Source organism: Lepidochelys kempii, chromosome 25 (assembly GCF_965140285.1).
Source record: "Lepidochelys kempii isolate rLepKem1 chromosome 25, rLepKem1.hap1, whole genome shotgun sequence".
NCBI lineage: Eukaryota > Metazoa > Chordata > Testudines > Cheloniidae > Lepidochelys > Lepidochelys kempii.
In genome coordinates, this window is record NC_136404.1 from 18,319,673 (window position 1) to 18,441,976 (window position 122,304).

The 122,304-nt window shown below is 59.8% G+C and overlaps 1 protein-coding gene across 6 annotated transcripts; it reads left to right on the forward strand.

Moving 5' to 3' along the window:
* Positions 1–4,231: 4,231 nt before the first annotated feature.
* On the forward strand, positions 4,232–117,733 carry PDE4C (phosphodiesterase 4C). 6 transcript variants are annotated; one of them, XM_073323654.2, is made up of 17 exons: positions 4,559–4,632; positions 9,207–9,282; positions 32,122–32,339; positions 89,080–89,271; positions 89,897–89,933; positions 90,747–90,820; positions 91,116–91,165; positions 94,386–94,498; positions 104,580–104,673; positions 107,797–107,975; positions 108,496–108,594; positions 110,198–110,362; positions 111,434–111,533; positions 112,090–112,244; positions 112,972–113,094; positions 113,624–113,806; positions 115,129–117,733. In XM_073323654.2, the coding sequence occupies exons 2-17, from the start codon at positions 9,241–9,243 to the stop codon at positions 115,702–115,704; spliced, it is 2,400 nt and encodes a 799-aa protein (XP_073179755.1). In that variant the 5' UTR covers positions 4,559–4,632; positions 9,207–9,240; the 3' UTR covers positions 115,705–117,733. The 6 variants fall into 6 exon arrangements, with proteins under 6 accessions (XP_073179753.1, XP_073179755.1, XP_073179756.1 ...); XM_073323652.2 differs by lacking the exon at positions 9,207–9,282 and having other exon boundaries at positions 4,232–4,632; XM_073323655.2 differs by lacking the exons at positions 4,559–4,632; positions 9,207–9,282; positions 32,122–32,339 and adding an exon at positions 36,764–37,139.
* The last annotated feature ends 4,571 nt before the right edge of the window (positions 117,734–122,304 follow it).

A 122,304-nucleotide genomic window follows, 5' to 3' on the forward strand; every position in this document is an offset into this window, starting at 1 on the left:
GAGGTCACCGGATTCCTTTGTTCTCCAACCCTTTAGCTCTCACCTTGCAGGGGGGAAGGGCCCAGGCCATCAGTTGCCAGGAAACAGGGTGTCAGCCATTCTCTGTGTCCAGACGCCTGCACACACCTGCCCTCTAGGGCTCTGCAATGATCATACACCCTTACCCCACCACCTAGATACTTAAGAACTGCATAGGGGAAACTGAGGCACCCCCACACTATTCAGAGGAAACATTAAGAACAGTCCCACTTCGTCACACTGGGGTTCCTAGGAGCCGCCTCACACTGTTCTCATGGTCCAGAATAATTGCAAATCTACTGCAGATGCCTCAGGCGGGGGAGCCCTGGGAACTGCCCCTCCCCAGATCCAGCGGTGGGGCAAGGGGGGGTTCCCTGACACGGGCTGAGGGTCACTTTCCAAGCCCAGTTCCTGGGCGTAGTGCTGGTCTCTGGCCCCTGATCTGAGCCCCTGGCCCAGGGCAAAGCGGGCACCTGGTGGCATCTATCCAGGCAGGGTTCCACTGGGGTTGGACAGGACACACAGGCTGAGTGACAGCCCCAGGGCTGCGGGTCCCAGCAAGTTCATAGCTGGGATTGACGACAGCTTCAGGGGGCAGAAAGGAGGGGCAGCTGCCCCCTTTGTGCAGGCCATGCTGGCCAGAGAGCGCCGAGGCCTTCGGGTCTGGGTCGAGCCCAGCGTGTTGTGCTGGGAGTGCAGCTGGGCAGGAGACTTTTGCACCAGGCTCCCTCCCAGAGACTCCCGGCTCGGCGTTTCCCTCCAGCTGGGCCCCAGGCTCTGCCCCTTGTTTCTGGACTAGTGTCCCAGGGCGGCTGGCCAGGCAGCCATGGGCCTCCTGAATAGCAGAGGGTGAGAACTAGGAATTAGTGCTGAGAACGAAGCCTCTGGCTCTCCCAGACCTGTTTTCTTGTCTAATGCGTCAGCTGGCTGGGGCTCCATCTTCGTCCCAGCCGCCAGGACCCCGAGCCCCCATCGGTGGGTACAGGAGGCTCGGGGGGCCTCACAAGGCCCAGCAGTGGTGCACTGCAGCTGTGGCCATGTCCTCAGGCATGTGACCCCCCCACGGCAGCATGGCTGTTCCCAGCCCTCGGCACCGAGGCTGGGAACTGCAGGGGAGGAGGGGGGCTGGAGCCGCAGCCCAGCCTGGGGGCAGTGGGCTGTTTTAATGAAGTGCAGTGACCAGGGCAGGAACATGCCTGGCTGCTCACAGCTGAATTTGGGCAGTAAATCAAACCAGGAGAAAATTAAATTTCCCCCAAGAAAATAGTTTGTGCTGGAACTTGGCTTTCATCTAGCCACGCACGTGGGGGAGCCCGGAGCAGAGACAGCTAGGAGGACAGGCAATTTCCTGGATCAGGGTCAGGCAGGGCTCTGCGGCCTTATCTCTGGTTGACATCGAGCTGGGAATAGTGTGGCAGGAGCCCAGCTGCCCCCACGCCCACCCCTCACCCTGGCATGGGCAGGGTGCTGCACAGAGGGGCACAGGGACCTTCCTGAGGATGGTCACAATCCCGCTGCTCACTGCTGGTTAACAACTGCGTAACCCTCTCCTGTTCCCGGTGCCTCGGCTTTACTGCCCCGGTCCTTACTGCTGCTGGGCTGGGCACAGTGCCATGTTACTGCCGGGCTGCCACAGTGGCCTGGTCCTACAGGAATCTCTCCGCCAGGGATTTTCGTTCCTCTGGCTCGTGGGGCAGTGCTGGCTCCCGGCATTTCACTGTGGCGCTGAACGCCACGTCTCTGTGAACAATGGCTCCAGGGAGCAGTGCTGGGGCCCAGTAGGGGGCGCTCTCCCTGCTCAGCTGTTACAAGTCCACACCCCAGCTCTGGGGGGCTCTGGGGTTTTGCACAGCTCGAGGCGCCAGTTCCCAGCCCGTAATGCAGGTGTGTCATGCTGCAGGGCACCTAAAAGGCTGCCCTTTGTTTCTGGCTACTCCAAAGCAGCCGTCAGCCCCTGCTGGGGCCTGGGATGGGTCAGCCCCTCTGACCAACAGGAGCAAGACTGGGTGAGCACTTTATGCTTGGGCATTGCTGGGAGGGGGCTGTCACCCAGGGCAGTTTCTGCCCCATGCCCAGATGCACTTCCTGCCCTGGGCGATGTTGTTGGGTGCTGTTAAACAGCTGCCAAATCCCAGCCCAGAGGGGGCTGCATGTCACTACTGGGGGAGGTGGGCCCTGGCTGTAGGAAAGCCCTTCAGGGATTTAAAGGTGCTATGGAAAGGGAGGGAGCGAATGTCCCAGTGCTGTGACAGGGACTTCTGAGCTGGGTGCTCCCATCCCCCTTGTGGGGTTAAAACCCTTGGGCCTGGTACCCTGCAGCCCTGGCCCCAGCTGCACTGCTGTATTCCCGAGTGACACAAAGCAGCCGGGGCAGCAGAGCTGTGCTTCTCCTCACATGCCCTGAGAAAGCATCGCTGGTGGTCAGCTTCAGCCAGCCCCATGGGATGTTCCAGCTGCTGAGCAGGGTCCTGGCTGTGTCCCACCAGCAGGGAGCGCTTGGGAGCGGAGAGACGCTCACGCAGAGCACCCAGGTGTCTCCAGCACCGTGTCATGCTGCAGTTGCAAAGTGCTCCTGGCCAGGTGCCTGCTGGTTATTTATCTCAAACGAGCCACTCTGGGGAAGGTGACACAGAGTCACGTTGCACTGAGCTGGGCGACTCTGCTCACTTGTGTGTGATACCGGTGCGAATCCCACGCTCACTGGTGTAATGAGTCTTCAGGGCGACATTTCCTCCCGTGCAGACGCTCCCTTCCCTGGGCGAGGCCTCTGCCAGAACCAGCAGTTCCCTCCTCCTGCAGGGACACCGCCTCGTTCTGCTCCAGCCCCTGGGCCCGCGGGATGTTAGCGCCAGGTGAGAGCGAATGCCGCAGCTCTCCAGCCAGCTGGCATGGCTGCCTTGGTGCCAGGCCTGGGAGGAGTGGCTCTGGGAACGTACCAAACTGCATATGGATTGTGCTTTGGCCTGGTTCCCACCAAGTATTTATTTCCCCATTTGCAAGTTAACTGCCCTGGAGGGCCGAAGGTCCTCAGTCTGGTGACTCTCGTTTCAGGCTGCAGACTCCCAGCCAATAGGGAGCCAGCCCCTCCCAAGGGGCCAGGTAGCTTCCCCCCCACTGGAAAATCCCCAAGGAAACCATGTTGAGGTTGAGCTGCTTGGAGTCAATGGGCTTTGCTAGTTCCAGCCAGCCGTGGTAAAGTAAACCCCAAGAGCTAAGGCCCCTGCGGGACCACAGCGGCCTGGGCATGACACCGGCTGCACGGAGCCTGGTGGCTTGCCCGGGACAGGGGCTGTTGTGCAGCGTGTGGTCACAAGCAGGCCCTTGCTCCAGTCTCGCTGGATGGCAGCGCCCACTCCTAGTGAACTCGAGGGGTAAGGCCACGTGTAAACTGGTTTCAGTCCAGCCCAAGGTGCAGCGTGATGGGGTGTGTAAAGACGTGTGTGAGGATCCCTAGACACTAGCCTTGTCCACACACACCCTGCACTGCATGATCCGAACATGGTTTCGAACCAGTTTAGTCAAAGCAGCCATGTGGACGCCCTTGCTGGCCTGAGCTATTCCGTTTAAGTCCAGTGGGAGGTGGCTGCACACAAGCTGCACCGGTTTAACTGAGCTAGGCTCAAACCCACCGTTAGTGGATGCAGGTCAGGCCTGGGTGCAACACCCCTGATGTGATGCCAGCTCATCCCTGGAGTGGAGTCTGCCCCCGTGCCCTCCCCCTCGTGTCTCTGCTGAGCTCGGCACATGGCCGTGCAGGCGACCCCTCTCGCCAGGTCAGTGCTGCGGGCGGGAGAGCTCCGACCACGCTCTGGGGGAGCCGGCAGAGCTCGGTTCTCTGGCCAGTGAGGCTCCAGAGGAGACCCCGGGGGCAGCGGGAGGGGAAGCTGCCGGGCGCCTGCTCCATGGGGGTGAGACGCCCCAATCCAGGGACAGCTTAAAGGCAAAGGACGTGTTGCTGGGGCTGCTCTGTGCTGGCCCTGGGTGAGGGGCCATGGAGGCTCCGGCAGCTGGGCTTTCGCAGAGACGGTGGCTGCAGGGAACCGCTCTCTGCACAAGGGGCAGCTGGCCTGGCAAGTCTCGGTGTAAAAAGCGACTCCAGGGGCCAAAGGCTGAGCAGGGGCGTTGGGTTTCACTTGCTCAGCCCCCTGCAGTCACTCCTCCCCGAACGTGTGCCCCTGGGCGACGTGCACTCATCCCTTGGCTTTGCAGTATAACCAGTAGAGCGCCCAGCCGCTCCCTGTGCAGAGGAAACTTTGCCAGGTCTCTCGGGACACACGTAAATCAAAGGGGGTAGCAAACATGCAAACGCACAGAAAGCAAACGCCTTCCTCCGGCTGCTGGAGGGCAGACTGGCGCATGTGAGGGTCTGTGTTACCGCAGCTCTGGGCCATCTGCAGGGTCTCTGCTCTGAGTGGGAAGCATTGTCATCCAGGCAGCGAAGAGTTAAGGACCGCAGAAAAGTGCAGAGAAAGCTGCATGTTAATATTGCTTGCTCCAGACCGTGCTATTGCCCGCTGGATCACATGCAGACGGTTTGCTAAATACTTCCCCTCTGCTTGCTCCGGCGGCCCACGGACAGACTCGGCGTCCCTGCCCCGCTGGCAGCCACTCAGTGTAAGTCTCTGCGGACGTGGGGCTAGCACAGGCAGGTGGGAACGTGGCTGTTGTTCAAAACTCAAATAACAGCAGGCAAAGCGTGTGCGTCGTAGAGTCTTGGGGGCAGGGATCCCTGAGATTCTGCTAGCAGCGAGTGGCGGGGCACTCAGCCAGGCCTTGTGCGAGGGGCCCTGGCTGGTTCGAGGTGTACTTGGTGGCAGTGGGTTTGCGTGTTAAGGGCCCGGCATGTGGAGTAGTGCCCGGGGCAGTCGTTTGCAGCTCTGACTTGCCTGGAATTTCTGGGCTCCCTCGTGCCTCTGCAACCTTGGCTGGCAGCGTTGCCAGCATGTGCCATGCAGCTGGGCTGCAGCGCATGGGGTGTGTGGACAGGAGGGCGGCTGCCCCTCTGGTGGGTGTTCCGGATTAGCGCCAGGCTCTCAGGTCGTGCTACCAGCCAGGGCAGGGGCCCGTCAGGACACTGCGGGTCAAACCTTCTCGCCCCTGCCAAGGCCAGAAGGTCCCACTGTGATCACCCAGGCTGATGTCCAGAGAACTACCCCCTGGTGATTCCCAGAGCCCAGCCCTCCGGTGGGATCGAACGTCCCCAGAGAGCTGGGCAGAGACGGGTCTGTGCTCTGAGGCAGAGCAGCTGGAGCTCCCAGGCCACAAGCAGAGATCCCTCCATCACCTTCTATCACGGAGTCCCCGGGCGATGCTCTGGAGCTGCTCCCTACAAAGCCAAGCAGGACTCTGGGGGAGTCTCCTCTCTGGGAGCAGCCTGTCTGCAGGACACACAGCTCACCCGGCTTCCACCTTCCTGGGTCTGACCTCGGAGCATTCAGCATCCTCTGCCCCTCCGTGTGCTTCCCACAGCGAGTCCACCCAGGCGGGGTCCTGGGGAAGCCAGAGGGTCCTGCCCCCCAACTCCGCACTCAGACGTGACTCTCAGCCAGCCAGTAACACAAGAAGGTTTATTAGACGACAGGAACATGGTCTAAACCAGAGTGTGTAGGTGCAGAGAACAGGACACCTCAGACGGGTCCATTTTGGGGGGCAGTGAGCCAGACAACCACGTCTGCACTTCACTCCATTTCCCCAACCAGACCCAAACTGCAACTCCCTCCAGCCCCTCCTCCTCTGGCCTTTGTCCCTTTCCGGGCCAGGAGGTCACCGGATTCCTTTGTTCTCCAACCTTTCAGCTCTCACCTTGCAGGGGGGAAGGGCCCAGGCCATCAGTTGCCAGGAAACAGGGTGTCAGCCATTCTCTGTGTCCAGACCCCTGCACACACCTGCCCTCTAGGGCTCTGCAATGATCATACACCCTTATCCCACCCCCTAGATACTTAAGAACTGCATAGGGGAAACTAAGGCACCCCCACACTATTCAGAGGAAACATTAAGAACAGTCCCACTTTGTCACACCTTCCCGTCTAGCTGGCTTCTTCGCTCTGGGGGCTGTAGGGCCAGGTGGGCGTCTGCCACTCCTGACCTATGGGCTCGGGATGGAGGGGCTGCAGGCAGGAAGTCTGGCGGAGCTTTCCCTGCCCACCCTATTGGGACGGGGTCCCACAGCGCAGAGGGTGCCTCTGTCACCCCCATAGGGGAGGCAGGACTGGAATAATGGGGGGCTGCTATTGGAGTTGAGGGGCATCAGCAGATCTGTGAGGTGGGCAGTCTGCACCATTCCTGGCTCCAGACCCCACTGGTTTAGACCGGAGAGAACAAGCTCTTCCCCTAAGGCACCCCGCTGCAGGCCAGCTCCCCCACCCAGCCCCGGCTAAAGGCCTGTCAGGCTGCTACAGCCTGAAGCTGCACCTCAAAGACAGCCCGATGCCTGGACGAGCAGCCGCAGATGTGCCCCAGTCTGACAGCAGCTCCTGTAGGGACTTGCAGGGCCAGCCCCTGGGAGCTGGTTCTCAGCAGCCATAGAGGTGGCAGCCCATGGCCTGCTGCCTTGCGCTGAGCCTGGGGGTTCCCTGGGATCCCCCCTAGCCCCTGCTAGCAGCAGCAGTTGGGAGTCACATGCGGCTCCCAGCCTGTCAGGCCCCTCCCAGCCCTGGGTGTTCCCGACATTCTCAGGGTTCAATCGTCTGAAGTCGTCGGGGCGTTCACAGCAAGGGTCCTCCTGGGGGGCTGGGCTGAGCTGTGAACACCTGCAGGGCACAGGGACCTGGCCCTCCGTACCCCTCCGGTGCCGTCCCGCCTGCCTGACTCTGCTGCAGGGAAGCTCTGGGATCTCTCCCCGGAGAGCCCGATGCACCCCCCCCTCCCCGTTTGGCACCTCGCAGTCTGCTTCTGGGCTGGGCAGGACTGGCCTTCACCCCTGGCAAGGCCAGGGACGCCCTGGAGCCCAGAGCTCGTGGGCCATGTGCTCCTGGGGCCGGTTGTTCCTGCTTCTCTAGACCAGCTGGCCGGTGTGGGCTGCGCCCTGGACTGGGTTGTGTGCTGCAGCACAGGCCCGGGGAGCAGGTCGCCTTGAGTGGCTGCCTCTCAGATGCCGCAGGAAGCTGGACTCACTCTCCCCTCTCCCCTGGCCAGTGGGGCTGTGCTGGGGGAGGGGGACCCAGCGCTGCCTGGTAGAGTTCCCACCTGAGCACCTCCTCCAGTGGGGCACTACTGGCCCCAGCCTGGCTGGACGCCTCTAGGCTCCGTGGCCGACCTACAGGGAGCTGGCCCTGAGATGCACAGAGCTGGGCGTGGGGAAGGGGCTTCCACTGCTTTGCAAATGCTTAAGTGGGGTTAGCCAGGTGCACATTCCTGGGGGAGGAACACTGCCTCCTTCCACCGCTGGAGCCCCAAGGAGCTGGAACAACCTCCCCCCCGCCAGGGCCCCGTAGGAGGAGGGCGCAGTAGAAGGAAGCTGGTGCCATTCCCTCTCCCGCCTGCTCAAGGTTGGTTATCAATGCCCCAGAGAGGGAATGAAATAGCAGCCAAGTTCTGGGCCGGATGGCTTGGCCTGCTGCCAAGTGCGGCCCATTCCCGGGGCAGGCTGGGGCCCAGAGCTGGCTGAGGATTGCTCGGCATCGCGGCCCTTTGCCCTCATTCTCCCAGGCCTGGAATTTAATCATTCCCTGGTGTGGAGGGGAGATTTATACAGCCCTGGGGCCGTGAGAGAGACTCCTGCTCAGCCTTCGCTGTGCTGCAGGGGAGCGTTTGACTGGTGAAGGACAGATGCCCCCTCCACGCTGCTGGGGGCCGGGGCTGACCAGGCTGGGGGATGATGCCAGCTGCCACAGGGCCCTCAGCTGCAATCGACACTCTCACAGGAGCGAGTCTTTATCGCCTTGTTCAGGGGTGGGCAAACTGTTTGGCCTGAGGGCCACATCGGGGTGCGAAACTGTACGAAGGGCCGGGTAGGGAAGGCTGTGCCCCCACAAACAGCCTGGCCTCTGCCCCCATCCGCCCCCTCCCACTTCCCACCCCCTGACTGCCCCCCTCAGAATGCCCCACCCATCCAACCCCCCTGCTCCTTGTCCCCTGACCACCCCCTCCCCAGACCCCCTGCCCTAACTGCACCCCCAAGGACCCCACCCCCGATCTAATCCCCCCTGCTCCCTGTCCCCTCCCTTCCAGGACCCCCTGACTCCCGGGACCCCACCCCCATCCAACCCCCCCGCTCCCTGTCTCCTGACAACCTCTACCCCATCGCCCCCTGTCTCCTTACTGCCCCCTGGGAGCTCCTGCCCCTTATCCAATCCCCCACCCCACCCCCACCCCTCTGCCCTGTCCACTCTGCTGTGCCAGGCGTCCAGACCCTGCGGTGCTGGGGACAAGGCCCCAGCCTCCAATGGGGCAAGGATCAGCTGGCGCCATCCCGCCAGACGCAGCCTCCACCCGCTCACTCTGTTTGATCCCCCACAAATGAACATACAAGAAATGTCTCCAAAAGAGCAGGAGGTGACACCTCCCCCCTTGGCACTGCCTGACCCCGGGCATGTGGGGCTCACCGGGGCTCCATCCCCTCCTGCTCCATGTCTCTGAGGATCAGAGTTTTGCAGGTGGACGTGAGCAAAACCTTCCCCTCCGCCCCGGACACAGGCTGAAGCCAAAGGCCCAGGGTTGGTGTAGCTGGGGCAGCCGTGATTCTGGCCGCGTTGGGAGGTCTCCTTTCAGCAGCTCCCAGGTCCCAGAGAGGCCCACCGAGCCCTGGGTGATGGTTTGCCACCTGGGTAGCGCTGGCCCTGAGTGGGGCCGTCACCTGGTTTCGCTGTGCTGGGAGGCCGGAAACTGCCCTGACTGGAGGCGCTTTGCCCCCACCCCGGGGTGCTGGCTGGGAGGGATCTATCGATGAGGGGGGTTCAAATTAGGGGGCCAGTGGCTGGAGTCTTGCTTTCAGCTCAGCTGGGGCCTGACAGGGCAGGTATCCTGCAGCGGGGGGTGATCTACCCCCTCCCCCTCAGCACCCTTCAGAGCCACCCCATCGCTCCGGGCTCGAGCGCCTGCAGGTCTGGCTTCCACTTCCCAGCCGTCCCCTGCCAGCCTCCCCAGATCCAGTGCAGGGCGGGCGAGACCCTGCCCTAGAGCTGAGGGCAAGACCCGCCGAAGGCAAAAGCCATGAGAAGCCTGACCCTCTCCTCCTCCTTTGGTTGCAGGGAAGGACCGGGGCCAGCTGGAGCAGGGGCCAGGATGAGGCGGAGTCGGACAGCCCTGTCCTTCCTGAGCATGGAGGTGAGCGCGGCTGGAGGCCGGCGGGGGTAGGGCACCCCACTGGGAACCCAGCTGGCCAGGCGGAGTGGATCCCGGTCACGCTGTGCAGCCCAGACGGCATCTGGGGCTGGGGCCGGCAGTGCTGCTCAGGACTATAGCCCGGATGCTGCAGGAACCGGCCAGGCTGGGCCCCAGCGCGGGGAGGGGAAAAGGGTCAATGCTGCTAACAAAAGGGGGTGGGGGGCTGATGTTGGGGAGGGGACAAGCAGCACAGACCCCGGGTGGGGGACGGTTGTGGGGCCTGTAATCCCTAACCAGGGGGCGAGGCGGGGCAGCTGCTGCAAGTGTCAGCGTCATACCCACCCCAGGCTGGGGGGAAGTGGCCTCTGGTTCATTTGGCTGCTGTGTCCCTGTGGTGCACCTCGCATGTTCTGGCCCAGCTGAGACTGGGGCTGGTCCCCCTCCCCAGCCCAGCTCCCCGGGTCTGGATGAGCTTTTCTGCGTGTGCCGGGGCGGAGAGCGAGGCTGAGAGCCTCCTCGGAGCAGCGCTGCCCCCAGCCGTGCCTAGTCTCTGCCTCAGGAAGGAAGGAAGGAAACTTTCCCCATCTCACGGCCTTTGCTAGCGAGCCACCAAGCGAGCGTTCGTCCCCAGCCCTGAGCGCCCGCCCCAGCTGCTCAGGGGGCCTCACAGAGCCCTCGGCGCTGGGACGGACAGTGGCAGCCGCATCCTCCCTTCACGTCTGACCCAGTCTCATAAGCAAACTGTGGCATGTGGGTCCAGATAAAGTGACTGAGGTGTGTGCGTGACTGGCCCAAAGACAGAACTTCGGGGGTTACCAGTGGTTCGCTTTCTAGCTGGGAGGTGCATCGAGTGGGTCCCACAGAAACCAGGCCTGGCTGTGTTCATTAGTGACATGGCTAATGGAGTGGAGAGTTTGCTGATAAGAGCTGCAGATAACATAAAGCAGAAAGAAAAGGAGTACTTGTGGCACCTTAGAGACTAACCAATTTATTTGAGCATGAGCTTTCGTGAGCTACATCCGATGAAGTGAGCTGTAGCTCACGAAAGCTCATGTTCAAATAAATTTGTTAGTCTCTAAGGTGCCACAAGTCCTCCTTTTCTTTTTGCGAATACAGACTAACACGGCTGTTACTCTAAAACCTGTCATAAAGCAGAGAGGGGTTGCAAGCATTTGGGAGGACAGGAGAATTGGAGACTTGGACGAATTGGTCTGAATCCAACAAGATGGAACTCCATGAGGACAAGGGCAAAGTGTGTCACTTAGGAAGGACAAATTAGCTAATTAATGTGGAGATATACCTATCTCTTAGAGCTGGAAGGGACCTTGAAAGGTCATCAAGTCCAGTCCCCTGCCTTCACAGTAGGACCAAGAACCATCCCTTATTTTTGTCCCAGATCCCTAAATGGCCCCCTCAAGGATTGAACTCAACTCTGGGTTTAGCAGGCCAATGCTCAAACCACTGAGCTGTCCCTCCCCCCAAACAATCACATGCATAGCTACAAACCGGGGACTAACTGGCGAGGTGGGAGAGCTGCGGAGCAGGATCACAAAGGGAACGAGTCAGCGATGTGGTGCAGTTGTGACAAAGGCTAAGCTCGTTCTGGGGTGTATTGGCAGCAGTGTGGTATTAAGACACGGGAGGCCATTGGCCTGGTTTACTCAGCACTGGCGAGGCCTCAGCTGAGTCCTGTGTCCAGTTCTCGGTGCTGCACGTTAGGAAAGATGGGGACAAACGGGAGAGTCTGGAGGAGAGCGACAGAGCTCATCACAGCGTTAGAAATCCTGAGGTTAAAAAGGTTAAACACCCTGGGTATGTCCAGTCTGGAGAAAAGCAGTCCGAGGCAGGACCTGGTACCCATCTGCAAATCCGTGAAGGGCTGATTGTGGTTGATTGTTCTGTGAGGCAGCCGAAGGTAGGATGTGGAGTAACAGGCTCAGTCTGCAGCCCTGGAGCTGTAGCTTAGAAATGAGGAAACACTTTCTAACGGAGGGAGATGAGCCCTGAAACAGGCTCCCCAGAGAGGTGGTGGAATCCCCGTCTTCGGAGGGGTTTAAGACCAGGCTGGACAAGCCCCTGTCAGGGCTGGTCTGGGTTTACTTGGTCTCAGCTCAGCAACCTCTCGAGTCCCTCCCAGCCCGACACTTCTGTGATTCTATGTGATGAGCAAATCCTGGGGCCCAGGAACTGGGGTGTGGAGAGTGCCACGGTGGTGGCTGTGGCTTGGGGTAACAGCTTCCTCCCCTCCCTGCTAATGGGCCTCTGCCCTCACGCCCCAGGCACTAGTGACTTATGGGCGTCTGAGCATGTCCCGGGGGCTGGCTCTGGCCGGCGTGTGGCGTGTGGCTTGCTCTGCGGTCCCGTGCGGCTAGCTAGGGGTTAAGGTTCCTGTGCTAGGCAGAGCCTGGCAGGGGCCAGCCCAGCGCTGTGGTTGGGTTTGGCCAGGGTGGGGTGATGTTCCCGAGTGCCCGCTCTCACACTGCTGCACTCAGCTCGGCCTAGCATCTGCTGGGGGCTCCGCCAGGTGCAACTGGCCACAGGTGCCCGCCTCGTTAGCGATTTAGCACCAGCTCCTGCTGCTTCATTAACCTGAGAGGCCTCCTAATGTCAGAGCTGCCGACCCCAGCCCCGTGCTGCAGCAAACACGCCCCAGCACGCTCCGGCTGCGCCTCTGTCTCCGCTCCAGCGGCTTGCGGCTGGGGGCATTAGAGCACCTGGACTAAAAGCCACTTTGCTTGTTTGGATCCTGCGGTTCCCTGGTTACGGCTCAAGGAGCCAACACACAGCAGGTGGGCGCTGCTAGCCAGCTCCCTGCCCACTTGCAGTCTGTCAAGTGGCAGGGTAGGGCCCCGCCAGGGGCGGGAAATTCCCCCTGCCTTGGTGTGAGCCCAGCCCTGCAGCACCCCCGGGCCCCACGCACACCACTCCCTGCTGGGACCTGGGTTCTCCCCTCTCCCTTGCCAGGCGTGCGAGGGGGTGCTGGAGGAAAGGCAGCAGCATCCCCGGCACTGGGAGTCGGCTATCAAGCTCCCTTGAAATGAACATGACCGTGAGCATGAGAGGCACATTCTCCCCACCTTCCCAAGCCGGCCCACCTGCTGCCGCTCCAGGGCACTAATAACGGAGATTAGAGCACTTAGCGGGAGTTAATTATGTCCCTAATGGGCAGTTAATTATTATTATTCCTGGGATAATTGTACATTCGGCCCCTAGAGGATTTTCCACTGCGCTGGCCACCTCCGAGGCTGGTGCCTTGTGACCCCTGACCCAGCTCTCACCAAACGGCCACTGCTTTGCACCTGGCATGGGGGGCAGGCTGGGGGGTGAGGAGAGGCTCTCTGAGGCCTGCCAGTGGATCAGCCCTGGTAGTGTGTGGGATGCACCATGCTGGCCCCAAAACATTCAATTTAAAATCTTAAAAAACTTCAACCCCTCCCCCTCCCCCCAGCCGAGATTTTACCCTAAAAAGGGAGATGTGCCAGGGCCTCCCTAGAGTCCACAGACTGCGCTATTCCCATTGATTTTCTATGGGAAGGTGCCCAGATACCCTGGTGATGGGTGACGGGATAAACCTCTTAGCTGGAGTGAGAGAGCCCAACCCACTTGCTTTGGGAACGAGACACCCTCCCACTGCAAATGCAGCTTCACCATGGGGGGCACCCCTCCCAACCCGCACAGCAGCTGTGTGCCCCACTGCACCCAGGGCCTGCGCGCGCCAATCTGCTCCCCAGCTCCCCCTGCTCCAGCCCTGCCTGACTCCAGGAAGCTCTTTCCTTAGGTGCCAGGGCGCTGCCCCCCTTTATTCCTCCCTATGCCCAGACCAGGCTCCTTACTTACCATAGCTCAGCGCGGCTCTGCTGGGAGCCAGCCGCACCCTGCCCTAACCCTAACCCAAGCCCCCTCTGGCCATTAACCTCCTTGGTGCAGCGGCTCCTGGCCGGCCACTGCCAGCGGCAGAGCTCGTGGCACAGGGAAAGGACCACTCCTGCCACAGCCCGTCTCCTCGGAGCTAAAGGGAGGGGCATGATCCAGTGAGCTGTTGCTGAGTGAGACCTCCCTGGGCCCAGGAAAGCAGCCTCTGCACACAGGCTGCGGCCCCAGGATGGGGGCGGGCAGGGGACGCGTTGCTACCCACCCCGGTGAGAAGCCGGCCGTGGCCATGCTGTAGCATGTAGCTACAGGGCTCAGTGGAAGGCGGCAGTGAAAGGCGGGGAGGCCATGGGGCGAGTGGGCGAGCCGGGGGTACAGCTTGGCCGAGCGGAGAGCCCGGTAGGGTCAGTACTCGGGTATGTGTCTTTACTCCCCGTCACCACTGCTATTTCTAGCTTGCTGGGGGGGTTGCAGGTTTGGACCCTGCCCGCCTTAAACAGCGTGCAGACATAGCTTAGAGGTGCACGCTTAGAGCGACAGGTGTACGCTCACCATTGCCCTCTGCTGCCTGGTCTCAATCCTCCCTCTTCATGGCTCAGACACTCCCCTGCGCTGAGGAGCTGCTCCTAGAGCCCCGAGCGGAGGGCCTGGGCTTTGGGCCAAAGCCGGCTTGTTCTGTAGCCCCATCTATGCACAGCAGGCTGCGGGGGCTCTGCCCCCAGCTGACCTCTCTCTCTCTCTCTGGAGCTGCCCCTCCCTTTGCTAGCGGGGCCTTCGCTTGCTCCCTGGTTATGTCGCTGGTTCCCATTACACTGACCCCTGCCTTGTTCCCTGGGTGCCCCCCAGTGTGGGGAGGTGGGAGGCTGCAGGCTGGTTCGGCCCTTTACACACGCAGCACCCTCAGGAAATGAGTCTTTCCTTATCGTTCACATTCTTCAGCCAAAAAAGGGAAGAGGCTGAAATGTCCTGTCTGCTGGCGTTTCACAGTGGGGTTAACAGCAGGGCCCTTCTCCAGGGCCAGAACAGAGCATCTCACCCGGCAGCAATGAGTCGCTAACGGGGCAAACCCAGCAGCACTAGGCCCCACTGGCCCAGCCCCTGCCTCTCTCATGAATTATGGCCTTCCATTGTCACTGGAACAATGGAGCAGATGTGACCTGTGTCTGCTGGCACCTCCCTGCAGCCCCCAGCTCTCTGCTGTCTGACAGGGACTCGTACCCCCAAAGCTCCTACGAATTCCTATCTCAGGGGCAATGACAGGCCCCAGCCCAGACAGGGGCCCCACTGTGCTCAGCACTGCACCATCTTTGCTGGAAGGGCTGCTAACCAGCCAGGGGAACAGCACGGAGAAGGGACCCGCAAGGTTACTGAGAGAACTAGGAACCGAACCCAGGTCTCCTGGCTCCCCACCAGCCCCTAGACCAGGCCCTGGGCTCTTGGGGCAGCCCTGGAGTACCGTATCAGGTACCCAGCGCTCCAGACTGAGCCCCTGGATTAGCCCCGGCACAGGAGGATGAAAGCTTTGACCCTCTGAGTGCTGGAGGGATTTCCTGGCTGGGGAAGGACAGTCTGAGGTGACAGAGTAACAGCCGTGTTAGTCTGCATTCGCAAAAAGAGCAGGAGGACTTGTGGCACCTTAGAGACTAACCAATTTATTTGAGCATAAGCTTTTGTGAGCTACAGCTCACTTCATCGGATGCATACTGTGGAAACTGCAGCAGACATTATACACACAGAGACCATGAAACAATACCTCCTCCCACCCCACTCTCCTGCTGGTAATAGCTTATCTAAAGTGATCACTCTCCTTACAATGACAGGTTTCAGAGTAACAGCCGTGTTAGTCTGTATTCGCAAAAAGAAAAGGAGGACTTGTGGCACCTTAGAGACTAACCAATTTATTAGAGCATAAGCTTTCGTGAGCTACAGCTCACTTCTTCAGATGCATATCGTGGAAACTGCAGCAGGCTTTATGATAATCAAGTTGAGCCATTTCCAGCACAAATCCAGGTTTTCTCACCCTCCGCCCCCCCCCCCAACTCACTCTCCTGCTGGTAATAGCCCATCCAAAGTGACCACTCTCTTTACAATGACAGGTTTCAGAGTAACAGCCGTGTTAGTCTGTATTCGCAAAAAGAAAAGGAGTACTTGTGGCACCTTAGAGACTAACCAATTTATTTGAGCATAAGCTTTCGTGAGCTACAGCTCACTTCTTCGGATGCATATCGTGGAAACTGCAGCAGGCTTTATATATACACAGAAAATATGAAACAATACCTCCTCCCACCCCACTCTCCTGCTGGTAATAGCTTATCTAAAGTGATCATCAGGTGGGCCATTTCCAGCACAAATCCAGGTTTTCTCACCCTCCACCCCCCCACACAAATTCACTCTCCTGCTGGTGATAGCCCATCCAAAGTGACAACTCTTTACACAATGTGCATGATAATCAAGTTGGGCTATTTCCTGCACAAATCCAGGTTTTCTCACATCCCCCCCACCCCCATACACACACAAACTCACTCTCCTGCTGGTAATAGCTCATCCAAACTGACCACTCTTCAAGTTTAAATCCAAGTTAAACCAGAACATCTGGGGGGGGGGGGGGTAGGAAAAAACAAGAGGAAACAGGCTACCTTGCATAATGACTTAGCCACTCCCAGTCTCTATTTAAGCCTAAATTAATAGTATCCAATTTGCAATCCAAAGTGGCCACTCTCCGTACAATGAAAAGGAGTACTTGTGGCACCTTAGAGACTAACCAATTTATTTGAGCATGAGCTTTCGTGAGCTACAGCTCACTTCATCAGATGTTTACCGTGGAAACTGCAGCAGACTTTATATACACACAGAAATCATGAAACAATACCTCCTCCCACCCCACTGTCCTGCTGGTAATAGCTTATCTAAAGTGATCAACAGGTGGGCCATTTCCAGCACAAATCCAGGTTTTCTCACACCCCCCCCCCACCCACACACAAACTCACTCTCCTGCTGGTAATAGCTCATCCAAACTGACCACTCTCCTTACAATGTGTATGATAATCAAGGTGGGCCATTTCCAGCATAAATCCAAGTTTAACCAGAATGTCTGGGGGGGGGGTAGGAAAATACAAGGGGAAATAGGCTACCTTGCATAATGACTTAGCCACTCCCAGTCTCTATTTAAGCCTAAATTAATAGTATCCAATTTGCAAATGAATTCCAATTCAGCAGTTTCTCGCTGGAGTCTGGATTTGAAGTTTTTTTGTTTTAAGATAGTGACCTTCATGTCTGTAATTGCGTGACCAGAGAGATTGAAGTGTTCTCTGACTGGTTTATGAATGTTATAATTCTTGACCTCTGATTTGTGTCCATTTATTCTTTTACGTAGAGACTGTCCAGTTTGACCAATGTACATGGCAGAGGGGCATTGCTGGCACATGATGGCATATATCACATTTGTGGATGTGCAGATGAACGAGCCTCTGATAGTGTGGCTGATGTGATTAGGCCCTGTGATGGTGTCCCCTGAATAGATATGTGGGCACAGTTGGCAACGGGCTTTGTTGCAAGGATAGGTTCCTGGGTTAGCAGTTCTGTTGTGTGGTATGTGGTTGCTGGTGAGTATTTGCTTCAGGTTGGGGGGCTATCTGTAGGCAAGGACTGGCCTGTCTCCCAGGATTTGTGAGAGTGTTGGATCATCCTTCAGGATAGGTTGTAGATCCTTGATGATGCGTTGGAGGGGTTTTAGTTGGGGGCTGAAGGTGACGGCTAGTGGCGTTCTGTTATTTTCTTTGTTAGGCCTGTCCTGGAGTAGGTGACTTCTGGGTACTCTTCTGGCTCTATCAATCTGTTTCTTCACTTCCGCAGGTGGGTACTGTAGTTGTAAGAATGCTTGATAGAGATCTTGTAGGTGTTTGTCTCTGTCTGAGGGGTTGGAGCAAATGCTGTTGTATTGCAGAGCTTGGCTGTAGGCAATGGATCGTGTGGTGTGGTCAGGGTGAAAGCTGGAGGCATGTAGGTAGGAATAGCGGTCAGTAGGTTTCTGGTATAGGGTGGTGTTTATGTGACCATTGTTTATTAGCACTGTAGTGTCCAGGAAGTGGATCTCTTGGTGGACTGGACCAGGCTGAGGTTGATGGTGGGATGGAAATTGTTGAAATCATGGTGGAATTCCTCAAGGGCTTCTTTTCCATGGGTCCAGATGATGAAGATGTCATCAATATAGCGCAAGTAGAGTAGGGGCGTTAGGGGACGAGAGCTGAGGAAGCGTTGTTCTAAATCAGCCATAAAAATGTTGGCATACTGTGGGGCCATGCGGGTACCCATAGCAGTGCCGCTGATCTGAAGGTATACATTGTCCCCAAATGTACAATAGTTATGGGTAAGGACAAAGTCACAAAGTTCAGCTACCAGGTTAGCCGTGACATTATCGGGGATAGTGTTCTTGACGGCTTGTAGTCCATCTTTGTGTGGAATGTTGGTGTCGAGGGCTTCTACATCCATAGTGGCCAGGATGGTGTTTTCAGGAAGATCACCGATGGATTGAAGTTTCCTCAGGAAGTCAGTGGTGTCTCGAAGGTAGCTGGGAGTGCTGGTAGCGTAGGGCCTGAGGAGGGAGTCTAGATAGCCAGACAATCCTGCTGTCAGGGTGCCAATGCCTGAGATGATGGGGCGCCCAGGATTTCCAGGTTTATGGATCTTGGGTAGCAGATAGAATACCCCAGGTCGGGGTTCCAGGGGTGTGTCTGTGCGGATTTGATCTTGTGCTTTTTCAGGAAGTTTCTTAAGCAAATGCTATAGTTGCTTTTGGTAACTCTCAGTGGGATCATAGGGTAATGGCTTGTAGAAAGTGGTGTTGGAGAGCTGCCGAGCAGCCTCTTGTTCATATTCTGACCTATTCATGATGACGACACCACCTCCTTTGTCAGCCTTTTTTATTATGATGTCAGAGTTGTTTCTGAGGCTGTGGATGGCATTGTGTTCTGCATGGCTGAGGTTATGGGGCAAGTGATGCTGCTTTTCCACAATTTCAGCCCGTGCACGTCGGCAGAAGCATTCTATGTAGAAGTCCAGTCTGCTGTTTCGAGAAAACCTGGATTTGTGCTGGAAATGGCCCACCTTGATTTTCATACACATTGTAAGGAGAGTGGTCACTTTGAATAAGCTATTACCAGCAGGAGAGTGAGTTTGTGTGTGTGGTTTTTGGAAAAAGGGGGGGGGTGTGAGAAAACCTGGATTTGTGCTGGAAATGGCCCAACTTGATTATCATACACATTGTAAGGAGAGTGGTCACTTTAGATAAGCTATTACCAGCAGGAGAGTGGGGTGGGAGGAGGTATTGTTTCATGGTCTCTGTGTATATAATGTCTTCTGCAGTTTCCACAGTATGCATCCGATGAAGCGAGCTGTAGCTCACGAAAGCTCATGCTCTAATAAATTGGTTAGTCTCTAAGGTGCCACTCGTCCTCCTTTTCTTTTAGTCTGAGGTGAGACAGTCACTGGAGCTCCTAGGCCTGCCCCCCCGCTGGGGAGACGCAGCCTGGCCTCAGCTGCCTGCACTGAGCTCTGTGTCAGGCCGCCAGCTGCCGTGCCTGTCTCCAGCCCTGCTCCTGCAGCGAGGAAGGAGCCTGAGCGCCGGCCCAGGAGAGTCCTAGGAGCTGGCTGGCCGCGGCTGAGGAGAGCCCTGCCGAGCGGCGAAGTAACGGGCTAAGTGTTCTGAGGCCCCCCGACAGTGCAGCGCCGAGGCCCTCGATTAGCAGCGGGTGCTGGGCAGCCCCTCGGCTCTGACGGGCCCTGGCATATCAGGTAATTCAGATCTTCAGCACCAGGCCATGAATGCAGCGGAGGGCGTCATTAGTGCCGAGTGGCTGCAGCTGGTCCCAGGGGGCCAGGAGCTGTGACTTCTGAGCCGGGGGCCTCATCAGGACAGCTTGCGCTTGCCAGATCCTGCAGTCCACGTGGGCCCCCCTCCCTCTGCAGTGCAGGGCAAGGGGGTTGGGCTGCTCTCTGCACCGAGCCCCTGCCTGCAGACACCTCCTCCTGCGATCTGTGGGCCCGGCTGCTTGTTTCAGGCACTGGGCACTGGCACAATAGACTGCAGTGCCTGGCACTCTTGGAATTTCTGAGCTGCTTGGGTGTGGGGCATGCACAGGCCAGTCTCCCTGGAGAGCCTCCAGCTCACCAGCCCCCTAGGTCCCTGGCCAAGCCACGGGTGAGCTCCCCGCAGCCCCTGGCAGACAGAGTTTTGTGTGGACTCTTCAGTCCATTTGCTGCCGAGGACTGAACAGGCTGGGGCTGCTCTGAAAGAGACAGTGCTTATGACCCTTCCCCAGCCCCCCCCCCCCCCCCCGCTGTGTGTGCGCACGGCAACCACGGAGGGAGATCTGTGCACTGGTCCCGGCCCTGAGCACAAGCAGGGCATGTGGTGTGACGAAGCGGGACTGTTCTTAATGTTTCCTCTGAATAGTGTGGGGGTGCCTCAGTTTCCCCTATGCAGTTCTTAAGTATCTAGGTGGTGGGGTAAGGGTGTATGATCATTGCAGAGCCCTAGAGGGCAGGTGTGTGCAGGGGTCTGGACACAGACAATGGCCGACACCCTGTTTCCTGGCAACTGATGGCTTGGCCCTTCCCCCCTGCAAGGTGAGAGCTAAAGGGTTGGAGAACAAAGGAATCAGGTGACCTCCTGCCCCCCCCCCCCCAAAGGAACAAAGCCCAGGGGAGGAGGGGCTGGAGGGAGTTTCAGTTTGGGGCTGGCTGGGACATGGAGTGAAGTGCAGACGTGGTTGTCTGGCTCACTGCCCGCCAAAATGGACTCAGCTGAGTGGTCCTGTTCTCTGCACCTACAAGCTCTGGTTTAGACCATGTTCCTGTCGTCTAATAAACCTTCTGTGTTACTTGCTGGCTGAGAGTCACGTCTGACTGCGAAGTTGGGGGGCAGGACCCTCTGGCTTCCCCAACACCCCGCCTGAGTGGACTCGCTGTGGGAAGCACACAGAGGGGCAGAGGATGCTGAATGCTCCGAGGTCAGACCCAGGAAGGTGGAAGCTGGGTGAGCTGTGTGTCCTGCAGACAGGCTGCTCCCAGAGAGGAGACTACCCCAGAGACCTGCCTGGCTTCATGGGGAGCAGTTCCAGAGCATCGCCCGGGGACTCCGTGACATGTGGCTACTAGGCGGGGGGATGAGGGAGCAGCCTGACTCCTTGCCCCTCTGCTAGTGTGTGAGGGGGCTCCATTCTGGGCCCAGCGAAACAGTCAGTCCTGCCCTTCCCTTTGTGGGATCCCTGCTCTGCACAGGGGCTAGGATCTGGGAAGCGGGACCCTGGCAGCAGTGGCCAGTCAGGCTGGGTGTTCATGCCATGGTGGGAGAAGAACAGTGGTTTGGAGCCCAAGTTTCCTCTGGCCTGGATGTAAATGAAACCAGCTCTGGGGTGAGTTAACCCAACCCCAGGTGGACCACCAGGGCGAATGGCTGGTGTCTGTTTGGAGCCTGGGCGTGTTTGACGGAAAGGAAATGCAGGAATATTTTAAAAACTTGCTTTTAATCAAGAGAGAAACAGGGAAGTTTTACACTAAGGCACAGAATTGCTCTAAAGCTGCTGCATGAAACGCCTGCCTGATCGTTTGCAAACGATATCGTTGTTGCTGCTTTCATGACACCTGACAGACAGCTGGAGAAATAGCAGGAATTGCACCCGGGCTCTGGGCTCCAGCTCCACGCTCCAGCTGCTGGAGGGGAGACAAAGCAGCCGCGAAGGCAGCATCTCCGTCACCCAGGAGCGCACACCCTGTCACTCATCTGCTTCTCTGTCCCTGCCTGTCAGGCTGGGTTAGGGAGCCCGGGGGGTGCTGATGGGACAGGCGAGGCAGGGACGCTGGCTCGGCACCCTGGGCACTGCAGAGTTGGGGGTAGCGGTGCCCCGGGCGGCCGTGGCTAGCCCTGGGGTTCCACACCCCGGTGCTGCAGGCCTCGGCCGCGCGTGGAGCTGTTTGCCCCGCACTGACTCCGCAGATCCTGGAAGCCTGCGACAGGTTCCAGGAGTGTGAGCCGCTGGGGGCCAAGCTGGTGTGGGGGCTGGGAGCAGGGCTGATGGCGGGGGGTTGCTGTGGGGAATTCGGGGGCAGAGCTGATGTGGGGCTGGGGGGGGGTGACAATGAATCGCTGAGGTGGGGGATGAGCAGAGTGGGGTTCCTGTGACCCTTTCCGGCTCCGTCTTGTGGCGGGTGCGAGGCCCTGCCCCGGGGCTGTTTTTCTTGCAGGCAGGCTGGGATCATGGACTAGATGTGAGCACCGTTGTCTCTCTACCCCGGCCCCCCCATACCCCCCCGCTCTGGTTTTCCGTGCCTGCTTCGCTTTTCGTGCTCCGGTGGCGGCCTGGGGCATGCCAGGGCAGGTGCCGCGAGCTCTAGCAGGAGGCCGGGACCTGGGGAAAGGGCCACGGTGCTGCTCCGGTCCCGCAGCGGGGCAGTGGAGCTGGGCGCTGCAGTGGCGAACTTGTCCCTTGGGAAGTGGCTGGCACCGGCTCTGCCCAGTGCAGCCCCCGTCACGGCGGCTGGGACCCGCTGCGCCCCCCCCACTTGTCTGTCGCTCGCCGGAGCGCAGGGAAGGGCAGGGAAGGAGCCGGCTGGCCGCCATCGCACCTCAGGGCTCCTGCTGGCAGTGGCAGCTTCTCAGGCCTGCAGGATAAAAACCATCTGCTCAGGGCTGGGGCCGAGCAGGGAGCGGGAGGGGGGCTGTTCGCCTTTTTAGCCAGCACACAACATAAACAAACCATCGGCCTCCTCGCACACTCACCCCCAACCCCTTCCCTCCCACACACTCCTCACAGTCACACCCCCTCCCACCCCCAACCCTTCCCTCGCACCCCTCTCCCTGCACCCCACTCACCTGCACCCCTCGCACCCCCACCCCTCCCTCACACACACCCCACCCTTGCCTCGCACACACCCCTCACAACCACATCCCCTCACCCCTCCCTCACACCCCCCCCACAACAACATCCCTTCACCCCTCCCTCACACACACCCCACCCTTGCCTCGCGCACACCCCTCACAACCACATCCCCTCACCCTTCCCTCACACACACCCCTCACACACACCCCACCCTTGCCTTGCACACACCCCTCACAACAACATCCCTTCACCCCTCCCTCACACACACTCCTCATAGTCACACCCCCTTCCACCCCCAACCCTTCCCTCGCACCCCTCTCCCTGCACCCCACTCACCTGCACCCCTTGCACCCCCACCCCTCCCTCACACACACCCCACCCTTGCCTCGCACACACCCCTCACAACCACATCCCCTCACCCTTCCCTCACACACACCCCACCCTTGCCTCGCACACACCCCTCACAACCACATCCCCTCACCCTTCCCTCACACACACCCCTCACACACACCCCTCTCAACAACATCCCTTCACCCCTCCTCACACACACCCCTCACAGTCACCCACACACACACCTCCCCCCTTCCCTCGCACCCCTCTCCCTGCACCCCGCTCACCTTCATCCCTCACACACACACCCTCACATCTCACCCCCCCACACACGCACCCCTACCCTTCCCTCGCACCTCACACAAGCTGTGGGGGGTGGCTGCTGCCCACCCCTCCTCCTCCTGCCATTGCCTTCCTCTCTCAGTGGGGCTGTTCAGACCAGCGCTAGGTCTGTTCCTCTGCTAGGGCTGGAACGAGCCTTTCTGGGCAATCGACCAGAGACCGAGCTGCTCACCCAGCTTTTGCAAAGGGCCTTTTCCCTCCAGCAGCTGCTGCTCTGGCTGGGTCTGGGAAGCGTCATTTTCCTGGGGCTCTGCTGAATCGAAACACCTCCATTTTTGCTGCCTGGTTGGGTGCTGGGGGGCTGGTTACTCAGTGGCAGTGCTGGTGGGTTGGACGGCCGCCTGGCTGAGCAGGGCCGCGGGGCAGGTGACAGCCCTGGGTGGGCTGGGAGCGAAGGGTTTCCCTCAGCAGCTGGTCCTGGGCCATCCGTCCTCCATCAGGGCGGGTGCTCTCCGGCCAGAGGGCCTTGCTGCGTCAGTTGGGGATTGCAAATTAATGGCTTTATTTCTCCTAATTATGTTTAAAGGCTTCCCAAGCCCACTAACCATGGTAGGGCAGGGTGAGGCCTGCAGCTGGGAACCCTGTCTCTGCTTTTCAGGCTGTCACTCTAATTGCAGCTGTCCAGAACGAACGCTTCCAGGATTTGCCCAGTCCTGTGAATGTGAGGGCGAGGGCAGGTCGTGTTCCTGGCTCCCCAGCCAGCCCGTTATTTATAGCTAGGGCCGGGCCGGGCTGTGGGGTAGCACAGTGGGAGCAGGAGCGGGGGCAGTCCTGATGCTGGTGTGCAGCACAGAAAGGGGAATGATACAGAATGGCCAGTCTGAGCCAGCCCTTGCCCCAGCGCAGGGCTGGGCACCCTCCTCTTCTGCCAGCTTCTTTGACTGCGCAGGACAGTCTGCACCCTGCAGGATTAGGCCCGAGATCGGTACCAGAATCGCAGGCACCTCTGGGTTGTGGTGCGGGGAGGACACGGGCACAGCCCCTGTGCATGTGACAAAGGCATTGCAGGCCTTAACACCGCCCTGCCAGGCATCTGACCAAGGGTCGGCCTGGGCGTGAGTGGGCATGACTCCCCTACGCACTGGGGGCCGCAGCGGGAAGGGAATTTGGACCCTGGCTTTTCATGGCCTTGCCTTAACGACTCACCCACGGTCACCGGACGTAGCCAGGGCTGGGCTGCCCCTGCTGGGGTGGCAGTGGGTGGCTCAAGCCTGCTGCTTGGCCTCCGCATGCAGATTAGCATGCGCTGCCCTTGCTGCCAGGTGCTGACTGGGGTCAGGGCTGGAAAGACCGTGTGGCACATGCCCAGACGTTGGTGATGGGATTGCTGGAACCATCGGCCTGAGGGTCGAAGTGGGCTAGTGAGCCTGGAAGCGGCACGTGGCCCAGGGAGGGGAGGTGCTGCTGCGCCTTGCTCCAGCGGCCCGTGGCATTTCCAGCAGAGTCAAGGTCTGAGCAGAGCCGCAACTACGCAGCCAGCCGCACCCGCTCCACTGGCACGGCAATTGCAAATTAAATGTGAAACTGGCTCTCCCCGTGGAGCAGCGCCCCGTGCAGTGTCTGCTCGGTGCGGAACAGCCCCAAGAACAACTCGGTGCCCAGGCCCTGAGCCCGCGATGGGAGAGCCGCAGGCGGGGCTGTCCTCCGGGGCACAGGGCAGGGCCACGTTGCGGCTTTGTCTGGGTATTCCCCATGCGCGGGAGGGGGCTGACCTGTCTTTGCCCAGCTCCTCCTCTGTCCATTTGGCCCAGGGCAAAGTGACTGTCAAACGCCTCCTGAGCAAAGTGCCACCCCAGACCCACCCGTCAAGCAGGGACCGTATCGCTGTGCTCTCCCTGGGGCAAGGGTCCATGCAGGCAGAGTTAAGGGTGTGCAGCTGTGCCGCATGGGAAGTGTCCCCAGAACTCCCATGGGGGAGGGAAGGCCCCATGGCTCTAAAACCCAGGCCTGCAGAGCCACCCAGCAGCAGCTGTAACCACCTGGCATGCCACTTCCCAGGATCTGCTGTGGATGCAGACAGGGAAGTTCCACCTCCAGGGTTTGACAGGCAGCAGCCCCAGGGGCTGATTGGCTCCCTGCCCTATATAAGCCCAAGGTGCCTTCTAGGAAGCATCTAGGTAATAGTGTGGATCTTCTGCAGCTGCCATGACTGTGCCAGCCCCTTGAATTCCTGGCTTGATTTGAACTCACTCTCCAATTCCCACCCTTGGCATTGCCCCTGGCCAGGACCTGACTATGAACTCCTCAGCTTCAGCCAGCCTCAGGTTTGCCCCTGCTCTGACCCGTGACCCTGACGGTCTTGGGTGGGATCCTGGCAGTGGAAGGGCAGGAGGAGCCCAGGGCAGCACTAAAAGCCTGCAGCGTGAACACCACACGAAGGCAGGTTTGTGTGCGGTTTGCCCCTGGTGTCGGCGAAGGGCTGTGGAAGGGGCTCCCTCTGTTCTCTGCTCAGGGCTGGCTGCCCCGCTTGGCTGGCAGCTGCTCAAGGCCTGAGTGGCCTTGGTTTCCTGGCTCAAGAGCAGAGAAGCAGCCTCTGAACTTCATGCTCTAGAAACTGCTCCCTTCCAGCCATCAGCCTGTCTGTGCCCCACACCTGCTCGCGGCCCTGCGGGAAGCTGTCTCCTGCCGTGGTGCGTGCTTTCTGCCTTGCTGCATCTATCAGTGCCAGGCTGCCTGCAGCTTAATTAGCCACTGAGTTTGTTCTTATACTTCTTTTTGTAGTTAAAGGAATAGTCCCCCAGACATCCATCAATGTGGCAGCAGATGCAGCTTGCTGCAGGTTTGTTAAACAGAGTGATTTATTGGCACCAGCACAGTGTCATTGCAATTAGCATTGTAAATAAGAGCTAATTAATGTCAACCTCTTACAAGCGTCCTTTGCAACCTGCAATGTGTGCAAGGCTAGTCCTCCCTCCCAGTGACCATCCATCGCAGCTGGGACCCATGCACAAGATGAGATATTCCTCCCTCCCTCCTCCTCAGCCCTGTGCCCAGCAGGACAGAAGGACTTTGCTCTAGCCTTTCTCCCAAGTATTGGCGAGCTCCCAGCAGTCCTCACTACTGCCAGCGTGGGGACTCTTCACCCACCGGGGACTGCACTCGAAGGAGCATTCTGTGTTCAGCCTCATTGGGACAAACAAATTGGAACTGATCACAGAACTCGGCATTAATAGCAACTTAGGACAAGTGATCATGGCTGGATCACATCTATGATACGCAAACACAGTAAAGCCCAGACCAGTGATACTCAGACTTGGTGATTTAAAAAGGCCAATTTCACAAAGCTGAAAGCAATTATGAGCCAGGTCAGCTGGGAGGAAGGATTTAATCAGAAGAATGTGAATGATAATTGGGACTTGTTAAAGCCACAATACTACAATTTGAAATAAGATATACTGGTTAAAAAAACAACCTGGTTTAGAGGGGAAACAAAGTCAGTTAAGGGGAAATTGATAGTAATGAATATAAATCAAAAGCTAGGAAGTGAAGAAAATTGATAAGGGAAGCAAAGGGACATAAGGAGATAATTCTGCTGGCCATAGACAAGGACAATAAGGAGTTTAAGTTTATTAGGAAAAAAAATCTTGATGATGGTACTGGTCCATTACTAAGTGGAAATGGTAGAATTACCAATAATAATGCACAAAAGGCAAAAGTGTTTGTCACGGCGTCCCCGGGTGATGCTCTGGAATTGCTCCCTACAAAGCTAGTCAGGACTCGGGTGAAGTCTCTCTGGAGCAGCCTGTCTGCAGGGCAAACAGCTCACATGGCTTCCACCTTCCTGGGTCTGAGCTCAGAGCTTTCAGCATCCTCTGCCCCTCCATGTGCTTCCCACAGCGAGCCCACCCAGGCGGGGTCCTGGGGAAGCCAGAGGGTCCTGCCCACCAACTCCGCAGTCAGACATGACTCTCAGCCAGCCAGTAACAGAAGGTTTATTAGATGACAGGAACATGGTCTAAAACAGAGCTTGTAGGTACAGAGAACAGGACCCATGAGCCGGGTTCATTTTGGGGGGCAGTGAGCTAGACAACCCCGTTTGCACTCACTCCTCATCCCCGGCCAGCCCCAAACTGAAACTCTCTCCTGCCCCTCCTCCTCTGGGCTTTGTCCCTTTCCAGGCCAGGAGGTTACCTGATTCCTTTATCTTCAACCCTTTAGCTCTCACCTTGCAGGGGGGAAGAGCCAGGCCATCAATTGCCAGGAAACAGGGTGTTGGCCATTCTCTGTGTCCAGACCCCTGCACACACCTGCCCTCTAGGGCTCTGCAACAATTATACACCCTTACCCCACCACCTAGATACTTAAGAACTGCATAGGGGAAACTGAGGCACCCCCACACTATTCAGAGGAAACATTAAGAACAGTCCCACTTTGTCACAGTGTTCAATAAATATTTCTGTATTTGGAAGAAAAACCAGCTGATGTAGTAATATCCTGTGATAACACACTTTCCATTCCACTAGCATTTCAGGAGGATGTTAAACAGCAGCTACCAGACTTTTTAAAACCAGCAGGTCCAGGTGACTTCCATTCATGAGTTTTAAAAGAGCTGGCTGAGGAGTTCTCTGGACCGTTAATAGTGATTTTCAGTCAGTCTTGGTACACTGGGGACGTTCCAGAAGACTGAAAGAAAGCTAATGTTGTGCCAATATTTTAAAAGTGTGACCAGGATGACCCAGGTAATTATAGGCCTGTCAGTCTGACATCGATCCTGGGCAAGATAATGGAGCAGCTGATATGGGACTCAGTAAAGAATTAGAGAAGAAGTAATCTAATTAATGCAAATCCACATGGGTATATGTCAAATGGGTCTGCCACGGAGTGTGGGGTAGTCTGGGCCCTGCACCCCTCTTCCTGGGAATCACTGTGACTCTCAGCCAGCCAGTAAAATGGAAGGTTTATTGGACAATAGGAACACAGTCTAAAACAGAGCTTGTGGGTACAACCAGGACCCCTCAGTCGAGTCCTTTTGGGGGGCAGGGAGCTTAGACCCCAGCCCTGGGATTCCCTGTGTTCCACCACCCAGCCCAAAACTGAAACCAAACCCCCCCACAGCAGGCTCCCTCCTGCAGCCTTTGTCCAGTTTCCCGGGCAGAGGTGTTACCTCCCTCCCTCCCCCCCCCCCAGCTCAGGGTACAGGCTCTCAGGTCTCCCATCCCCAATGAAACTCCCCTGCCACATCCCTAGGTCAACCCTCCCCCACCCCCCCTACTGTGTCACAGGGTCCTGTCAAACTAACTTGCTATCCTTTTGTTTTTTTATGCGATTACAAGTTTGGTTGATAAAGGTAAGAGTGTTGTGATAGACTTCTGGAAGGTGTTTGACTTGGTATCACAGGACATTTTGATTTAAAAAACTGGAATGATATAAAATTACCATGGCACATGTTAAATGGATTTAAAACTGGCAAACTGCTAGGTCTCAAAAAGAACAGGAGGACTTGTGGCACCTTAGAGACTAACAAATTTATTTGAGCATAAGCTTTTGTGAGTTATGGCTTATGCTCAAATAAATTGGTTAGTCTCTAAAGTGCCATAAGTCCTCCTGTTCTTTTGCGAATACAGACTAACACGGCTGCTACTCTGGTACTAGGTCTCAAAATGTAATTGTGAATAAGCAATCATTGTCCATCAGGTGTGAGGTCCCATGGGAATTGGTTCTTGGCCCTGTGCTGTTTGACACTTTTATTAATGACCTGGAAGAAAACATAAAATAATCACTGATAAGTTTAGCAGATGGCCCAAAAATTGGAGACGCGGGTGACTGATTCAGAGTGATCTGGATCACTTGGTAAAGTGGATGCAAACAAACAATGTGCATTTTAATATGGCTAAATGGAAATGTGTACATCTAGGAACAACGAGTGTCAGCCATACCTACAGGACAGGAGCCTCTATCCTGGGAAGCAGTGAGCGGGGTGACAGATTTGGGGGCTGTTGTAGAAAGACCTCTGACTATGAGCTCCCCATGTGACACTTTGGCCTGAAGGGTTAATGCGACCCTGGGAGGCACAAACAGACTCTCGAGTAGGAGCAGAGAGTCTGTACTTGGCACTGCTGTGACTGCTGCTGGAATCCTGAGTCCAGTTCCGGTGCCCACAGTTCACAACGGATGCTGGTACATTGGAGAGGCTCAGAGAAGAGCCACGAGAAGGATTAAAGGGTTAGAAAACCTGCCTTAGAGTGATGGACTCAGAGAGCTCAAGCTACTTAGCTTAACAGAGAGAAGGTTATGGGGCAACTGGATCCGAATCTATCAGTCTCACCCAGGGAATGACTGTTTAGTGCTGGGCTCTCCACACTAGCGGAGCCAGGCCTAACACGAACCACTGGCTGCAAGTGGAAGCGAGAGCAGTTCAGTGTGGAAATAAGGGGTGAATTGTTACCAGTGCAGTAATTAAGCACCGGAACAATGTACCGCGCCAGACAGCGGATACTCACTCCAGCACTGACAGTCACGCTGGGCTGTTTCTCCCAGACCTGCCCTAGGAATCGCTGGGGGCCCGTCTCTGGCCTGGGAATCTGAACCTGCATCAGGAACCCAGGGCACCCTGCAGAGGTGGAGGCCCAGGGGACCCGCAAGCTGGCAGAGAACCACTGTGGCCAGCAGGTGTCACCAGTGCCCTGCACTGCCTGCACCCAGGGGCTCAGTCGGGCACTAGGGTGTGGGTGTGATTCCCAGTCTGGCTGAGTCGAAGCTGGCGTGGGGGGAGGTTAAACTCCACCCCATACCCAGGAGAGGGCTCCCCCTGCTGCTGCTCCCTCAGGCTGGGGGGGTTAAGCCAGCAGACCCCCCCCCCATGGCCCTTTCCTGCTCCCTGGGGCCCGCTCTCCAGCTCCAAAGGCAGCACTGAGTATACCCCCACCCCGAGAGCTCCACGTGGGGCCGTGTGTCGCTTTCCCCAGCACCTGCTGCTCAGGGAGAGCAATGCCACGCCCGGGGCAAGCAGCTCTGCTGCCAGGCTGGAAAACACTGCTTGCCCCCTCCCCAGCATGCCCTCCCTGCGTATGGCTGAGCCCTGGCTGCCAGGCCAGCTGTGCCCCCTTCTCCTGAAATGCCCTCACTGCCCCTTGGTTTGATCTGGGGCCATGTGCGTCGGCCCAGGAGTGAGAACAGGCTCTGGTGAGAGCCACCCCCGCTTTCCCCGCCCCCATCTCTGCCCCACTCCCCTCCATGGGCTAACCCATGCACCCTAGATCCAGTCGCTGGGCCCTGCTGGTGCGGGCTGACAGCCTGCGATCAATCCACGGAGCCTTGTCTGCATTCATTGGAAATGCAATTTATTCTGAGAGGGCTTTTTAATTAGTCGAAGTGATGGGAGAATCTCAAAGAAAGATAATTAATTATCAGCTGTCCAGACCAATCAGCTGGCATCAATTCGCCTGCAGAGAAGCTGCATCAAGTGCATCTGAGCAGCTGCTTCTCCCCTGCAAGCCAGTGAGCCCCCCTCTCGTGGGGCTGGAAGCAGGCCAGCTCCAGCACCGCATCGGCCCATGGAGCCAAAGGTGCTGCTCTGAGCTGCATGGCTGAGCTTTGCTGGGGCACGTCCCCTGCTGCCCCCAGAGACCGCGCAGCCAGGCCACGGGGGGACCCCCGGTGAGCACCTGCCCAGCGCTGGGTCTGTCTTGCACCCGCTCGTGTGCAAAGGGCCAGTTGCCTGCCAGGGCCAGTGCTGTTGTGGCACCATGGAGAGCTCCCAGCTGCCAATGCCCTGCCCACGGGCATGAGACTGGTGGCACTAGCCTGAGGCCACTGGGCTCCCTGGCAGCAGTAGCAGCCTGCCCTTGAAGCCAAGGTCTTGTGGCTGAGACCCTCCTCCCGGGCCCAAGGGGACACCCCATCGCAGCTCGCCCCTGTGCTGGGGCACGTCAGAGGTGGGGACCCGGGGGGAGAACATTTCCAGAACTGAATCCCAGCCAGGCTCCTGCTGCTGCTGCTGCTGCCCCCCGGCGTGTGCCGTGCTGTGGAGGATCCTCAGACAAGAGCCAGGCTGTGGTCGCCCTGCCGGGGAAGGGGTTAGGGACAGGAAGACACAGTCTCTGCTTCCCAGCTCCAGCAGGCTGGGCTCAGGCTACGTGCGACGTTCCTCCCGCAGGCTCTCCCCAGTCTGCCGCTCCAGCCCTGCCCCCTGCAGCGAAGCCCCAGGCTGAATGTTGTCGACCCCCACCCCCCCCGGCCCTGTCTGTCTGTAGGGCTGGACTGCACAGACCCATCTCAGTTCAGTCTAGGCCTGGCCTGTCCCCAGCACGCAGCTCTCCGGGTCTGGGCAGCTGGCCAAGCAAGCCCCCTGGGTGGGCCCGTTAGCCCTGGGCAGGAAGGCTGGGGGGTGGCACACCGCACTTCTTAGCTGTCTGGGGGGGCCTGGATTTCACTCCTGCGCTTGCCCCCTTTCCTTCCAGGGCTCGTGGGGTGTCAGCTGTGGGGTGGGTTGGCGGGGGGCGGGGGAAGAGCCTCTTGGGCTGTCCCAGGGCTCCGGAGTTTCTCGTCCCGCACCCGAAGCGGTGACATGCAGAATGCTGCTGGCTGTGGGTGTCACTTGTGCTCGTCTGACTCCAGCAAAGTGGCTGTCATGGGGGGGGCATTATCCTGCCCCGCTGAGGTGTGTGTTTGCGGCTCTTCTTTGGGCTGAGCTGCTCCATGCTGGAACGCAGGAATAACCCTCAGCCTGGGGCTCTGGCCAGGCAAAGGGGCCCTAGTGCAAAGAGGAGCCGGGAGCCCTTTCCGGAGTTATTCCAGGGAGCGGTGGGCCTGGAGGGAGGGGCTTGCTGGGTTGCCTGGAATCCACCCGCTCCAGGGCATTGCAGGGGTGGGGGAGGGGAAGCACAGAAGTACAAAGGGGGGGCCACGCAGGGAACTCCCCAGGCCCCCAGCACCGCAGTCCAGCTTTGGGTGCCCCCAGCAGGCTGCACAGCCCGTAGTGTCGGTCACTCCAGTCCTTGGAGAGACCAGCCAGAGCCGGGGTGAATTCCCCAAGCTTGGCAGCCAGCTGAGGGACGGAGGGGGCCTCAGGCAGGGGCAGGGACTGCGCTGAGTTGCCCTGGGGCTCTGGCAAAGGCGATGCTGGGTTATTCCTTATATTGCTCCTCTGTGCAGGTGCTGCAGCCTGGGCTTCAGGCCTGTGGCTGTCTGGCTCCGAGCCCGCTGTCAGCAGGGTGCTGGGGCCTCATTGTCAAGAGTGACCAAGTCTGGGTGCCCAGCATGGCCCTTGAGGGGCTCCTCAGCACTTGCTGAAAATCCAGCCCCTTCGAAGTCCTGTGCAGGGCTTGGGGCAAGCATGGGAATCCAGCCCAGCAGCGGGTTGGGGAATCCAGCCTGGAAGCCGAGGTGCCTTGTGCCATCGGGGCTTGGTCCTGAGGCCGGGGCGCAGCCCAGGAGCTCCCGTCACTCCCTGCAAAGCTGATGAGTCTCATTCTCCCCACAGCAATCCAGAGACTGCCCGGACCTCGGCAACTGCAGCACAGCGCCCCATGTGAATGCCATCAAGCGGCGTTTCTCGGGGACCCCACTGCTGCCACCGCTGGCTTGTCGCCATGTGGTGCTCAGCGAGGCCAGCAGGCCCCCAGAGCCAGAGGGCCCCAGGGTCGTGTTCACCATTGAGGAGAGCAGGCCGAGCAGCGGCCAGGAGCCTGGCTTCCTACGGTAAGGCGAGCGGTTGGTGGGCCCCGTGCTCCCCGAGGTCTCCCGGCCGGGCTGAGGAGAGCCTGGCCTCCCCTCCTGATGGGAGGAGCTGGGGAGCTCTCTGCACTGACTGGGGAGGCTCCCATGCTGCCGGCCCTACCTGCTGAAAGGCCCAGAGAGGTGGAGAGAGGCCCATCAGGGCTCCAGCTCCCCCATTGCCATCTGCTTCATGGGGGGCTTGGGGAGCCTTATGCGGGGGCCATAGAGCCAGCAGGATTTAGGCCTGGACCCCCCAGTTCCCAGCACGGTTAGTGACGCTGCTTCAGGGAACAGGTGAATGTACCTGGAGCTCTGCAGACCTGCGAGATGGAACGTGCCGGGAGGAGTGGTGGTGGAGCAGGGGGGGTGTCAGCTTATGGGGAGGCCGGGGGTGTGCAGTGCGGGGCGGGTGTGTGTGCGGCAGGGACCATTATTAATGGGTTTCTGTCAGAGAGAGGCACAGGGAGGGGAAATGGCTGCAAAGCGGAGGGACCTCGATGCCTCCTGCAGTTTGTGTGGGCATCTCCGGTGGGCTGGGCTGGTTCCCATGGCTCGCGTTCAGTCCCATTGCTCAGGAAACAGCGTTCTGGTGGCCCAGCAGCTTCACTCTGTCTCGGGAACGCAGAGCTCCTGACAGCACCTGAAGTGAACCCAGAGCCGCTGTGTGGATTTTACAGCACGTTAAACCAGAAATCTTGGTCTTGCGGCAAAACTTCCCCAAGGAGCCCCTGCAGGACGCTAGGAACTCACCCGCTGGACGCACTCTGCAAACTGCCAGGCCACAGCTGCCACTCCCAGAGCAGCTCAGGGTGATGCTTGCAGCCTGCCCCCTGGCCGCCCACTTACGGTGACACCACCAAGCCTGGGGGCCCTTTTGCTTCAACAGAGGCCTGCTCCTTCCCTCGGGCCAGCGGCACCTCCATCTTCTGCTGCTCATTAGCAGCCTGGCACCCATCCCAGGCACTGCTCCCGGCTCCAGTGACTGGCTAACCTACTTGATATTCATTCCCCACAGATGTGTTCCCGAACATCTATTGCCTTGCTTTGAGTCCGCTCTCGCAGAGAGCCCGGCAGATATTTCATGCTCAGTTTTCAAACTTGGCCGGGAGAGGGAGCAGATGCCCCGGAGGGGGGGCGGGGAAGGGGTACTGCTTTTGGAGCACTCTTCCCCTCCTGCCTGTGGTCCCACTGGCCCAGCCCCACGCCGCCTTCCCCCAGCTCCACATTCTTAACTTCCTCGCCGGCAACATTGATGGTGACGGTTCCGTCGTAGCAGATTGTCTCTGGCTGCTTCTCTGTGCTGGAGCCCGGCACCTCCCTGCCTCACGCACGTTTCGGGGGGGGGGGGGGTTAATTTCTTCTTGTGGCAAGAAAAACAAGCGGCAGCAGCCCTGCATCGCCTCCCTGCCCCGCAGCGCGGCCTTGATGCCGAGATTGGATCCGTGCTGCTTTTCACTGGGCTGATGGGGAATGACCAGCCCCCCAGGGATGCTTTTCACAGAGCCAAGCTGGGGGTACATTATGCTACTGGTGACCTGCTCTCCCCAGACGGGGACCCGGCTAGAAAAAAGGGTGTTTGGGGTGGTTCTGCCCTCTCGGTCAAGGCTGCTTTGTTTGTGGTTTTTGGCTTCACTTCCCCATTTTGCACCAAGGTGTGATGGCACCATCCCCTGCCCCTCCACTGGCAAGCCGCAAGTCCCACTTGGCAGGGCCAGAGAGACCAGTGTGGGGTGAAATCCTGGCTCCACTGAAGTTGGTGACAAACCCCCCATCAACTTGAGGGAGGCCGGGCTCCCACCCCGGCAGTGGGAGTGAGGTTTCAGTTCCCACCCTCGCTGCATAAAGCAAATGCTCTCAATGCCCATGCGGCCGCTGCCGGAGGACCAGGCGTCTGCTTTGTTTCAGACAGAGCAGGTGCCTGTCCTGGCCCCGTAGGCCTTCCCCACGCGTGATCTAGTCCCTCTTGGCAGGGGGCTTCACCTCCTGGTCCAGACAGCAGTTGCTGTCATATGAAAGTCCAATGTGAGGGGAGGTGGATTCTTGGCAGTGCGCGTTCCTCCCTCTGTTCTCTGCATGGCCCCGCTGTGCTATGCCCCTCTGCCAGGCCTGCTCGGGGGCATAGGACAGACAATGAGCTATAACCACAGCCTCTGCACATTTGTCTCGGAGAGCCTGGTGCTGACTGTAGGACCAGACGCCTCTGCCTTTGCTGGCTGGCAGTGAACTGGGTCTGGCCATGTTGCTTGTGTTTTAATCAGAGCCCAGAGCTCTAGGCTGTGTCCAGCGTCTCTGCGTTTGGCCTTGCAGCAGCCCATGCATGGCTCCCAACAGGGCCAGTGGCAAGCTGCTTTGGGGGAACATGCAAGAATCTGGTGCTGGTCCGTCAGGGGCATGTGGCTCTTCAGGTGCAGAGTGGGAATTCCTGTAGGGCCCAGTCCCAAAGTCTGCCCATTGGCCACACTGGGCTTTGGCTCGGGGTCCTGCCCTTGTTCCACACACTCCTCCGGTAGAGAGGAGCAGAGAAATCCTGGAGCCCAGCATGGGCCCAGCCTGCTTCTCGGGGCAGCACAGCACCGCACCTTGGTCGGGGCGGAACAATGCTCAAGACACAGTGTGACGAAGCGGGACTGTTCTTAATGTTTCCTCTGAATAGTGTGGAGGTGCCTCAGTTTCCCCTATGCAGTTCTTAAGTATCTAGGTGGTGGGGTAAGGGTGTATGATCATTGCAGAGCCTTAGAGGGCAGGTGTGTGCAGGGGTCTGGACACAGAGAATGGCCGACACCCTGTTTCCTGGCCACTGATGGCCTGGGCCCTTCTCCCACAAGGTGCGAGCTAAAGGGTTGGAGAACAAAGGAATCAGGTGGCCTCCTGGCCTAGGAAAGGGACAAAGAAAGCCCAGAGGAGGAGGGGCTGGAGGGAGTTTCAGTTTGGGGCTGGCTGGGACATGGAGTGAAGGGCAGATGTGGTTGTCTGGCTCACTGCCCCACAACATGGACCCGGCTGAGGGGTCCTGTTCTCTGCACCTACAAGCTCTGTGTTAGACCATGTTGCTGTCGTCTAATAAACCTTCTGTTTTCCTGGCTGGCTGAGAGTCACGTCTGACTGCGGAGTTGCGGGGCAGGACCCTCTGGCTTCCCCAGGAGCCCTGCCTGGGCGGACAGGCTGTGGGAAGCGCACGGAGGGGCAGAGGATGCTGAATGCTCCGAGGTCAGACCCAGGAAGGTGGAAGCCGGGTGAGCTGTGTGTCCTGCAGACAGGCTGCTCCCAGAGAGGAGACTTCCCCAGAGTCCTGCCTGGCTTCGCAGGGAGCAGTTCCAGAGCATTGCCTGGGGATGCTGTGACATGGGCCCCGATGGGGAAAGGTTTGCACCTGCTCGTCTTCAGACCCAGACTTCACAGAAGTTTCACATTACCGGACCTGGCATCTGCCAGTCTGCGGGACACTTGCAGGGTTGGTGGGTGTTGTGGAGGCCGGGGCGGCAGGGCCCGGGCGCTGGCCGAGGGACAGCTAAGGGCTGGCGTTGCCTGAGCCTCGCTCTCCAGGGCATGTCCCAACCTTTCGCAGGGGCCGAGGGTCTCCTGAATTGAGGCCAGGCCCAGCATGGCTGATGGAGCAGGAGCAGGGCAGCCTGGCCCTGCCCAGGGGGCCCAACGGGGCAGGGGGTACAGCAGCATGATCTACTCCCGAGGCCCCTCTGCCCTGCCCTGACCTCTCGCCATGGAAGTTACAGACCCCAGTGCACTCTGACCCGCCAGCCCCCCAATGCAGTGGGTGTGAGAGCAACTGGGCTGCTGCCCGGATCCCAGCCCTCTGGGCCCTGCATCTCCCCTCCCCCATACCAGCCAGAGGGCCCCACATCTCTCCTTCCCCCCATCCCTGCTGGCCCCGCATCTCCCCCATCCCTGCTAGAGCACCGACCAGCAGTGTCTGTCCAGCTCCTGGCAGTGCCCCGGCTACCAGGCCCGGTGCGGGGGTCTCTGGCAGAGGGGTCCTGGTTGGGGGGGGAGGGGGTTTGGCCCACTGAAAAGTGTCACTGTCCCTTGATGGCGGGCGGTGCCTGGCAGCGATGGTGGGGGCCCAGCCTGACCCGGGAGCAGCCCCCGCCCCTTCCCCACAGGCCCCTCCAGGGTGGCCAGAGGGCCCCCCGGGCCATGGCCCATGGGAAAGCAGCAGCCCGTGACCCGGCGGCCCGGCGCTGGTGGGTGGAGGCAGGACCAGCGGCTCCTGCCCCACGGAGCTTCCAGTCCGGCCCGCCAAGGCGCTGCCGGCCCGAGGCCCCGGGGATGGCCGCGCCCGGCTGTGGACGGGGCGGGGTTAGCGCTTCCCCCCAGCGCACCTGCGCCGAGCTCCGCTATATAACCGGCCTCTCGGAGCGCGCTGCAGCCGCTGCGGAGCCCGGCGGCGGGGAGCCAGGCGAAGGGGCCGGGGCCGGGGCGGCCGGCGGGGCGCAGCCGGGAAAGTTTCCGGCCGGGGCCGCGCGTCCTCCCGCAGCCGCCAGGAACTTGCCGGTTCCGTGGGCGGCTCCCGGCGCGCTCGGAGCCGCTTCAGCACCCGAGGGGCGAACAGCGCCCCGGGCCCGCAGCCATGGAGCTGAGCCGGGAGGGGGCCGGCACCGCCAAGCCCCCCAAGCACCTTTGGCGCCAGCCCCGCACCCACATCCGCGTCCAGCGGCGCTTCCACTCCGACACCGAGCGGTACCTGCAGCGCCGCGCCCCGGACGGCGCGCCCCGGCCCGGCCTCCGGCAGCCCAGGATGTCCTGGCCCTGCTCCCTGCAGCGCCGGTAAGAGCCGCGCCCCGGGCTGGGGGGTCAGGAGCCCCGGTTACCGAGGGGTTAAGCGTCTCTGTGTCCCGGAGTCCGCCTCGCCGGGTTCGGCCGCCTTCCCTCTCCCTTCCCAGCGCTGGTACCGAGCCCAAGGGCTGAGGGGCAGGGCGCAGCCGGCCCGGTCTGAGGCGCGCGTAATGCCCGAGCCGGGCTGGGGTCTCGGCTCTCGCTGGCTGCTGGGCGTTACGGGGCAGCTGGGGGTGAGCCAAGCCCCATCTAGCCCGCGCGAGGGGCTCTGAGCGGGGCTACACCCGGACAAAGATCTGAATAAGTGGGGGTGGAAGGAATGGTACCCGGGGCCTGGGAGGGCCAGCCCCGGAGAGCCCCTGCCCAGATCAGAGACCCAAAGCCCTGGGAGGAAATCAAGCCCCAAGAAAAACCAGAGCCAGCCGCTCTTTTCTTTCCCCCGCTGCGGGCGGCCCCGGGACAATGTGTCACCCCGCAGCCGGGAACTGCCCGTGAAAGTCCAGAGCCAGCTGCGAGGTCCGGGTCTGCGGCTGGTCATTAGGAATTGTCTCCCCGTTCCCACTGGGGTGAGTAAGGACGGAGCGAGCTCGGAGGGAACCTGTGTCAGACTGAACAAACGAGGGCCCCTGTAGAAATTAATTCCTCGGCGGCCGCGTTAGAATATTTCGTTTGTTTCTGCTGCGTGAGGAAGATTGATGGTGGCTCAGCTGGGCTGGAATCAAACCCTTCAACTCTGGGGCTGCAAGGCTGGTAAAATCCAAATTGCCCCCAAGTTCCTGCTTGGAAAGCTGGCGCTGGAGCCGGCCCTGTAAACAGCAGCCGCTGGTTTGGGTTTGTTTGTTCTGTTTTACAATCTGTGTATCCAGCAACACAAACACGGAGTCTTGTGGTAAATCAGCTAATCAGGCTGATCAGTCTCCTAGGAAGGAGCAAAGGGTGTCATTATTTTTGTCTGTTAGCAACCTTCCCCCCCCACGCCCTCCATCTGCACATTGCACGGGCATCTGCCAGGAAATCCTCTTCCAGAGAGGCTGGTTTCAGGCTGCTGGAGGCTTGGCTAAAGTTGTCTCTTCCTTAGCTGCCATGCTGGTCCTGGGCCGAGTCTGTGTCTGTTCGGCAGGTCGGTGGGCTGCGTGGGTGAGGTCCTGGCCACACTGCGGTCAATGAGAGTTTTGCTGTGTTGGCCGCGAAGCCAGGCATCACCCAGCATGCATACGCTTGGCATTGCTAGCTAGGCACTTGCCGTATTTATACCCTCTTTTCTGAGAAGCAGCTTCAGGGGGCTGGATTTCACCCACACATCGCTCCAGAAAAGTGGCAGGGCTTCAGCGTGGGGATTAAATTGGCCGCAGACATGCAGACTGGAAGCTGGGGCATTTCCTGGTCTGAGAGCTGAGCCTGACACCTCGGTGCACAGGAACCTTTCTCCCTCAGGCCAGGGGTGTGATGGCCTTGCCCCTGCTCTGCAGGGGGGCTCCGTGTTTACAAAGGAGCGACAGTCCTAGAGGAAGCAGCCCAGGGTGAGCAGAGGTCCTTGTCCTGTGCTCCACTGGGTGCCGAGCCCAGCAGATGGCTGGAGAAGCACAGCCCTGCTCGGCAGAGCTGGAAGGACAAGCAGCGCCAGGATAGAGCTGACTGAGCAGGGCTTTTTCTGGAACAGCCACAGTCCTGCCGTCTGACCCAGCCATCCTGGGCAATCCCTGCTTGGTTCTGGCCAGCGCAGAGGGGGGTGGTTCTCCACGGACGGTGGGGGGGAGGGGGGCGGAAAGCAGTGGCCACGGTGAAGCATGAGCTGGGATTTAGCACAGGCCTGGCCTGGTGCTGGGAGTTTTGTTTTCCAACTGCACTCGAACCAGAGGTTGGCTTCCATTTCCTGGGAATGATTGGCCAGTCTTGGGATAGACAGGCCAAGGAACATTGGCCCAGGGGATTGTGAGATAGTGTTGGTGGACTCAGGGCACGAGTCTGGGGACCTGGCCTGAGCTGCATCCACCCTGCAAAATGATGAAGTTTGGACCCAAGTCCCCATGGGACTCTGGCTTGGACCCACCCCCTCTGCCAGGTCCTGAGGGCTTCCTAGCCCACATCAGACAGCCTGGTGTGTGGATGGAAGAGAGGCTGGGGCTCAAGCCGGAGTCTGAGCATGGGCTCACATTGCAGTGTAGATGCACAGGCCGTGAGGTGAAATGGGGTGGAAGTGACTAGCCCGAAAGGGCTCCAGGCTGTGGGATGGTTTCCAAAGCCAGGGCAGCTCTGTCACTTGGGACTTTACAATGTAACTGGATCAAGCAGGATCTAGCCTGAGCTGGCTGTGTGTTGGCAGGGTGGGAGTGAGGCGCATGATCCTCTCACTTTCCTTTCTGGGCCAGGGGTTTCTGGTTTTATTGATCTCTGCAAGCCCAGCTGATCTTTCCTGGCCTGCTGGCAACCTCTGCGCACTATCTGCCACCAACGTTCCTTTGCCTTTTGACAGGGATTCACTTGGCCTGCACTTCTGGCCAGTCGCACGCACATGGGAGTGGAGCAGGTGTCATGGCAGGAATGGTGACTCTAAAGTGGCCACTGAAAAATAAGTGGGATTTGTGTTTGCCCTCTTGACAGTTGCCCTGGAGGTTAGATTCTCCAAGTGCTGCTTGGACAGTCAGGAAGGAGCGGGATGAAGACACTGCGGGTCCAATCGCACCTGGTCCCAGCTCAGACCCCAGACACACAGTAACTGCACCCAGCTGCTCAGATTGTTCTCCGCTGAATTTCAAATAACAAGTCTGTGAAAAATGTCACCTGTCAGCCTTTGATCGTTCGCTGCGGCTGCTCAGCATGTGCTGCCTTGAGATCACAGCGGGTTCCCTATTCTGACGAACGGCCTTGGTTCCCAGAGGCCTGCTGGTGCTCTGGGGGTTCATGTTCAAACTTGGATTCAGCCTCAATTTTTTTAAACTGAAATGTCATTTCCCATGTGGGGTGATGGCGACCAGTGCTCCTCTGTCTCCCTGGGCTCTGCTAGTGGCATGGGGAGGCCACGCTGGGTCAGAGCAAAGGTCGATTTAGCCCAGTGTCCTGTCTGCCGACAGTGGCCTGTGCCAGGTGCCCCTGAGGGAATGAACAGAACAGGGAATCATCCAGTGATCCATCCCCAGCTTCTGTCAAACAGAGGCTAGGGACACCATCCCTGCACATCCTGGCTAATAGCCATTGACGGACCTAGCCTCCATGAACTTATCTAGTTCTTTTTTGAACCCTGGTATAGTCTTGGCCTTCACACCGTCCTCTGGCAAAGAGTTCCACAGGGTGACTGCACGTTGTGTGAAGACATACTTCCCTGTGTTTGTTTTAAACCTGCTGCCTAGTCATTTCATTGGGTGACCCCTGGTTCTTGTGCTACGAGGAGTAAATAGCTCTTCCTTACATAGGCACCGAGTTTCTAATCTGCCAGGGGTGCTCCCCCCTGCTCCGCCCAGGCCCCACCCCCACTCCACCTCTTCCCCCAAGGCCCCACTCCTGCCCTGCTGCTTCCTGCCCTGCCTTTTCCCCCCCAGATCCGCCCCTCCCCCAAGCAGGGTGAGCCCTCGCTCCTTCCCCACCCAGCACCTCCTGACGATGGGAAACAGCTGATTGGTGGGGGCAGTAGGCGCTGGGAGGGGGGAGGGAGGAGGGAGGCGATGATCTGTGGGGTCCCGTGGCAGGCAGGAGGCACTGGGGGGAGGTTCTGCCAGGGGGCTGCTGGTGGATGCTGAGCAGCCACCATTTTTCCCCCATGGGTGCTCCAGCCCCGTAGCACCCATGGAGTTGGTGCCTATGCATCCTTATTTACTTCCTCCTCACCAGTCATCATTTTATAGACCCTTAGCACATCCCCCATTTGTCGCCTCTTCCAAGCTGAAGAGTTCTTCTCTTATTAATCTCTCCTTCTATGGAACCTGATCCATCCCCTCGTCATTTTTGTTGTCCTTTTCTGGACCTTTTCCAATTCCAGTATAGATTTGCAACAGCTAAACTTCCTGTCTGGGGCTATTCCAGAGGGATTCTTCCTTCCAGAGCAAAACCTGCTAAATCGCCAGGGGCTGGTGACAGGGGGAGAGTCCTTTGGGGACCCTGTTTGAGAGCGTGGCATCTTTTTAGTCATTACAAGAATATGGGTTTTCCTCGGAGCTAATTTCCCATATTTGGCTGGCTATGACTCAGACACAGGTAACTCCTCTGACAGACACAGCTCAGTGACTCAGCTGCGAGGGGAAGAGGTTTGGCTCATGTAGAAACGGCCTTGAGTTAAAATTGCTCAGAAGTTAACGGGGCCGCGTTTCTTTTCCAGCTCCCTGACTCACTGGTGTGTAAACGCAAAGTTCGCTGTATTTAAATAGCTTCTGTGTGTTGCATGGAAAGGGGGAGGGGAGAGTTCTTCTTTCGTGTTCTCTTCTGTTCCATAAACAAGGGAAGTGAAGAGCCTTGAGGTGGTCTGGGCAGGTGCTCAGACTGCACCTGCAACCTTAGCTCTGCCCCATGTGTCTCCGCAGCATCCCCGCCCAGTCCAGCTCCATGTGCCCGGGAATATAGGGAGCCTACGGGGTAGCAGCAATCTCCCATGGCTTTGGGGGCTGAGTGGTGAGTGCCTGACAGAACCTAAGAAGGGGACCCTGGATCCCACAGCTCCGCTTTGCACTGACTGAGCCAGGGCTCCCACCCCCTCGCACCTTGTCCAAAGGGCAGGCTGGCGCCGCAGTAGGGCTCCCATACGGGTGGGCACAGTGCAGCCTCCTCCCCAAAGGTCCTGCACAGCCCCAGGCTCAGCTACGTGGGGAGGGACCTGCCCAGTCTCCCGGTGCAGCCCCGGTTAGCACTGGGGCTCTCAGTGAGGGCTGCCCTCCTGCTAATGTGCCCCCAGCCCAGGAGCTGCACTATCGGGGCACCCCCAGCAATGTATTATCATCTCCAGGGGTTCGCTGAAGGGCTGGATGGGGGCTTCTCCTCCCCCAGACGTGCAAAGCACAGTCCAAGGGCTTAGGGGTGCCATGTAGATGGCTGGGGGCTCTGGCATGCGCCAGTGTGGGGGTCTGCTGGCAGAGAGTCCCCTGCCCTGCATAGATATGGGTGGATGCAGGCCAGGGAGAGGGACTTCCAAACTGGGCCGTGAATCGGGGAGTTCCATTCCCCCAGCCCCTGGTGCACCAGGCAGTGTTTTGCAGCTGTTCATAGCCTGGGCATATTGGCGTGCGCAGATGGTGGGTGTGAATCACAGCCCGAGACCTGCCAGCGCGGGGGCAGACTGTAGAGTGGACAGGACCCAGTAGTCCGTGCACGAGCGATACCGACAGCCGGTGATTGCAGGCACTGAGTAGGACACTGGACCGGCTGCAGGGAGGTGGTTTGCTATAAATATGACTGTGATCCCCCACCACACACACACACACACAGACTGTGACCCCCTCCCTCCCCTTCCCCCCAGCCTCCACTTCCCTCAGCGGGGGGGAATGTGTTCCAGTATCCCAGGATGACGAACCTTCCTTCCCATGGGATGCCCCCCAAGGGCAATTTCCCTTCCACACCAGGTTACTGGATACAGGTTTCCTTTCCATGCTGCTCAATGAGCAACAAGCCAGAGTCTCTGGTGCAGAGAGCAGGTGCGAGCGCCTCTTTCCTGGACACGGCAGCAAGACCAAAGCCTGTGGCTCTGTGCCAGGTGGAGCTTCCAAGTTCCTGCCGTGGTGGGCGGTTAATGCAGTGCCGCTGGCTCAAACAGCTCCCCTCCCACTGGCCGAGGCCTCCGCTGGCCGGCCGTGAAATCATGGACACTAGAGGCGGGCAAAGCCGCTTAGACCACTCCGTCTGTTTCCTGGCGGTGCCAACCACCCACCGCGTGTGTGTTCGCGGGAGCGCTCAGCGTCCCAAGCCCCGGGGCTCCCACCCCTTCCTGGGGCGAGGGATCATTCCCAGCGCCCTGCGTCTCTTGGGAGGCTTTCCTCATGTTCTGCTTGATTCTTCCCTTCTCAATCTGATCCCGTTACCCAACTGCCCCCTCAGTCCTTCCTGGCAGTTCAGGCCCTTCCCCTATTTCTAAACTGTCCGGGTCGCCCTTCCTTCGCCTTGGCGTAGCCCCTTCTAACTATCCCTGTCTGCCCCAGCCCTGAGAGCCCTCGGTCAGGCTGGTCGCTCTTCTTGTATCAGCCTCCAATTCCTCCGCTGTGGCACTGAGGTGCTGGGGGGGGGGGCGTACTGGGGGGCTGGCCGCTCCCTGCGCCGTGGCCTGGTGCCGTGCGTGCTGCTCCTGCAGGGGCATTGCAGAAGCTAAAGGGAGCGTCCCTGCCCCAGAGAACTACCCGGGATGGGGTGTCTCTTCCCGAAAGCCGCACGCTTGCTTAGACAGAAGTTCGGGCTGGCGACAGATCGTTGGGGGATTCTCTGGCCTGTGTGGTAGAGGGGTGCAGCCTGGAGGCCCATTCTGTGGAGCCATTATTCTAACTGAGGAGTGGGGTGGGGGAGCCGGGGTGTGGACAGGCATCCCATGGGAGGGAGTGAGCACACCAGTGGTTCCAAGGCTCTCACTTGTTTAATGCCATTGGTTTATTTACTCATTAAGTTGATTAAAACAAGGGCAGGCACTGATTTCACAGCTCCCAGGAGCTATTCCGACACTCTCTTCTGCGCGCTGTTTAATCAGCATCCCATTTCCTTGTGAAAACGCACAGACCCAAACCGAGGGGAACCTGCACGAGCAGCGTCTGTTCCCAGGCCTTCGCCCTCAGCCAGCCAGGCTCTGCGGCGCCAGCCAGGCTCTGCGGCACCAGCCCCTGCTTTCCTGTCTCTGCCGTAGAGAAGGCGGACAGAAGTCCAGGGCGTGCGTGCGTGCGTGCGTGTGTGCAGGGCAGGGAGCTCTGTGCAATGGATGTGGCTCCGGTAGATCCGTTTAGATGGGTGAAGTTTGCACTAATCCCCTGCTCCATGATGGGTAATCAAAGACTTTATAGAAACGCCCACGGAATCCCCTGCTGGAGTGGGACGCTGCCTGGCTTCACAGTCTCTCAACCGGTCTCTGCACCATCTGATGCAAATGCCGCCGGTGCTCGGCATTGTCAGCACGTTCCAGTTGAAAGCCGGGAATCTGGGCTCAGCCGTGGCCCAGGGCAGGTACAATCTAGCACCCATCCATGCGGCGGCCAGGGAGCGATGCGCTCTGGGCATCCTAGGAAGCACTGGGGTGAACGTCCCTGAGCCAGTCGCTGGGACAGCCAAGTTGTTTATCAACAGAAAATGAATTTTGTGCAGTAAGAGTTTCTCTGCCTGAGTCTGGAAGAAAATGATCCTTAAGCACCTGTCTTAGGAGGGGATAAATTATGGTGAAATTAGAGACACTTCCTGGGAAGGGCTGTTGTTCAATAGCAGGGGACGCAGAGAACCTAGGAAGGCTGTCATCCCCCCACCCCCCCATGTTTTGTTTAAATCAAGGGAGTGTCTGGTGCAGATGCAGCTGCATGGAAATTGCTCCTTAAATGAAAAGACACAATCCCAGCCCCTTTCCCCTGCCAAGTCCTCTTAATTCCCACTTGTGAGGCTCTGACGTGGGCTCGCTGGGCGTTGGTGATTACAGCCCCATGAGGAGGATGCAGAACGAGACCTTTGCCCCCAGCTCTGCGTAGGAGCCACTTGTGGAAAAAGCCATAATGGTGCCTCCCGCAGGGCCCTGGGGAAATGGCCGGCAGGGCACCGTGCTGAGTGCTGGCTCCCGGATGGTCTGCCAAGAATGATCTATGCTGCCCCCCCAGCACAACAGAGCTGACGCCTGGAAGGGATCTTGTGTCACCTGTGGGTTAGAAAATAAAAGGGTTGCTAACTGCAGCTCCTGGTGCAGGCCCGGAGAGCCACGGGGGAATGGGTCTTGAGCCTGATCTCTGCAAGGCGTCTGCTCCCATTCCCAGCACTGCCAGCCGCACCCTTGGTACCAGCCGGCTTTCAAGCACTGCAGCAGCGGTTTTGTCTGTCTGCAGGAGGGGCAAAGCTCTGCCTTGGGATTCAGGGGCTGACCAGCAGCCTCCTGCCGGTGCCTGAGCAGGGGGACAGACGGCCGAGCCTGGCTTCCAAGGGGGGCCTCGGGGGAGCCCAAGTCTTCAGCTGCCCCTGCTTCCACAGCTGTCCCCAGCCCTGCAGCAGTGACCCAGCCAGGAGGTAACCGCGGTTGCCCTTTGGACTGTGACGGCTCTGGCCTGAATCCTCTCCCAGCACTGTTCCTCTAGGGATCGTGGAGGGCCCGCAGCCCTCCCGTCGGCAGGATTAACCCCACAAAAGGACATGGGTGGCTGAGCAGTGATAGAACCCAGGAGTCCTGAACTGCAGCCCCTCCCCCAACTGCTGGGTGAGACCATTGCCCTGCGAGTTGGAGGCCTGAAAGAAGACTAACCCAGAGCGACTCCATGTTCCGGCTGGGGCACCGAGAGCACAGGGGCCTCTGTGGAATGGGAACCAGCCTCTGGCCCACAAGGCGATGGACCCCTCTCCCTCCCAGGGCCGGGGGAGGGCTTCTCGGGGCCCTGCAGCCAGTGCAGCTCCTCAGACCTCAGCCCGCCAGAGCATCCCTACCCCATGGCTGGGGAGCTGTAGTCTGAGGCCTGGCTGCGCCCCACCACTCTGCTCTCGCCAGCAGAGCCCGTGTGTCACGGAGTCCCTGGGCGATGCTCTGGAACTGCTCCCCATGAAGCCAGTCAGGACTCTGGGGTAGTCGCCTTTCTGTGAGCAGCCTGTCTTCAGGACACACAGCTCACACAGCTTCCACCTTCCTGGGTCTGACCTCGGAGCATTCAGCATCCTCTGCCCCTCCGTGCGCTTCCCCCCAGCGAGTCCACTCAGGTGGGGCTCCTGGGGAAGCCAGAGGGTCCTGCACCCCAACTCCGCAGTCAGACGTGACTCTCAGCCAGCCAGTAAAACAGAAGGTTTATTAGACGACAGGAACATGGTCTAAAACAGAGCTTGCAGGTGCAGAGAACGGGACCCCTCAGCTGGGTCCATTTTGGGGGGCAGTGAGCCAGACAACCACGTCTGCACTTCACTCCATGTCCCAGCCAGCCCCAAACTGAAACTCCCTCCAGCCCCTCCTCCTCTGGGCTTTGTTCCTTTCCCGGGCCAGGTGGTCACCTGATTCCTTTGTTCTCTAACCCTTTAGCTCTCACCTCCCAGGGGGGAAGGGCCCAGGCCACCAGTTGCCAGGAAACAGGGTGTCGGCCATTCTCTGTGTCCAGACTCCTGCACACACATGCCCTCTAGGGCTCTGCAATGATCATACACCCTTACCCCACCACCTAGATACTTAAGAACTGCCTAGGGGAAACTGAGGCACCCCCATACTATTCAGAGGAAACATTAAGAAGAGTCCCACTTCGTCACACCGTGCCCTGTGTAACTGAATGATTGATGGGGGCTGGTCCCACGCCATGCTGGAGGGGCACAGAAGGAGACGCTGCCCTGGCCCAGGAGCCTCTGCGTGTCGGGCAGGGTGAGCAGCATGAGAAGCCCAGGGATGGACGAGCCATTTCCTGGTGAAATGGACACAGAGGGGTCGGTCTGGTCCACAGTCCAGTGCCTTGGCTTTGGTGTCCATCTCTGGGGCTGCAGGGCGCCCTGAAAAGGCTTCTCGCCAGGAGGTCTGCGTGGAGCAGGCTGGCTTGCCCTGCTCCCAGCCGTCACAGATACTCACGGGCCACACGCAGAGCTGCTGCTTCCGTTCGGTTCCCCACAATCCAGTGGGCGAGGGAGACACCCCAGTGTGACTGCAGGCCACCTGATGCCGGTCGGAACCTGCCTGGCCAGAGGGTGCTCTGGGGGGGAAGAGCTGTCAGGCTTGGGGAAGCCCCCGGGGCTGGTGTGTTCAGTAATTAGGAGGAAGCAGGACATGGGTGGGAGCCTTGACAGGGTGTTAATGCTGGGGGCCGAGCTGGCCGGAGGGGGGCGCGGAGCCAGGCCACAGAGCTGTAGCCATTTTTTAAAAAAGGTTGGAAAACGAAATGTGGCCCAAACCGCAGAGAGGCCTGGAAGGTGACCTGGAGCTCTCGCACGAAGACCCTGCTCCATCTGGGCAACCAGACTTGCTGGACCTCCTCCACCCCGCTCTGCTGGGGCCCCCAGGCTGTGGAGAAAGGGGGAAGAGGCCAGGAGGCCTCTGTGTCAAAGGGGACTCACCCCCATGCTGCCCAGCCCCACTCTGTAAGTGCATGCTGCTGCCGGGGGGAAGGGAGGGGGCACGTGTCTGGCCGTGGCTCCATGGCTGGGGTTCAGCGGTTTGGGATCTGACCCAGGGTCTCCGAGGCTCCTATCCTAAGGGAGGGAAATGATAGGGGACGACACAGCAGATAAACAGTTTCTGCCTCTGTGTCCTGGCATCCCTGCGCCATGTTCTGGAGCTGCTCCCTACAAAGCCAGGCAGGACTCTGGGGAAGTCTCCTCTCTGGGAGCAGCCTGTCTGCAGGACACACAGCTCACCTGGCTCCACCTTCCTGGGTCTGACCTCGGAGCATTCAGCATCCTCTGCCCCTCCGTGCGCTTCCCCCCAGCGAGTCCGCTCAGGCGGGGTCCTGGGGAAGCCAGAGGGTCCTGCCCCCCAACTTCGCAGTCAGACGTGACTCTCAGCCAGCCAGTAAAACAGAAGGTTTATTAGACGACAGGAACATGGTCTAAAACAGAGCTTGCAGGTGCAGAGAACGGGACCCCTCAGCTGGGTCCATTTTGGGGGGCAGTGAGCCAGACAACCACGTCTGCACTTCACTCCATGTCCCAGCCAGCCCCAAACTGAAAACCCCCTCCTCCTCTGGGCTTTGTTCCTTTCCCGGGCCAGGTGGTCACCTGATTCCTTTGTTCTCCAACCCTTCAGCTCTCACCTTGCAGGGGAGAAGGGCCCAGGCCATCAGTTGCCAGGAAACAGGGTGTCAGCCATTCTCTGTGTCCAGACTCCTGCACACACATGCCCGCTAGGGCTCTGCAATGATCATACACCCTTACTCCACCCCCTAGATACTTAAGAACTGCCTAGGGGAAACTGAGGCACCCCCACACTATTCAGAGGAAACATTAAGAACAGTCCCACTTCGTCACATCTCTCCCCCCTTTGAGATCGAACTGAGCGGGGTCACTTTAGCCGGTGACCTGGGGAAGTTCGAAGCCACCAACGTTCCCATGGATGCCCCAGCCTCTCTCCCATTCCTTGGTAGGAGTTACACCAGGCCCTTCCAGTTTCACGCCCTCCCTTAGGTCAGGGGTGGTTGATAGCACTCACAGGCCGCATGTGGGAAGGTTTATGCAGCCCATGCCCTTTGGCCACCCCAAGAATGTCTCCCCATTGACCATCACCTTCTGCTCCCACTGGAGGTCTGAGGGGCCTGGCCCCAGGAAACTCCACACAGACATATAGGTTGGGGTCAGGAGTGGGAGCCTGTCCACATTCCCAACCATCTGGCTGATGGAGTCTACGGCCTTGGGACCCAGCAAGGGAGCTAGACACCCTTTTCCGCAGGGTCCCCTTGGTTCAAATCGCCAGCCTGCTCAAAGGCAGTGAGGTGGCATCCACACACCCCCCCTCCTTAACCAGGGGCAGCAATTTAGTCTCGAGGTTCCCTGCGGAACTGGCCCCCCAGGGTCTATCCCCACTCACCCCGGGGAGGTCCCCTAGGCCTCTCCGCTCCCCCACCGCCAGTTCATGCTGCTGCTGCTTCTGCAGCTCTTTCTCGGGCTCTCGCTGTCTCCCACGGTCCTCTTGCTCTCTCAGACTCAGCTCCAATCCCGTCCGTCTCCGATCCCCCGATGGGGAACCCGATCGTGAAGACCCCCGTCTGGTCGGGGACAGGAGTCTTGGTGATGCCTGGCTCCCGCTCCAGCTGCTCCCAGATCCTGCTATAGCCCCATTTGGGGTCAGGAATCTGTTCCTTAGAGCGGTCATCCTCCTCCAGCTGCACGATTAACTCTGCTTTGGTGAACTTTCCAACGCTCAACCCTCTCTGTTTGCACAGGGTTACAATGTCCTTCTTAAGGAGATGGTGACAGGCCATCTCCTTAAGAAGTTGTTGTGGACGCACAGGCCCGTGTGTTCTCAGCTCCCCACGGTTTCCAGGGAGAACCCCTAGTGTGCCAGCCCTTCTCGAGGTCACCACCTCTTTGCCAGGGTTGAGCTGCAGACTCCTCCGCCCCTGAGACTGCTCACTGCAGTCCCCAGGGGGACCCCATTACTGCACAGTCCTTCTCGCTGGTCACACACTCCCAGGGGTTAACCGCCCCCCGAAACCGCTCCTCTCTGAGCCTTCAGCAGGCCTGGTCCTCGACAATCCCCCTTCGTGTTACTGCTCCCCAGTCACTTACTGTAGGAAGCGCCATCCATGGGGTGCAGTACATCCCACCGCTGCCACCAGTTGTCTCGGAGTCCCTGGGTGATGCTCTGGAACTGCTCCCCATGAAGCCTGTCAGGACTCTGGGGCAGTCGCCTTTCTGTGAGCAGCCTGTCTTCAGGACACACAGCTCACACAGCTTCCACCTTCCTGGGTCTGACCTCGGAGCATTCAGCATCCTCTGCCCCTCCGTGCACTTCCCCCAGCGAGTCCGCTCAGGCGGGGCTCCTGGGGAAGCCAGAGGGTCCTGCACCCCAACTTCGCAGTCAGACGTGACTCTCAGCCAGCCAGTAAAACAGAAGGTTTATTAGACGACAGGAACATGGTCTAAAACAGAGCTTGCAGGTGCAGAGAACGGGACCCCTCAGCTGGGTCCATTTTGGGGGGCAGTGAGCCAGACAACCACGTCTGCCCTTCACTCCATGTCCCAGCCAGCCCCAAACTGAAAACCCCCTCCAGCCCCTCCTCCTCTGGGCTTTGTTCCTTTCCCAGGCCAGGTGGTCACCTGATTCCTTTGTTCTCCAACCCTTCAGCTCTCACCTTGCAGGGGGGAAGGGCCCAGGCCATCAGTTGCCAGGAAACAGGGTGTCGGCCATTGTCTGTGTCCAGACCCCTGCACACACCTGCCCTCTAGGGCTCTGCAGTGATCATACACCCTTACCCCACCACCTAGATACTTAAGAACTGCCTAGGGGAAACTGAGGCACCCCCACACTATTCAGAGAAAACGTTAAGAACAGTCCCGCTTGGTCACACTCCAGTCACTGGAGGAAGCTAGGCCTTTCTCAGAATGGCCAGCAGCCAAAGAAGGGCCCCACAAAGCAGCCAGCAATCGTCTCCATTAGCCTGGTGGGTGCTCACGAGCGGCACTAGAAGAGCTGGCAGCTAACTGCTGCACCTGGCATAGTGACTTGGCTCTGCTCTGCCAGTCCTGGCCCCGCCATTCCCCAGAGACCAGGCCGGCAGCCACCTCCTGGGAACGAGCCGAGGGCATTCAGTGCTCGTGGAACATGCCTGACGCAAAGCCCAGGGCTCAGGGGATGCTCAGAGCAGGTGCAGAGCGTCCCCTGCACTCACCTCTGCTCTGCATGACTCCAGGACAAGAGAGCTCAGTCCCTGGTGTGTCCCGGCCCGCTGCTTGTTCTGAACAGACTGTCCATTCCTCTGCCAGTGCCAGCCCCATGAAATAGCTCTGAGTCCTGGCCCGCTGCCCTGGGCTGCTGCACCAAGCCCCTGACAGCAGCTAGCCCTGAGGGGTGGGGCGGGGCAGCCGGGTGATTTCCCCCTCCCCGCCCACTAGCTTTGCCCCCACCCCTGCAGGCCAGGCATTTAGTCACAATGTCACTGCCCACGAGTGCCCCATGAGATGACAGGTGCCATTCAGTGGGCCCCTTTCCAGCTGCCCTGCCCTCTCAGGCGTGTGGCACAGGGCCCTGACCCCCCAGGCCATGCCAGAGGCACTGGTGGCTCTGCACCCCAGCACAGGCCTAGGGGCCTGAGTCCCCCGACTCTGCTCAGCACCCCGGCATGGTGGATCCTGGGAGCCCATCACTCCACGGTGCCAAATACAGACCCCTCCCCCACAAACACAGGTCCTTCTTTTGGTGCCCACCCCATTGGGACCCTCTGACACCCATGGCTGTGACTTGTCCGGGATTGCAAGCCTTGGGCAGGGACCTTCTTGTAGCTGGCAGCAAAGCGCCAAGTGCCCTGGAGGCCCCTTCCAGGCAAAAATCCTGAGCCAGACCCAGCCTCTCTGGGAGCAGGGCCCAGTGTCCAGGCATGGAGTGGGGGGCTGGGGAGGCTGGATGGGGGAGGCCTCTCCTTGTGTGTTGTGATTTGCTGCAGTTGGACCCAGCCGGGTCTGGCCCCGCAGGCAGGGCTGGACCCAGCTCCCCTCTCCCAGGAAGGGAGCCATTCCTTGGCCTTAGGGAAAGTCATAAATCGCTGGGCTCACTGGGCAGAGCTCACACTGTGACCCAGGAGACCTCCAATCCAGAGGCTTGAGTCTAGGCTGTGGTCGGGCTGTGGGGCCTACCCTGAAGGAAAAGTGGGACCCCCCTTGGGGGTCTGGCACACCGAAGGGATTCCTCCAAGAGACTGCTCCAGAGCTGGCTGCAGCTCAGATCCTACGGGGCCGTGACAGAGTCCGTGTGGAGTAGCATGGCCGGGGTGTGCAGTTGATGGGTCTGGACTCCTGGCGTTCTCCCTGCCCATATCGCTTGCCTTCAAGGGTGACTCCCTGGAGCAGCCTGGGGCAGGGACCTTCCTCCAGAAATCCACGTCCTTTTCTGCTCTTTCCCACTGATCCTGCAGCAGTTTCAGGGCGGGAGATGCACAGACTTAGCTTGACTCTGGCCCGGCGGCTGTGATCCGCATGTGTTCTGGGGAGATATACCTGAGCTCAGGCCCTGGGGCTTCTGCCTCAGACAGAAGAGGACACTGTGCCCTCTAGCACCAGGCTGGGAATCCCTGCTGAGCCTTTGGCTGGCTCACGCAGCCGAGGCTCAATTGCCCTGCTCTTGCGCCCAAGCTGGGCCATGGCAGCTGGCTCTCTGGCGGCTCTCCCAAGGCTCCATGTGCTCTTAGCCTCCTGATCTTGTTTTTGTGCTTTCCCAGCCAGGCTGAGCAGCCAGAAATAACTCAGTGACTCAGGCCAAGTAAACACAGTCTCCGAGCAGGTGTTTTCCCAAGGGGCTGCTCTCTCCGTGCGGGAAAGTGACCTGCCCTGTCCGCTGGGCCAGGCTCTCGGCCTCGCTCCCTCCAGGCACCCTTCTGGGGAGAGAACCCAGCACAGAACCATCCATTCAAGGGGAATGGGAAGCCCCTTTCTCACAGCAGAACTCAAGGCCCTTCTGAAAGTCTTGCAGAAAGCGGTGTGATCCCATCCGCTGGCTGGCAGGGGTTACCGGCCCAAACCTCCCACAGCAAGGGGGCGAGGCCTGGCAGTCCCACAAACATCCTCGCTGTGCTGCAGGGTGACTGCGACCCTGTGCCAGGCCCTGCTCCCCACACACACCCACCCACAGCTGCTTATGGGCTCTCTGGGGCAGGAGCTGGCTCTCGCTGGGTCTGGGCCGGGCCTGGCACCATCATGTCCCAAGCTGGGTGGGTGCTGCTTAGGGAGGTTCTGCTCCCCATGGCCCTGTGCAGGAGGGAGGTGATGACCCCCCTCCAGGCAGGGACAGGGGCCCGGAGAGGAGAGGGCGCTTGCCCAGGCTCAGAGAGCAGATCCCCTGAGCTGTGGAGAACGGGCTCCCCTCGCCCCAGGAATGGGGGTGAATCCTGCGCTGTCACTGCTGTTGTGTTCTGGGGTTCGGGCTCCGGGCAGCACCTCACCGGAGCTCCAGGTCGCTGCGTCCGGCTGCTGTGACAATGGGACAGTGAGAACAGCTCTGCTGTGCTCGGGCCATTGGGACCCCCATTGCACTGGGGCCGTGCCCAGCAGTTCAGACCCCAGCGCTCTGCTGGGTAGGGCCCCCGGGTGCCAGGCGTGGCAGAGTGAGGGTCTCAGAGCCCCTGCCCAAGGGGAGTGTAACGGGCAGAAAGGGGGATGGGCAACACCGTGCTCAGCTGGTGCTGCAGACTGTGTTTGGGGAGGGGACCGTGCTCTCTGCTCTGAGTTAATCCCAGGGGGATGGCGCCTGCCCCCTGCCCACCCCTTCTCGCTGCCTTCTCACGCTGTGGCTGTTGGGATTCTTTGTGGTCCCTGGCTCCAGCCCACCCCGTGCCCTGCCCTGCCCCAAACTCTCCTGGCTGCCGCATCGTCCAAGGCTCGGCTGATCGGGGAGAGTTTCGATGCCAGGGCTGCAGGAAATGAGCTGAACTGAGCCCAGGACCCCGGGCCGTGCTCCGTTCCATCACTGGACCATGACGCTAACCCAGGGTAATGCCCAGCCTCCCATGCTCCGCCCATTCTAGTGCTGCTGGCACTGGAAAGATCCCAGAGGGGGGAGCAGGAATTAATGAGCCCCAGCATTGAGCGCTGCCAGCCAGGGCAGGACACCTGCCTGCGACCCATTTCTGCATCTCTAATGCTGGGCCAGTTCCTGTACAATCCCACTAGCATGGAATAAAATCCCAGTTGTCCCGCGTTGGGCAGGGTCCTGGGCGCCGGGACCCACATGACAGGCCCTGGAGAGCTGTGAGTTCACTTGCACGGCGCTGCAATGACTGAACATGTTCTGGGGGCTGGCTCCTGTTGCAGCACTGGGCCAAGGCATGCACTGGGGGGAGGGATGATGTTTTACATGGAAATTTACCAGCCTCCCACAGTCCTTGGTGCTGCAAATATCCCAGACGTGGGGTTTTGTGCCAGAAAAGGGACAGGCTGCTGCAGCTCCCCTTACTGGGGGCTCCTGGTCTCCCCGCCGTAAGGCTCATCCCTCACTGGCCCTGTGTGGGAGGCTGGAGAGATGGGTCCCAGCCTGATCTTGGACCAGAAGGCAATTCTAACATAGCAGACCCTGCTGCCAGTAGGCTGGCTAATAAACTCACCCCCTTGACCAGGCGTTCGCTTGCCCTGCGGTGTGTTCTCCAGCGAGGAAAGCAATAGCTGCGTGCAGGGCTGGAGGATGCAGACAGCCTTGCAGTCTGCTCTAGGGCTGAGGCTGGGCAGAGAGCGATGTGTGCCTGTAAACGCTCACTGTAATTGCACCTAGAGATCGATGAGAGGCCCCCCCGCCATAAACCGAACAGAAATGAAGTCTGAAGACTAACTTGCTGAGGAGCGATAGCTGCTCGCGTGGGCGTCTGGTGCTTTCTCTGCCTTAGGAGCTTTTCGGGGGCGAGAACACGTCTGTGACTCTCCTAGCCACGCGCAGGCACGTGCAACTGGGTGACTCTCAGGCAAAATGGTCAGTGTTTCCATCTGGTTCCCGAGCAGGCGGAGGTGCTGGGGGGAGACTCCACAGTGGATGGGTCAATACAGGGGACTGACACACCAGCTGGGGGTCTGCTGGGTAAATGGAAGCCTTATAACCTCTGCTCTGCAGGGCATTGTGGGGGAGCAATAGCAGCATGGAGTAAGGACATACAAGTGGCCACTTTGGGTCAGCCCCATGGTCCATCTAGCCCCATGCCTGTCGCTGACAGTGGCCAGTGTCAGGTGTGTCAGAGGGAATGAACAGAGCAGGGCAGTTATCGAGAGATGCCTCTCCTGTCGTCCAGTCCCAGAGTCTGGCAGTCAGAGGTTCAGGGACACCCGGAGCATGGGGTTGCGTCCCTGACCGTCTAGGCTAACAGCCATCGAGGGCCCTGTCCTCCAGGAACGTATCTAGTTCTTCTTTGAACTGTTACACTTTTGGCCTTCACAACATCCCCGACCAATGAGTTCCCCAGGGTAACAGTGCGTTGTGTGAAGAAATACTTCCCTTCGTTTGTTTTAAACCTGCTGCCTGCTCATTTCATTGGGTGACCCTGGTGTCTCAGAGTCCCCAGGCGATGCTCTGGAGCTGCTCCCCATGAAGCCAGTCAGGACTCTGGGGAAGTCTCCTCTCTGGGAGCAGCCTGTCTGCAGGACACACAGCTCACCCAGCTTCCACCTTCCTGGGTCTGACCTCGGAGCATTCAGCATCCTCTGCCCTTCTGTGCACTTCCCACAGCGAGTCCGCCCAGGCGGGGTCTTGGGGAAGCCAGAGGGTCCTGCCCCCCAACTTCGCAGTCAGACGGGACTCTCAGCCAGCCAGTAACACAGAGGTTTATTAGACTACAGGAACATGGTCTAAAACAGAGCTTGTAGGTGCAGAGAACAGGACCCCTCAGCTGGGTCGATTTTGGGGGCAATGAGCCAGACAACCACGTCTGCCCTTCACTCCATGTCTCCAGCCAGTCCCAAACTGAAACTCTCCCCAGCCCCTCCTCCCCTGGGCTTTGTCCCTTTCCCGGGCCAGGAGGGCACCTGATTCCTTTGTTCTCCAACCCTTTAGCTCTCACCTTGCAGGGGGGAAGGGCCAGGCCATCAGTTGCCAGGAAACAGGGTGTTGGCCATTCTCTGTGTCCAGACTCCTGCACACACCTGCCCTCTAGGGCTCTGCAACGATCATACACCCTTATCCCACCACCTAGATACTTAAGAACTGCCTAGGGGAAACTGAGGCACCCCCACACTATTCAGAGGAAACATTAAGAACAGTCCCACTTCGTCACATCTCTCCCCCCTTCGAGATCGAACTGAGCGGGGTCACTTTAGCCAGTGACCTGGGGAAGTTCGAAGCCACCAACGTTCCCATGGATGCCCCAGCATCTCTCCCATTCCTTGGTGGGAGTTACACCAGGCCCTTCCAGTTTCACACCCTCCCTTAGGTTGGGGGTGGTCGATAGCACTCGCAGGTCGCATGTGGGAAGGTTTATGTGGCCCGTGCCCTTTGGCCACCCCAAAACGCCAGGGGGTCAAACTGGGATTGGGTCTTCTTTCAAGAAGCTGGCCAAGCACAGCCACTTGGTTATAGGACTGTTTAACTTTCTTAACAGCTTTCACTTCATCTGAGACCTTCTCAAAGCTATCCACACTGGATCCTTCAACAGGAAAGTCAGTGGATCCATTCATAACAGAAAATTTCTGGCTGTTAGGAACTGAAACTTTCTTGATTAAATCACTTTCACACCCTTCAGTTGCAGTAAACTGCTTGCAAAGACTCCTTTCCCTTTAGGGCTTTTCTATGCAACAATTCACCCCTCACAAAAAGAAAAGGAGGACTTGTGGCACCTTAGAGACTAACCAATTTATTTGAGCATGAGCTTTCGTGAGCTACAGCTCACTTCATCGGATGCACCGTGCACTTCATCGGATGCATGGTGTTACCGTGTCCCATTGATTGCCAGCGTTCCCCAAGTGTCGGTGGTGCCTATTAGATCAATATCCCCATTGAATGCCAGGCACTCACATTCATCCAGCTTATTGTTTAGACTTCTAGCATCTGTACTAAGCAAAACAGCTAATTTGTGCGCACGTTTACATGCATGTACACACGCACACACCCCTCCATGCCTGTGCTGTGACACAGACCCACTGTCACACCCTGCAGACCCTCAGCACCCCACATCACTGTCCACTGACACAGGTTACAGGGGCCGGCCGTTCCCCCTGGGGCTGCCCCGTAGGGTCCTGCGTCCCTAGAACAGCAGAGGGTGTCTCTCTCTCCAGGGCACACCGTGCATTGGGCAGAGTCCATCTCGGGCAGCCCTGGGGTCCAGTACCAGCAGCAAAGCTGCTGCCAGAGAGGTAGCAGGCAGGTGGGGCGGGGGACAGCAGCACTCGCGGACTGGCCTGAAAGACCCTGACCGTGGACTGAGGAGAGTTCAATGTTAAATCCTTTCCGTTTGCATTCAGGGCTATCCCACTGAAAGGGGGGCAGGGCAGAGCCAGTTCTTGAAGAACCCAGGAGCTCGGGCTCCCAGGTTCCTCCTGTCGCCTCTAGAAACCACTTCTGCCCCCCCAGGGCTGCTCACCGTTCCACCTAGGCCTTGCCCATAGCTCAGCAGGTGGCTGGCTGGTGGGGCTAAGAAGGGGACAGGCTGTGGGCCCTTCTGCTCTGCATGTGCCCCATGTGCCCCCCTCCCACTCAGGGATCGGGCCAGGGCAGCCACCTGAAGAGCCAGGAGGCGTTTCCTGTGTAGCTTGCCGCGTGTGGCACCTCGAGGCCCAGGTGGTTGCCCAGAGTGCCCGGGGGCAGCAGGGGGCTCGGCGGGTTATTGCTCATCCATCAGGAGTGAATGAAGAGACATGAGGCCAGGGCCTTTACTGGTAAGCAACCCCGGGGGATCCTGCAGCCAGAGGATAATTTGGTTGCACTCTCCCACTGCCCCTGCAATGGCTGAGCTGCCAGCTGGGGACAGCGCCCATATACAACCAGCCCTTAGGAAGGGGCCGCGGTGCTTGCTGCTCCCTGCAAAATGGCCTCACTCAGGCTGGCGTGCAAATTAAACAAATCTGTCACTGTCCCTGCACCTCCCCCACTACCTGGCACAGCCCCTGCTCACACCCCCGGGGCAGGGGGGCTCCCACAGCTGCCTAACTCCCAGCATCCATTAGCCTCCCTTTGTCGCTGTCCAGTCCCCCCCATGTCAGAGAGCCCGACGCCGGCCTTTGCCAGCTCTCTCCCTGCTGCATGGCGCAGCCTTTCCTGCCCTCTGCAAGCTGGAGAGACAGGACTCAGGCAGGCTGAAACCCTGGCCTGCTTCTGTCCTTCTCGCTGCACAGTTTCCGCAGTGTCACAGACCCAGGACTGGGATATCCCTGGGCCAGCACATCTGCCCTCCATCCATGGCCCCCAGCCCCAGCCACTGGTGTTGCCTGCGTTATGGCCAGAGCTGTGGTGCCAAGTGTGAGGAAGCGGGACTGTTCTTAATGTTTCCTCTGAATGTTGTGGGGGTGCCTCAGTTTCCCCTAGGCAGTTCTTAAGTCTCTAGGGGGTGGGGTAAGGGTGTATGATCATTGCAGAGCCTTAGAGGGCAGGTGTTTGCAGGGGTCTGGACACAGAGAATGGCCGACACCCTGTTTCCTGGCCACTGATGGCCTGGGCCCTTCCCCCCTGCGAGGTGAGAGCTAAAGGGCTGGAGAATAAAGGAATCAGGTGACCTCCTGGCCCGGGAAAGGGACAAAGCGGGGGGCAGGGGGGCTGGAGAGAGCTTCAGTTTGGGGCTGGCTGGGGATGAGGAGTGAAGTGCAGATGTGGTTGACTGGCTCACTGCCCCCCAAAATGGACCCAGCTGAGGGGTCCTGTTCTCTGCACCTACAAGCTCTGTGTTAGACCATGTTCCTGTCTAATAAACCTCTGTTTTACTAGCTGGCTGAGAGTCACGTCTGACTGCGAAGTTGGGGTGCAGGACCCTCTGGCTTCTCCAGGAGCCTGCCTGGGCGGACTCGCTGTGGGAAGCTGTGACGAAGTGGGACTGTTCTTAATGTTTTCTCTGAATAGTGTGGGGGTGCCTCAGTTTCCCCTAGGCAGTTCTTAAGTATCTAGGGGGTGGAGTAAGGGTGTATGATCATTGCAGTGCCCTAGAGGGCAGGTGTGTGCAGGGGTCTGGACACAGACAATGGCCGACACCCTGTTTCCTGGCAACTGATGGCCTGGGCCCTTCCCCCCTGCAAGGTGAGAGCTAAAGGGTTGGAGAACAAAGGAATCCGGTGACCTCCTGGCCCAGGGAAAGGAACAAAGCCCAGAGGAGGAGGAGCTGGAGGGGGTTTCAGTTTAGGGCTGGCTGGAGACATGGAGTGAAGGGCAGACGGGGTTGTCTGGCTCACTGCCCCCCAAAATGGATCCAGCTGAGGGGTCCTGTTCTCTGCACCTACAAGCTCTGGTTTAGACCATGTTCCTGTCGTCTAATAAACCTTCTGTTTCACTGGCTGGCTGAGAGTCCCGTCTGACTGTGGAGTTGGGGGGCAGGACCCTCTGGCTTCCCCAGGACCCCGCCTGGGTGGACTCGCTGTGGGAAGCGCACGGAGGGGCAGAGGATGCTGAATGCTCTGAGGTCAGACCCAGGAAGGTGGAAGCAGTGTGAGCTGTGTGTCCTGAAGACAGGCTGCTCACAGAAAGGCGACTGCCCCAGAGTCCTGACTGGCTTCATGGGGAGCAGTTCCAGAGTATCGCCCAGGGACTCCGAGACAACTGGTGGCAGCGGTGGGATGTACTGCACCCCGTGGATGGCGCTTCCTGCAGTAAGTGACTGGGGAGCAGTAAAACGAAGGGGGATTGACGAGGACCAGGCGTGCTGAAGGCTCAGAGAGGAGCGGTTTTGGGGGGGTGGTTAACCCCCTGGGAGTGTGTGACCAGCAAGAAGGACTGTGCAGTAATGGGGTCCCCTTGGGGACTGTGGTGAGCAGTCTCAGGGGCGGAGGAGCCTGCGGCTTGGCCCTGGGAGAGAGAAGGACTTTCGCAGTAACAGGGTTCGCCTGGGGATTGCAGCAAGCAGTCCAAGGGGCGGAGGAGTCTGCCGCTCGACCCTGGCAAAGAGGTGGTGACCTCGAGAAGGGCTGGCACACTAGGGGTTCTCCCTGGAAACCGTGGGGAGCTGAGAACACACAGGCCTGTGCGTCCACAACAACTTGGGAAGAGCGGAGTGACGGCCTGTCACCGTCTCCTTCAGAAGGACATTGTAACCCTGTGCAAACAGAGAGGGTTGAGCGTTGGAAAGTTCACCAAAGCACAGTTCATCGTGCAGCTGGAGGAGGATGACCGCTCGAAGGAACAGATTCCTGACCCCAAATGGGGCTATAGCAGGATCTGGGAGCTGCTGGAGTGGCAGCCAGGCATCACCAAGACTCCTGTCCTCGACCAGACGAGGGTCTTCACGATCGGGTTCCCCATCCGGGGATCGGAGACGAACGGGATTGGAGCTGAGTCCGAGAGAGCAAGAGGACTGTGAGAGACAGCGAGAGCCCGAGAAAGAGCTGCAGAAGCATGAACTGGCGGTGGGGGAGCGGAGAGGCCTAGGGGACCTCCCAGGGGTGAGTGGGGATAGACCCCGGGGGGCCAGTTCCGCAGGGAACCTCGAGACTAAATTGCTGCCCCTGGTTAAGGAGGGGGGGGGTGTGGATGCCACCTCACTGCCTTTGAGCAGGCTGGCGATTTGAACCAGGGGGACCCTGCGGAAAAGCCCCGGTGTCTAGCTCCCTTGCTGGGTCCCAAGGCCATAGACTCCGTCAGCCAGATGGGTGGGGAGGTGGACAGGCTCCCACTCCTGGTCCCAACCTATATGTCTGTGTGGAGTTTCCTGGGGTGAAGCCCCTCCCCAGAGGGAGTGGAAGATGATGGTCAATGGGGAGACATTCCTGGGGTGGCGAGATCCTGGGACAGAGAGATGCTCCCCGCCCCCCTGCACACTGGAGAGGGGGCTCACGCTGGCTCTGATGCACTGAGGAAAGCAGCGAGCTCGCTGCCTACCCCCACGGGGACAGCAAGGGCAGTGCTGAGCAAGGGGGGAGCTGAGACCCCAGCTGAGTGGGGGGAGACACAGGCAGGGCAGGGGATCTGTTGGGAGTGGCAAGGTGCTTGGTAAAGAAAGTCTGGATGAGCCTAGGCCGCCTTGTGAGCTGATGGCTGTGTCTAGTCAGCAGGGTGGGAAGGCGAGGAGAGTGGAAGATGAGTGTCCCTGTACATTTCCTGTTAGCTGGGTGGAGAATTGGGACAGTGAAGGAAACGTGCCTGTGTCTGTCAGGGGTATTGACTTGCCTATGGAGGGAGCTATCCTGATCTCCAAGCAGTTGTCTGTGACCAGCCTTGTGTGCTGGGACCAGGGGAATGAGATCCCAAGCTGTATGTCTGGGAAAGGAGAAAGTGTGTCCGGCTCTTCGTCTGTGGAGCAGACAGAAGGGGCCTTTCAGCCTGTGATGGCTGAGGGTCGTGCAGTTGTCTCAGAGCTGGTTCTGGATTCAGCTAAAGCCCAGGAAGGGAATGGCCCTAAGTTTGTGTCTGCTCGGGAGAATGGCCCTGTGACTAGATCGCATCCAGTTAGTGTCTATGTAAAATCCCAGAGACCAGACAATTCTGGTGCTTGTATTTTGCCTGTTGCTAGTGTGTTGTTGGGAAAGGGTGGAGCAACTCTGTCTAATCAGGGTGAGATCCTAGCCAGGGCACAAGGAGAGCAGGAAGGTGTGTGATTGTGTTACCTACTGAGGGTGTGGAAACCTGTAGCAAGAAGGAAAAGATTCCTGAACTTGTGTGTGGCAAAAGGAAGGAGAATGCTTCCGACCTTTTATCTAGGAAGTCTGTCAGTTTGCCTGAAAGGGGATTGTGTAGCAATCCGCCTGATGGGCCAGAGGTAATTCTGGATGTAAGGGAGACCCAGAAAGAGTCTGTTGTTGCTCAGGAAAGTGTTCCTCTAGAGCAAGCCCTAGGTAAAGAGGGTAAGAGCAGAATTTCTGTGAGGGGTGAATTGTTGCATAGAAAAGCTCTAGGGAAAGAAATCCTCATGGAGTCTTTACAAGCAATTTACTGCAATTGAAGGGTGTGAAAGTGATTTAATCAAGAAAGTTTCAGTTCCTAACAGCCAGAAATTTTCTGTTATGAATGGATCCACTGACTTTCCTGTTGACGGATCCAGTGTGGATAGCTTTGAGAAGTTTGTGTTAGTCTGTATTCGCAAAAAGAAAAGGAGTACTTGTGGCACCTTAGAGACTAACCAATTTATTTGAGCATGAGCTTTCGTGAGCTACAGCTCACTTCATCGGATGCATTCAGTGGAAAATACAGTGGGGAGATTTATATACACACAGAACATGAAAAAATGGGTGTTACCATACACACTGTAAGGAGAGTGATCACTTAAGATGAGCTATTACCCGCAGGAGAGCGGGGCTGGGGGGAGAGGGGGGGAAGAAACACCTTTTGTAGTGATAATCAAGGTGGGCCATTTCCAGCAGTTAACAGGAATGTTGTCGGAGGAGCAGGGGGGGGGGAATAAACTTGGGGAAATAGTTTTACTTTGTGTAATGACTCATTCACTCCCAGTCTGAGAAGGTCTCAAATGGAGTGAAAGCTGTTAAGCAAGTTAAACAGTCCTAAAACCAAGTGGCTGTTTGGCCAGCTTGTTGGGGAGACAAGGTTGTTGAGAAAGGGATGTCTCCATGCTAGTTCTGTAAGTGAACAGTATGTGGCCCAGGTCAAGATGGGGGCCCTTAACCAAGAGAGCCCGAATTGCAGGCCTCCAGACTGGAGCGCTGGGAAAAGACCCGATCCCAGTTTGACCCTGGGGGTTTTGGGGTGGCAAAAGGGCACGGGCCGCATAAACCTTTCCACATGCGGCCTGCGTGTGCTATCGACCACCCCCAACCTAAGGGAGGGTGTGAAACTGGAAGGGCCTGGTGTAACTCCCACCAAGGAAGGGGAGAGATGCTGGGGCATCCATGGGAACATTGGTGGCTTCGAACTTCCCCAGGCCACCAGCTAAAGTGACCCCGCTCAGTTCGATCTCGAAGGGGGGAGAGATGTGACGAAGTGAGACTGTTCTTAATGTTTCCTCTGAATAGTGTGGGGGTGCCTCAGTTTCCCCTAGGCAGTTCTTAAGTATCTAGGTAGTGGGATATGGGTGTATGATTGTTGCAGAGCCCTAGAGGGCAGGTGTGTGCAGGGGTCTGGACACAGACAATGGCCAACACCCTGTTTCCTTGCAACTGATGGCTTGGGCCCTTCTCCCCTGCAAGGTGAGACCTAAAGGGTTGGAGAACAAAGGAATCAGGTGACCTCTTGGCCCAGGAAAGGGACAAAGCCCAGAGGAGGAGGGGCTGGAGGGAGTGTCAGTTTGGGGCTGGCTGGAGACATGGAGTGAAGGGCAGACTGGTTGTCTGGCTCGCTGCCCCCCAAAATGGACCCGGCTGAGGGGTCCTGTTCTCTGCACCTACAAGCTCTGGTTTAGACCCTGTTCCTGTTGTCTAATAAACCTCTGTTTTACTGGCTGGCTGAGAGTCACGTCTGACTGTGGAGTTGCGGGGCAGGACCCTCTGGCTTCCTCAGGACCCCGCCTGGGCGGAATCGCTGTGGGAAGCGCACGGAGGGACAGGGGATGCTGAATGACCTTCACCAAGGGAAGGTCATGCCTGACTAATCTAATCGCCTTTTATGATGAGATTACTGGTTCTGTGGATGAAGGGAAAGCAGTGGATGTATTGTTTCTTGACTTTAGCAAAGCTTTTGACACGGTCTCCCACAGTATTCTTGTCAGCAAGTTAAGGAAGTATGGGCTGGATGAATGCACTATAAGGTGGGTAGAAAGCTGGCTAGATTGTCGGGCTCAACGGGTAGTGATCAATGGCTCCATATCTAGTTGGCAGCCGGTATCAAGTGGAGTGCCCCAAGGGTCGGTCCTGGGGCCAGTTTTGTTCAATATCTTCATAAATGATCTGGAGGATGGTGTGGATTGCACTCTCAGCAAATTTGCGGATGATACTAAACTGGGAGGAGTGGTAGATACGCTGGAGGGGAGGGATAGGATACAGAAAGACCTAGACAAATTGGAGGATTGGGCCAAAAGAAATCTGATGAGGTTCAATAAGGATAAGTGCAGGGTCCTGCACTTAGGATGGAAGAACCCAATGCACAGCTACAGACTAGGGACCGAATGGCTAGGCAGCAGTTCTGCGGAAAAGGACCTAGGGGTGACATTGGACGAGAAGCTGGATATGAGTCAGCAGTGTGCCCTTGTTGCCAAGAAGGCCAATGGCATTTTGGGATGTATAAGTAGGGGCATAGCGAGCAGATCGAGGGACGTGATCATTCCCCTCTATTCGACACTGGTGAGGCCTCATCTGGAGTACTGTGTCCAGTTTTGGGCCCCACACTTCAAGAAGGATGTGGATAAATTGGAGAGAGTCCAGCGAAGGGCAACAAAAATGATTAGGGGACTGGAACACATGAGTTATGAGGAGAGGCTGAGGGAGCTGGGATTGTTTAGCCTGCAGAAGAGAAGAATGAGGGGGGATTTGATAGCTGCTTTCAACTACCTGAAAGGGGGTTCCAAAGAGGATGGCTCTAGACTGTTCTCAATGGTAGCAGATGACAGAACGAGGAGTAATGGTCTCAAGTTGCAGTGGGGGAGGTTTAGATTGGATATTAGGAAAAACTTTTTCACTAAGAGGGTGGTGAAACACTGGAATGCATTACCTAGGGAGGTGGTAGAATCTCCTTCCTTAGAGGTTTTTAAGGTCAGGCTTGACAAAGCCCTGGCTGGGATGATTTAACTGGGAATTGGTCCTGCTTTGAGCAGGGGGTTGGACTAGATGACCTTCTGGGGTCCCTTCCAACCCTGAGATTCTATGATTCTATGAATGCTCCGAGGTCAGACCCAGGAAGGTGGAAGCTGTGAGAGCTGTGTGTCCTGCAGACAGGCTGCTCCCAGAAAGGAGACTGCCCCAGAGTCCTGGCTGGCTTCGTAGGGAGCAGCTCCAGAACATCGCCTGGGGACTCGGTGACACCAAGAACACAGGATTTCCGCTCCAGTCACTGGGCAAATGGCCTGTGCAGTGAGGGGAAGCTTCAGCCAGCGTGGTGCCACCCCAAGGAAGCAGGAACGTTCTGGGTTTCCTGCCCGGCTCTGCCAGCCCCTCCTGCCCTGGCTGACCTGCTGTGTTGACATTGGGTCTGCATTAATCCATGCTTGGCTGCTCCGGGGTGCGGAGAGTCCAGCCTCGGGGAGGGGCCGCTCCCAGCGTGCTCTGCTCCCTGGGCATTGAGATTGGTGTAGAATTATGCCCCCGATTTCGTCAGTGCCCGCCAGGGAGCCATGCGCCTGCACAGCGTGGGCTGCTCTGCACTGCGGGGCCCAGCTCGCTGGCCCCTCGCTCCCCCAGTGCCGGGGGGTGGGCGAGGCTGCCAGGCGTGGGTGGCTGCCTGAGATGCTGAGCAGGGAGAGCCGGCACCGCTGTAGGTGTCAGACCCTGCTGGATGGGGCGGGGGGGAATTCGGGGGCAGGGGCAGCAGGCGGGAGTGGGGTCCCGTGACATGGAGGCTGCTGCCACGGAGGGGCCCGCGCGTCAGCCCAGCAAGCCCTGCCACCTGTGCACAGGGCGGCGAGTTTGAGTCCCGGCGCCCTGGAGCTGGAGCCAGGGCTTGGGGCAGCAGGGGGAAGCAAGTTAGCTCTGTGCTGCCATCTAGTGGCATTCACTGGTGCATCAAAACCCTCAGCTCTTTCCATGGGCCACCCGCTGTTTATGGTTCGCTTTCGGTCGGGCCTCCTAGGGCCCCAATCGCGGGCCCGGGTCCCTGGCGCTAGGCGCTGGGCAGACCCAGACACACAGCCGGTCCCTGGCTGCAGAGCTGGCAGTCGGAGTAGCTTTAGCGAATGCAAACCCTTTGTGGCTGTTCTGCCTGGGGACCGTGGCAGGGGCCTCCTGGGGACGAGGACGTGGAGGTAGAAATGACCACGTCCGAGGCAGATGTCAAACTCAAACAACTTCATGGGAGTGAATCGGGGGGCTCAGAAAATCTCCATCCAAGAATATTAACGGAATTGCAAGGCCAATAGCCAGGATTTCTAATGAATCGCTAAACTCGGGCTTGTGCCCTGTGACTGAGGAATTGATTTAAGTTAAGGGCCGATGGCGGCACACAAACAAATGGATATAAACTGGCCGGGACACCAGACAAACGTTTCTGTCACATTGGAGGAGTGAAGCTCTGGAGCCGTGGGAGCAAAAAACTGAACTGGCTTCGAGACTTAGCTTGATGAGTTTATGGAGAGGATTGTCCGATGAGCGAGGCAACCATCCTCCAGGATCTTAGCTGCCTCCCCAGGGCCTTGCCTGAGATGCGGGGGGGACGTGTCTGAGGCACAAGGGGTGGAGCAGGGGGTTACCAGACACGCTGGAGACCCCCTGGAGTCGGTCAGTGTCCTGGGGCCTGTATTGCTCTCATCGGTGTGAATCTCACCAGCCAAACCCCAGAGACTTTGCTTCCTGTGGCCTGGGCAAAGATCCCCACCTCCCCCTGCCATGATGGGATCCCAGGGAGGAAGTGAGGGTGGAGGAGCTCAGCAGAGTTGGGCTGTCTCCTGCCGGGTGCATGTACAAAGCAGCATGCAAGGGTGAGTCCCATGAGAGCACCAAGGTCCAGCTCTGAGCACCGTTAGTGCAGGCAGCAGGGTTTGCAAACTCCCCAGGGCAGAGGCCGCCCTCAAGTCTTGCTCCCGCAGCAGCAGGCAAGCGCATGGCACGAGAGCAGGGCGTTGGGATGGTGATAGTGTCCTGGCGTCCCTGGGCCAAGCTCTGGGGCTGCTCCCTGCGAAGCCAGGCAGGACGCTGGGGGAGTCTCCTCTCTGGTAGCAGCCTGTCTGCAGGACACACAGCTCACACAGCTTCCACCTTCCTGGGTCTGACCTCGGAGAATTCAGCCTCCTCTGCCCCTCCGTGTGCTTCCCACAGCAAGTCCGCCCAGGCGCGGTCCTGGGGAAGCCAGAGGGTCCTGCCCCCCAACTCCGCAGTCAGACGTGACTCTCAGCCAGCCAGTAAAACAGAGGTTTATTAGACGACAGGAACATGGTCTAAAACAGAGCTTGTAGGTACAGAGAACAGAACCCCTCAGCCGGGTCCATTTGGGGGGGGCAGTGAGCCAGAGCCCCATCTGGCCCTCCCTCCATTTCCCCAGCCAGCTCTCAACTCCAACTCTCTCCAGCGGTCTCTGGCAGCCTCCCCCCGGCTCCTCCTCCAGCCTTTGTCTCCCCGCCGCCCCCCCGCAGCTCACCCTCTGGCAGGGGGTGCTAGAGACCCACGTGGGACGCTGAGTCCTGCAGGGCCGCCCCCTCAGTACAGCAGCAGGCTGAGCTCTCCCCGGGTGGCAGGCGCCCCCTCGAGCACTTGGATCCGGGCAGAGCACTTGGATCCAGATCCAGACTGCATCCCCTGCCACTGCATCTGCCAGGCGTGGCCCGAGTGCCAGTAAATCATGCCAACCAGGTCTCCTCTACCAGCTGTTCAAAGAACCGTAGGAGGCTGGTGCAGCCCAGCTGCCCAGGGCCGGTGAGAGCCTGCCATGCCGCCGTCCCCGAGGGGCGGTGTCCGGACTTGGCTCAGCAAGGCAGCTCCTCTGCAAGCCAAAGCGCAGGGTGACGCAGCCCTCGCCTCCGGGGACGGCGTGAGCTGGATGTTACTGTGACTCATGTTAGACATGGTGATCGCATGCTTCTGATCGGCGGGGAGCTCAGTCCCCATGGCCCAGTCTGGCCCAGTCTCCCAGGGAGCCACGTGGTGCCAGGTGTGAGGGCAGGTTCCAGTTCCCATTACTCACTGGAGGACCCTCCTGTGATGGGTCTGCAGGGCAGGGGAGGGAGGTGTGTGACAGCCAGCTGGGCCTTCTCCGCTTTCAGGGAGCTGGCAAGGGGTTAACAATGTGTCATCTGAGCTGTAGTGAGACCTTCAGTGGAGACAGACAGGGCTTCCGACCATGCTTCCTGAAACTGGGGCCCCACGGCTGGATTGTGCTGGGGCCTGGGAAGGGCCATGAGGTGGGAACCCCCGTCCAGTTCCAAGGCTGAATGCCTGCAATGCTTCCCCCCACCCCTTTCCCTGCAGGGCAGCCCAGGGGGTGTGTGTCCGTGTCCGTGTCCGTGTCCCCGGGCGCTGGGAGCAGCGGAGGCCCCAGTGTCTGTGCCAGGCAGCGGCTGTGCCGGCTCGGGGGCTTGGAGATCGCTCAGACCAGCTCCTGGCTGTGCCACGGCAACTCTTCCTGCAGCTCCCTGCGTGGGAGCGACACTGACCCACTGCTGCCGGCTCCCTCCCCACTGACTCTCCACCCCGGAAACCCTGTCACCTGGCCCCACTGCTCGGGGCTCTTCTCGCTGCCCTGGGGCCTGGAAGCCTCCAGTCCCTTTCCCGGGGTGGCACTGATGGCGGAGGCTGGAGCGGGGGGACCCAGAGCTCCTGAAAGGGGCCTGGGACAGCAGCCTGGCCTGGAGGCTGTTGTGGGCCGGCTGCTCTGCTGGGAGAAAGGCTGGTGCCATGGGGGGAGGTTCGAAGCAGGGCTGGGTCTGTCCTGGGCTGTGGGGATCCCAGGAGCGACCCTGCCACTCTGCTTAGTGGGGCTGCAGCTGGCGGGGCTGCTTGGAGATGTCCCTTTTCTGGCGGGGCTGCTTGGAGATGTCCCTTTTCTGGCGGGGCTGTTTGGAGATATCCCTTTTCTGGCGGGGCTGTTTGGAGATGTCCCTTTTCTGGCGGGGCTGTGGGGGATGTTTAAGCCGTATGTGAAGCTTGCACAACCAGCAGCGAAGCGCTCCCAGCTGGGCTGTCCATTGCCCGTGCTCCAGGGAGGGGCTCTGCCCCACTGCTCTCCTTCCCAGGCCTCTCTGGGGAACAGGAGGAGCCAAAGGGGAACCCATCTGGGTCCCACGTGTGCTGGGTTTGTCACGCTCTGGGTTGGGAGAATGAGGGCGAGCAGGACAGGACACAGCAAGATAGCTCTCGGCTGAGCCCCCCCGGGCCGAGGAGGGTGCAAGCTGGTGCCAGGGGTGTTTCTCCCGCACGGGTGCTGCGCTGCATGGAAGCCAGAGGGCCAGCTCCCCAGAGGGCGTAAGCTGGCGTAGCTGCACTGAAGTCTTTGGAGTCAGCGGAACTACGCTGATTTACACCAGCTGAGGATCCAGCCCCTGTGGTTTACGTCCTGAGCAGGGAACGTCTCGCCGGTCCTGCCCCAGATTCCAGCGCAGTTTAACGTCTCTGCGCAATTGAGGCAGCCAGTGCTGTTGCTGGCAGGGAAAGGGCTGAGTGCTGCGTGGGGGAGCAGCCAGGCTGGGGGGTGCTGCGCTGCTTCTCCCTTCCACGTAGAGCCCCAGCAAGCCCTGGCTCGTCCATGCAGCGGGCGAGGGAGCGAGCGTCCCTGTGCCAGACTGGCCTGGCCCAGCCCGAGCAACGAGGGGGGCTTGCTTCGTATTTCAGTCAGTATCTGCTGAGCCAGACAGTTGTTTAATTTCCCAGGCAGGGACGGGAGGGGAATGGAAAGTTTCCCTGGGAGCGAGAGCGCTGTGTTTGCAATGCGCTTCCTGCTTAGTACCAAACGGACAGTTTGTCTTCTCTGAATGGGACCCGGGGAGACGGACCTGTGAGACCCTCGGGAAACGGAGCCTCGTAGCAACGCCCCACCGGCCCCCCGGTCACGCTCGTTCACCTTCAGCCAGAGCACAGCGTGGAGCCGGAGCGAGAGGGGGCAGGCAGCCTCCATGGAGCTTCTGCGCACAATCAAACTGATGGCCTGAAAGTGACTGCAGAGGACCCCGCACCCCCTCTCTGCCAGCCTGGACCCCGCTGCGTGAACGGGACTGAAGTAGCACCTGTGGCTCTGGCTCCGCCATCCCCTGCAGGTCCCCGCTCTGGGCAGGGGAGCCCTCAAAGTGATTTTCCTGGGGGAGATTTGTGAACAGGGGGGTGAAGGCCCAGCTGAGCCTCTTGTGCACGTGGGCTTCCCCCCACTAATTTGTGGCTCCAAAATGCTGAACCCGAAGCATGGCTCCCCGGGGGCCTCCCCTTGCAGCTCCCCCTGCAACTCGCCCATCCTCTTCAGGAAGCTCATGATGAATCAGAGCATCCGCATGCAGCGGCGTTTTACCGTGGCTCACCCCCTCTGGTAAGGGCTGGGGCTGCCCGCCACTGGGCAGGGCAGGGCAGAGCCAGACTGGGCAGGTAGGGGGGCTGCCCACCGCCAGACAGGGCAGGGCAGGATGGAGCCGGGCTGGGCAGGGCAGGGCTGGGCAGGACTGAGCCGGGCAGGGCAGGACAGAGCCGGGCATGGCAGAGGCTACCGCTGGCAGGCCGGTTCCAGGGTTGGCAGCTCACAGGGTGCTGAGACCTGAACTCACTGGGAGACTTTGAGAGGTGCCTGAAGATGAGCTGGGCAGTTAGGCCTGTCTGTATGGCCTGGGGCACTTCCCTTCCCCACCTGGCTGGCCCCAGCCCAGCTCTGCATGTTATGTGGGTGACACAAGGTACCAGCCATGGGTGGGTGCTGACAAGCGCAGGGTGATGCCAGGAGGTGCCCAGAGCTGGCTCCCCAGCCAAGCACTGTCTTTGGCGGGTGCTCGGTAGGTGCCTTCCAGCCAGGTGTGGTGTGGGGGTGCTCCCCACTGCTGGTCCGTCTCCCTGGCCGCACCATTTGGATATTAGGAAAAACTTTTTCACTAAGAGGGTGGTGAAACACTGGAATGCGTTACCTAGGGAGGTGGTAGAATCTCCTTCCTTAGAGGTTTTTAAGGTCAGGCTTGACAAAGCCCTGGCTGGGATGATTTAACTGGGAATTGGTCCTGCTTTGAGCAGGGGGTTGGACTAGATGACCTTCTGGGGTCCCTTCCATCCCTGATATTCTATGATTCTATGATTCTATGGGAGGTTCATGCAGAGCTGGCCTACGGGGTGTCACTAGTGCCAGGAGCCATCAACCCTGCTTGGACCCTGCAGCCCTGAGCAAAAGCAGCTCTGAGGCCAGCAACCCCAGCACCTCTTGCCTGGCGAAGGCCCTGGGGTGCTGCAGGGTTCCCCCTGCCCAGCCCCCAGCATGCAGCCGGCCAGGTGCATAGGGGATGTGGGGCTGGGCTGTGGAGCTGAGTGGGGAAAGCAGTCTCAGGCCAGGTCGGACAGCTCCAGCTCTGCGGGATCAAGCCCTCCATCCGCTTCTGCAAATCGGTGAAGGTCCCAGTCCAGCCTCCCGCTGGCTGAAGGGCCTTTGTTTGCCTGGCCTGGCCAATTACTTCCTACCTCTTCCAAACTCCACCTGGCAGAGGCCTGGGGCCAGGGCAGCCCCGCTCTGGCCAGCGGGCTGCCGGGCTATGAGGACGGAGGGTGCTGGGGATCCGGGAGGAGCCAGGCTGTCTGGGAGCTGGGCTGCAGCTGCACAACAGATGTGGGAATGTAAATAGAAAGGGCGTTTGTTATGACAGAGAGAGGAAAACAAGCAGCAGACTCATCCTGTGCCCCCCTTACCCCCCCGCCCCCCCAGCTGGGCAGGCCAGGTGGGCCACAGGGGTCGTGCTGCTGGGTCCGGCCTGCCAGCTCGGCTGTCCTGCCAGCAGGAGCCAACCAGCACCTCTCCTCATGCACCTGTGGGGAGCCCTGGGACTCCACCCATTTCCCCATCAACTCCCCTGCCCCAGCTCGCCCAGCCCCACCCCTGCTAACACACGCAGGAGCCAGCAGCCCTGGATGCAGCAAGGCTGGGGGCTCATTGATGCCCCAGCTCTGCGTCCCCTCGGCTCCCACCTGCACCTGCCAAGAGCCCCAGGCCGGAGCAGAGCTGTCCCGCTCGGCCTGGAGGGAGCGCGCTGCAAATGCCCCAGCTTTGCACACTGGCCTCGGCACTGGGACGCCCTGCCCAGGGGCCTGGTGCTGCTGAGCGCGTGAGCAGGCTGCCCCCCAGCCGGGTCCTCCGCATGCTGCCTGTAGTCAGCACAGGGGACCTCTGGGCCTTTGACCCCGGCCACGCCCCTGCTTGGGCTGCCCACTGGCATGTCCCACACAGAGGAGTCTGGGGAGGCAAGTGGAAGCTCTCGGGGAGGGGCATTAGTGCATGATGGATGCCAGGCAGCAGCAGGCATTGTTCTCCCAAGGCCACTGCACCCGCCCGGCGGGGGCCCAGCTCTGGGGGGAGGGGCCGGCTGCATCTGCCCACTTGGGGCAGGGGTCGGCGGGGTGACTGGACATGAAACAACAAGCAGTGTGGCGGGCTGCAGCCCTGGGCCACTGCTCCGCAGATGGTGCCTGGCGCCGGCCCGCAGTCCCGGTGACCTTTCCAGACAGGCTGCGTAAGGCGGCCTGTGATGCTGGCAGCTCCACTCCATTCCTGGGATTTCTCTCCCCCCAGTCCCTGAGCTGGGGGGCAGGGTGCACGGCAGTGCCTACTGCAGGAATGACAGCCCCAGAGCTGGCCCGGCAGGTCTCCGTGCACAGGGTCGCGGGGCTGCCCTGCCTCCGGTGCAGGACGTGAGCAGCTGAGCCCTTTGCAATGGCAACAAGAGCTATTTATAGAGGAAACAAACCTCCCAGGCTGGCCTGCCCCAGGCCCAGACTGGCCGGTGTGCATCAAAGGAGACAGTGTGGGACGGAAAGTACGTTTGAATTCAGTTACCAGTCTCCTGGGAAGGGCGCGGTGCCAAGACCTGAGTGTGCTGGGCCCCGGCGGGCCCCTGGCACCTCCGCGGCACGGCCCTCGGGCACACCGGGCTCCCGGGGCCATGCCAGTGTCTCCATGGACCTGTCTGTGCTGATACCTATTGGCTCCGGGCTGCACCACACTCTTTGGGGCTGCACTGGTTTCCTGCTAACCTTACTGTGGGTTTTTGAAATAATAACAGCGACTTGGCCCCTCTTGGCTCAGCCATGGGTCAGCCCCCTTGCTCCCATTTTACTGGTGTCTGCCCCTCCTGCTGGCATGCAGCATGTCGGTAGCAGAATTGGGACTGGAACCCAGGAGTCCTGACAGACACCCAACCCAGTGCCCGGGCCATTGCACAGCCAGGCAGGCTCTTCAGCACACGGGGCACCTCGCAGATGTGGGCACAGAACCCACCCTGATGTGAGGGCCTTGCTTGCTGGGGGCCCTTGCTGCTTCGGGGGCTCGGGGCTCCTAGGGCAGCAGGGTGCCTGGCAAAGCCCCTGGCACAACTAACAATGCTCCCCCCAGCACCCTCCCCGGGAGCAAGGTCCCTGCCGGGGTCCCAACAGCAAGCCCTGAACAGGGTGACTCCCCAGTGGCACCTGGCCCTGCCTCCTGCTCAGCATGGTCTCCCTGCCAGGCAGCTGGGAAATGGCTGGCAGAGGCCTGAGTGCCACCGGACCAGCCCTGGCTAAACAGATGGCGGGCAACCCAGCCCACGCCACACGAGCCCCTTCCTCTCTCTGCTCTGCCAGTGGCTGCTCTCCGCCCACAGCAGGGTGTGATGAAGCGGGACTGTTCTTAATGTTTCCTCTGAATATTGTGGGGGTGCCTCAGTTTCCCCTATGCAGTTCTTAAGTATCTAGGTGGTGGGGTAAGGGTGTATGATCATTGCAGAGCCCTAGAGGGCAGGTATGTGCAGGGGTCTGGACACAGAGAATGGCCGACACCCTGTTTCCTGGCCACTGATGGCCTGGCCCTTCCCCCCTGCAAGGTGAGAGCTAAAGGGTTGGAGAACAAAGGAATCCGGTGCCCTCCTGGCCTGGGAAAGGGACAAAGCCCAGAGGAGGAGGGGCTGGAGAGGGTTTCAGTTTGGGGCTGGCTGGGGACGAGGAGTGAAGTGCAGACGTGGTTGTCTGGCTCACTGCCCCCCAAAATGGACCCAGCTGAGGGGTCCTGTTCTCTGCACCTACAAGCTCTGTGTTAGACCATGTTCCTGTCATCTAATAAACCTTCTGTTTTCCTGGCTGGCTGAGAGTCCCGTCTGACTGTGGAGTTGGGGGGCAGGACCCTCTGGCTTCCCCAGGAGCCCGCCTGAGCAGACTGGCTGTGGGAAGCGCACGGAGGGGCAGAGGAGGCTGAATGCTCCGAGGTCAGACCCAGGAAGGTGGAAGCCGGGTGAGCTGTGTGTCCTGCAGACAGGCTGCTCCCAGAGAGGAGACTTCCCCAGAGTCCTGCCTGGCTTCGTAGGGAGCAGTTCCAGAGCATCGCCCGGGGACTCCGTGACACAGGGGCCCTGGCTATTCACCATGGAAATGGCTAGCAGTCCCCAGCTCTGGTGCCAGTGCTGACAGCTCCTGTGTGGCTACGGTGAGTGGAGGTCCCTGCTCGTTTAATGGCCTCTCCCCACTCAGGGCTTGGCCCATGCGAGGACATGGCAGGACTTGGCTCTCGCTGTTTGCAGATCTGGGCCCGGTGGCTTTTTTTCAGCCAAGATGCTCATGCAGCTGGCACGTGGTCTCTCTCGTTAGGCACTTCATTCGGAGAGGAGGGCCCAGGCCCTCAGCATTAATGGAGATTTGCTGATCTGGCGGAAATGCCGTTGCTGCACTGCTAGGAAGTGAAGCCAGCCAGAGACCCAGCAATAAAATCCGAGGAGCTCCCCTGTGCAGGTCCAGCCCTGCCCTGCGCTCGGTGCCAGAGGTCGCAGTGAAGCTGCAGCCTGCTCCCTGGGGCTGCCGGTCTGTGGTGCATTCCTGCACCCAAAGAGCCAGGGCTCTCGCCTGCACTGCTGGGCCGTGCACAGTCCCAATGCAGCGCAGCTGTTCCTGCTGGGCACCGGTGGGGGGCCTCAGCATCACTCACCTAGGGCCAAATCTTCCAAGAAATTCTTGCTCTCGGGGGAGAGGGGGCTTCTCCATGGCTCTGAGTGGGAGCTGCTGGATGCTGCCCCTTGGGCCTGATTCACCTGAGCCACCTGCAGCCCGTTGGCCTTCCCTGGGGGCAGTGGGAGCTCCGCCCCTGCAAACCAGGCTCTGCATGTGGAGAGCTGGGAACCGAAGCCAGGGGGCACTTTACCAGCCTCTCAGATGGACAGACGGATGGACAAACTCCTGCTGAGAGAGGTGCAATAGGAGATCCCAAGCCCAACATCGCTCTGGACAGGAGGTGTCCAATGGCTCCTGGGCAGCTCCAGCCGTTGCATCCAGTGGCTGTTCCCTGGACCAGCTCTGCCCTGGGTGGCTCCCAGCGCCCCAAATGCCTCGTGGGGCCCGGCTCAGGGCGGGGGCTCTTGGGCCGGGGAGGGGCCTTGCTGCTGGAGCTCGCAGGCCACGTGGGTGGGCACCAGGACACGGAGCGAGAGCTCTGCTGACAGCAACGCTGAGCTCCCTCCATGTTGCCGCGGGAGGCGACAGGGGGCAGTGAGACCTTTGGCTTTTAAAGCACCCGCCCATCAGTAAGGCAAAGCCATGTCGAAATAGCACCAGGGCTGTGGCCAGCTCCAGCTGGAGGCCAGGGTTGCGGAGTCCTGGCTGGGCACCCACAGCACGAACGGTGGCTGTGTCCATCCCTGCTCCGGAGAGCTCCGCAGAGCCTGAAACAGGCCCAGCAGGTGGGGAGGGCTGAGTCCCCCGGGATCAGGTCAGATCCGGGGGAGAGAGAATGGCGCAGACAAGGTAACAATGCCACTTCCACCTCTCCACTGTCTCTCACGATTCCTTGTGGCTCTGCCGTGCTGCTGGGACCCCACGGCGCGGCCTGGCAGCAGGAAGAGGGAATGGGCTCTGGACACTCCACCCCACAGATGAGCGTGAGCCAGGGCCAGAACTCCCGATGGGCTCAGCAGCCAGCCAAACACGCAAAGATCACGAGTCCGGCCCCAGAGCCGGGAGCATTGGACAGATCGTACCGGGGGGTCTGGGTCTTCACCTGTCTCTGAGAGTCGGCGTCACCCCCGGGCCACAACTTCAAACTTTGCTCTACAGCCAGGAGGACGAGAAATCTCTTGTTCTTTCTTCAGCAAGAGACAAGCCCACTCCAATCCCCTGACTCCAGCAGCTGGGGCAGCCAGGGAGACACCAAATCACGTGAGACTGACCAGGAAATCTGAGCTCCCATTGGCAGACACAGGCAATCTCTCCTTTCACTGGTGGCTGCTGCAAGTCTGGCTCTAGAAGGCTCTGGGGCCACTCTGCCAAGCCTGGGGCACTGCTGCAGGGCATGTAGCAGCATTTGCTTCTGGCTGGAGAATAGCTTCGCCAGCTGGGAGCTTGCAGGCACAGTAGCCGTGGGCATGCAGTGACCTCCTTTGCCAGGGCTCTGGGCACAGCCCCAGCTGCCCACACTCACTGATCTCTCCCTGTGAAGCCTGGCCTGTTGGGTCAATCTTCTGTGTTGCTTTGGGCTCCAATGTGCTGTGAATCGCACCAGCTGTTTGCCTCCCCAGGGCCCGGACGCGCTACTGTCCCGGCGTCCCCGGGCGATGCTCTGGAACTGCTTCCTACGAAGCCAGGCAGGACTCTGGGGAAGTCTCCTCTCTGGGAGCAGCCTGTCTGCAGGACACACAGCTCACCCGGCTTCCCCCTTCCTGGGTCTGACCTCGGAGCATTCAGCATCCTCTGCCCCTCCAGGCGCTTCCCACAGCCAGTCCGCTCAGGCGGGGTCCTGGGGAAGCCAGAGGGTCCTGCCCCCCAACTCCGTCAGACGGGACTCTCAGCCAGCCAGTAAAACAGAGGTTTATTAGACGACAGGAACATGGTCTAACACAGAGCTTGTAGGTGCAGAGAACAGGACCCCTCAGCCGGGTCCATTTTGGGGGGCAGTGAGCCAGACAACCCCGTCTGCCCTTCACTCCATGTCTCCAGCCAGCCCCAAACTGAAAGTCCCTCCAGCCCCTCCTCCTCTGGGCTTTGTCCCTTTCCCAGGCCAGGAGGTCATCGGATTCCTTTGTTCTCCAACCCTTTAGCTCTCACCTTGCAGAGGGGAAGGGCCCAGGCCATCAGTTGCCAGGAGACAGAGTGTCGGCCATTTATGTACCCTGGCCCTTTGCTCTGCAACAATTACACCCCCTTATCCCACCCCCCCCTTATCCCACCATGCATTAAGAAATGCCTAGGGGAAACTGAGTCACACCTACAGTATTCAGAGGAAACATTAAGAACAGTCCCACTTCGTCACAGCTTCCCCTTCCAGTCTGTTTCACAAGGGGTTCTGTGCCCCAGGTCTGCGTCCATGAGCCGGAATTAGGGGTGGGCACTGGGGGGCATTGGAGGAGCATGTTCCTTGGGCTCTTCTGGCCTGGCCACAGCACATTCCTCTTGCCCATCCACAGCCTTTGCAGTGCTTTTTTCCCCTCAGTCTCTCTCCTCACCGTCCGACCAACCGCTCGGGAGCTTTGTTGTATCGAGGACCGGCCCTGGAGGGGTTGTGAAGCCTGAGTCCCCCAGGAACCTGGGGATCCTGCTGGAGAGGACGGAGGGTCCATGGGCATTGCCCCGACGCTGGGCCAGGGTGCTGAGGAGAGAATAGGGGAGGGGGCTGGGAAAGGGTGAGCTACAGCCTCTCTCCAGAGGGGCAGGCCAGGGGCTGCCCAGTGCAGCCTGGCTCGGGTTTCCGTGCCCGCGGCTGTGAGGCAGCCTGGCAGACGCGGCCAGAGCTGCCCCTGCCGGATGGAGTGCAGTGGTGTCTGCCCTTGAGAGCCAGAATTTCCTATTTAGGAGCGAATGCAGCAGTTTCTCTTGGCCCGGGACCAGGCTGCAAATGATGAGGTGCTTCTTGATCTGCCGTTGTGGCGAGCGGCCGTGTTGGGAGGACGCGCAAAATAATGTTATGGAGCCATTTTATCCAGGGGCCTGGAACAAACCCGGGGCCACCCGCTGGCTGCTGCGGGGGCAAGGCAAGCCCCTGCTCCCAGGGCTTCACAGGCACGTCGGAAAGGGCCCCCAGGACCCTCTCTCTTCCCTGCGTCGGGTTCGCTGTCCTGGGTCCCTCTGAGGGCGGATGGCTCATCTTTCTGGGCTTGGGGCCACCTGGCTCAGGGGTGGCTGAAGTTACTGGAGCTGCTGACACCTGCAGGGCCCAGCTTGGACGGTATCAGAGAGATTCTGGTCTGGGGGCTGGGGATAGACCACAGATCTGTAGCTCACCGGGACGGTTTGTACTGGAGAACAGGAGACACAATGGGGCTCCGTATCTCTGGTACCATGGGAGAAATGAACCAGCAACGTGAAAACAAGCAATTGAAGACAACGAACATCGTGTTTCCCCACCGGTCGCACGGCTCCTGGAATCCCGGGCTGCTGCTGGTGGCTCGCACCTCGCGGGGGCTCATCACAGCCCTGTGGGTCAGGTGTCTCCCTGCCGCCAGACTCCCTCTTCAAGCGCATTCTGCCGAGTGAAAGTGAGTCTCCGAACTTGGAGTGGAGCAGTCAATGGGGCCGCAGCGGGCATGGCAGAGGGGGTTTTGTTCCCGAGTCAGAGGGCCGGGAGAGATGCCAGGAGGTGAGGGTGGGAGCGTGGAGATTTGCGCTGCAGCTTGGTCCTGAGCTAGGCAGTCTCTGGCTCCCGGGAGCATGCTGCCAGACAGCCCTTCCCCTGTCCAGAGGCACTCCTGCATGGGGTACGTATGGAAGGGAAAGGGGGGTTAAGGTACGGTTCCCATGGGGTGGGGGAGAATGGAGGGTGATGTTTGGGGACCCTGTCCTCCTGGCCCATCTGCGTGTGGGAGGCCTGGGCACCTGGGACAGAGCCAAATCAGCTACTATGGAGCCACGGCTGCAGCATCTCCGGGGCTCTCTGCGACACACTCTGGCTGCATTCTGACACCTGAGGGAGTCGTGGAAATCAGTCTCCTACTAACGCCCCCAGCACCTCTCTCCCATGGCGTCACCGCACGCTGCAAAGGCAGGCAAACGGGCGAACAGACTCACAGCCCCCTGTGACCCGTCCCCCCAGGCTGCGCTAGCGAGCAGTCCGGACTCCTGGGTTCCCAGCTCTGCCGCAGATCTTAACTCCTCTGCCTCACTCAGGAGAGCTGCTGCCCTTTGCAGAGAGATGCTGAATGAATGAAGCGCTGGGGATGCTGGGCTGCAGGCCTGCGTCTGCATAAGTGCAAAGTATCCGTGTTCTGAAATCAGACAGTTCAATGGACCAGGAGACCGCGGGAGGTTGGTGGTTTGCTCCGAGCCCCGTGTATTTAGGGGAGGAAACCCTTCCTGTGCTGCTCGGCCAGGCACCTGCTGGCCTCATGCTGCTGGGCCAGGACAGTCTCATCCCAGGCCAGCTCCAGGACAAATGGGACAGGCCCGGGGCATAGGGCAAGGAACTGGAGTGACGAGTACCAAGGAGGACGCCCTGCCAGGAGGATGTATGAGCCTGGGGAATTGTCTCCCCAGAAAAGGGCTGGAAGCCCCCGTGCTGGAGACGTCTTGTAAGGATCCCGTTGGCCCCAGAGAGAGAGATGGGCACAATGGGACCCATGAGCCACCTCCATCGGGTACCGGCTGTGACTGCAGACAGCAGAGCATGTGCAGCTGCCTGCCAGGGGCCCATCCGCCAGGGAGAGCTCTCCCGCTCAGCCTGCTGCCCCCATGGGCTTCCTGCCTTCCTCCTGGGCCCTCGCTCTACTTGCCTTCAGAACAAGGCCAGTGGGAGTGGCATGGGGCCTCTTCAGCACCCGTCCCGGCTGCGTGTCTGGGGATCGGCTGGCTCATGGAGGTCGCTGAAGGTCGCATCTCGGCACAAACGGGTGGATCGATGCTTGGATCAATTGGGGAGCTGCTCCAGTGACGCACGTCCGCCCAGCACCAGGGCAGCTGGGATCCAGCCTGCAGCTGTGATGGGCAGTGCAGGGAGCCCACATCATTACCCCCCTCTGTGTGAGGCTGGGCAGCACTGGCAGGGGATGTGGCTCTGGCAGTGAGAACGGGGCCAGGTCTGGCCTGGGGTGAGCTCCAGATGAGAAACCCCCTGCAGGGTAAGCTCAGCTCTGGGCCCAGGATGCTGCTGCAAGCCCAAGGGCTGCAGTCTCTGACCATTGGCACCATGGTTCCCCATCAGCCTTGCGTCACAGGGGGGACATGGGCATGCAGGAAAGTGATTTGCCAGACTGGCCGTCCCAGGCCCAGCGTGTGGACCCACCACTGCCCCTGTGAGTGGGGCTGTCACAAGGGATTTCACAGGCAGACTGACCAGGGCACACAGCTTGTTTTCCCCTGGCCGGGTGGCTTTCCTCCTTACTCTGCTCCCGGGGCCACGCACTTTCTCATGGCACCATGGAAATGGAAGCCGGGCCAGGATCCGGCAGGGAGAAGCTGGGAAAGTGGGAGCCGCAGGGGTGCTGTGCCAGGCCAGGAAACCTTCCTGACGATTTCCCTGCGCGCGGTTGTGAGCTGCACCATTTCTGTCACAGTGGTGGCTTGGAGAAGGGGCAGGCGGGGAGAGGGGCCTGGCGGGACCTGTGCAGGCTTTGGTGGAGCACAGGCTGTGGGGATGGCTTCCCCGGCACACAAGGCCGGCAGCCTCGCTGGGCCGTGGGTCCTTAGCTCACCTTTCGTGCTGGTGGAAGGTGCTTGGCACAACTGTGGCCCTGAGTCTCTTCCCTTGCTGGAGAAAGGAGAACGAGCCCCACCCTGCTGAGTGTGTTGCTGTGGGGCAGCCCTGGGGACTCACTGAGTGGGGGTGCAGTCAGGTGCCACAAGGAACATCCCGGCTGGGGGGGCTCTAGCAGGGGGACAGTCTGCACATGTGCACACTGCCAGTAAAAGTCGTGTTCATAACCCACGTGAGCTAGCTCAGGATAAGATAGCAGGGAAGAGGCTGCAATTCAACGTGTCTCAGCCCCTGGAGTTGCTCTGATTAACACCCAAGTGGACAGCTGAGTGGCCGTGTTTTCCCTGCTCACGTGGGTTACGAACACACCTTTTATTTGCAGTGTGAATGTATCCTGTGAATCCAGACAGCCATCGGTCTATTTCTCAGAGGGCCTGCAGCTCCCTTTCCCAGGCAGGTGAGATGAGAGGGTGGGGAGACTGTCTGTGCACAGCACATGTTGGTAAACATGCTGTTCCAGACAAACCTGTGCTGGTCCAGGGGCTCGTGCCAGCTCCATTCCTCGACGGAGGCACATGCCATCCTGCCTTGCCGGCACGGCATGTTTCTGCAAAGAGCATCAGGCACACAGGAGTCTGCCTGGCATTCCAGAGGCGTCTGAAGAAAGGCTGTCAGGGCGGGTCTGCCGGGACCTTGGTGCTGCTCCCAGAGTCCAGATGGACACAGGACAGGGGATGCCCCCTCCTCCCTGCCAGACCATTCACGTTGGATATAGAAATGGTACCAGTGTGAAAGGCACCTGGGCAGAGATTAAGTACCCTCTGTGCTAAACTAGAGTGGGGATAACACCCAGCCCAGGAGGTCTGGCGGGCTGGGGAAGTTTTTGCACCTACACATGGTTTGGGAGGTTAGAAGCCTTCAGACCAAATACTGTCCCATCCCCCTGTCCCAGCACTGGCTTCTGGCCTGTGGGAGGCACCCAGATGCTTGGAGCAAATATTACAGGGCTGGATTTTGCTCGGAGCCTAGACTCTGCCCTGGCATTTTGGCCAGAAACAACCCCGGGCAGCGCCCATGCCAGGAGCTGTGTGTGTCTATGTCGGGGAGCAGAATGGGCCATGGGCAAAGGTGCAAGCTGTGAGCTGGAGAGGGGCTCTCAGGCCCCTCTGCTCTGGTGGTCCCTCAGGGTTTGCCTGCACCTGTCTGCATATGGTTTTCCTCGTGCAGGAAAAGCTAAACTAACCCGTTAGCTGACAACGCTGCAGCTCTGCTGGCTTGTGCCTGGCCCGATCAGAGCTCACCAGCTGAGCAGCGGCTAGCCAGGCCAAGGGGAGGAGACTTCTCCGGAGCACCCGGGTTCTGCAGAAAGTGGAGTTGGCGCGTCAGCCGGGGACACTGTTTCTTTTGACCCAGGGCCCAGCCTGGTGCACTGCTGGAGATGCAGCCTTTCCCGAGAGTCGTGAAACTGACGCCCTGGCAGCACATGGCCATTAAAAACCCCAGGGCCGCATGCCAGTTCAGCTCCTTAAATTCCACCCCACTTCGGTCGTCGGACTGTGTGCACCCGCCGGAGTTACAGATCGCGCCGAGGGTGACTGGAAAGGGGCGTTAGTGGGAAGTCTTGCTTCTCTCTGCTGCCAGCCTGGGCAGAGCCCGGGTGGCTGTTCGGCTGGTGCTCCACAGCGCTGCCTGTCTGAAGCATGGGCGGTATCGCTGGCAGGGACAGCTCCGAGGGGAGCTCTTCTGCATGCTCTGCTCTCGCCCAGTAACACACCAGTGCAGCTGCCAGCCTTGCCCACTTTGGGGCCTCTCCTGGCACTCGCACCTACTTCACCCCGCAGAGCCCTGCGGAGGGCAGTTCTGTCTGCAGAGCCCCTCCAGGGGTCCAGAGGAGGAGAGCAGGGGCCGTGAGGCAGTGCCCCTTTAAGGGCCGGCCAACCTTGCCCATTGATCCGACCCAGCTGGGAAAGGGCCAGGAGTTCTGTAAAGGGCTGAGGATGCTCAGCCTCTCTGACCTTAGGAAGCTGGGTTCCTGCAGGAATGGACCCTACTGGGAAAGCCTGAGAGCCAAGCCCAGGGTGGGCAGAGGAGCTGCTTTGTTTGGGTGGTTTGGCCTGAAGAGTAGCTCTGAGCCCAGCAGCCCCGGCTCAGGGTCTGTGCGCCTGGCCAGCCACTTGCCCTGGTGGAGGATGCGGACAGGTGATCAGCCCCAGGCACTGCGAGGAACCTGGGGCAAGGCTGGGTAGGTGCTAGCCTCATGGTCTTCATTGTGTTTACACTCCCAGCCCCCTGGGAGGCAGGGCCAGGCTCTTACCCCCAGGCAGATGGGAACTGAAGCACAGTGCCCAGGATCCCCACAGGAAACCTGTGGCAGAGCAGGGAGTTGGACCCAGCTAGGCTGGGGTCCACCCGCTCATCCACCTGGAAGAACCCTTGGAAACATCAGCAGGAGCCAGACAAACCTGTGTGAAATGCCAGGGAAAGGCCTTGGGGTTGGGACCCCCCAGCACAGCATCACCCCGTTGCCCCATGGGAACAGTCACCCCATGCTAAGCTGCGTCCACACTGGGCTGCTTCTGCTGCCCTCACCTCTAAATGGATGTGGTGGGGGGAAGGCTGCAGAGCCACGGTGCAGCGAGCCCAGCAGCCGTGGGGCGAGAGGCCGGCTGGCCCAGTGGACAGGGCACTGCGTGGGACTCGGGAGAGTGGGAGCAGGTCCCTGCTCTGTGAGCATGGACCAGCTGCTGATTCTGTCTGTGCTTCACTTCCCCGTTTGCCTCCTGGGGTCACAGCCCTGCCTCAGAGAGTGGCGGGAAACGTGTCCCCCGCAGCGAGGATCTCGGATGTGATGGTCGTGGGGGCTGTAGAGTGGGACAGAGCGTCACTAATAAATGACTTCCCATTCCTGGACAGGCTCAGCTGCGGCCCTGGGGAAGCAGGGGGAATCTGGGGCTTTGAGCGAAGGGGGTGAAATCCTGCCTGTAGTGCCCTTGAGCCCCACGTCTGTGTCCGGACACGAACCGTGGGCACCAGCCTGGGGGAGGTGGATTTGCCTCTCATGGTCACTGTGGCAAAAAGGCTGCAGTGTCTGGAACCACAAAGTTATTACCCTGCTGCCAGGTGGTATCCAGCCCCCGTGTCCCCAGCACGGCCCCTGCTACCCTGCTTCTCCAGGGGGCCACCCTAGGACTTGTGTTAACTCCTCACCTGCTGGTTGCAAGAGTGGCTCTGCCCAGCCGACAGCTCTGCTGCCTGCACCCCCGGGCACACTGGTTCCTGGGGCACAAGGCAGCCTGTGCCAGCCGTGCCCCGGGGGGCGCGCCAGGGAGAGGCCGTGGGCAGGAGCCAGCAGGCACATGCTGGGCGGGAAGGAGTTAAAGGGAAATATTTGCAGAGAGCTGAACGTGCCAGCTGGCCCCTTCCTCCTCCCCCCAGTGACATCACGGCGGAGCTGGCCCGAGCTGGGCTCGCAGAGGGTCCTGTGCCGGTTGCTGGCAGGGGGGAGCAACCCAGGGCTGGGAGCTGCGGCTGGCAGCAGGGCAGAGGGAAGGAACTTCTGGGGCAGAGCAAGGCAAAGCCAAGCCAGCCACCGGGGGAGGGAGAAGAGGGGGGGTGCATCTGAGCCTGCAGCCAGCCTGGGGGAGCCGGCACCCTTGCTAGGAGCTGGGCAGCGTGGAGAGGGGACAGGCTGGGAGAGCCAGCCATGGCTGTGTGGAGCCGCTTCGTGGGAGCAGAGAGGCTGAAGGAAGCTGGGCGTGGCATGGCGAGGTGCCCGTGCCAAGCCCACCCTGGGCTGCAGCTCCACAGAGCCCCCTAGACGTAGGGGTGCAGCGGAAGGTGCCGTGGGGAGCTGGCCTTGGACGCAGTGATGGTGGTGCTGCAGGGCAGCCCACGGGAGTCTCGGGCCAGGCCCCCGCGCTGAGCTCGCTAGAGGAGAAGACTCGCCCTCTCTGCAGCTGTGGAGGGGCCGGGGCCTGCTGGCGTCAGAGCTACTGGAGGGCACGGGACAGAATGAGCCTGCCCACAAACTGTGGCTCTGTGGCCCTGGCAGATTGTGCCCTTATGGTCTGCAACGGCCACCTGGCCGGCTCATCCCGCGCTGTCAACCGGCCCATCGACATCGTGCAGAAGCACAGACGGTAACTGCGCCGCTTGCCGCATGGCCACTACTCCCCGGTGGAAGGGGTCAAATCCTGGGGCCAGCCAGGCTCAGGCCAGCTGGCTGCCGACACTGCCAGCCCACGGACCACAGTGCAGGCTCCGGCGATGGGCTCTGTGCGAAACAGCCAGCCTGGGGCCGGGGAACCCCATTGCTTGTTGGCTTTGGGGCTGGAGCCTGCTGCCTCGGCATGGCCTGTAATGCCAGGGCGTCCAACCCGAGGGGCTCCTTCTGGCTCTACTGCCTTTGGAGGTGCTTGGGGGCCACCTGGGGAGAATCCTTCGCTCCCTCCCCTCCTGGGACTGATGGGGCAAGGAAGCAGAGTGGGGGCTGGCTGCCCTTTCGTGGGCTCTGGGCACATTCAGAGGGGAGAAGGCACAGGGGGTAACGTGTGTCGAGGGCTCTGCACCCAGCTCCCCCAGCCAGGAGTGACCTGGAGTGTGGTGGGGTGGTGCAGGGAGGAGGAAGGTTCCTCTATGGGGGGTGGAGGGGCAGGGCAGCGGTTGCTGGATGGGGAGAGACCACGGCGTCTGGGCATGTTTACAGACCTGGAAAGCAACCGACAGGCACGGGCAGGACACGGCCCCCCTGGCCCTTCCCACCTGAGCTGCAGCAAAGCCCATCCCCGGACCCTGCTTGCTCAGCCCCACATGCTGCGGCCGATCCCCACGACTGGTGGCTGGGATGTGCAGGCTGCCTTTCTGCGGGCCCCTGGCTAGCGCTGTGGGAACACTGCAGGCTGAAGGGAGCCGGGGCGGGCCGGGGAGCAGGGCTGGGTGGAGGCCCCGTTAGTAGCAGAGGATCCCGGGGTGATCAGCGTGCTGTTCAGGGGCACACTGGGTCTGTGCCATGGAGTCCTGCACTGCACACCTCTGAGGAGAAAGGGACTGAAGGTCCAGCCGGTGTCTCTGAGCCCACGGGAAGCCAGGGAGCTGGGGAGGGCAGCTCCCACCAGCTCTGATTTCAGGTGGGGTTACGCCTTCACTGAGGGGCACGCTCCCGTCAGGTGAAAGTCTCCACGGGCGACGTGTGGGGCCAGAGCCCAGGTTTCTCCCTGTGCTATCTATAGGACTGGAATAAAGTGAGATGAGGCCTCCAGGCCCACCCGCCCAGGTCAGCGCCAGGCAGGGCAGGCCATGTGGTGGTTTTATCCTGCCAGTGGCTCCCTGACACACCCTGGCACCTGTGGGGCCTGTCACCTGAGCAGAACGCAGCGTGTCACCCGAGGGAATGTGTGCACTCCGGGGGGGAGGAATCTCATTAGAGCTACCGTCACTTCTATATGTGCTGCGAGGGGCAGGAGCCCCCCACATAACACGCCCAGCTCCCCCCCCCCGCCCCCGGACAGCACAGTGCAGCTGGGCTGGAAGGGCTGGGTGTGGGGCGCCGGCTGGGGCAGTGAGTCCTGCACCTGTCCTTTCGTAGCATCATAGCAACCTTGGGCTGGGAGTGACTCGAGAGGTCACCGAGCCCAGCCCCCTGCGCTGAGCCCAGACCAAGGAAACCCAGACCAGCCCTGACGGGCTTGTTCAACCTGGTCTTAAACCCCTCCGAAGACAGGGATTCCACCACCGTCCTGGGGAGCCTGTTCCAGGGCTCATCTCCCTCCATCTCCCTGGCTGTAGACAGCCCCCCCCGAGAGGACACACAGAGCAATTGGCCACATCCTCTCGCTAGAACGGCCCTTCACGGATTTGCAGCCTGTTACCAGGTCCCCCTCAGTCGTCTTTTCTCCCAACCAAACATGCCCAGTTTTGTAACCTTTCCTCACTGGTCAGGTTTTCTGAACTGTAGCAGGTTTGTTGCTCTCCTCTGGACTCTCTCCAGTTTGTCCACATCTTTCCTAAAGCGCGGGGCCCAGAACTGGACACAAGACTCAGGTGAGGCCTTACCAGAGCCCAGCACAGCGGGACAATGGCCTCCTGTCTCTTACACATGACACTCCTGTTAATACACCCCAGAATAGCAGCCTTCTTTGCAGCTGCATCAAATTGTTGACTCTCATTCATTTGTGGTCTGCTATAACTCCCAGATCCTTTTCAGCAGCGCCCCCACCTAGCCAGGTATTCCCCAGCTTGTAGCTGTGCATTTGATTTGTCCTTCCTAAGTGAAGTACTTGGCTCTTGTCTTTATTGAATTTCATCTTGTTGAATTCAGACCAAGCCTTCAGTTTCTCCAAGTCGTTTTGAATTGTAACCCTGTCCTCCCAAGTGCTTGAAACCCCTCCCAGCTGGGGCTCAGCGGCAGATTTGGTCAGCGCACTCCCCTATCCGCTATTGCTTTGTGGAAGCGATGGAGTCGAGGGCTTTTTCCATTGACAAATCAGTAAATTCTGTATCACCAGCAGAGCAGCAGCTGGACTGTCTCTCTCCGCTGCTACCTGACACTCCCACTGCTCCTCAGCAATTCTCAGCCCATCTTGGGGCCCCCTCCAGCTCCCAAACTAGCTGACTCAAGTTGCTGGGCCTTTTCCACCTCCCAGCATCCACTTGGAGGGGGCAGGCGTCCTGTGAGGAGGACAAGCAGCTCAGGCCAAAGCAAATAATTCCGTTGTCAGTGTCCAGGAAATGGCAGGGCTGCTGAAAAGCAGCCCTGGGCCTTGACATTGCACCATCGAGGGGGTGGGGATGGTTCTCAGTTCAGCTCCGCAGCGGGGGCTGCGTTTCCATATGCAGCTCGAGCCATAAACAAGGGTGGGTTCCACCCGACCATGAGAACTGGAGCAGGGCTTGTCTGGGGAGTAACGGGGTGACAGTAAGGAAGGGACGATACCGGCTGAAGGTGGGGACATGCTTCTCAGCCATGAGACGTTTGCGAGTGGGACTGAGTGAGAGCTCAGGGACTTGCCATGTCTGAAAACACCTGCCTAATGCCAGTAACTGCAGCAGGCCATCTCTCTCACAGCTCTTGGTCTCAGGGAGCAGTAGTGGGAAAGAGGCCTAGCTGGACGGTTTGGCACCCTCTGTCACCAAGCTCCATGGAGGGACCATGCTGTACAGGGGGTGGGTGCCAGGAAAGCTGCCAGCCCGTTTCAGTATCTCTCTGTAGTTCTACAAAGGTGTGCTAGGTGCTGTACAGTGCTGGGCTGGGGAGCGAGCCAGACCAGGGATGGTTGTTAATATTTATGGGGGCGTTGAAGGGCTGTTTGCACTGCCGGGCGAATCTGAGCTGGGCAGGCTGCAAGCAGGGACGCTTCAGACAGGCTAGAGCCCAGTGCCATGGCCTTGGGGCTGAGCCAAACCAAACCCAGCCGGAACTTGCCAGCTCCCTGGAGAGTTTGTCCCACGTTACCAGCCTTCTGGCTGAGCCTCAGGCCAGGCTGCTGCCCAGCTCCCTGCCACTCCTTGGGACAGCCAGTGTGGGGCATGCAACAGACACACAGGTTCCTACAAATCCCAGTGAACCAGCCCTCTGGATGGTACATGGCTCGGCCAAGCCCATTGTTCCCTTCCCCACCCCGGCTGTGACCTTCCTGCAGGGAAGGAGACAAGCGCGCTGATTAGCTGAGCTGGGCCAGTCGATGGGAACGGGGGCTCCTGATTCCATCCCCAAGTGGGGGCAACAGCTGCTGCTGGAAAGTCCTGTAGAGCGGCTGTTAGAGCAGCATTCGGCTGCGCTGACCTCTTCTTCCCAAGGTCGGCTCTGCTGCCGCGGGTTGCTCCAGCCCTGGGGGATGTGCTGGTGGCTTGGGCAGCGCCACCAGGATTATTATCGGGCAGGGCAGAGCCGGGGCTAGCAGCACTGAGCCCCCCTGTGTGTTGAGTCCCTGCACCGTCCACAGAGCCTGGCTGTTTACAGCTGTCCCTAGCAGGGATCGTGGGGGCCTGGTGCACAGCCTGCAGGACTGCCAGGAGTGTCTCCCTGGAGCAGGCTTTGGACCGGGCCCTTGGAGAGCTGCCTTTTGCAGGGGGCCTAAAGCACATCCCAGAAGTTCATCAGTGGCGGGTGAATATCACGCCCTCTGTTACACAAATAGGGAAACTGAGGCAGAAGGCTGCCTAGTGAGTCAGTGGTAAAGCCCACAATAGGACTCAGGCACGAGACAAATAGTATTTGGCAGAAGTCTCTGGCTGCCCAGAGCCTGCCCTGGCCTCCCCACCAGCCTGAGCTGCCCTGGCATGGCTCATAGCCCTGCACTAGGGGGTGGCAGCTGGCTGAGTGCAGGAATCCAGGTAGATGAGGCTCAGGCTGGGGGAGCAGCACTTAGTATGCCCAGGGGCCAGGCCTGGTCCCCATTTGTAGCTTGATAAGAACCTGCCCATTCAGCAAGGCACAGGGCTGGGCACTGTCCCCCAGCGTCACTTCATGGTCCAGATCTGCACCCACCCACTGCTGCTCCCAGAGCAAGGACCCCGCTCCCCTCGGATTAAAACAATCTGCCAGAGGGGAGACCACAGTGTGAGATGGGCAGGATGCCTGCCCTGCCCCAGGGGGGCAGGAGATGGGCCAGTGGCAGTAGGGCTGGGGGGTTGCAGCACTATGGGGGTGTGGGGGTAAATGGGGCACTGCAGGGGGCTTTTAGCTTTTAGCCCCACATGCCCGGGCCTTGGGGGTGCTCGGGGTGCTGGGGGACTGGCATGGGGCTGGGCATGCTGGGGTGGAGTAGGGGTGCTGCAGAGCACCCCGGTTTGTAATTGTAGGGTTACACTCGAGAGCTAGGACTGCCCACAGCACCTCATTGCCATGGGGGTCGCCCACCATGGGGGTCTCACCCACAGAGCCAGCAGCAAGTGGGGGTTGTGACAGTCACCCCAGTGTGCCTGGCTGCCTGTGGGGCAAGGCTGGGTCTGCCCCACAGCCCTGTCCCCTAATTGCAGTTTGATGGAGGAGTCTGGGCTGTAGCTGTTCAGAAACCCCTTTCCCTGCCCCTTATTGGGCCTTTCATCGGTCTGTGCCTGTGTTCCCTCCCCTTCCTCAGGCTCCCTGGGCTCCTGGCCTGGCCCCGTGTGCATTGAGTGGGGTTCAGAGCTGTGAGAAATTAGCCAGGAGCATCCCAGAGCAGCCCGTGCTGGGCAAGGCGGTGTGGGCCCATGGCAGGTCTTGGCTCGCTGCCTTCCGTCTTCTGAGTCTTTCCTCCTTCCCTCTCTCTGCAGCTTTGACATTGAAAATGGCCTTTCGTCGGGGAGGAGCCCGCTGGACCCCCAAGCCAGCCCCGGCTCCGGGCTGGTCCTGCATGGGAACGTCCCTCACAGCCAGCGGCGGGAGTCCTTCCTCTACCGCTCCGACAGCGACTATGACCTGTCTCCCAAAGCCATGTCCCGGAACTCCTCCATCGCCAGCGACCTGTAAGCACCAGCCCTGCCTCGTCCCCGTGCAGCCCCTCTGGGACGCCCCCTCCCCGGGGGGAATGCGCCCTGGGCTGGCAGGCCATCATAGGCCAAGACACCCAGCCTAGGGCCAAAGTGGGACTAGAGGTGGGCCTAGCCCTTGTGTGGGCCCTTTCCCACAGGGAGTCAGTCTGTCTGTCTTTAGTCCAGCCAGACAAAGCTGAAGTCAGTGTGGGCCTGGTGCTGAAGGGAGAAGAGGCACAGGGCACCGGGCTATAGCTGTGGAACAGGGTTAGGGAACAGCGGGAGCCTGGTGCCAAGCTGCTGGGGCTGGAATTGCATTGCTTGGGGGCATCGTGCCAAGGGGCAGCTAGTGTAACGCAGGGGCCAGACACCACAGCTTGGGCCCGCTCAGCAGCCAGGCCAGCCCCAGCTGGGCTCCCCAGACTCACGGCTTGCATGTCTTGGCCTTCCTTGATTAGGCTGGAACCCGTCCTGGGCAGAGGGTGGTTCCATGCCAGCACATCACTCACCCCCTAATTTGCAGTGCCCAGACTCTGGGGCAGCCCTGTGCATGGGGTTCGCCCCCCAGCCCCTCCCTCGCTGCTCACTCGGGGCCTCATATGCCGTTTTTCCCATACAGGCATGGAGAAGACATGATTGTCACGCCCTTCGCGCAGGTAAGAGTCTCTTCCTCCCTGGCTCGCCCGTCCCGTCCCGGCCCAAAGCTGGGACAGTTGGGAATTGCTCTGGAGTTGGATCTAAGCCATGCTCCCCACAGACAAGCACATCTCCATCCAGCACCCACCACGTCTTACCACCACTGCACTGGCCCCCTACGCTCCCATAGACGTGTGCCTGGAGGCCCAGCAGCTTGGGGCACCATTGTGCCAGGCACTGCACAAACACGCAGCAAACGGCCGTCCCTGCCCCAAACTGCTCCCAAGAACCCTGAGCCCAGGGTATTGAATGTCTCCTTGGCTTTTCTACCGAGAGGGAAAACTCTGCCTCTTGCATAATAGGTCCCAGCCGCTGAGTCAGGCAGTCTGGGAAGGGAGTGTCCAGACAGACAGGACAGAATGACAGGCCTAGCACAGAGCCCTGGACTTCACCTGCCCCATCCAAACACCAGCTTCTCCCCCACACCCCAAATACTTAGGCACCATCCTGGCACATGCTTCCAGAGCTCAGAAAGGCCTTTGGGACATCCCCTCTCCTCTCCACCTCCACCCACCTCCCAGGCCTGGGGCAGATCCTGCCTGTGAGCTCTGGCCATGAACCCCACACTCTCCCCGTATGGGGCTGCTGCTCCTGCCATCTTTGTGGGGCGGATTGTGGCGTGAATTCCAGTCTGAGCTCTGACGTTCCAGGCTCCCAGCCACGGGGCTCTCAGGCGTAGTTCCCCGGGAGCCTGCTGAGCTGTCCGGCTCCAGGCCCTTGCCCAGCGTCTTTCTTCACTGCTTGCCCTCAGCAGCTGCCTTCCTCTCCCACAGGTCCTGGCCAGCCTGCGCACTGTCAGGAGCAACTTTGCCATGCTGACACATCTGCAGGACCGCGTGGCTATCAAGTGAGTGGGGAGCAGCCAGCAGCAGAGGGGTTTGAACATTCATACTGGGGGGCCCATCCCAGGGGGCAAGGTCCCAAGGGCAAGTGGGGAGCATCCCCCAGATCCAAGAGCACAGAGCAAATGATCCTGGGGACAATGGGCTGGGAAGGGGAGATGGGGGAGAATCTGATTCCCATGTACACAGTAGAAGCTGCTTCCCGGTGTACGGGAGGTGGCCCTGGGGAGGGGACTGTTTTACTCAGGTGCACCCCTGCAATGCCACGCTCAGCTGCTGCCTGTCCCACGTGTCTTGCAGGAGAACTTCTAGCAGCAACCCACCATCTGTGTGCAAGGCCAGCCTGTCGGGTAAGTTCCCTGCAGGCGCCAGGCTCGCTGCAGCAACAGAACCAACCGCAGGGCTGTCCCGGGGCGCAGGCGGCTCGCATGGAGGCAGCCGGCAGCAGCTGGTTAGAGCTGACAGGGGAGGGTGAGACTCTCCCTAGGATTCTCTCTCCCGACTGGCCTCCCCCCAGGATCCCTCTCTCCCAGCCCCATCAGAGCCAAGGCTCAGGGTTCCCCAGCAAGAAGGACGTGAATCTCCGGCCTCAGCCATCACCCACCTGCCCTGCAGAGCCCAGGGCCGGGAAGTCAGAGCAGCTGCCTGCTGTCCAGTGCCAGGGCTGCAGCTCGCCTTGGTGCTGGGACGTCAGTCTGGTGAGAACGGTGGACGTGGGCACGTCATCTGCTCAGGCGCCTGTCCCGGCATCCCTGGGTGATGCTCTGGAACTGCTCTCTACGAAGCCAGGCAGGACTCTGGGGAAGTCTCCTCTCTGGGAGCAGCCTGTATGCAGGGCAAGAAGCTCACACGGCTTCCACCTTCCTGGGTCTGAGCTCGGAGCATTCAGCATCCTCTGCCCCTCCATGCGCTTCCCACAACCAGTCGGCCCAGGCCGGGTCCTGGGGAAGCTAGAGGGTCCTGCCCCCCAACTCCACAGTCAGACGGGACTCTCAGCCAGCCAGTAAAACAGAAGGTTTATTAGACGACAGGGACATGGTCTAAACCAGAGCTTGTATGTGCAGAGAACAGGACCCCTCAGCCGGGTCCATTTTGGGGGGCAGTGAGCCAGACAACCCCGTCTGCACTTCGCTCCTTGTCCCTGGCCAGCCCAAAACTGAAACTCCCTCCAGCCCCTCCTCCTCTGGGCTTTGTCCCTTTCCAGGCCAGGAGGGCACCGGATTCCTTTGTTCTCCAACCCTTTAGCTCTCACCTTGCAGTGGGGAAGGGCCCAGGGCATCAGGTGCCAGGAGACAGAGTGTCGGCCATTTATGTACCCTGGCCCTTTGCTCTGCAACAATTACACCCCCTTATCCCACCACCTAGAGACTTAAGAAATGCGTAGGGGAAACTGAGGCACCCCTACAGTATTCATAGGAAACATTAAAAACAGTCCCACTTCGTCACAGGCACCACCCTTTGCCATGGGCACCGTCATGCCTGGCCCCTCTTATGGTGTCACTGGCACCGTCCCCATCATGAGCCCCGGGAGCCATGTCCCATGAGGTGCTGCAATGGCAGCTTCCAGGAGATGGGGCCTCCTGTGGCCAGGCCTGTGGGAATGAAGCTCCCCTCACACTCCCCAGCCTAGTCCCCCAAGGGGTGAGTGTGCCGTGGCTCTGGCACGGCCCCTCCTGATCCATGTCGGGTTTTCGCCTGCTCCCTCCTGGCTCGCTCCTCTTCATGCCGCAGCAAGGATGGAAAAGTCTCCTATTGACGTCAGACGTTCCATTAATAAAACTCTCTGCTCCTGTCTCCAGGCCTGAGTTCCAGCCCCGGTGGGAGGCCTGCTGCCTGCAGCTGGGCTGCTGGGTGGGCCCTGTCCCGGCTTCCTCTGACCCCGGCCAACCTGCAGCACACACACAAACCTGAGTGCAGCTGGCTTCAGCCTGGGGCGTGAGCGTGGGGGCTGCTGATGCCATGTGGGGGCCAGAGGGGCACCCCTCAGCCAGCCAGTGGGGAACCTGGGCACCTTTGGGTGGAAGCAGGGCATAAACCCTATCATCGCAGCGCCTGGCAGCCCTGCAGAAGTCTGTGCCCCGTTGAAGGGCCAAGTACTTCTCGAGGCTGGCCTGACCTTACTGGGTAGGACAGGGGGCGTGGGCATCTCCCTCCCTGGGTAGCTGGATGGGAGGGTGTCCCAGGACATCTCTGCTATAATACAGGGTATCCCAGGACATCTCTGTCTGGGGCAGGGTCATAAGGCCCAGTGTAGGGCCCAATCCTGGCAGGGGTCCTGCGTGGACTTGGGGCCTCGCCCCCTGCACCTTGGGCATCAATGCCAGGGCAGCTGTGCACCTAATCTGGCCTGGGGACTATGATGACACAAGTCTGTCAAGATCCAACGGCAGAAGTTGAAGCTAGCCCAGTTCAGACTGGGAATAAGATGCAATGAGTGGAATTAGCCATGGGCTGTGCTGGGGTCTCCCTCACGAGGGATGGTTTTCCTGAAAGCTATACCCTGGCTCAAACCGGCATTAATTCAGGGCAGGTCACTGGCTGTGCCCGGCAGGAGGTCCGACAATCACATCCCCTCTGCCCTCAGAATCTAGCTAGCCGGGCAGCAGGGCCTTGGGCTAGGGACATTCACCCCATGGGCTGCTGCCCAGAGGAAACGGCAGCTTGGCCAAGCCCCACTGTGTGTACTGGGCTCAGCTCCCATCGCCCCGACTCTGGGGGGTGCAGTGTGGCCTGTTATTGGGGAAAGCAGCCGCTTGGGCCCAGAAATCCCTGTTGTTTCATGGCAGAAAGTCACGCAGCAATTCCCCCAGCCAGGCTGGGGTTCGGCTCCCCCTTGGCTCTGTGCCATGGTTGTGCCTCGGTCAGTGTCTCGGACAAGCTCCCGGCAACGTCCGGGGCCTGGCACCGCACCGCTGGGGGCAGGCCCAGCTCCAGGGCAGCTCTGAGGGATGATGCCGCTCACAAGCTCCAGTGCTGGAGTCCGTGTGATTGCCTGGGCCCCGGGCAGGACTCGCCTGGTAGCTGGTGCCTGCAGCAGCCGGGGGAGCAGAGCTCCCTTCTCGAGCTCCTGACGGAGATCGTTATCCTGTTGGACCCCAAATCCCCCCAGAGCCCCGGCCCTGCCCCTTCCCTTGGCACCGAACACGGCAGGCCCAACCCCCTGCTGTCACCATGGCAACACAACCAATGGCTGCAACTTCCACCCGATATTTGCTATTTGTGCTTTATGTAACGAGCCGGCCCCGCGAGCACCCCTGGCTCGGCTCCCCCCGCACCACGCGCGGCCGGCAGGCAGGCCGAGCGCAGCACAGCCCTGGTGGGAGAGGGCAGAGCAGGCCAGGCAGCGGGAGAGAAAACTTCAGGGCTAGAGGCTGCTACGCTGCCCGGGCGCCGGTCTGTGAAGCAAGGGCACGTCTGGGCCCAGGCGTTCAATGCTGGGAGCAGAGCGGCTGCTGTGCATGGCCCAGGGGGCACGGGCGTGATGCTGAGAGCCTGGGGCATGCTGGCATGGCCTCCGGCCAGCTGGCCAGCGAGCACCCTCCCCCATGCCACCTGCTTCTCTGTCCGCAGAGGATGCCTGTCAGAAGCTGGCGATCGAGACCCTGGGAGAGCTGGACTGGTGCTTGGACCAGCTGGAGACCCTGCAGACCAGGCATTCTGTCAGCGAGATGGCCTCCAACAAGGTGAGAGACGCAGCAGCTCCTCGCGGGAGCCCACGATCCCTGACCGACCCTGCTCCTGCCTAAAACCCCCCACCCCAGCCGTCCTGTGGGCCACAGCTGTGCAGAGAGAGCTGGTGGCGAGCCCCACGCCCCGTCCTGCAGAGCCTGGACGCAGGGGGTCGCACTCCCCTGCCCCCTTCCCCACAGGAATGCAGCCTGCTCTGGGCTGGAGTGCGGCAGCTGTCTGACACACAGCGATGGCACGCAGCAGATCGGGACAGGAAGTGGAGAACGCTCTAGCCAGCTGACATGGGAAGTTTTGGAAAATGGTCCCCAGACCAGAGCCGTGGGGCTAGCACCTTCTGCTGGGCGCTTGGCAGATTATGGCCAACCCTGTCGACAGAAGCTGCTGGGTTAGGTGCCTCTGCGTTTGGTAGCAGTAGCTCCAGCGGACTCCAAGGCAGCTACGGGTGAGTAGCCCTCTGGCAACCTGGCTCCATGCAACTCCTGCGGGGCCCGACTCAGCATAGGTCTGCTGCTGCTCTGTGTGTCACCGTCGTGCCCAGGTGCCCCAGCCACTGGCTAGGACCCACTGCACTGGCCGCTGCACAACCACAGACCGGAGAGACACCGCCCCACGCCACAGAGACACTACCGGGCGTACCCCATGTGAGGATGGGACGCAGCAGGGAGCGGGGAGTGTTGACCTGGGAATGTGCCCCGGGGAGGGGAGACCTGAGAGCCTGTCCCCTGAGCCAGGAGGGGAAGGGGGAGGCGACACGTCTGCCTGGGAATGTGAAGACAGGCTGCAGAAGGGAGCCTGCTGCGGGGGTTTAGTTTTTTGTCCACCAGCCACAGCCTCAGGTCGGAAGGGCACTGTTCATACAGTTGCTCCAGTACGATTAGGTCCAGCAGGTCCTCTTTAGCTTGGGCCCCAGCTGTCCACTTGCGGGCATATCCCTGCATTCGGTTGACCAGTTGTAGGTAGGTGACCTCAGGCGTTTTACGCTGACTCCGGAACCTTCTCCGGTACATCTCGGGGGTCAGCCCAAACTCACGGAGCAGGGCCTGTTTGAACAGTTCGTAGTCCCCTGCCTCTGGCCCTGTCATCCGGCTGTACACCTCCACGGCTTTGGGGTCCAGTAAGGGGGTGAGGAACTGGAGCCTGTCCGCAGGGTCAACCCTGTGCATCTCGCAGGCATTCTCAAAGGCCGTCAGGAAGCTATCCATGTCCTCCCCCTCCTTCGGCTGGGCCAGGAAGCACTTATCAAAGCTCCTTGCAGTCTTGGGTCCCTCCTCACTCACCGCAGCCGGGGCCCCACTGCTCCTCAGCCTGGCCAGCTCCAGTTCATGCCGACGTTGCCTCTCCTTCTCCTCCCGCTCATGCTGATGTCGCTTTTCATGATCCTCCAGCTCCCTCATTTTCATCTCCCTCTCCCATTCCAGCTGCCTCTGCTCCAGGGATGGGGAGCTCCGCCGGGAGGATCCCCTGCTGGCTGCTGGGGTCAGGGTGCCCTCGGTATTCGCCGGGCTTCCCCCAACCCCTCCCCCAGGCCTAGGTAGGAAGGGTCTCGAGATGTCCTCGGCAGCAGTCTGACCCCTCCCAGCCCAGTCAGGCCCCAGGGCCCACACTGCATTCACTGGGCAGCTTCCCTCAGGGACAGGGATTGGGTCATCCAAGCGATCCCTCTCCTCCAGCTGGGCAATCAGCTGTTCCTTGGTGGACCTCCGGATGCGCAGCCCCCTCTGCCTGCACAGCTCCACCAGGTCGCTCTTAAGGCGTTTAGCGTACATCTCCCTGCTGGCCACTCGCAGGCCGGGCAGCTTTCCATGGTTTCCAGGAAGAACCCCTAGGGTGCCAGTCCTTCTTGAGGTCACCACCTCTTTGCCAGGGTCAAGCTGCAGACTCCTGCCCCCCGGGACCGCTCGCTGCAATCCCCCGGGGGACCCTGTTACTGCAAAAGTCCTTCTCTCTGGTCACACACTCCCAGGGGTTAACCGCCCCCTGAAACTGTCTCTCTCTGAATCTTCAGCACGCCTGGTCCCCATCAATCCCCCTTCGTTTTACTGTTCCCCAGTCACTTACTGCAGGAAGCGCCATTCACGGGGTGCAGTACATCCCACGGCTGCCACCAGTTGTCACGGAGTGTGGGGGAGTCCAGGCCCTGCACCCCTCTTCCTGGGATTCACTGAGACTCTCAGCCAGCCAGTAAAACAGAAGGTTTATTGGACAACAGGAACACAGTTCAGTTGTAGGTACAACCAGGACCCCTCAGTCAAGTCCTTCTGGGGGAGCAAGGAGCTTAGACCCCAGCCCTGGGGTTCCCTGCGTTCCTCCACCCAGCACCAAACTGAAACTAAACCCCCCTCAGCAGGCTCCCTTCTGCAGCCTCTGTTCGCATTCCCGGGCAGAGGTGTCACCTCCCCCTGCCCCTCCTGGCTCAGGTTACAGGCTCTCAGGTCTCCCATCCCCAGGGCACATTCCCAGATCAACACTCCCCCCTCCCTGCTGCGTCCCATCGTCACACCCCAGTGCCAGACTCGGCCTCATTGCCCCCTGTGCGTTGGCTCCCACTGTCCGGATGGGGGACACGTGGGTAACATCTCCACCAGAAACGGTGTGTGGCCAGGGGTGTGCTCCCTCTGGGGTGGTGCAGGGGGCTCCTGGCAAGAGGGTGTCTGCTGCTTCAGGGCCCTTGACCAGGGTAGCAAGAAGCAGGCTCAGCAATGTGCCTAGCTCTGGGATTCCCCACGCACCATGAGCTCAGGAATTACGTTCCCCCTTCAGGGCTCTTCTCTGACTGAGGCAAGTCGGGTTCTGCACTGACATGTTCTTCGCTCCCAGATCAGATTTACCTTTGGGGTGCAATGGCTAATGGGGTCCTTCGGTGACAGTGTGCCCCGCTCGGAGGGCTGGACATTGCGGCTCCGCTCGCTGATGGCAGGCCCAGGTGGGTGGAGGGAGGCGTTAGGAGGTAGTCATATTTATGGTTAGTTCTTTGACTGGGTGGGCTCTGGTGCCTTTCTCATGGGGTTCAACACACAAGGGGTGCGCATACACACAGCCCCGCCCCAACCTGCTCACGCTGCAGCAGCCAGAGAGAATCTGGGCTGTGCAGTGGGCCTGAAAGGTTAAACCCTGGCTCTGGCAAACCGAATGGGGGGTGAGTGCCAAACCCGAGTGAATGCCCTGCCCACAGCTCCTGGCCCTTTCTAGCAAGGGTTCTCAGCTGTAGGCCTCGCTGGTCTGAGCCATGGTGTCCTGGCACAGGGAAAGTGTGTCTCAGGGAACCGGGTCCCAGGCCATCAAGCGAGGGCTCAGAGCTTAAAGCCAACACACTGGGAGCCAGCCCAGCCTCTAAAGTGCTGGTCTAATGCCTCTCCACCTCCAGGCAGACCGCAGCCTTCGGCACTCGCTTAAGCCTGTGACCTCAGGCCTTCACACTCAGCCACCAGGGTCTGCGGAGCAACCCAGGAAGAGCCAAAGGACTTCCCCCTGCTTTGTGGAGAGAGGGGAGCACCAGGGTGGTGCTGGTGTGTAGTCACTGGGGCCTTCTCGGCACTGGCAAGAACTGCACCGTAATTCACCAGGGCGGCAATGGAGGAAGGGTGGCCGTGTGGCTACGGCCCGGCTGTGGGAGTCGGGGGAGCGAGGCTCAGTTCCCAGCTATTGCTCTGACTCCCTGGGTGACTTTGGGCAACTTACTGGATCTTTCCATGCCTCAGTTCACCACCTGTAAATGCGAACAATGATGCTTCCCTGCCTCCAGGAGGGCCATGAAGATAGGTCCATAGACACTTAGGATGTGCTCAGATTCTTCTGCCGTACGTATCCAGGCTCAGGGGCTCTGAAAGCTGCCGAGTCCTGCCCGGAGAGGGTTGGATGTTGTCTCCACTGCCATCCTGGAACTCGTCAGTGCTGACAAAATGTGAGGCAGAAAATCCCGCTCTCCTCCGGAGGGACCTGCCTGGCCAATTGCTCTTGCAGAAGCCAAGCCCATGAGCGATTAGGTTCCTGGTCCTTCCGCTCTGACGAATGTTTGGAGCGCGCTAGAAGGCAACGGAGACGCTCGTGTGTGTGCGGCACCAAGTTCTCGGCTTACGTCGCCCGCTCCTTCCTTCCTGGCGTTACCAGACGCGGCTGCGGCAGCATGTGCTCGGCTGCTCGATCTGCACCTCGGCTCCTTCTCCGGCTCATTTCGGTTTCAGGAGCTTGCATTGCCAAGTGGCTCAGGGCTGCGGGCTGGGCCTTCCTTAGAACTGGTCTGATCTGCGGGGTGGGGGAGAGCCCCGATACACACACACACCACGCAGAAGCGGAACCGGGACCTCAGGCTTCAGCGGGGTGCCAGGGGTGTAACCGGGAGCAGAGGCTACCCCAGGCTGCGTTGTACACACGTGCTGTCTCTCTCGCCAAGAGCCGAGGGTCTGGTAAAAGGCATTCCTTCGCCAGCTCTCGCTCCAGCACCCGCAGTCCGGCAGCCCAGCCCTTGGCCCGGGGTGCTGAGAGCCATTGATCCAGCTGTAAACCCTGCATATAATAGAAACCATTTCAAGCCAGGGGGTGCACCCCCAGCCCTGCTGTGCCCCTGGCCCCACCTTGCCATCCTGAGCTGCACCCACCTCGAGGACTGGGCCCCATTTCCTGCACCAGGGGGAACAGAGGCGAGAGCTGTCACCGTGACAGCCCAGGACCTGGTACGAAACTGTAGAAAAACCTGAGTGTCTCTGGATTAAGTTTAGAAGTGTGTGCACCAAGAGTGATGTAGTGGTGGGAGTCTGCTATAGACCACCGGACCAGGGGGATGAGGTGGATGAGGCTTTCTTCCAGCAGCTCGCGGAAGCTACTAGATCGCATGCCCTGATTCTCATGGGTGACTTTAATTTTCCTGATATCTGCTGGGAGAGCAATACAGCGGTGCATAGACAATCCAGGAAGTTTTTGGAAAGTGTAGGGGACAATTTCCTGGCGCAAGTGCTAGAGGAGCCAACTAGGGGGGGCGCTTTTCTTGACCTGCTGCTCACAAACCGGGTAGAATTAGTGGGGGAAGCAAAAGTGGATGGGAATCTGGGAGGCAGTGACCATGAGTTGGTTGAGTTCAGGATCCTGACGCAGGGAAGAAAGGTAAGCAGCAGGATACGGACCCTGGACTTCAGGAAAGCAGACTTTGACTCCCTCAGGGAACGGATGGCCAGGATCCCCTGAGGGACTAACTTGAAGGGGAAAGGAGTCCAGGAGAGCTGGCTGTATTTCAAGGAATCCCTGTTGAGGTTACAGGGACAAACCATCCCGATGAGTCGAAAGAATAGTAAATATGGCAGGCGACCAGCTTGGCTTAATGGTGAAATCCTAGCGGATCTTATACATAAAAAAGAAGCTTACAAGAAGTGGAAGGTTGGACATATGACTAGGGAAGAGTATAAAAATATTGCTCGGGCATGTAGGAATGATATCAGGAGGGCCAAATCGCACCTGGAGCTGCAGCTAGCAAGAGATGTCAAGAGTAACAAGAAGGGTTTCTTCAGGTATGTTGGCAACAAGAAGAAAGGCAAGGAAAGTGTGGGCCCCTTACTGAATGAGGGATGCAACCTAGTGACAGAGGATGTGGAAAAAGCTAATGTACTCAATGCTTTTTTTGCCTCTGTTTTCACTAACAAGGTCAGCTCCCAGACTGCTGCGCTGGGCATCACAAAATGGGGAAGAGATGGCCAGCCCTCTGTGGAGATAGAGGTGGTTAGGGACTATTTAGAAAAGCTGGACGTGCACAAGTCCATGGGGCCAGACGAGTTGCATCTGAGAGTGCTGAAGGAATTGGCGGCTGTGATTGCAGAGCCATTGGCCATTATCTTTGAAAACTCGTGGCGAACGGGGGAAGTCCCGGATGACTGGAAAAAGGCTAATGTAGTGCCAATCTTTAAAAAAGGGAAGAAGGAGGATCCAGGGAACTACAGGCCAGTCAGCCTCACCTCAGTCCCTGGAAAAATCATGGAGCAGGTTCTCAAAGAATCAATCCTGAAGCACTTGCATGAGAGGAAAGTGATCAGGAACAGCCAGCATGGATTCACCAAGGGAAGGTCATGCCTGACTAATCTAATTGCCTTTTATGATGAGATTACTGGTTCTGTGGATGAAGGGAAAGCAGTGGATGTATTGTTTCTTGACTTTAGCAAAGCTTTTGACACGGTCTCCCACAGTATTCTTGTCAGCAAGTTAAGGAAGTATGGGCTGGATGAATGCCCTATAAGGTGGGTAGAAAGCTGGCTAGATCGTTGGGCTCAACGGGTAGTGATCAATGGCTCCATGTCTAGTTGGCAGCCGGTATCAAGTGGAGTGCCCCAAGGGTTGGTCCTGGGGCCGGTTTTGTTCAATATCTTCATAAATGATCTGGAGGATGGTGTGGATTGCACTCTCAGCAAATTTGCGGATGATACTAAACTGGGAGGAGTGGTAGATACGCTGGAGGGCAGGGATAGGATACAGAAGGACCTAGACAAATTGGAGGATTGGGCCAAAAGAAATCTGATGAGGTTCAATAAGGATAAGTGCAGGGTCCTGCACTTAGGACGGAGGAACCCAATGCACAGCTACAGACTAGGGACCGAATGGCTAGGCAGCAGTTCTGCGGAAAAGGACCTAGGGGTGACAGTGGACGAGAAGCTAGATATGAGTCAGCAGTGTGCCCTTGTTGCCAAGAAGGCCAATGGCATTTTGGGATGTATAAGTAGGGGCATAGCGAGCAGATCAAGGGACGTGATCGTTCCCCTCTATTCGACATTGGTGAGGCTTCATCTGGAGTACTGTGTCCAGTTTTGGGCCCCACACTACAAGAAGGATGTGGATAAATTGGAGAGAGTCCAGCGAAGGGCAACAAAAATGGTTAGGGGACTGGAACGCATGACTTATGAGGAGAGGCTGAGGGAGCTGGGATTGTTTAGCCTGCAGAAGAGAAGAATGAGGGGGGATTTGATAGCTGCTTTCAACTACCTGAAAGGGGGTTCCAAAGAGGATGGCTCTAGACTGTTCTCAATGGTAGCAGATGACAGAACGAGGAGTAATGGTCTCAAGTTGCAGTGGGGGAGGTTTAGATTGGATATTAGGAAAAACTATTTCACTAAGAGGGTGGTGAAACACTGGAATGCGTTACCTAGGGAGGTGGTAGAATCTCCTTCCTTAGAGGTTTTTAAGGTCAGGCTTGACAAAGCCCTGGCTGGGATGATTTAACTGGGAATTGGTCCTGCTTCGAGCAGGGGGTTGGACTAGATGACCTTCTGGGGTCCCTTCCAACCCTGATATTCTATGATTCTATGATTCTATGACCCCCGCTCCACAGCCCTCCCCACGCCTGTCCTGGCAGCTGCACCGAGCCAGGCTCCGTCCCCTGGCCAATCTTTGAGATGGAGGCTGGCCTGCAGCACACGAAGGGTTAAAGCGGGCTCCCTCGGTGGGGGCTCAGGCAGCCAATGGGAGAGCGGTGCTGGGTCCTGCCCCTGCTGCGGAGCTCTCTCTCATTGGGCAGCAGCGCTTGGGGGGGCTCCCTACCACAGGCGGAGCAGCCCTGGGGTGCCCAGGGCAGGCGCAAGGTGCTGGACATGGGTCCGGACCCCTGCAGCCCGCCGCGATGCAGCCGAGAGCTGAGCCGCCGGGCCCCCATGGCCTTTGCCGCATCCCGCGCTCAGCATCCCGCTCCAATTCGTGGGGCATCAGGTTTTCGGCTGATCCTCCCCGGCCCCCCCAGCTCCCGGCCCCCCCAAGGGGGGACGAATCTCCGTTTCCCAAGGAGCATCCCTGGCTCCGCCGAAGGCTCCTGGCTGCATGGTGCCAGGCTTGCGGGGGGGAAGCTGAGATGCCTGACGCAAGGCCTTGGATCTCCGCAGCCTGGGGCTTTATCAAGGTAAGTGGGTGAGCTGGCCCCAGGCCCAGGGGCTTGTCACCCTAGCAAACGGCGCGGCAGCCTGGTCCGGTCCCGCCCTCTGGCTCTCACACCCCAAGCAGGGTGCAGCCTGCTAGTGCTGGGAACAGGCTGCACCCCCGGGCACCCTTGTGCTGGAGAGCCCGGGTCTAGCGTGTCACCCATGGCAGCTGTTCAGGGGATGGCAGGTTGGCCCCCCGTCCTCACAGTGCCAGCCCCCCTGCAGTGGGGAGGGAGGCCGGCTTTTCCAGCCACCGGTTCCCAAAATGCGCCTCAGTGCCCAACTGGGGAGGCAGGGCCAGCCGTATTTCCCAGTGGGTGTCCTATTCTGCCTCGAGCAATTGCCTCCAGCCCTGGCCCTTGGTGATGGCTTTAGCTGCCCCAGTCATGTTTTGTCTCCTGCCCCAGAACCAACGTCACCCCCTGGAAATTCTCCCGGTGAGCTCAGCCAGTGCCCTTCGCAGGGTCCCTGCCAGGCACCTTCTCCAGGGTGGCATGAGCCTGTGCCCATGGCAGTAGCTCCCACGCTCTGTGTGCTCCCTGCTCCTTTCACACGCACGTGGTGCTGTGCAGTGGGACTGATCCAGAGTGAATTCCCTCCCTTGCCCAGCACTGCAGCAGCCCTGGGGGGCCATGCTCCACTGCCTGCTGGGAGACTAGGGCGAGGGGCATGCCAGGGACAGATATGCATGTTCACTGATGCCTGCCACTCCTGGGCTGGAAGAGTTAACCCAATCCCTGGGGCTCCGTGCTCTGCTGGGAGCAGTGGGCCATCAGTGGGCCATGCACTGGTGTGGGCATCCTGGAGAGGGTTGAGCAGCTGCTGTCACCCGGCCACTCGTCTCCTGCCCAAAGGGGCGTGATTGGGAATGAAGGGCCAAAGCTAGATCCCAGTGCACACGGTTCAGGGAGCAAGATCTGCTGCCAAGCTCCTGGCTGAGCAGAGGCGCGACCCTGTGTTGACCTGTCTAGAGGCGAACTTGGCAAACGTCTGAGGAGCAATTAGGGCCCAAGTCTCTACCGGGGCCTCTGGGCCTCCCATGATAGAGACCACCCCTAATAACAGCAGCGATAAAAGCCTTCAGGTGGCAGGCCATTCACTGAGCAGATCATCTTCAAAGCCAGCTTCCTGAATGGGTGCTCAAATTACCGGCCTGCCAGTCCTGAGCTCTGGGCTTCCCTCCCAGGCCCAGCCAGTCCCTTAGCCTCCCAGCTGATCAGGGGCCAGGCTGCCAGTGTGTTGTGATTGTGCCACGTGCAACGTGTGTCAGACATGATGGTGTGAACTCAGGGTCCAGCCTACTCCCGGGGAAGGAAATCAGTCTGAAAGCAGCCTGTGATCAGAACAATTTGCTTCAGCTGCACCTGCTGGGATATTCCCCAAGAATGAGCATGAAATGGGACAACAGCCCTATCATGGAGTATGGGGGAGTCAGGGCCCTACACCCCTCTTCCTGGGATTCACCATGACTCTCAGCCAGCCAGTAAAATGGAAGGTTTATTGGACAACAGGAACACAGTCTAAAACAGAGCTTGTGGGTACAACCAGGACCCCTCAGTCAAGTCCTGCTGGGGGGCAGGGAGCTTAGACCCCAGCCTTGGGGTTCCCCTGCTTTCCACCACCCAGCACCAAACTGAAACCAAAACCCCTCCAGCAGGCTCTCTCCTCTAGCCTTTGTCCAGTTTCCCAGGCAAAGGTGTCACCTGGCCCCACCGCCTTCCTGGCTCAGGTTACAGGCTCATCCCCTTCTCTCCCATCCCCAGGGCACAGTCCCAGTAGAACTAGACGACATTCCTCGGTCAGTCCACCCCGCTCCCTCCTGCGTCACAGGCCCAGATGCAGCGAGTTCTTGTAACAGCCCGTGCTCACGTCCGTGCAGCTCGCACCTGTGCGGGCTACGGCTCTGTGTTTACCTGCTGGTGCTGTTCCGCGGTGCAAGGTCTGGTGTCGTACACCTTGGAAGGCCCAGGTCATTATGAGCACCTTACAATAAAACACGTGAGAACCTCCCAGGGCAGAGTGCTGCAACGCTCAGGGAAATGAATTCCTGTTGCCATCCCCAGAGCCTGCTTGGTGCTTCCACTCCACCCGTTTCCCATTGCCCTGGGCAGGGCCATGGAGGCTGGGGCGGGTCCCCCTGCTCAGGTCCCCTGGCCGTGTTCCTAATGGGCACCATTTCTTGTCTTTGCAGTTTAAAAGGATGCTGAATAGGGAACTGTCACACCTCTCCGAAACCAGCCGCTCTGGCAACCAGGTGTCTGAGTACATCTCCAGCACCTTCCTGGGTGAGTAGCAGAGCTGGGGATGCCATGCCTGCCCCGTCCGTATGCCAGGTGTGCCCCATCCATACACGGTGGCACTTTCCTTTAGAGAATGTGATGTCTGGAGTTGAAAGACCAGTGAGAAGCCAGGGATGGCAGCTGGAGCCAGAGATTTTCTCTTGTGCTTCACTGTCCTCATCACCTCCCCACTGAGTGCTAAGCAAAGAGACGAGCCCTAGCCACGTGCGGAAGCCCCATTGTCTCTAGGCTTTCCTAGACTGGGCCAAACCCAGGCAGAAAACATTGAGGGGTATTGGTGCATGGGGTGGAAGAGCCCTGCCTCTTGCATTTTGTTTCTGATTCAGTTCTGTGTAATCTCTTTGGGGCAGGCAGGGTTTACAAAGCACCAGCACAAAGGGGCTGGGGCGAGCCAGGGGTGGCTGTAATCACAGGGCTAATGATTGTTGTGAGGGTAGCTAGGGGAAGATGCTGTACCCAGCAATGCTGTGTCAGCCAGCTACGGAAGTTGTGTGACACACCACTAAAGAGACAGGGCATGCCACAGTCTCCTGGTCCTGCATCATGCCCTGGCTAAGCACATCAGCCACTTCTTCCCAATGATGGGCCATGGAAATAACGAGGCCTCCCCTTTATCTCCTTCGGCAGAGAAAGGAGAAGTGGCCTTATCTGCCCTCCTGACCTCTTGCTGGGTTACTGTGGGAACGTGGTCTCTGCTGGATGTGACAGGGCTGATTAAAGTGCCAAAAGCAAGGTTGTCGGAGAGAGCTGGGGCTGCGGCTCTCTCCTGGGCCCCCTCCACCCCCAGTCAGGATTGAGGGGCAGGCAGGAGGGATTTCTCTGTGTCTCAGCTCGCTGTACTCTCTACGTGTCAGTGTGGTTGGGGTGGGGTCCAGCAGCCTTGCAGTGGCCAAGGTGTGTCCAGGGTTTAGGAAGGGCCTGGTTTAACACGTCCCCAGCTGCAATTCAGCCTGTTGCCCCAGGGCACTCTGCCGGCTTTCCAGCTGGACTTAAAGAGCCGGCCACGTTTCTAGTGCCACATAATAGTGACACAGAGGCCAGAAGATACATTCCTCAGCGTGCGCACCAGCCCCCGCGTCCAAGAGGAGGGTTTGCCCGGTAACAGAGGGTCTGTCTGCAGAGCACTTGGGAGTGGGACTGCAGCATGCATCAGCACGCCCGAGCGCTCCAAGAACAAGAGCACCATAGCCATGGTAGCTGGGGGCGCTATCCCCCTGAGGATGACCCAGCGTCCTGGGGGATGGGGGGGCTCCTCCATCTTCACTGCTGCTGTTACTGGAGGTCGCCAGATCAAAGTGAGCTTTGTACGCACACCTGCTGCAGACCGGAGAGCAGTGCGGACCGACCGTTGAGAGACGGCGACACCGGGGGCTGTATGAACGCTGCCCAGTGCCAGCCAGAGGCTGCTGGCCTCTCACCATGCGCCTCCAGCCATGTCCGGCACAGAGCACCACAGCTGTTCCAGGGCTCTGTCCTCTGTGTCCCTTTGTAACTGCAATCCAGACCTGACCTGGAGGCGAGATGCTTTCCCTGTGTCTCTTCCTTTCCCAGCAGAGCTGAGGGTGGAGCCGGAGCTCAGCCAGAGCCCTCCTGCTGGAGTCAGCTGGCAGTGGGAGGGCAGGGGGCTCATCTCTGGGTGCCTGGCTCTTGAACTGCAGTGCCGTGTCCAGGCAGAGCTGGGCAGCATGCGCTGGGTGCAGCTGGCAGCCGATTCCTTTGGGTTTCTCTTGCACTGCCCAGCTCTGCATGGGGCCGTGCACAGACCCTGCATTCCTGGGGCTGAGGGCTCAAAGCAGCCTGGTAAGCCAGCGCTTGTCCCTCTGGATCAGCCCTGTCCTGCACACAGACTTGGCTTTGCTTTCAGTTTCCCCGCCCCCCTTCAGCAGCTGCCTGTTTGACGAATGCAAACGCCTTGGGGCTCCCTGCAAAGTCTCAGGCCCTTTGCTGAGATAGTGGGGCTTTAACAAAGGAAGCATTCCTTTGGGTACCTACCTGGCTGCAGGAACAGGAAAGGCCTCCACAGATAAAACCTGCACCACTCCTGCCCCCTGGGGCACTTTACCAGTCAGAATGAATGCAGGTTCCCAGCCCTGCCTCTGGGCTGCGTCAGCAGCTCCATTTTACATATGGGGAAACTGAGGCACAGAGCAGGTCAGCGGCTCTCCTGGGAGCCTCTGGCAGATCTCGGAACAGCACCCTAAGGGCGATGGAGCAGAGTTGTCTGGAAATGAAATGTGTCTCTATGAAGAACCCCGGCTTGCCACGGTTCCCGGTGCTGGTGTGTGTCGGGGAGAGGGCGGGGGGTGGTTTACACAGGCGATCTGTGCACGTGCGTGTGCACCAGGGGAGAGGGGAGGAATTGGTCTTTGAAACATCAGTTTAGCTGGGAAGCTCCAACATTCCTCAGCACATTGTCTCCCGTTGCCATGGCAGAGATAATATTATTCGACTCTGCTTACGTCAATTCTGGGTCTGAGTCGTATGGCGGGTGGGTCAGGCCTGAGCAGCGTGAAGCCGTGGGGCTCGGGCGGAAAGCACACGGGGGTTGCTCCAGGATTTTAACTCTCTCGGAAACTGACAGCAGTAAGCCCGGTCACAGGCCAGGGCACTGAGCCGGCTGCTCTCAGGCGCTGAGTGCGGGCGCTGGGCTGCAGTGTGGGACTTTGACGGGCGCTTGGCAAGGGTCACGCAGTGTTCGCAGGGGGAGGGGGGAGCTTCCGGTTTGAACTCCCCACTGCCCCTGCTGCCTGTCACCCGCTGCCTGGGGCACAGGGTCAGGGGCTTTCCCCCGGCCTGGAAGAGGTGTCCCGATCCTGGGCACCCCCGCTGGAAATCTGCCAGTGTCATGCTGCTCATGGACCTCACCCAGCTGTGCTGCCAAGGGGCTCCGAGGTGGGGGGCGTTCAGTGGGCTCTGACCAGCCAGGGGCCCGCTGGCTCTCAGAGCAGCCTCGGCTCACCTGCTGCTCAAGGAAGCAGGACAGAGGCAGGTTCTGGAATGGTCACAAGGTCCGGACCCGGGCAGCATCCCCAACTCCCAGAGGGCGACAGCCTGCCAGGGGGGCCGTGCCCGATGCGCTGACCGTTCCCTGCATTTTCTCTCCCCCAGACAAGCAGCATGAGGTGGAAATTCCCTCCCCGACGCCCAAGGAGAAGGTCGCGGAGAAGTCGATGTGCCCCATGGCGCAGATCAGCGGCCTGAAGAAACTGACACACAGCTCCAGCTTCATCAGCTCCGGCATCCCTCGCTTCGGGGTCAAGACGGACCAGGAAGGGCTCCTGGCCAAGGTAAGCAGGGGGAGGAATGCTTCGCCCCAGGGCCCCTCGGCCCCATGTCCCCCTGGCTGCACCCCCCCCCGCCACGTGTGTGCCAGCCGTGCCCCCCCACCCCGTCTCACCGCAATGCATGTGCCAGCCGTGCCCCCCCACCCCGTCCCATCGCCACGCGTGTGCCAGCCGTGCCCCGCACCCCGTCCCATCGCCACGCGTGTGCCAGCCGTGCCCCCCACCCCGTCCCATCTCCACGCGTGTGCCAGCCGTGCCCCCCACCCCGTCCCATCGCCACGCGTGTGCCAGCCGTGCCCCCCACCCCGTCCCATCGCCACGCGTGTGCCAGCCGTGCCCCCCCACCCCGTCCCATCGCCACACGTGTGCCAGCCGTGCCCCCCATCCCGTCCCATCGCCACGTGTGTGCCAGGCGTGCCCCCCACCCCGTCCCATCGCCACGCGTGTGCCAGCCGTGCCCCCCCACCCCGTCCCATCGCCACGCGTGTGTGCCTGCTGACTCACTGCCACGTGTCTCTCCCAGGAACTAGAAGATACAAACAAATGGGGTCTTGACATGTTTAAAATCACAGAGTATTCTGGCAACCGCCCACTCACGGTCATCATGTACAGTATCTTCCAGGTGAGTGAGCCCCAGGGTGGCTCCCAGTGGGGGCAGGGCATGGGCAGCGTGGAGCTGGAGGAAGCAGGGGGCAGGGTGGGGGTGGGGGTAGGACGGGGGGCAGGATAGGGGTGGGGGGCAAGGGATGGGGGCAGCACGGGAGCAGGGGTGGGGGCAGAGCATGGGGGCAGGGCAGGGGTAGGGATGGGAGCAGGGCAGGGGGCAGAGCATGGGGGCAGGGCAGGGGTAGGGGGCAGAGCATGGGAGCAGGGTGGGGATGGGGGCAGGGCAGGGCTGGGGGGGGGTAGGCGGGGGCGGGGGCGGGGGGAACAGCACGGTGCCTCTTACTCTAATCTGACCTCCCAGCACAGTCCCTGGCCTCACCTCTCCCAAGCTCCTCCTTGTCCGAACGACCCTACAGGGCAGCGGTTTGGGGAGGTGCCAGGTCAGCCACCGGTCGGAGAAACTCCCTGGAGCCTTGAATTAAAAACCCTTTGTCCAGCCGGCGGGGGGGTGTCCCAGAGTCCCCGGGCGATGCTCTGGGGCTGCTCCCTACAAAGCCAGGCAGGACTCTGGGGAAGTCTCCTCTCTGGGAGCAGCCTGTCTGCAGGACACACAGCTCACCCGGCTTCCACCTTCCTGGGTCTGACCTCGGAGCATTCAGCCTCTTCTGCCCCTCCGTGCGCTTCCCACAGCGAGTCCGCTCAGGCGGGGCTCCTGGGGAAGCCAGAGGGTCCTGCCCCCCAACTCCGCACTCAGACGGGACTCTCAGCCAGCCAGTAACACAGAGGTTAATTCGACGACAGGAACATGGTCTAAACCAGAGCTTGAGGTGCAGAGAACAGGACCCCTCAGCCGGGTCCATTTTGGGGGGCAGCGAGCCAGACAACCACGTCTGCCCTTCACTCCATGTCCCAGCCAGCCCCAAACTGAAACTCCCTCCAGCCCCTCCTCCTCTGGGCTTTGTCCCTTTCCCCGGCCAGGAGGTCACCGGATTCCTTTGTTCTCCAACCCTTTAGCTCTCACCTTGCAGGGGGGAAGGGCCAGGCCATCAGTTGCCAGGAAACAGAGTGTCGGCCATTTATGTACCCTGGCCCTTTGCTCTGCAACAATTACACCCCTTTATCCCACCACCTAGAGACTTAAAAGATGCCTAGGGGGAACTGAGGCACCCCTCCAGTATTCAGAGGAAACATTAAGAACAGTCCCACTTTGTCACAGGGTGTCCCTGCCGCTCACGGAGCTGTGCCCCCGCCCTGATCCTGCTAACGCCTCCCCCCCCCACCATTCCCTCCCTGAGCTCAGCAAGGCCCTGGCTGTGGCAGTGTAGTGGGGAGGCATGGGTGGAAGCCCCTGGCTAGGGGAGGGAATGGGGAGGATTTGCAGAAGCAGCCGGGCAGCGGGCACAATGCTGCTCCCACCATTCCTACCCCACCCTTTCCTGGGCAGGCAGGGGCTGGGCATGGCTGGCACAGCACATTGGCCCTGGGGTACCTGGGGCTCTCTCTCTGCTGAGCTGGGCCTGAAGCCAGGGACTGACCCTGGCTCATACTGAAGCTGTACTGGTGGCGGGGAGGTCAACACCCTGCACTGAGCCCATCCCACCCTCTCTGATGCCCGGCAGGAGCGGGACCTGATGAAGACCTTCCGCATCCCAGCCGACACCTTCATCACCTTCATGATGACCCTGGAGGACCATTACCACGCCGATGTGGCCTATCACAACAACATCCACGCCGCAGACGTGGTCCAGTCCACGCACGTGCTGCTGTCCACGCCGGCTCTGGAGGTGAGGGGGTGGGGACAACTCTCGGAGTCGCTCCCCTACCCAGGCTCCAGACTGGGTGGCTGGCGGGGCTGCACACTGGTGTGACTCCATGGAGGGAAGGAAAACGGCACATCAGGACTTCCCCTGGGCGCCAGAGCTCAGCACCCCCCAGAGCACGTCTCTGCAACCTGGGCTAGGTCTGCACCACGTCACAAGCCATCCATCCCCAGGGAGGTTTGTCCATCCTTTAATTAAGGAGCCATCTTTGCACAGGAATCATAGGCTCGTAGGACTGGAAGGGATCTCGAGAGGTCATCTAGTCCAGTCCCCTGCACTCAGTGCAGGACTAAGTATTAGCTAGACCATCCCTGACAGCTGTTTGTCCAGCCTGCTCTCAAAAATCTCCAATGATGGAGATTCCACCACCTCCCTGGGCAATTTATTCCAGTGCTTAACCACCCTGACAGGTAGGAAGTTTTTCCTAATGTCCAACCTAAACCTCCCTTGCTGCAATTTAAGCCCATTGCTTCTTGTCCTGTCGTCAGAGGTTATTGAGAACAATTTACCTCCCTCCTCCTCGTAACAACCTTTGACGTACTTGAAAATTGTTATCATGTCTCCTCTCAGTCCCCTCGTGCAGCCCAGTTCCCTGGAGTTTTGGGTGGTCCCTGAAGGCAGGTCACACTGTCTGGGTGGGACACATGGCTGCAGGGGGGAGGGGTAGGAGTTACATTTGCTCCTTCCCGATGTTGTCCAGCAGATGCTGGTCCTATCAGCCAGGTCCTATCCTGGACCTGTTCATACCAGGATCCAAGCTGGGGGACACCTTCTGCCTGGAGTGTGTGGGAAATACTGCGACTTTCCCTCACCCCGGCTCGCTGCCCCAGAATGCAGGCAGCCTGGGATGCAGGCACCTCCAGCCACAATTAACCAGAGCCAAGAGGCTTGCTCCCAATGGGCTGCGGTGACGTGCACCTTGGGCTTGCCCAGCATGCAAACCCACGTGTTCGATGCGTGGGCCCATCATGTCCGTCATGCTGCAGAGCAGCTTTCTTTCCGTTCTGACTCCCTTCCCCCTGTCCCTCGTTCCAGGCGGTGTTCACGGACCTGGAGGTCATGGCTGCCATCTTCGCCAGCGCCATCCATGATGTTGACCACCCAGGCGTGTCAAACCAGTTCCTGATCAACACCAGTGAGTTCAGATCTCCCAGGAACCCGCTGGTCCCAGGCTGGTCCCTGGAGACGCGTGTGTCATATGGCTGGCTGCCTCAGGTCACTGTGATGAGACACTGGCCAGGTGAAGCAGCCCTTGCAGAGGCCTGGCACTCACAGGGTTAGTTCCACTGCCAGCCTCCCCTGACCCAATCCAGGGCTCCTACTGCAGAGCAGAGCCACGGTACGGGGGCCCTGTGCCATGTAGCCCAGCTCCGTGAGGTCCCTGTGCTGGGCGCGGTGGGTCTGAACCCTGGGTGTAACCGTGGGCATTGGGAGCTTACCTGCAGTTCTTCTGCAAACAGTCACGGTGCAAACATGGTCACCTACTGCAAGGCAGGCCCGGCCCCCCGAATGGCTTCTGCACTTGGTATTGACGTGGCCCCGGGTACCCCATGAGGTGCCCCAGACCTGGCTGGTGCCAGCCATTTTTCAGCGCAGGCCCCTTTGTAGCGGGGGTCCCACCCAGAGCCACCAGCAGCTGGCGGCCGGGTGCCCGCGTCGGCCTCTTGTGCTAACCCCGCCTGTCTCTGCAGACTCAGAGCTGGCTCTGATGTACAACGACGTCTCTGTCCTGGAGAATCACCACTTGGCTGTGGGCTTCAGGCTCCTCCAGGAGGAAAACTGCGACATCTTCCAGCACCTCAGCAAGAAGCAGCGGCAGTCGCTCCGCAAGATGGCCATCGACATGGTGAGGGGGCCAGGGCCTGCTCAGCGCTTATGAGACGCAGGATCTGACCCCGACTCCAGGGGGGTCAGGCCTAGGTACTCCCTACAGACTCCCCACATGCAGCTGGGGCCAGAGCCACCCTGAGCACCAGGGCGGAGCAGTGTGGTGCCATCATAAAGCAGGTGACCCACGGTCAACCCCCAACGTCTGCACGGAATGACAGCCTGACAGTAACGGGCCCCCTTTGACTGACCTGACTCCTGTCAGCTCCGTGGGGCCCTGGGTGCAGTGGTATTGCAGAGCAACGGCCCCAGTGCAGCTGGTTCTGGTGTCTCTCAAGCTCCCAGCAGGGCTTGGCAGAGTCAGGGTCAATAATCCGCAGACTCAGTGGTGGCCCAGAGGGAGCTGGACATGCTGTTCCCTTCACTCCCAACAGGACCTGGCTGCTCTGGGCACAGCTGATCTCGGTCTCCATCCTGTTCTGTGACACCCCTGGAATGGGAGAGTCGCAGCCTGCGAGGTCCCCTCTAGCTGCCCCCTCCCCAGCCAGCCTGGGATTGTTCCCCACCCCAGACCCCAGCGATCGGACTGGCCTAGGAGGCACAAGAGACCTGCATTCAGTTCTGTGGATGTGGCTGCTGGACCCGGGGTACTGGGGGAATGGAGGGACAGGCTGCCTGGTTTGCTGACCGTGGGGCTGGGCCGCTCGGCTGGACACAGGCTAATGGGTGCCCTCTCCTCTGTGCAGGTGCTCGCAACGGACATGTCCAAACACATGAACCTGCTGGCAGATCTGAAGACAATGGTGGAGACCAAGAAGGTGACCAGTCTGGGAGTCCTGCTGCTGGATAACTACTCGGACCGAATCCAGGTGAGGTCCAGGGATTCTGGGACCCCGACCCCATGGAATGGGGCAGCTCAGCACTGCGTGGCTGCAGGCCAGGGCACGCCGCAGCCCTTCCTCCTTATGGCTTTCCCCATCGGCCTGAACTGCTCACGTAGGTTGGTCTCCGGCCTGTGATGCGACAGTAACACTCCTTGGCAGAGACATTCCTCCCTGCTGCCCCCTCTGCCCTTCTGAACCCGAGACAGACCCCAACCACCCACCTTCTCTGGCCCCACCCCAGCACTCAGAGCTCCAGCCCCAGGCCCTGCTACAGCCAGGTCTGGCTCCAGGCTGGGTTGCTCTGGTGCTGTCCAGGGGGATGCTCTGGTGCTGTCCAAGTGAATGCCCAGCCAGGGCCCTGCCCCCTCAGCTTTGGGCATCTCGTGCAGACATTGAAGGTCCCAGCTCAGCGCTGCCCACAAGGGACGGGCCCTGGGAGTGGGGCTGGCCAGGGCAGCCCAGCATCGGGGAGGAGGACGGGCTCTTTGCAAAGCTGTGACTGTCCTTCCCCCAGGTCCTGCAGAACATGGTTCACTGTGCTGACCTCAGCAACCCAACCAAGCCCCTGGAGCTGTACCGCCAGTGGACTGACCGGATCATGGTGGAGTTCTTCCGCCAGGGGGACCGGGAGCGGGAGAAGGGCATGGAGATCAGCCCCATGTGCGACAAGCTCAGCGCCTCTGTGGAGAAGTCCCAGGTGGGGCGGGGGCTGGAGCCGGGGCTGTGCTGGGCTGGTGGGGTGGCCCCGTCAGGGCTCAGTGCTGGGCAGGACAATGCAGAGTGGGGTGGAGGGGCCAGCGAGGCACCATGGAGCCCAGCAGGAGGGAGGGATGTGGCCCAGGGAGGAGTCATCTCTGGGGGACCTCTGCGTCCACTAGCCTGGGGAACTGTCACCAAGCAGAGGGCAGGGGCTCTTGGGCCAACCCCTCTGCTTCCACCCCACTGCACTCGCCAGTGGGGAGGATCCTGCCACGGCCCCATCCACCCGGCATGTTCGCTCCAAGGCAGCATTCGGGCTCTTGTGGAATGATTCGGGTGGGGAGAGGCAGCCTGGGCGCAACTCCCTGGGGGCGTGTCACGGAGTCCCCGGGCGATGCTCAGAAACTGCTCCCCATGAAGCCAGCCAGGACTCTGGGGAAGTCTCCTCTCTGGGAGCAGCCTGTCTGCAGGACACACAGCTTACCCAGCTTCCACCTTCCTGGGTCTGACCTCGGAGCATTCAGCATCCTCTGCCCCTCCGTGCGCTTCCCACAGCGAGTCCGCCCAGGCGGGGTCCTGGGGAAGCCAGAGGGTCCTGCCCCCCAACTCCGCAGTCAGACGGGACTCTCAGCCAGCCAGGAAAACAGAAGGTTTGTTAGACGACAGGAACATGGTCTTACACAGAGCTTGTAGGTGCAGAGAACAGGACCCCTCAGCTGGGTCCATTTTGGGGGGCAGTGAGCCAGACAACCACGTCTGCCCTTCACTCCCTGTACCCAGCCAGCCCCAACTGACTCCTCCTCCAGCTTTGGGCTTTGTCCCTTTCCCGGGCCAGGAGGGCACCGGATTCCTTTGTTCTCCAACCCTTTAGCTCTCACCTTGCAGGGGGGAAGGGCCCAGGCCATCAGTTGCCAGGAGACAGAGTATCGGCTGTTTATGTACCCTGGCCCTTTGCTCTGCAACAATTACACCCCCTTATCCCACCACCTAGAGACTTAAGAACTGCCTAGGGGAAACTGAGGCACCCCGCAGCATTCAGAGGAGACATTAAGAGCAGCCCCGCTTCGTCACAGGGCGATAGCAGGTGGTGAAGCAGGGAGGAGCTGGCACCTAGAGTCGCCCATGGGCCCTCCCGTCAGCAGCCTGTGGAAATCAGCAGAGCCCTGTCCCAGGGGCAGGTCCCCGCGTGGTCCGAGTTGGATGGCGGGAGGTGATGTAGATGCTGGGCCTGCCTGCAGGAATCCCCGGGGGCAGGGATGTTGCCCCTCTGGGGACGTACCTGGACCTGCCCGTAACCCCCAGCTCTGCCTTTGCTCACAGGTGGGCTTCATCGACTACATCGCTCACCCGCTGTGGGAGACGTGGGCCGACCTGGTGCACCCCGACGCCCAGGAGATCCTGGACACGCTGGAGGACAACCGGGAGTGGTACCAGAGCATGATCCCGCACAGCCCCTCGCTGCCTGAGGAGCAGGACCCTGAGAAGGGCGGCGGGGGGGAGAAGTTCCAGTTCCAGCTGACCCTGGAGGAGGAGGGCGAGTCGGACACGGAGCCGGAGGAGGCCGAGAGCCCGCTGGAGGAGGACAACAGTGGCAGCGACTCCAAGACGCTGGCCACAGACGACTCGGAGTCGGCAGAGTTCGAGCGCTTGTCCCCCGGCTCAGCTGGCAGGGACTCTCCGCCCCCCACGCACGGCGGCCCGCTCAGGAACATGCTGGTCAAGCAGAAGGAGGCCCTGCACTTTGACAACAGGAGGGCTCTGGAGAGGACGCTCTCGCAGCCCGACGGCGGCACCTCATTGGGGTGCCCGGAGCTGGGCCGCAGGGGGAGCCTGGTGGACGGGGAGCTGGGCCTGGACGCAGAGGGGAAACTCACGTTTCTGCCGCTGGGGACGTAACGGGCGGGGCCCACTGTGCCCATTGCTTGGGTCTGGGAGCCACCCGGAGACTGGGCGCCGCAGGGTCGTTAATAAAGAGAGCGAGAGCGGGGCCATGTCCTGGCTCCCCTCCCAGCGGCCTGGCGTGGAGCACATGAGCTCTGTGGGCCCCCACCCTCCCATAGCACCTGCTGGGGACTGAGATCGGGACCCTCCGGAGGGAGCAGGCAGCAGCTGGCCAGGCGGGCCCGGACTGGAATTGTCAAGCTGCCGTGTGCCCTCAAGTGGCGACCGGGCAGCTCCCAGGCGGCGTGGGAATGGCTCTGTACCTGAGCAGGCCCCCAGCCACCCTGGGCGGGTCTGCGTGCTGTCGCTGGGCTCGGACGGGGCTGCAGCTGCAGCATTGTCATGTGTGTCTTGCCTCACTCTCCTCGGTCTCACCCTGTGCCCTGCGTCCCCACGCCTGCCAGCCAGGGCCCTCCTTGGCCGGGCAGAAGGGCTGGGAGCGGAGAGGAGGGCAGACGGGCCATGCAGACCCATGAGCATCCCTGCTGCTCACAGCTAAGCACTGTGTCCCCTTCAGGCTGCTGCTCTGGGCACATGCCCTTTGGCTCCCGAGCGGGGAGCGTGTTCCCTGGTACCCCTGGGCCGGTCCCCCTTGGAGCCTGGCTCCCTCCCCCTCCCCCTGCTGGGATGCACTGACTCTCCTCCCAGGAAGGCCAGGCCTTGGAGCCACATGCACATCGGACCTGTGCCAGCCCGGGGGCCCAGCTAAGCCCTTAGCAGCATCCCTGCCTTGCTGGCCTGGCTCCCCACCTCGAGCTCCTGCGCAGCCAGTCTGCAGCCTCTTGCCTATTAGCGCCTCGTTGGCCCCCACGGGCCGGCCCAGCGCTCCCTCCGTGAAGCCTCAACCCCGCCTCCTTGTGCGTTTCGCCCACTGTACAGCGTGTTCCCTGCCGCGGCAGTCCCCAGAGACCAGTCAGCGCCTCACCACTTCCCTCCCGTCCAGACACTCTGCTCCCTGGGCAGTTCCCCAGCCAGCCACCCCCTCCTGTGGAAGGGGATGTGGGGCAGGGACCCCCTTCCAGGAGGTGGGGCTTTGCCCCCACGTTCCAGCTCCAAGCACTGCGTCCCGTGGCTGGAGCGCTGGGTGCATGCAGGCCGCAGCTGGGATTTCCTCAGAGGGTGCCTGTCCCATCATCTCCCCAGGAGCTCTGGGGCCGGGCACTCAGCTCCTGTGGCCTGGCACAGCTCCTTGGTACCCAGCAGAGCTGCCGGCCTCGGGCCCTGTGAGGAACAGAGCCGGGAGACAGGAAGGAACCCTGTCCATGTCACCGGGCGCAGGCCCCTCTCCCCCAGGCCTCCCCGCGGGCTGGGTCCAGGGAGGTGGCTCCCTGTCGAAGGGTTTGGATTCTACCTGCATAGCGGCTGGGCCCAGAGCCCAGGCCCAGCTGTTCCCACAGGGGAAGGAGAAGCTGTCTGGGTCTTGGGCACCTTTATCCGGGCTCTTGGTGCCACACCAGAGCTGTGCTGCTCAAGCTGTGGGTAGCCCCTTCCCCGTCCCGCCCGGCCCAGCTGTGTGGGGCCTAGTGAAGCCAGCAGGAGGCACCGCTGGGAATGGGCGTTTCAGAGCGGGGCAGCGGGTCTCTGTATTTACAGGAGCTGTCACGGAAAAGCATCTAGTCTGCCCGCCAGGGACACCCCGTTCTCACGCCTTGTCCTGCGCTGGGTACACGGGACCTCGGCCATGCAAGTACTGTAGGCTTTGGTGTGCTGCTGTGAATCTCCATTGCCTCTAATTTATGCAACTAAACTAATGGGCTGGCCTCCCTCGGCAGGGGGCCACTGACCTGCCCCTGCCTCCCTGATGCCAAACGGCCCTTTGCAGGCAGACACTGCAAAATATGAACCGAAAGGGGAGATGCATAAAACACCGCTTTAAAAGTTCCCCATCGCAAAGCAGCAATGGCTCCCCAATGCAACAGCACCCCGGCTGGGGGGGGAGGGGGCTGAGCGGGCCGGGCAGTGGGTGCTAGGAGACCCTGGAGCGCTGCGGGGGTGGGGCGAGCTGCCTGGGGAGACCAGGGAGAGCTGCAGGGGAGGGGGCTGAGGAAACCAGAGAGCGTTGAGGGGGGCTGGCTGGGGAGACCAGGGAGAGCTGCAGGGGAGGGGGCTGGGGAGACCAGGGAGCGCTGTGGGGGGAGGGGGCTGGCTGGGGAGTGCTGCAAGGGAGGGGGCTGGGGAAACCAGAGAGTGTTGGGGGGCTGTGGGGGGGCTGGACAGGGGAGACCAGGGAGCGCTGGGGGGGAGGGGCTGGCTGGGGGGGCTGGGGAGACCAGAGAGCGCTTGGGGGGGCTGGACTGGGGAGACCAGGGAGCGCTGGGGGGGAGGGGCTGGCTGGGGAGTGCTACAAGGGAGGGGGCTGGGGAAACCAGGGAGCGCTGCAGAGCGGGGCTGGCTGCGGGGCCTGGGGAGACCACTGTGCACTAGGCAGCGTGTTTAATTTATTGTGGGGCACGTTCACTTTTTAAAGCCTTTTGTAGCTCACTTTTTAATTCCCACTCACATCCTCACTCCCGCGTCCCTTCCTTACACACTGGTTTTACTGTGATCAGCACTCAAAATGCTGCATTTATACCTGGCGCTTTGGCGGCCCAGCCGAGCGCCGGGCCCTGTTCCTCCTTCGCCGTGGGTCTGAGCTAGGGGAGAGACTCTTCTCCTCGGCGGGTATTAAACCTGTCCCGTCTCTTTCATTTTTTCAGTGTGATACATGTAAACGTGTTTTTATCATGAGATAAAGTCCCGAGATTCTATGAGATGTGGATTTGGTGGCTCCCTGGAGACTGGGAACAAGACACGTGCTCTGCCGCCCTGCTGTGTGGGGGGTGCGGGCTTTGAGGGAAGCCGCACCCCAGGCAGGACTCAGCCAGTTCTTTCTCCAGTGGGGCTGGTCCGCGCTGCACACACCGTGTGGCCGGCGGGGCTTTCAGGGGCCGATCCGTGGGGGGCTGGGTCTGTCTGAAGCTTGTGGGAACAAGAGGTTTGCTCCAGGAGTTTCCACCCTCGCGGAGAGGCTCCCGACCACCCGGGTTCTCCTGCACTGGCCGCTTGGCTGGGGCACGGCGCCCCGCACAGTGCCCCAGCCTTCAGAAGGCAGGCTGGTCCACAGGCCACAGCGACGGGCACAGGGCAGGCTCCAGACTGAGCCGTGTCATCCTCAGAGCTGAGAAGAGGCACCCAGGACCACTGAGAGGAGGCAGGGCAGAGCACACGCCATCCTGCCCGCTCCCTGGCAGCAGCCAGGCCAGGGGTCACGCTGCCCGGGGGGGGCGAGTTCTCCTGGCTCCGGAGGCTTCGCTTCGTGCAGCCCCGCGGCTGACACGGCTGTGCCTGTGGAGGCCTGCTGCTGGGGGGCACTGTTAACATTAAGCATCACTCTGCTGGGGGGCAGCTAAGGACCCCCGGCCGCCAGGGACCAGTGCCCCATGGTGCTGCGCAGCCAAAGCGCATGGGGCCCTTCCTGCGGAGAGCCAGACAAGGACCAGCCAGGTGTGTGTGAGGGGTTACAGCTCAGAGCCCTCAGCAGCCCCCCCCCACCCCGCATGAGCCAAAATGCCCTCAGCGGGACCCTCCCTCCAGCTCCGGACAGCTTGGATGGGGAAAGCGAAGCGTCAGGTAGCACGGGTAACAGGTAACACCCTGTTTCCTGGCAACTGATGGCCTGGCCCCTCCCCCCTGCAAGGTGAGAGCTAAAGGGTTGGAGAACAAAGGAATCCGGTGACCTCCTGGCCCGGGAAAGGGGAAAGCCCAGGGGAGGAGGGGCTGGAGGGAGTTTCAGTTTGGGGCTGGCTGGGGACATGGAGTGAAGTGCAGACGTGCTTGTCTGGCTCACTGCCCCCCAAAATGGACCCAGCTGAGGGGTCCTGTTCTCTGCACCTACAAGCTCTGTGTTAGACCATGTTCCTGTCATCGAATTAACCTCTGTTTCACTGGCTGGCTGAGAGTCACGTCTGAGTGCGGAGTTGGGGGGCAGGACCCTCTGGCTTCCCAGGACCCCGCCTGGGCGGACTCGCTGTGGGAAGCGCCTGGAGGGGCAGAGGATGCTGAATGCTCCGAGGTCAGACCCAGGAAGTGGAAGCCAGGTGAGCTGTGTGTCCTGCAGACAGGCTGCTCCCAGAGAGGAGACTCCCCCAGAGTCCTGCCTGGCTTCGTAGGGAGCAGTTCCAGAGCATCGCCCGGGGACTCCGTGACAACTGGTGGCAGTGGTGGGATGTACTGCACCCCATGGATGGCACTTCCTGCAGTAAGTGACAGGGGAGCAGTAAAACAAAGGGGGAATGATGAGGACCAGGCGTGCTGAAGGCTCAGAGAGGAGCGGTTTTGGGGGGAGCAGTTCCAGAGCATTGCCCAGGGACTCCGTGACAGCCACTCATTAAGGGGATGAATGAAAACTAATACCCCAGTAAAAGAAAAAAGATTCTCTCAATCCCAAAGGACCAAGTCCCAGACCCAGGCCAATATACAAATCAGATCTTACCCACAAATCATGCTGTTGCCAATCCTTTAGAATCTGAAATCTAAAGGTTTATTCATAAAAGGAAAAAGCTAGAGACGAGAGCTAGAATTGTGAAATGGAATCGATTCCATACAGTAATGGCAAAGTTCTTGGTTCAGGCTTGTAGCAGTGATGGAATAAACTGCAGGTTCAGATCAAGTCTCTGGAGAACATCCCCAGCTGGGATGTTTCAGTCCTTGGTTCAAAGCTTCAGGGTAGCAAAGTCCCTCCAGAGGTCGGAAGCAGGATTGAAGATAGAGGAGCTGCAGCAGCTTTATGTGGTCTGTCTTTCTTTGTCCCAAGGACAAGCTGTCCATCACACGGCCTGGAAAACCCGCAGAGTTCGGTCCATGGGCAGGTCCCTGCACGCCTTGCTGAGTCCCAAGGCGTGTCTGCCTTGTCTCAATGGGTCAGTTGTGTAGCTGATGGTCCTTAATGGGCCATCCAGCAGGCTAGGCAGAGCTGTCACCAGCTTGTCTGAGGTGTCCCCCAGAAGAATAGCATAAGTTTGAAATACAGACAGTATAGAGCCAATATTCATAACTTCAACTACAAAAATGATACACACATATAGACAGCACAATCATAACCAGCAAACCATCACCTTGTGTGAGACACCTTATTAGATGCCACTACAGGACCGTGGTTGCAACCATGTTCTATATGGTCCCAGTTCAAGTCAATAACGTGACACCCCCCCACCCGCTCTCACATGTCTGGGTTTTGTCCCTTAGAATAAAGCCCCCCTCTCCCCAGCATCCAGAGGTGAGATGCATCCTCAGGGGTTAAATAGCAGCAGCCTTGGTCACAGAGCCGGTCTGGGGGATGCTGCTCCTGCAGTGAGAGGCAGATCCCGCATGGCCAGCTGCAGCAGGGACTGGTCTCTGCCTGCCAGCAACAGCCTCATTTCCCTGATTTTCCGCCCTGTCTTATTGCCTTATGTGGGTCGGGCCCACTGGTCTAGAGGGTGGGCTTGCAGAACTACCAGGCTGCTGGCATCTCCAGGCTGCACCCAGCTTGCACTCCACTGCCCATGACCCACTGTGGACACACACAGACTATGGGAAGTCCCAGCCCAAGGGGCCTTGCAGTCAGTGTCCACGCAGCAGCGTGGCTCTCCTGTAGCTGCCACTCGTAGCCCTGCTCCCAAACGCCTGGGTTCGGCCTCCCCTCGGTTTGGACCTCACCTCCTGACCCAGCCCCCGAAACCCAACTCACACTCGGCCCCCGGATATCGACGCTGGCCGGAACCTGCCTACAAAACTCCTCTGCTCCTCCCAGCCTCAGGCTTGGCCCTGCTCTGACCCTTGGTCCCAGCTGCCCTGTCAGGATCCTGACACCTGCTTCCTCCGATCAGTCAGTGCTCATGCCATCCGCCCACTGCAGGACTCAGCCAGTCCCTTTGGGCGTGGGCCATGGAAGAGAGCCGTTATTTCCCAGAGTCCCTCATTGCCATGCCCCCCAGCAGCTCCTCTCTCCTGGGCCCAAGCCGCCTGTGGGAGAATGAGCCCTGGGATGGTTAGACCTGAGGCCGGTGATGGCAGTGGCCGGGCACATGGCAGCGGGGATTCATGTTGTCAGCGCAGCTCGCTCTCCGCAGAAAAGCTCCGTTCCTTTGAGCAGGGCCGGGTTCTCCCCAGGAAACGTGAATTTGTCTCTGATGCTCCCGACCCAGCTAAAGTAAATACTTGAGCCTGGCCCCTGCGCAGTGCAGCACAAGCCCTGCTCCCCTCCCGCAGCCTCGCCTGTCTCCTCCTTGGCGCTCGCCTGCGTGATTTATCCCTGAGCGCAGGCTTCCGCCAGGCTCCGGCCTTGCCGCTCGTCTCTCGTCGACTCCAAATTCCAGCCCAGCATTGCCTGCCGCCCACAGCCCAGATCCCCCCAGCCTGGGCCCCGCCGCCCCCGCCAGCCCAGCCCCAGACACTGCGAGGAAGCTGACGCCCCGGGGCAAGCCAGGCTGCTGGACACGAATGTGCGCCCACTCCATGCAAGGACTGCGGGCACCGGGCTGAGCCAGTCCTGCTGGGCTGTGTCACCGCTGACCTTTCCCTAGTCTCGGCGTAAGT

Excerpts from the sequence above, each read along its gene's own strand:
- PDE4C (XM_073323652.2), top strand. The coding sequence starts at position 4,495 with ATGTTAATATTGCTTGCTCCAGACCGTGCTATTGCCCGCTGGATCACA. Across the intron at positions 89,272-89,896 it reads TCCTCCATCGCCAGCGACCT|GCATGGAGAAGACATGATTG; the intron begins GTAAGCACCAGC and ends TTTCCCATACAG. Across the intron at positions 110,363-111,433 it reads TGTCCACGCCGGCTCTGGAG|GCGGTGTTCACGGACCTGGA; the intron begins GTGAGGGGGTGG and ends CCCTCGTTCCAG.